The sequence below is a fragment of the Salmo salar genome, chromosome ssa11 (genome assembly GCF_905237065.1).
Source record: "Salmo salar chromosome ssa11, Ssal_v3.1, whole genome shotgun sequence".
Lineage (NCBI taxonomy): Eukaryota > Metazoa > Chordata > Actinopteri > Salmoniformes > Salmonidae > Salmo > Salmo salar.
The window spans coordinates 21,881,388-22,005,000 of record NC_059452.1 but is presented as its reverse complement, the minus strand read 5'-3'; the positions used below and the strand labels follow the sequence as shown (position 1 = coordinate 22,005,000).

Here is a 123,613-nt window from a genome sequence, read left to right as displayed (position 1 = left end):
CCAATATGGTTAGAGCCATATGGGGCTGTATGTGGCAAAGCCTCCTTCTTTGGCATGGCTCGTCCCTGTAGCTTCACACACTGGGGCATATAAAAGTTTACAACAAAGTTTACACATCTCCCATGGACACAGCTGTAATTCTTTACGATACAGTCAAACTGCTGAGGAAGGATATACTGTCTGAGAGTCTGGCTACAGTCAGCTGTCTGTCTCTACACTGAGTGCCCAAACATTAGGAACACCTGCTCTTTCCATGACAGACTGACCAGGTGAATCCAGGTGAAAGCCATGATCCCTTATTGATGTCACCTGTTACAGCCACTTCAATCAGTGTAGACGAAGGGGCGGAGACAGGTTGAAGAAGGATTTTTAAGCCTTGAGACAACTGAGACATGGATTGTGTGTGTGTGCCATTCAGAGGGTGAATGGGCAAGACAAAAGATGTAAGTGCCTTTGGTAGTTTGGTAGTAGATGCAGGTGGTATGGTAGTAGGAGCCAAACACACCGGTTTGAGTGTGTCAAGAAATGCAATGTTGCTGGGTTTTTCACGCTCAACAGTTTCCTGTGTGTATCAAGAATGGTCCACCACCCTAAGGACATCTAGCCAACTTGACACAACTGTAGGAAGCATTGGCGTTAACATGGGCCAGCATCCCTGTGGAACGCTTTTGACACCTTGTATTGAGGCTGTTCTGAGGGCAAAAGGGGGTGCAACTCAATATTAGATAGGTGTTCCTAATGTTTTGTACACTCAGTATATATATTGGGAGAGAATGAGGACATCTCCAGGTGTTTCAGTGCACCACACGAGGTTGGGCTCGGCCAGTGAATTCTGCTAGTAATTCCGTTAATCCAATTACATGAACAAATCAAATGGAATTGCTTTCTTGAAAGGTAAAATCCAACCAAAAATGTTGGTTATGTACAGTGCATTCAGAAAGTATTCACACCCCTTGACTTTTTCCACATTTTGTTGTGTTACAGCCTGAATTTAAAATGGATTACATTGAGATTGAGTGTCATTTGCCTACACACAATACCTCATAATGGCCTACACACAATACCTCACAATACCTCATTTTGTTTTTAGAAATGTTGACAAATCTGAAATGTCTTGAGTCAAAAAGTATTCAACTCCTTTGTTATGGCAAGCCTAAAGAAGTTAAGGAGTAAACAAGTGCTTAACAAGTCACATCATAAGTTGCATGGAATCACTCTGTGTTTAAAATGATTTTTGAATGACTACCTCATTTCTATACGCCCCACATACAATTATCTGTAAGGTCCCTCTGCCGAGCAGTGAATTTCAAACACAGATTCAACCAGAAAGACCAGGGAGGTTTTCCAATGCATCACATAGAAGGGCACCTATTGGTAGATGGAATCCACATGTCTGTTAGACACAACATGGGAAGACACAAGGGAATGACTCTGACACACACACACACACACACACACACACACACACACACACACACACACACACACACACACACACACACACACACACACACACACACACACACACACACACACACACACACACACACACACACACACACACAAACTCTTCATCGTTGTCCCTGGTCGCTGGAGCCCCATGGTGCCCATAAAGAGAGGGGCAGTAAAAAGTTAAACGGATAGATGGGAAGTTAGGGGCCTGTGTCTCTAAGTGCATCTGAAACGTTACCTCTGTGGCCACTCAGGACCAGGCTGGCCTTTCTCTCTTTTACTACAGACTGCTTTACTAACTCTGTTTGACAGCCAAGCAGTAAGACCACCTGATGCTTTTGTTTCTCAGACTCTCTCTCACCACCCATAGGTTTGTAAAATGGTTGAAAAGGTTTGGGGAACTGAGCCTGTTACGTTCTGAACAGAGGGACAGGGTTTTGTTTAAGCAGGTGACTCTGCACCAACACACACATACACTCACACTCAGAGAACGCGGTGTAATGTGATTTACATTTACATTTTAGTCATTTAGCAGACGCTCTTATCCAGAGTGAATGCATACATTTTTTTTCTCCGTACTGGTCCCCCGTGGGAATCGAACCCACAACCCTGGCGTTGCAAACACCATGCTCTACCAACTGAGCCACACGGGACCAAATAAGGGTGTGTTTCCTCTGCTACGCTGCCCATCTATATGAGTCAGAGACCCTAGAGGACTGTGTGTCCATGTGTGGCCCTCATGACCTTTATCATGCCTGTCTATCACAGAGTTCACACATACTGTACACACACAGAGAGGTCTCTCTCTCATGCACACACACATCTGATAAAAACACATACAGTGTGAAAGCCTGTTAACAGGCACGAGGCAAACAGGAGACAGAGACGAGAGTCAGGTGTCAAGGCCTAAGCCTCAGAGCAGCAGGCCAAGAAATCAGACCTTGTGGACGGTGATTAATACAGCAGAAAGTCTGGGCTTTGGATGTGACCACAGCATCCAGACTGTATTACAGCTAGCCTTGGACAGGCACACACAGAGGGAACGGCTTCTCTCACCCAGTCTGACTGCCAAGTCAGCTCTCCCCTCTGCTCCCTGTACGGTTTCACTCCACAGCCCTGTACGGTTTCACTCCACAGCCCTGTACGGTTTCACTCCCCAGCGTTTGATCATATGAGCCTGTCACACACTCACATCACTGCACCTAATCAACAGCGAATGGAATAATATGCATACTGTATGCGTACACATACGCATTCCCGTACGCACGAAGACACAGATTCTTGCATGCATACACACATACCTCTCAGTCAGCTGGGCTCTCACACACACATGCACATGCGCGCACACACACACACACACACACACACACACACACACACACACACACACACACACACACACACACACACACACACACACACACACACACACACACACACACACACACACACACACACACACACACACACACACACACACACACACACACACACACACACACACACACACACACACACACACACACACACACACACACACACACAGATACTCTCCTAACCTAACCCTAACCTGAGTTCATGTAGTAGGTCTGCCAATCAGAGCTCTGTATCGTTCAGGATAATTAAACCTGTCATCTCAGACATGAATGGAAACCAACAGCACAACAAATACATCAAAGGAAAGGAGGAATCAAAAAGAGGCAGCAACGGTTTGAGAGCCAGTAAGGAGTTCATGGAGCAAAGATGTTGAGATGTTTACTCTTCACAATGAAACACTCTACGGACTCTGGATCTGTTGTAGGAGATCAGGGTCCCCTATCAAAACAGCTTGAGGGTGTTCAGTACGGTGAAGACGAGAGAGAGAGAGAGAGAGAGAGAGAGAGAGAGAGAGAGAGAAAAACAGAGGTCTCTGACAACTTCATGACAGTTTAATGGCTGCCCTTCTCTCCTACAGTGTCACCACTTCTCTCCACACAACTACAGTAAGCCATGTCTACTACCCTTAGTTCCCTCTGAGTGGAACGTAGGAGAGCCCACCCCGAACCTCACTGTGCCACTCTCTGGGGCTGGGCTTTGAGGTTTGGGACCAACTCCACTTCAGAAGTGTAAAAATACAGCATACCATTCCATGCCTTGTTAGAGGGAATGTTTACAACACTGAAACCAGACAGATTTGGAATAATCACAATAGTGGGAAATGACCACCTCTTTCTAATGTCCCGTCCTCAGCAGCAACACATCCAATATCTGAAATAATTTACTCTAGGTTTGTTTAGTTTTCCTGGCTGGGCTTGGGGCCAAGGGCATGCCTGCTGTTCCAATGGAGCGGCTAGCACTGTCTGATTAGGGCCATCATTAACTTAATGATGCGGCCTGTTCGCTCTGACTTGACTTGGAGGATGAGGGAAAATATACAGTTAGAGAGGAGAGTCGGCGTTGAAGTTTCACCATCTGTCTGTCCGTCTGTACATCTGTCCGCCTCTCTGTCTCTCTGCCTGTGTGTCTGTCCTCTGCGGTCAGCAGCAGTGTCCCCCTCATCCACCAGAGAGAGGAGACAGAGAGGAGGCCCCTAAGTGTAAACAGTCTAGTGGGCGAAATTACGGGTGTCAAAAAGTGGCAGACGGAGGCGGTTAGTCTGTGCCCATTTCCTCTCCTAAAAATATGCTAACCTGACGGCTTGAGTGCCCGCTGTGGTGTCAATGGCAACTTGATTAATGATCAACACCTTAAGTACAGGAACAAATCCACCCTCACCTTATATAACTTTAGTCAACACATAGGCATTGGTAGATCACAAAAGTCCACATATTAAAAGAAAAAAGGTAGGTAATCCCTTAACATACCATCAGGACTTTTAAATAAAAATAACTAAATGCACAGTCAACCAGTCAAACCTCTTCTAGTGATATGAAAAAGGTTTGAGGATATTGATCATGTGTTACCATGAGTCCGACTGCACTGAGAGAGTTTGCTACTGTATATTCCATATTAATGTCTGTATTTACGTATGTGTAGGTCCTTTACATAGTAGAGCTAATAGGATAACTCAGGCAGGACGAGGAGCCACGAACTTAGAAACAGGTGTTTATCTTGTCAAAGCTGTTGTGAATAGTCGACCTCTAACCCCTGTTTCTGAGCCAAATGAGAAATATAAAGGAGAAGTAGGATTAATAACAGTCAGTCTGCAGGGGTAAACACACAGGCCTTACAGTATATGAACGGCAATTATACACACAGGAAAGGTCAGGAGGAAGATGAGTCATTTCACAGGCATTTCCCAGAATTCTTCACTTCCCCTCTCCCGTGCCCTCCGCCAGCCCTCATTGGAGAGTGGGAGAGAGGGAGAGTGGGAGATGAAGAAAGAGAGAGAGTGGCAAAGTGAGAGAGCGAAAGGGAGAGCGAGAAGAAGAGGGATAGAGGCAGGGAAACTGTAAGCTGGGGTCCCTGGTGGTCTGTGGAGAGGAAAGGGGGGGGAGTATGGTGGCTAGGAGCCCCTCTGTGTGGGGTCTGTCTGGTGTGCGTGCAGCCCTGGGGTCTGGTTATTGATTTTCAGGCATGAAACAAGAATATTGTCCAATGTTTACTCTGCTTGCCAAACCTCTCCCCACCCAGCCTCCTCCCTTTACACACCAGCCTCAGACACTTCAATCATACAAAAACATCTAACATAAATCCACACTCTATCCCTCTCTCCCACATGCCACATAACCTCCTACACACACCCACACAAACACACACACGCACGCACGCACACACACACACACACACACACACACACACACACACACACACACACACACACACACACACACACACACCCACACAAACATACATACATACACACACACACACACACACACACACACACACACACACACATACATACATACACATACACACACACACACACACACACACACACACACACACACACACACACACACACACACACACACACACACACACACACACACACACATATTGCCACAGTTAGCCTCTCACATTGGTCAAGGAGAGGAATCATTTAGAGAGCAGGGAGGAATCCTGAAGCGTCAGGCTAATCAGGGCTGGTGTTCAGCATGCAAGTGAATACAGATGTGACAACTTATTAGACACTTTGATTTGAATTACAGAATGTTCTACCAGACACACACGTCTGTGAGCAGCACCGGGCTAAAAATAACACCATCGAGCCTCACCTTGAGCATAATAACATCACACAATTCTAAAACAACACACGTATATACACACATTCGTATACACACATTCAGACCCACGTATATAAGCATGCAATCATACACACAGATACACACACCACCACCAGCAACCCAACGTCTACATAATAATCCATCATATTCCCTTTCTCTTTACGATGGGGGAGATCATTTAACACTGCAGCGATGGTTACTCCCTCATAAGAACCCTCTTACAGGAACATTAAAGCAGCAAGAAGGGCCGCTGCCACAACGCTCAAAGAACCTGCTGAAAAATGTGTGGCCCTCCACACATACCAGGGGCCAGAAATAACACTAGTTGGCCTGTGAGGTGGGAGAAAATCCTTCATGTTCATACTTCCACACATATCTCACACTGTGTGTGTGTGAGAGAGAGAGAGAGAGAGAGAGAGAGAGAGAGAGAGAGAGAGAGAGAGAGAGAGAGAGAGAGAGAGAGAGAGAGAGAGAGAGCCTGGCAAGCAGCTCACAGACTGCCAGCCTTCTCAGGCGTGACTGTAGTGCTGTATTGATCTAGTCACACACCACGGCCCACATCTCTCAGACTGGTCTAATTCACTCTGACACAGTGTGGTCATCAAACTGAGTTTTAATGGTAGAATCATGAAATGTCCAGAGGGCAGGACATTGAGTGAGATATCCTATAGCAAATAGGAATTCAATCATACCAACATAGCTTCTCATCATATCTGTCCACTTTTGTTTTCCTTTTTTCTAATCAAGAATGCCGGCATGTGTGCACACACACACTCCGAAATGTAAAAACAATCTCTTTTAGAAACTGGGTGGTGAATTGGGCTCAGCCAGAGAGTCTCTCTCCAGAGTAATCTCCTAGTTGTGGAGGGTTGGGGAGAGCAGGGGCAGGCCAGGGTTGCTGTGGCCAGGGGGCTGAGGGGCAGATCTGGGGCTGGGCTGATAATGAGAGGGGGGATCAGGGAGAGTTATGGAGGTCTTAACACCCTGAGCCCCCAGGGTCATACTGAACTGCTGGTGGTCAGACACCACACACCACAGACCCTAGTGTGTGATTTATTGATGATATGATTCAGGACTGATTCATTTAGAATTCATCTATGTTACACGCTTAGAAAAAAAGATGCCATCTAGAAGCTGAAATGGTTATCCTATGGGGACAGCCCAATAACACTTTTTTAACCCTTTTTTCTAAGAGTGTATCATCCTCTGGGAAACAATTGTCACAGTTTTTCTCTGTTTACTGCCTTAGTCCTTGAATCAAAACAGACACAGGCTTAACCTCTGAGCTGTATCCACTTTGGGGGTGGACATATCATACACCCAGGTAAGGTGACTCTGGTGGGGGTCAGTAGACCATAGGCTGCTCATAGGCCATGAGACCCACTCAGCACTCAGCCGTTGAGACCTGGCTGTAGCTCTGCAGGTTAGCTGGCAGGCTGGGTGGGTTGGTGGGTGGGAGGTGGTCAGAGAGTTATGGAGGTTTAACCTGGTGTGGTGGTGGTCAGACCTGAGGCTGTGATTTGTTAACATGCTCAGACAACAGACTGACCATACTCAGAGTAAATCACTCCCCTGGCACCAGTGACAAACGTTAAGCTGTTAGTCCCCCAGTCCCTTCTTTAATCACTCTATTCACCTCTCTTCATCAACTTCAACTCTACCCATGCAGAGACACACACACACACACACACACTACTCCAGCCAAGTCAAACAGGGCTGCACCATTGAGCATGTTTACCCTCCCACTCATGGATCTGAAGCTGTAGTAATTAAGACCTGACTCTACCACCTCCCTCTCCTCCTCCAGACCAATGACCACACACACACAAGTACGCATGCACGGACACACACACGCTCACACACACACAAACTCATCCAAATCCCAATTAAACCAACACCCCTTGTTCTCTCATCATTAGTCCATGGCTCCTCTGGGCCAACAACATCTCTCTGTGTGCCATTCAGAGGGAGAAGAGAAAGTCCTGAGGGGTTCCATTTTATTGTCCTTAAGGGCTAGCCAACCTCCTGTACAGTGAGACGTATTAGCAGAGCTGGGCCTAATTTGGACTGGCACAAAGAAAATAGGAACAGTGGAACGTGTGTGAACACACGAGAGAGAAGAGGGTCAGTTTTACATGTAGTGCGTTTGGAAGGTGAGGGAACCAGGATGAGGCAAGAGTGGATTGTCTTACCATTACTATTCTAACTCTAGGCAGACTATGAAAATTGTTGAAAAGATCAATTGGAGGAGATTAAAAAGCCATTTGATCCTTCTGAGATTGATTTAATGACCTGTTTAACACTGAAACAAATATTGTCTGCACTTAAAATAGAAGCGCTGTGATCAAGAACAGAGCTTCTCTGTTATAATGGCTTTGATTTAACTTGTAAAGCACTCTAACACAATAAAGAAGAGTAGCGATGCAGAATAAAATCCTACATAGAATGTCTCGCACAACAAAGGGATGAACACAGAATTCCACTGCTAAAGACTCCCAGCCGAAGTTCATCAATGTTTCCTTGGCGACTGATACATAACACCACAAACAAAACATGAGCAGGACTTGTTTTCTTCGTGTGTGTGTGCGTGCGTGCGTGTGTGTGTGCGTGTGAGCGTGTGTGCGTGTGCGTGTGTGTGTGTGTGTGTGTGTGTGTAGCGTGTGCGTGTGTGCGTGTGTGTGTGAGCGTGTGTGCGTGTGCGTGTGCGTGTGCGTGTGCATGTGTGTGCGTGTGTGTGTGTGCGTGTGCGTACGTGAGTGTGTCCGTATGTCTCCCATTATGGGTGTACTCTGACAAGAGAAAAATCCTGACTGCTTGCCATTGCTTTATTTATTTTTCTAACTTTCATCTGCAAGCCACTTCCAATCTGCCTTACCAGACAAACCTCTTCTGTCAGTCCCAGAGGTGTCATTAAGGATGGATCCATGTTTCACCAGACACATGAAAGAGCCTCTGGCTGTCTGACTGTCTGACTGACTGTCTATGTTGTTGTCTCTGTCTGACTGTCTGACTGACTGTCTGGGTTGTTGTCTCTGTCTGACTGTCTGACTGACTGTCTGGGTTGTTGTCTCTGTCTGACTGTCTGACTGACTGTCTATGTTGTTGTCTCTGTCTGACTGTCTGACTGACTGTCTGTGTTGTTGTCTCTGTCTGACTGTCTGACTGTCTGTCTGTGTTGTTGTCTCTGTCTGACTGTCTGACTGTGTTGTTGTCTCTGTCTGACTGTCTGTCTGTGTTGTTGTCTCTGTCTGACTGTCTGTCTGTGTTGTTGTCTCTGTCTGACTGTCTGTCTGTGTTGTTGTCTCTGTCTGACTGTCTGACTGTGTTGTTGTCTCTGTCTGACTGTCTGTCTGTGTTGTTGTCTCTGTCTGACTGTCTGACTGACTGTCTGTGTTGTTGTCTCTGTCTGACTGTCTGTCTGTGTTGTTGTCTCTGTCTGACTGTCTGACTGTGTTGTTGTCTCTGTCTGACTGTCTGTCTATGTTGTTGTCTCTGTCTGACTGTCTGACTGACTGTCTGTGTTGTTGTCTGTCTGACTGTCTGTCCTTCACAACACCTGTTCCTAGAACTGAAAATGTGACTCACATTGTCCCACTCAATTTGAGCTGAAGTTTCCCCATTCAATAGATACAGGATAACACACACACACACACACACACACACACACACACACACACACACACACACACACACACACACACACACACACACACACACACACACACACACAGAGAGATAATGACATCAGAGCCAGAGAGGTATGAACACTCATGTTGACTATGCTGCAGTGTAAGTTCCTGTGTGTTGCTTACAGGGCCAGCTGATTCATGTTTTAGCCTTGCCCTCTCTCTGTGTCTGTGTGTAAGTCACAGTTTACAGTGTGCTGCCAGCAGCGGTCTGCTGGCCTGGTTAGTGGGCCTGCCTGTGTTTCAATGGGGTACAGGAGGCTGGGCTGGGGGTGGAGGGCAGATCAAAATAACAGGCTAACTACAGAACAGATCACTTTCCAACACAACATGCTCCCAGACATCTGAGGATAACACACAACCACCCATACTGGAGATTCACTTCAACAAGGTCTTTCATCAGTCTTCATCAGATCAGCTTGCTCTCAACATTCATCCACACAAGACTATGTGAGAGGTGCAGTCTTATGTATGGCTGTGTTGTTGTTATGCTATTTTCACTAGCTGTCATTAACTGGGTTATAACACAGACAGCACAAAGCAACTGGAGCCTTCTGTATTTCTACATCCTTGAGCGTTAGTAGGCTACTATTTATTCAGTATTAGAGGCCAGAATGATAAATTAAGCAAAAAGGGAACTCCACTCATATCTGATTTGAGATAGCGGCCTGAAGGGGCTCCTGTGTTTATCCCAACTCTAATGATTTCTCCTGATGCTAAAACGTTTTCTAATGAAGCTGATCCACTTAACCAAGAAGAGCAAACAGTTCAGATCTCCACTATAGACCTTGTTCAGATTCTATTTTCCCCCTACACGCTACAAAACCAATAAATGTCCAAATCCTGCCACAATAAATAATTACAGTGTAAACACTGATCCGCTCTACGTTCTCCTCTCCTGAGGAGAAATTCACCAGAAGCAGACGTTTAAAGTGTGTTTGAATTCCTGTGCTTTCTGTGACCTTTTTGGACTGCGAAAAAAGGAGTTATACCAAGGTAGTGGAATCTAATCCCTCACTGACCACATGTCCTGACATGTTTGCAGCCACAGGTCGTTTATGATCATCGTACATCACACTGCATTAATGTGGGAACAGGATGCACAGCCAAGTCTTCATACTGTTTAAAAGGAGGGAAGGTTTTGTAGTTCTACTCCGTTCAGTAAGATATGTTTTAGGGACTGTGGGCTGCAGATGTCTACTGGTGTGAGAGGGCATTAGGTCAATACCTTAGACAGGTCCTAGTGCTAATAGAGTTAATGTAAGCATGGGACCACCAGAATGTTTCATTAGTGTTGAATTTATTCCAGCCTATGTTTATCTTATAGCCCAAACACATTTGCGGAAAGACAGGGAATTTATCGTCAGATCCCTAAGTGTCTCTTTCCCCCAGTTAGACAAAAATACTAGAGAACGAGGAAGCAAGGGACCACTGACGTGCAATTCCATTAAATTAGACACGTAAAAAAAAGACACTTTGCACGCACACACAACCTGGGAAAAGCCTGTGGTGGTATTTTACAACATATGCATGTATGTTATCCTATTCACCTATTTTCTGTTATTTTGTTTTGCTTGTTCGGAGTTCACAAAATACAAACCTAAACTTAAATTAACAATAATTTGTGTTCAAATTAGTAATTACCTGTAAATGATTCACTTTATTTAGTACACATACTGTACATAAAAAAAAGGCCAATACTTTTCTGAGGCATTAATGATGATATCTACAATTCCATATCATCAATGGCGTTTTATGAAACAGTTCAACTCCTAGTCTGCTTGCCCACCTGCACTCTTCCCCACCTGTGGTACTTCAATATATTACTCATTATAGTGGTTCGGAATTAGCAAGAATATTCTTTACCTCTTATCCCAGATGTTCATCCTCAACACCCTCCTCTCTCATTGGCTTGTTAAAAGCCATGTGTAGCCGGGCTTAAGCAGTGTGTTACACCTACACTGACGATCCTACATGAAACATCTGCCACTTGACTGATTCCTGAATCAAATTGGCCATAGCAACAGAACGAGCTGGGGCTTTTAAAAGAGCCATTTTGTCCTAATACATGTCCCATTACCGGATGGCCATTCATCAAATGAGCCCTGCCTCCAGAAGAGAAACCTGGCAGGGACCTCCTGAATAGTGCCACAGTGCTCTCTCTCTCTCTCTGCTTTCTCACCGTCTCCAGTCAGGACACACTCAGCATGTCCGCTGTGGCACCACTGTGTTTACCTCTGGGGTATACAGACAGACGCAGGCCAGCCGGACAGGCAGAGCTTCAGGCCATAGCTGCCAACCTGGGTGAGAGCACGAGACCCAGGCTGCTGCCTCACAGAATATGGAGGGGGTTTTCCTATATAATATGTTGTAAACATTCCCTTGGGGAAAATAAAGTTGTAAGATTACTAAGATAGAAGATTAAAATGACAAGTGAAATAAAGAGCTACCATTATGGGGGAGTTTTCCATGTTGTTACTGTATGGATATAATATGTCAACGTGGTTGCATTTGTCTTCTCTCACAGAGACCCAAGTGTAGCCATAAACTCAGTGGTGGACAGACACATTCTCTGGGTCACTAAGGTCCACTGTGGAAAAGAATACAAATATAAACACACTGTCTCACACACACATTCAAAAAACACAAAACTGTGTTTTTTACAGGACTCAAAAAAATAAACACTTTTCCCAAGTCTTTAATTATAATGAACTGTGGTGAGCCTGATTACTTAATAATATGGTGATAAACACAACTATCAATCAAACCGCCTGACAGCCCTTAGAATTCAGGAAAGACTGTCCAAAATAAGAGCTGCTGACTCTCTCATTGTGGCAGTGTGTGTGTGTGTGTGGTGGACACACTGGTCAGTGATGTTCTCCTCTCCAATATAAGGATGAAAGAAAGTAACAGAGGATGAATTGTCAGCTCGGAGCACATCTTTATTTACAGAGTAAAACTAACAGGGGCACTTGTTCAAAAACAACAATTGTGCGATCACACAAGCCCACGGTGTGGAAGGCTACATACAGCGTGATGGTAGGCCCGGACATTGTATTTTAATCACAGGCGTTGGCCACAGTTCCATACTCATTCCAGTTTCATGTTCAAGATAAAAACTATGTATTTGGGAATGCAGCGATTTCTCCTCTAAAGCGTATTACAAGGGATCTTCCAGATATAATCTGTATCCGGGAGAGTCAGAAATGTATTGCAATAAATTATTATTACACAGAAAAATCACATTCACATATCATTTATGATTGTTGCATGAGACAGAAAGGAAATGACTGAATCTCTCCTAATTTCATTGGGCAAAACACTAGAACAACTGCAACACACTCAGCAGAATATTATGACAAAAATAACACACGATCGGACTATTAGCAACATATTACACAGTGATAGCAAAAACAAGCTGTACCCTCATACTGCAGTACACGGATCATTTCACTCAATGAGTGAATCAGACTTCAATTACAGAATTACACTATTAATCTCATACCTTATGTTTTCATACAGCTATATTGTAGACTGACTCCCTGTTTTAGCTGATCTGTAGCTAGTCTCCCTACAGTAGTGAATAGGCTAAATAAACCCAGTGTAACGGGACAAGAGGCCAGTCACAGTGAGATGAATCAGGGCTCTGATCTAATACTGCTGCTATTCTCTCTCACACCGCCACTTTTAGAAGACCGTGCCTTATTTCCTTCCTTGCGTGACTCCAGAAGGTAAACACACAGCTGGAGTGACTCATTCCGATTTCTCACGTCGATGACCTGATACAAACACAGGCCCGGGGTCAGGGGTCAACTCGGAGGATTATTAGACGTTACAAGGTCCAGTATGTCTCTCCCCCCCAAGTCGTGTTCTGGGCCCTGACACCCTCTGTTCTCTGAGGAATTCATGTCTTCCTGTGGCCAAACCCACACGCCTGCCCACTCCAGCCTACAAAGATAGAGAGAGGAAAACAGAACATTAGAAAAATATAGACATTTGGGGTGATGGATCACCCTCTTCGCCAGGCCACTGTTCGGCGAAACAGAAAGAATTCTGTCCTGATGAGCGTGTATCTCTTTTCTGCCCAGAGCCCCGGGGCCTGCCGAGAGAGAGGGAGCAGCCGGAGGCGAGGTGGGGTGTCTCTGGGCTCGGGTTCGACCGTCTGCGTGGCGTAAATGAGCTTCATCCTGTTTCATGTAGTGGTGAATTGATTTACGAGTAGTGAAAAGCCTGTTTACCACCGCCTGCCAAGTTGCCTTTTTGGGCGATTGGCACTTTTGTAAAAAGGGATCCGGAAGAAAGGCCTGATCAGCACTTTGCCCTCTGCTAAGCCCAGTGTTAGAGGGAGAGGAGGTGGAGATGGTAGTGGAGGGGTTGTAGTGTTGGTGGGGGTAGGGGGGGGGGCAACTTCCCTTCAAAGGCCCCTATCTGAAAAAGGGCCAAACACAATCTAGCATCAATCTCTGTGCTGTCACCCTGCACTCTGCTGCCTTTCCAGCACCATTGTTATAGAGCAGACCAACGGAAAGAGGCCGGGAGCAGGTGGAAATAAAAAGCCCTTTGACGACTGGAGGGGAAAGATTCCTCCTGAGATCCTCACGACATTTACACAAGCCCCAGGGAGCAGGGACCGGCTCTCCACGCCAGTCTGGATACACACACACACCGATTAATAGGTCTGGACAAACACACACACACACACACACACACACTGACAGATATACTTGTACTGTCCAATTTCAGCCGCAAAACCTGTCTGCTTCACACTTTTCAACACTGTCTGGTCTACTGCTCTCAACCAAAGTATTCATCACTGTTACTGTTGCAGGGTGTTGCTCAGTATCACGTGTTACTAAGCAAAGTTATATTTCAGACCTTCAGTTAACTGGATATACTCAGAATCATTCTGACATGCCTGTGCTGTGCCACAATATTCACTACATTGTCTCTGCTGTGGTGAGAAGGTACAGTCTTTTAGAATATATTTAGGATACCCCACACAGATTCTTGCAGGTCTTTCAGTAGCAGTGGTCTAAGAACTCCCAGTCTTCCACGTGGTCTCAGTGAACTCTCTGGAGACTTTGACAGTATATACTGTTTATTCCTCACAGATACAGTGGAAGGCACTTTGTTGTGGGCAGAAATTAGAGACTGGGAAGTCCTCTTCATGCAAGTCGTGGTATAACACACTCAGACACTCATCCACAGCCAGCCAGCCCAGACTGCATTACTTCACTCAGGGGAAATTAAAGATGTACTTTTTAGCAGAATGTGCCTCTCCCCCTGACTCCCCTTTTCTGCCTCCAACCTCATCCCTCTCTCATCCCAATGCATCCATCCATCTCACCCCTCTGCCTTTCTTGCGTATCCACCTCTCTTCTGTTCCAGCTTCACCCTCCTCTCCCCTACCGCATCCCTCTCCTCCAATCGGGATCATGGGCTCAGGCCTGGCGGGATCCCTGTCACATGATGCCAGTGAAGTGTGATGCTTCGCTGGGACCCCCCTCTGTTCAGGAAATGCTCTTGGCCTTTTTCCCACCCTAGCCTTCCGCTGTGTTACCATTCCAAAGCATTCCTGACTGATTCTGACCACTGCTGGGCCATGGATTCCCACAGACAAGGAGGATCTGCTCCCCAACTCAAAAAGTGGAGTGAAGGCAGGGGTATCATGTTGTGGGCTGCCAAGTCTGTTTATGGCAGAATAGCGAGGCCTAAGCTTCTCAATAGGCAATTACCATCCCCACTTAGCCCACACCCCGCAAACCCCCTCCCCATAGTTTCAAATTGTGGTTTGTATGTAGGTTGGTTCTGCTCTCAGGGCGGATTAAATATAGCCGGGGACCGTTTCAGAGGAAAACCGTAAGGGACTGACTGACTTGGATTCGGAACTTGCATCGCAGAACGACGTCTCCCATTGTTGTGCACTGTTTGGGAATTCTTAATTGCTTTTTCCGAAGCGGCTCGCCACAGGAAAATCCCCTTCCAGAATGGGAGAGAGAGAGATGGTGGGCTGTGAGTAAACACGCATATAAACATGCATCATATAAACCTGCTTACGCTCCAATCAAAGTCCCATCAGCAACTATCAAAGCCTCTGTAAGTAACCTGTATCCGAGCTGGCTGTGGCCTGACTTCCCTCCCTCTCTCTGTTATGTCCTACTCTGACCGTTTCTTCTGGTTGGGTTCTCCCTGTTGATATATTCCCTTCCATCTGTAACAAACTGTCCTGGACTGGCCCTGTGTTGTGTGTGAGGCTGAGGGAAGGGGGACACCAAAGAAGGTTGCACATGCAGTGACATTACCCATTCACTCTCTGCCCTGTGTGGGGCAGGCTGGGAGGCCTCCAGCAGCAATATAGTATAGAGCAGAGTAAAAGCATGCGAATTAGAACAGTGCAGGACTGAGCAGGGCGGTGGTGAGAGGGGAAAATGGTCATCTCAGAGCTGTTTCTCTGGTATTCCGCTGGAGGAGAGATTACAGCCGCACTCAATATTTTCGATCCGTACCTCTCAATTATCATTAGCACTGTCTGACAGACGCAATCCCCCGGTGGAGGTCTGGTTGTCATAGGAACTGTTGCCATCACTGGAAAACCTTCTCTCCATCACAGAGGGCTGAAATAGGAAAAAGAAGAGTTGTTGGTTATATGAGCAAACTTTCATTAAACTGTACATGATATAGATAAGGAGCAGGGTTGAGAATTATTCAAAGAAACAATAACATGACCAGATGGGAAAGAATGTAAAGGAACACCTGATCATTAAGTAGGTCTATTGAAATGCACCATGTTTCAAATGTATTGAAATCCCATTTCATTTCAAGCTTTTATCAGGAGTTAGGTTGTATAATTTGCTTTCATTTAAATGAACTAGTATAGGATAAGGGATGCTTGATAAATCCCAGTGTTGTTTCATACAGTCAAACTGTGCTGCGGTTCATCAAAGACATTAAAGGAAGGTGTCTATTACATTAGCTTGAGGGCTATTGAGGATTCTTATAATTTAGTTCAATGACTTGATGTGCTTTTAGAGTGATTTTAAAGGATCAAAAAGGTGTGTTATAGTGGATGAGTCAGAAGAGATGTAGCTCTGGTTGAAAACATGGGCATCAATAGGGGGTTATAGCTGAGACTGGTTTGGTTCAGCACACTAAGTTTATAATAGGGTGCAGAAAATGATTGTCAGATGTTTCGCTGTTAAACGATCTTGATTAAAGCATGCAGCTACTGTCCTGACTTGGCAATACTGTAAGGCAGACATAAGTAGAAAATAAACATTTGAAAAAAAAAAAGATGAAAAATGTTAAACATCAATAGGGACTATTGTAATTTAATTACTTGAACGACTATATTAATTGAATTACTTGAACGACTATATTAATTTAATTACTTAAGCGACTATATTCAGGTATAGTTTACAGATCGAGAAACTGGAGATAAACAAGAGTTGATAAAAGCACTTGAAAATAAGTGGCAATAATATACAAAACCCTGCCACGATGGAAACAAAACCCACAATCACAAAAATGAAACTTTCTGGTGTTTTTCTTTATTGTAATGAGCCTCAAAAAGTCTCATTAAAAAAGAATAAGGACTAAATTGTTGTTTTAGTGACCATCTTCTTCCTTATGATAAATACATATTTGTTGTTTGTCTTCTTTTGTCCTATAAACATGCTGTCAGTCTGTAGCTAAAACGTCAATCGCAGATATTTAAACGTTGGAACATTTTCCTTCTCGCAATGACCACATTTGGACAGTTTTGAGTTTGTAAAACTTCTGGAACTGCCAACTCTTCAACACTCGTGTCCTTCAGTCATGTCAAATAATGTTGTGGTAGTGAAACCGAGCTTGTGTGATCACAAAATAAGCCACAAGGAATTTTACATATGCCTTTATTCATATTTTTTATCCGTGAAAGACGTATTTCCCTCTGAAAATACGGCTGTCCGAAATTATTCAAAGAACATGAGGACAATGTTAGGAATAAAATACGCAGTTGAAGCCTACTGAGAGGAATAAGTGGAGCGGTTTACGGATTGACAATACCTCAGGGACGGTTGGGTGAGTGCTGTTGTTTGGTTGGAGCGCCAAGCTTTCCTGGGAAGCCCGGTGTTCTGACACAGCACCACCGCTGCGCACACAAAATGACTCATCTCGTGTATTTGAGGTTTGCGGGTTCTCTATATTTAAGGATAACAATACAGAGTCTATTGTAGCTTAACGAGCATAAAAAGGAAATAAATTGCCCGTTTCAAATGAACCAAAACATTATGGATATAAACAAACTGTGCGACTGAGTTCAAGGGGCTATTTAGAGAACTCATAGGATGGTGTATATTCATGTAGCCTATTTTTTAAAAATGTAAGAGTTCTTGTTTTGGTTTCTGTGTGATAATTAATCGAAATCCGTTTAATATTCTCTCTCATATTGATAATCATACAAATTGGCCTACCTAACCCACTCACACAAAACATATGCTATAAACAAATACAGTTAACATGATTAGCTATCAATGTCGTGCAGGACAAACAAATAATGTTAACCAGCTATAAAAAAATTAAATGTTAAAAAAGATGACCTTTTCATGATCATGCAGGTTAACCTGAATGGGAATTATTATATGTTTGATAAGATGCAATGTGACCTTGCATATTTAATTATTGCATTATAAATAGTTAGCGTTCAAAGAGACACTTCAGGTGAATGCAGCTGTAACTGTGAAATGTACCTTGATAAGGGAAATGTCAGCACTGAACAGCGCATGAGGATGAATGAGTGTCCAAAGCGAAATCCAAAATCCAATGTTTCTCAATAAACAACAAATAACCATGCCTACAGAATATAAGGACTACAAATGTTGAATTCATGTATTTTCCATCTCTCAAATAATGCAGTTTCAATTACATTTTGACTTCTAAGACGGGTCACACATTCTCCATTTCATGGGTCTGATCAGAAAAACAATCACTTGCATTTACTGATCAGTTAATTAAAGGCCCATTATTCCAAGTTAATTATAATTCATGTCAGTAGCCTAAGTCAATGGTTCAAATATATTGACAAATAGAGCTTTCATATAAATTTGTAAATGCAAGATTTTTCAATAGGAGAATTTGCCCAAACACCGAACACACACAACGCAGTGCAACATGAGATTCCTGTTTTAGTTCGAGAGACATGAATGATCAATGGACATGTCACACGCTGTAGTAGGCCACCATGGAGAATCCTCGTCTTGGACGCATTTTGCATGTGAAGCCTTCTAAACAAAGAGATGGAGAGCAAGGCAAGGTGATAGGAATATGACTGAAGTGTGTCAGATACGAGATGAATATGTGCCCAAGAGCGGAAATTGACCATTGAACTGAAAGGGTCTGTTGTGTGCCATGTGCTTATTGGCTCCCTAATTCTAACCAGAAAAAAGGTGTAGGGCCTTCTATCAACCAATCCCCATCTGTATGAACCAGTAACATCTTACTGTGGGATGCATTGCAAATAAAATAGGTCCTGCTCATAGGCTAAATGGCAAGCGAATCAGCAACGGTATCTGAATACCTTTATCACCAACAACTTCACTAAGAAGATAATGCTATGAAATTAACAGAAAGCTGAAATGGCCTGAAACATCCCACCCTCCACACCACGTTATTTCAAAGTGGAAATGTGGGTAATTTATCGTTGAGATGTTGATCAATGAGATTTCAACCTTTATTCGCCCACTCAAAAAAACAGACGTTTGTTGATTTCCCAATGTGTCATCACTACGCTTTAATCTATCTAAAAGCACAACCAAATTCTAAATGGCAAAACAATGTATGAGTTTTTATTTAGTTGTCATCTAAATGTTGAGAGTTTGGGGCTATAAGGCTATAAGGTTATATGTTCAGTAATATGACTCAGAGATAGATAATTGCTTTAAAGTTCTGAAACCTCGTTGGTTTGACTGGTGTCAGCAATTTTTTTAATCTAGTATTGTTTTGAACTTAACAACATGAATTGGGGTATTTAGAGTACTATACAGGTAGAGAACATTGAACAGAACAAGGCTATGACAATAACTACATTTAGACAAAAATGCAGATAGAACCTTATAGTCCCAAGCTCTCCATATGTTATCACTGCACTTTCAACCACTTAAAAGCACAACAGTTCAAATGGGAATACAATGTCAGCTTTTTTTGTATGTATACAACTGCTTCAATCATTATCAATGTGCTTCATCTAATAGCACAACCGAATGACCTGGATTGTATTTGTATTACATTAAAAGTACATAGTGATCAATGCTGTTTCAGATTTTGCACAGATATTTATATTGTGAAGATCTCCACAGAGCTGGGATCTTGAACACGCATGCTTTCTATGATTACAAAATGAGACATTTATAGTTACAGTAACCTCAACATGTGGCCATGGATGTGTTACTCATTTTAAGGTTGAATAAAAACTGTTACATTAGTTTGTAAGATGGCCATCATTTTAGGCTATTTACTATATTACACAAGTCATATTGAATTGTGTTAGGTTGGCAAGCAACCAAATATCAACATTTATAGGAGACATATCTAATGCTGGGATAGTTTCAACTGAGCCACTGGCTTAATCATATTCTTTCACTTTATTTTTGGTTTAGTTGGAGATGTGAATTCAACATATATATTTGTTAACAAGTTAATATGCTACTTACTGTATTGTAAAAGTGATATTGAATTGTTTGGTTGTGAACACAACCAAATGTCAACATTTGAAGGAGATATATATTTTGTGCCACTGACTTAGTCTGACTAATTCCAGTTGGTTTACAAAGTAATAATTGATATGTTGGATTCATGACACCATCTCTACCAAAAATCTAAGTTAAAGAATAGGACTAAATCAAATGAAACTTTACATGCACTTTAAAACAGATTTGATCCTATTCTTTAACTTCGATTTTTGGTTGAAATGGAGAAGTGAATCCAACATATTCATTATTAACTTCAAGATTCAATTTGACAACAACCAAAGCTTTAAATCCTAGGCCTATTTATTGTCTATTTTTAGTTGAACCCTGTGTTGAATTGAAACAATAGCTGTTGATGACTTCACAAATGCTATATAGGCCTAAATAGTTTCATTGGTGATGTATGACTTATAGAGAGTATGGTTACATTTAATTTGCTCTAATTACCATTCAGAATGACTTCAATAGCAACAGTTTATATATTTAGTTAAGATATATCTCAATAGTCATTATCACGATAGCACATTGGTAGTAGTCAGTGACAAATATAAATATGGATTTGGTTAAAACCCTGGATGGGAGAACAAAGGAATAGTTGTAGATCAACTCTCCAGTAGGAGGTGCTGCCCAGCCTACAGTTTTTTTCTGATAGTGGATATAATGTTGAAGATTTGATGTTGTTTCAAAAGGTACAAATTCAACATATTTTATACAAGGTTTGTCTATGTTGAAAATTGGTTACCATTACATTTACGTCATTTAGCAGACGCTCTTATCCAGAGCGACTTACAAATTGCGACTTACCATGATGACAATTATGGTAACCCGGTACCCCCTGTATATAGCCTCGTTATTGTAATGTTATTTTGTTACTTCTTATTCTTTTTTACTTTAGTTTATTTGGTAAATATTTTCTTAACTCTTCTTGAACTGCACTGTTGGTTAAGGGCTTGTAAGTAAGCATTTCACGGTAAGGTCTACCCTTCTTGTATTCGGTGCATGTGACAAATAAAGTTGATTTGAATTATGTGGTTGAAATTTCACTCTCAAATCAACTGTTTATGTTCATGACTTTTTGCAAATCCAATGTATTTTCCAGGTAGATTCAACGTCACAATATGTTGACAAATGACTTTGAAACAAAGTTGACTCAACCAGTTTGAGCCCAGTGGGATATGGTGAATTCGTTTTCTTCATGGTAGATGTGTGCGCGTCCTGTTTTAGCCTATATACAGTGGGTAGTGTCCTCGGTATCGTGGGACACTGGAGTTACATCGCCAAAAGGACTCTGGACTCTCTCCCTCTCCCTCGCCTTCACCCACACCCGCGCGCGCCTTGGAGGTCCAGCAGCGAGATCTTGCCAAGTAAATTAAAAAGTCGTAGAACGCGATTCTATAGTGCTGTTGATTGCATGAAAGGGTGGGGCCCCTCAACTATACCGTTCAGATCAATGTAGCGGCCCAATGAGCGCAATCAGCGGTCTGCTAGCAATCCAGTCCTTTCTCATTCACATAAACACCAGTTTTACAAAAATATACACGGCCACCTACCGCGCCAGAGAAAGTGATGAGGGGGGTGCACACACCTCGACATTATACTGTTTTCAATTAAAACGACAACGCTAGATGGCCTAAGCGACGCATGAGACAGAGATATCTAGTTTCAGACCATTGGAAATGGAAATCTGCAATAACGTATATACTGATGATGCATTGTTCCGAAAATAGTCAAGAGTGTAAAAGGGAATCAACATTGTTTGTGTTATTGGGACAATGACAGGTGAAATGTCCTCCAAAATCGCTTAAAATTCAACTTTACATTCATATTTTATATTGTGTATTGTCCATTAAAGTAGATCAGAATATTACTGAAATGACAAATTGTTGTTGATATTACAACGATTTTCTTAAATTTGGCTAGTCATAAAACAAAAGGGGAAAAAAAACAAATGATGCATACCTTTGCTGATTTCGTTGTTGGATTTCAAATGGTACATTAACAAATAGGCTACACGTGTGCACGGAAAGTGTGAATTAGTATTTTCATTGTAATGTACAAGATATGTGCACTCGTTCTTAAACGAAATACTTATATGCCTTGGCCAAATGATGCATTGTATAATGCTTGTTTTAAAAGGCATGTGCTGGGAACAAAGACATCATTTTCAATTGTTGAACTGTTTTCCATACAGTGCATTACAGCAACATAATGTGCATGTTATATGTACCCTCCACGTATCCTACTGGTATTGTACACGGGATGCTCCTGTACGTAATTAGGCAACATATGCGCTCAGTCAGGTAATACCTTTATGTGCATCTTTTTCCTCTCTTTGTTACAACGTTTCGCTTTAACTACTTAAGAAATATATCAAATGTAAAAATAGGCCAAAAGTATATATATACCCATAGGTCTACATATTTTGACAATATGGATAGCCAGGTTTAAAACATGTATTTGCCTTGGCATTCTCACACGACGCCCTGAGTTACATAACATGCACAATATGTGTATTATTATACATATTACAAATATGTGTATTATTTCTTGTAAGATATAATATGTTGGTTTCAGGATTTCAGAACACAATTCATTCCATTGTTGTTCAAATTGAGATACTGTATTCATTTAATAACCTTTATTTACTCAGAACAATTTTGAGAGTGGTATATCTACATTTAGTGGTGCCTTCAGAAAGTATTCACATGCCTTCCCCTTTTCCACATTTTGTTGTATTACAGCCTGAATTTAAAATGGATTAAATATAGATTTTTTGAATTGTTCTTGAGTCAATAAGTATTCAACCCCTTTGTTATGGCAAGCCTAAATAAGTTCATCAGTAAAAATAGTGTTTAACAAGATTTTGACTACCTCATCGCTGCACCCCACAGATAGAATTATCTATAAGGCCCCTTAGTCAAGCAGTGAATTTCAAACACAGATTCAACTACAAAGACCAGGGAGGTTTTCCAATGACTTACAAAGAAGGGCACCTATTGGTAGATGGGTAAAAAAAAAAACATGGTGAAGTTAATAATTACATGTTGGATGGTGTATCAATACACCCAGTCACTACAAAGACACAGGTGTCCTTCCTTACTCAGTTGCCAGAGAGGAAAGAAACCGCTCAGGGATTTCACGAGGCCAATGGTGACTTTAAAACAGTTAGAGTTTTATGGCTCTGACAGGAGAAAACTACAACATTGTAGTTATTTCACAATACTAACCTAAATGACAGAGTGAAAAGAAGGAAGCCTGTACAGAATAAAAATATTCCAAAAGATGCACCCTGTTTGCCACAAGGCACTAAACTAATACTGAAAAAAATGTGGCTAAGCAATTAACTTTATGTCTGGAATACAGTGTTATGTTTAGGGAAAATCTAATACAACACTGAGTACCACTCTCCATATTTGCAAGCATAGTGGTGACTGCATCATGTTATGGGTATGGTTGTCATCGTTAAGGACTGGGCAGTTTTTCAGGATAACAAAAGAAACGGAACTAAGCATAGGACAAGAACCTAAAACACAAATCTACACTGGAGTTGCTTACCAAGACTGTGAATGTTCCTGAGTTGCAAAGTTAGTTTTGATATAGGGTTTTTCTTTATTTTGACTATTTTCTACATTGTTGAATAATAGAAAAAGTTTACACACCTACTCATTCAAGGGTTTTTCTTTATTTTTGACTATTTTTCTACATCGTAGAATAATAGTGAAGACATCAAAACTATGAAATAACACAATCATGTAGTAACAAATAGATTCAAATAGAGACTCTTCAAAGTAGCCACCCTTTGCCTTGATGACAGCTTTGCACACTCTTGGCATTCTCTCAACCAGCTTCATAAGGTAGTCTCCTGGAATGCATTTCAATTAACAGGTGTGCCTTATTAGAAGTTAATTTGTGGAATGTTGTTCCTTCTTAATGCGTTTGAGCCAATCAGTTGTGTTGTGACAAGGTAGAGGTGGTATACAGAAGATAGCCCTATTTGGTAAAAGACCAAGTCCATATAATGGCAAGAACAGCTTAAATAAGCAAAGAGAAATTACACACCATCATTACTTTAAGACATGATGGTCAGTCAATTTGGAACATTTCAAGAACTTTGAAAGTTTCTTCAAGTGCAGACGCAAAAACCATCAAGCGCTATGATGAAACTGGCTCTCATGAGGACCGCCAAAGGAAAGGAAGATCCAGAGTTACCTCTGCTGCAGAGGATACATTAATTAGAGTTAACAGCACCTCAGATTGCAGCCCAAATAAATGATTCACAGAGTTCAAGTAACAGACATCTCAACATCAACTGTTCAGAAGAGACTGTGTGAATCAGGCCTTCATGGTCGAATTGCTGAAAAGAAACCACCACTAAAGGAGAGTGATGAGTGCTGCATCAGATGACCTGGCCTCCACATTCACCCAACCTCAACCCAATTGAGATGGTTTGGGATGAAAAAAAAAACGCATAGTGAAGGAAAAGCAGCCAACAAGGGCTCAGCATATGTGGGAACTCCTTCAAGACTGTTGGAAAAGCATTCCAGGTTAAGCTGTTTGAGAGAATGCCAAGAGTGTGCAAAGCTGTCATCAAGGCAAAGGTTGGCTACTTTGAAGAATCTAAAATATATTTAGATTTGTTTAACACTTATTGGGTTATTACATGATACCATATGTACTATTTCATAGTTTTGATGTCTTCACTATTACTCTACAATGTAGAAAATAGTAAAAAAAAAAAATAATAATTGAATGAGTAGGTGTGTCCAAAATTGACTGGTACTATATATATATATATATATATATATATATATATATATATATGTTAGAATTTTTCTTCCACTTTGACAGAGTATTTTGTGTAGATTGTTGACAAAAAATTACAATTACATCAATTTTAATCTAACTTTGTAACAACAAAATGTGGAAAAAGTCAAGGGGTGTGAATACTTTCTGAAGGTACTGTAATGACATTTGCATAGTACTAGCATTATGGGCTTTACATTAGGTTATTTTGTGTGATCACGTTGGTTAATTGACCAAGATGCAAGAGCCCATAGCCCAGAAATGGGTCAAATAAGAGAAAGAACAGAATTGCAAAGTGTAATTGATATTCTGCAGTAAATCATTGAATAATATTTAGGCATGGCACAACTATACACTAATATTTTTTTGAAGCATTATCCTATATTTAGCACCAAAACAAATGAATCTCTTGACTTTTAGAAAATGCTTTACTAAGTAAACAAAGCATAATTCCAAATCATGCACTCAAGGTTCTCTTCTAAAATCCTGAGGCGTGCAAAGAAGCGACTTCAAGTGCATCCAGGTCCAATGAACTTGCGGCTCTAAGGTGCAGTTATACATTTGATCGATCAATCCGTCACAAAGCTCTCCAAACAACTCTGCTGCAGCCTTTTGGTGACCCTCCCCGTCTCCACTCCAACACTGAAGCGGGTAACACACTGATTTCTCAGTGTCGAGACCGTCATTTCAGTTTCTAAACAAACTCAGGACTAATTTTGTTTATCAATTATATATTCCCAAATGTCCTATAAGACTAATTACAACAGTAGTTTGTTAAACGTCCAGTAGCCTATACATTTTTTTTTTTTTTTAAATGGCCCCTTAATCAAAAACAATTAATTTATGTTCTGGAGTCTCGTTTTCCCATCACCAGGTTTTCTGAATGGTAATGGCAGCTGCAAAAAAAACTAAAAATAACGTTTAAATAAATAATCTTTATATCTAAAAATATTTTATCAGATTTGGCATTCAATGGTTGTGGTGGGTAAAACAGTATGTGACATGCTGAGGTTTCTCTCTTATAGCATTGTCGAGGAATCACCTCACAGTCGCATTAACTAAAGACAGTAGCAGTTCTAATGTAGAACTGGGTGAGTCTTGGACAAGCTATGATAGGCTATATGATATAAAGTAAGTAGGCTAATTCAAGGTTTAGGCTGAATTACAATCTCCCTCGCAGTGAATGCAAGATAAATAGACTCCGAGTGTATCACTGTACGGTGCACAGCTTCAGCAGTATGCCCATCACCGTTGATTGAAATGTCCAGGCACCGTGTGTTGTAGTTGTACAACAAAAATTGCTAAAATAAAGGCCATGTGTTTAAAATGTGTGTTTGGGTAGGTGCAAGCTTATAAGACGGGGAAAGACGATCTTGGGATGGTATATCCTCGTCTTCGCTGAGATCTGTTGCAAAAGGGATATCTAATGTATATAATCTATATTCATGGTCATTTCAACATACAGACAAAAACTCAATACCACCCTCAACAATATAACGCATAATTAGGTCCATGTAAAAGAAAAAAGAAAATAATTTCGTCGATTGGATAACAATGAGACCATTTGGAGAGGCTTTCTGTTGAGACAAAAACGCATACTGCTGGGCTGGCCGAATGATGTGGGATTCCTCCACCTAAGTGGTCGAACATTCCTGAGGATGCAACGCTGTCAAATATTTCATTGGAGGACGTCATGGAAAAAGTACATGAAATAAACTAGGAGGGGCAAGTGGGAAGTGGTGACCTCGGATTGCTGTAAAATGACGACAAACACAATCCTGCAACAGTAACATTACCAGAGTAAATCTATACCATTGGAGTTAACCCTTTCCTCAATATGTCCATGTAATATTTAGGCTGCCTAACATGGGTAAGGCGGTAAAGCATGTTAACTAAGAAACATATATTCCATAGAAGATAAAAATGGCCAATGTGACTTCAGCCAATGTTCTATAATAACTTAATTATGCAATGTACTATGGAAATAAATCAATAGAATTTAGAGGACACCATAACTTAACCATAAAACCACACAGTAACAATAATTTGACTGACGGAAAATCGTCTATAATATCAACTGAGAATCCAGAGGGACCATTAATAATTATGCGGAGCTGTCAACACCTTTTTGCGGAGGGGTTTAACAACGCGCCAGTCATCGGCGCGTCCCCCTTCAAAGATCAATGGAGCAACTCGCGTCCCACTAGTTTGGGTAAACATTTAGGGATCAATTAGCCGTGGACATTAGTTTTTCAAAGTGCATGTCAAAGACGAGTGGCGGGGTTAAAGTGTGTGAGAGGGCCATTCGGCGTGGAGACGGGCACGACGTGTTGAAACAAGGCGTGATTCTCGGAATGAAGTCATCAACGGTAATTAAATGCAGGGGGAAAGAGAGAATGCAAGCGCGCCTGCCCCCTCTCTCTGCGCGCTGGGTGGTCCGCTCCCCTGATAAATGCGTGGGCCTCATTCCAAGCGAGCGCCCGGTGTAGGGACCGGTTAAAACAATACTACTACCTATATACATTTCTTTACTTAGGTTTCAAACTCAGCCGCAACAGCAAATCCCACCATTGTACCTTTCGCATGCCCTGTGTAGTTGACAACGGAGATTTGTATATTTTCTTATTTGCTTTACCCTTTGGCAAAAACGTCACGAAGGAGCCAAGCCAACAACGGCATTTACGGGGTTTTGTTGAAACACAGGCTGTCCTTCAAATACATGTAGGCCTATACACAATTCAGAACATCACCTTACGGTTTAATAGATAAATCATGTCATTTTGATGTGGCCTTAGTTTTCGAAGTTTTATAAAATGAGTAGGCCTAAATAGCCTACAATATCCTCCTGTAAACGCATATTTGTAGGACCACTACATTTATTTGTAATATATAATTCCAAAGACATAAAAAAATCTTAGACACCCAAAATGTATTATGACATTTTGTATTTACAATTTGCCAAAGTATCTGTGACTGATTTGCGTTATTGCATATCCAATATGTGCATTAATTACAAGATTGCAAAAGCATATAATAAAATTGTCTAACAACCCGGCAAACCAAAACAGCAGAACCACCGCGAGCCAGCCCGGAGAGTGAACCCGCGCACCAGGAGCGCCTGAGTGAGGGTTGAGGGGCTGAGAGCTTTTGCTCTCTCCGGGGAACAATGAACAGTCTACTATCAACAGATTTAGTCTATGGACCGGCGGCTCTCCACTACACACACACACACAAACATACATATATCCTAGCGGTTCAAGGCTTAAATGTATGACCAGAAACTGGTTACGTTTAGAATGGTGGAAGAGGTGCAATGAAGTGGAATAAGTGCTGCTCAAAAACAATACATTTTCTAAATGTAGCCTAATTACTTATTTTCGTATTCTAATTTTCCAAATGATAAGCCTGAAAAGTATGAACCTAAGACAGTTCTTTGTTAATAAGGAATGCGCTTCGAACTTTTCAAAAAGGAAAATAAAGTAGACCTATCTATGTGCTACATTGCTTAACTTTGTAACTCAGATGATATGTTACTATTTTTCTGTGACACTATAGTCTGGTTAGGCTGCCCACCACATTAATCAAATTTTATCTTTATTTAACTAGCCAAGTCAGTTAAGAAAAAATTATAATTTTCAATGACGGCCTAGTAACAGTGGGTTAACTGCCTTGTTCAGGGGCAGAACGACAGATTTTTACCTTGTCAGCTCGGGGATTCAATCTTGCAACCTTTCAACAAGTCAAACGCTCTAACCACTAGGCTACCTGTCGAAATAACTAATGAGACCATCATATGGCGTCCCATCTAATTCGCACTTCTAACTGCACAACAGGTCTAGTAAATGTCGATTGAACTAAATTGAGAAGGCCCGCAGCCATATCGCTGTCTTGTTTTAACTGACAAAAGTTGAAAGTGACTTACCTTGATTCGAGCACCATTCTGAGGGGAGAGAGTTTGGTGGGCGTCGATCTAAAGTCCTCAGCCGAGTTTCAGTGCTCAGTGTTCGGCTAGGCTCAGAGCGCTCTTCCCCTCAGTTCTCCTGTGTGAACATAATAATTATACATGATTGAAATCCCTTTCTGCATTTACGTTGAAAAGTCCTATCCATACACAAGGAGCTGTCTAAAACGGACATAATGCATCAGATTGAGTATGAGCTGATCTAGCGGGGCTTTTTGCTTGATTTTTTATTTAAAGAAGGCCAGGGAAAATGTTTACATTTTGCTGTATAAACATCCTGCCCATGTTCCTGTCTATCTTTTAAAGAAATCAGCTGCGTGGTCTTGAATAGAGGCATTTTCTTTCAAATAAGCGTATTTTAAGCAACATTTTAAACATACTTCACACTTTAATAAGTCAAAGTCAGTGAAATGTGCCATGGTGAGGTTGGCCTGCTGTATCTGACAAGTGGAAAACCAGTTTTGTATATCACGCTGGTTGTGCATACAAGCTTAGGAAAAACATACATTTTCAAAAACACTGTTTTGAAGAAATATTGTCGTTGCTGAAATAAAGACTATTCAACGTTGCAAAGTTCTAGTATAGGCCTCTGTAGGCTGTTGTATTAGGCTACCATTTACATTCTGAAAACAGATATTCTAGTAGGCTATGTCCTATATTTGAAATTCCTGTTTCACGCCATGCAATTAAAAAAATAATAATTTTCTGTTCATTAAAATGTAATTTTGAGTGTTAAGAAAGATCCACTTCACTGATTCTGAGTTGGGGGGGAAAAACTGCTTCCAGACAAACTAAAGCCAGGCAGATGTGTGTGAGTGGGAGGGGACTGGGCGGGCCCGGTGCGCCAATGACGTCCTGATGGTCAAGAACTCGAGCTAGCAAGGCGCTGATGGCAACGGATAAGTAAAAGGCGAGCTCCTCCGGACGCACCGACAGAAGTTGAAGTAGCTCCCGTTTCTCCCCCATTTCAATTTGGACACTCGTTACGGGTTTCAGGGTTCACATTGGCTAAGGAATTTAGGCATCAAAAGGAAGAGCGCAATAACGCACGGTTTACAGAAATTCAGCTTTGCATTTGACCGTGCGTAGTTCAACAGCATTGAGATTATTGGTAACCATCTTAAACTTTTCTTTTATTATTTATACGAAGTTTCTAGTACTACTTCAAAACGAGGTCGTGGATATTTTTGTCATTGCGCTGATAGTCTAATGACGGCAGAGGTCCAGCAGCCCCCAGCGCAGACTCCTGCCCAGAGCAGCCCGATGTCTGCCCCGGAGAAGCCCCACGGACAGACCACTGTGATGGAAACCGCCTCCTCCACCACCAAAACCAAAAAGACCAACGCGGGGATCCGCCGCCCAGAGAAACCCCCCTACTCTTACATTGCGCTGATAGTCATGGCTATCCAGAGCTCTCCCACCAAACGCCTGACGCTCAGTGAAATTTACCAGTTCCTCCAGAGCCGCTTCCCGTTTTTCAGAGGCTCTTACCAAGGATGGAAGAATTCCGTGCGTCACAACTTGTCCCTGAATGAGTGCTTCATAAAGCTGCCCAAGGGGCTCGGGCGGCCCGGGAAGGGCCACTACTGGACTATCGACCCAGCCAGTGAGTTCATGTTCGAGGAGGGATCCTTCCGCAGGAGGCCGCGGGGCTTCAGGCGTAAATGCCAGGCGTTGAAGCCCATGTACAGCATGATGAACGGCCTGGGATTCAACCACCTCCCCGAGTCCTATAACTTCCAGGGGAGCGGCGGGGGCCTGTCCTGTCCGCCCAACGGCTTGTCTCTGGACAGCGGGATTGGGATGATGAATGGACACTTGTCAGGCAACATGGACGGGATGGGTCTGGCCGGGCACTCCATGTCCCACTTGTCGGCCAACAGTGGACATTCTTACATGGGGAGCTGCACAGGATCCACGGGGGGCGAGTACCCCCACCACGACAATTCAGGCTCGCCCCTCACCAGCGGGGGAGTGATGGAGCCGCATCCCGTCTACTCAAGCTCGGCCTGGGCTCAAGCGCCTTCATCCTCTCTGAATAACGGAGGTTCTTACATCAAGCAGCAGCCACTGTCTCCCTGCAACCCCGGGGTGAACCCGCTGCAGCCCAGTTTACCCACGCACTCTCTAGACCAGTATAATCTTCATCAGAACGGACACAGTAACACGGATTTGCAAGGTAAACTAACATCGCCAAATGATTACGCATGCCTTTTACAGTCACTCATACCCAATAGCCTAAAATGTGTTCGAAATAAACACTAGGCCTAGGCTATAGCCCACTAATTGCTTTGAACCAAAACTTCTAAAGTAAATTATAAACGAGGTGAAGAAAAATAAAAATATCTAGGCATATAGGGCATTGTTTCGCAGAAAGCAGATACAAATTTAACAAACGAAGATTACATTACTGCTATTGGCCAGCTATATGCAAAGGTCTTTATGCAGCCGTCGCCTACTGCAATCAGTGCAGTGGGCAAAGATAGGGACTGAGCACTGGGCATGCTCAGTGCATTAGTTTTTACATAGGCCTACAACAACTCCAATATGCCACAGTTTTTGGCGGATAATATTGGTAGAAATAATGGTTCTGTTATCTTGGAAATAAGGAAATGAACGCAAGAAACCATCGTCTAATTATCTAACAAGGAAGTTAAGTAAATCAGTTTCCTGTCCTCATTTAACTGGCCAAGGAGTGGGACAACAGCGGGTTTAACCATCACTCTGTTTTCCTAATACATTCCTGGAGGTGGTTTAAGGAAGCACGCGGACGGCACGTCTTCTGGGACATGTGTTTAGAACGGTGTCAATCTAGAGACAAGAACAAGCACGAGCCGGAGCCAGCCAGCTCAAGCCCTCGAGGCACCGGGTCCTCCGGGATTTGCGTGCGAGCAGGCCACTGACAATTAGAACTATCCCACCCTCGAGCTCTCCAGACGGTTCTCAGCCTCAACAGTTCCCTACGACAGCCCCAATCAGAGGGGTAGACAGACCGGGCTTTTCCCAAATTAAATGAAAGATTATCTACCCAAATTACAATGAATTGTTCTTGAAAGGCAATTTAGGATGAATTTATCCTCTTTAACAATATTCTGAAAAGATTTAGGCAATACTAGTCCTACTTCAATCGACTTTTATATCATAGTATAACTATAATAATATTACTATATAGGCTAAATAATGCAATGCACAATATTACAATTCACCCTATAAATAACAAATTATGCCTACATCAAAAAGCTCAGTAGTCGCTTATGAAAATACTTTTTTTTACATTTTCTTTCTATAGACAAAGGTAAATTATTATTATGTATAATTTAGGGCTATATGCAATCACCCAGTGGCAATACTAGTTTCTTAATTTTCCTTGTACCCACATATGTATTTCTAACTAATTTGCTACCACCTTTTCTTTATTCAAAAGGCACTCGCACGTCTGAGCTATCTTTTTTTTGCAGGTGCATGGTAACAGTTGGACAAGATGAGGGGACAAGGAAACCGCACACTGCTCTTGATAGTATCACTGATCTTTAATAAGCTTTACGTATCGGCCTCACGGCCTTCGTCAGAGCTTTTGAGTAGTTTTTTTTAATTAGCACCCTTATGTAGACCTAGCCCGGAGGCGAAGGAAAAACAAGTGCTACCAAATATAGCAATATGCATTTCATAAATATTCGAATAAAGTGTGTAAATAAGACGTATTAAACACGTCTGTAAAACCACAATGAGGACATAGCCGAGCAAGTTTTCATAAATCATTGGGTACCGTGAGGCCGATAGTTAAGCTTATTAAAGTTCAGTGATACTATCAAGAGCAGTGTCCTTTTTCCCTCATCTACCACCTTTTCTTTAAAATGCTGGCCTATATCCTTCTCGACTTGTGGTTCTTACTAGCCCATTCAAAAAGACAACCATACTGTTTTTGACAATTGACAGCAACACATTCGCATTGGGTTGGCATGCTTTATAGCATAAGGTGAACTAAAATATTCTTTACTCTTGTATCTGTATTCTTAGGTATTCCACGGTACCATTCTCAGTCTCCCAGTATGTGTGACCGGAAAGAGTTCGTCTTCTCCTTCAACGCGATGACGTCCTCAACGATGCATTCGCCCAGCAGCAGTTCCTACTACCACCACCAACAGGTCGCCTACCAGGACATCAAGCCCTGCGTCATGTGACAGCCCTTACAGTGAATAACGGACATCACTGACTTGAGCCACTAAAGCCAAAGCGGCTGCAGGGCTGAGACGAGGGAGCAACCCAACCCTTGGAGGTAGGAGAGAAGGCAGGCCCTGGAGCGCGCTGTAAGAGAAGCAACAGTAACGCCAGAGAACCCATAAACTAAACAACTTTTCACACAAAAAAAGGATTTGGTACAGAGACATAAATACTGCAAATACAGATTTTGTTAAACTTCAATGTTTATCTCTCTCAGAAACCAAAAATGGAGTGGAAATATCACAGAACAGCCTTGTGGTGTAGGCCTAAGCTGTGGGCTATTTTCAAGAAATGTCTGTGTGCCACACAAGAGGTAAAGCAGAGACCGGTTGACACTCACCTCATGCATCTCAACCCCAGCTGCCGCTTGGTACTATAACTCTGCGGGCGGATGACTACCACTTGAGAATATTTTACAATGTACAATAATGTGTATTATTTTTGTTATGCATTCAAAAGATATACTGCGGGGACAATTTCATTGCTCATTTATCTGGGTTAGGCTACTCGGCTCCATCGAAATGATAGTTTGATTTTCAGAGAAGTTTAAACTAAGCTATAGGCTACACCATGCATTAACATTTTAAAAATCAACAAGACGATCTGAATTAAGGAAAGATGAAGGCACTTTTTTTTTTTAAATAGCAAAGCGCAACTTCTTATTTATTCTGTGCATATTTTTTAATTGTACACTTATAGCCACAATATTAAAGTATGCTTTATTGGCAATATTTGCCATGACGCGTTCTTATGTTTTAAAACGGAAATTGAAGATATAGATGTAAGCACTGTTAGTTACATGTCTATTTAGGTGTATATATCCGTGTAGACACCCGTAATTTTTCAGCACTGTATAAATTGTAAATGTTATGCTGAGTATTGGCATACTCGAGTCTTTAGATTAGTCTGTATATTACTACACACGATCTGTATACAATTAAACGTATTGGCATGCAGTTTAACTGGCTGAAACACCTATACAATTATTTCTGTTTCCATTATTTTGACACTTCTCGAATGTTCTTTTTTCCCCTGTGTTAAAGTATTTTTTTTTGGGGACAATTATACATGCAGATACAGTTCAGTCTATTCCACTGTGGTGCAGTGGGGGGGGGTTGTATTTTATTTGTCTTCAAACTCAAAACTATTCGTCATAAGTCCTTAATATTCAGATAATCAACCAAATATTTTCATGTGAAAATAGGCCACACATTTAGGAATTGATTCAGGTTTAGACAAGAATAGGCCTATAGGTGAACACAATTCATTAGTATAGGCTACATCCATTAGCTAATTCCTTTAACATGAGCGTCAATAGGCTAACACCACAATAGCCTATGGTTGGATATAAAATAAGACAAATCTGTTGGAGGTCGAAAACTCCTGTCCAACGTATAACTGTGTAATCGGAGTGTATGTTGCAATTAACCCGTAACAAATCAAAACCAGCAGTTACGGGGAGGGCGAATTCGCCTCGGATACGGTTTCAAAGAGAGGGAGGAAAACGCGTGCCTACCGCCGAGAAACATTTATCCTTCTCTTATAGAGGCACAACGGGCTCACAGACTGCCTTTTGTCAAATACAGCATTCTGGATGTGAGGTTGTTTTTACTGGAATATATAGGCTGTAGCAAGTATAGCCATTGCTAAATAACATTTAAACGGGAGTTTTTATTATTTTGATGACTGGGTTATGTATTTTTTTTCAACCTTGAGATTATGGGCTTATTCTCATTGATAACGTAATGTTTTATCTGGTTTGTTTGCTGTAGATGCTTATATGCTTTTCCTACTTAGCGCTACATCGCATGACATCTGCCCCCCAAAAATACATAGCAAATCACACAAGGCTTAAATCAGTATAAAGACATCTAAAATAATATAGGCCTAAGCATTTCTCGTGCATTATAAGACACCGTGGTTTTATTTCCATTGTATGAATCTAAAGGCTAGACTGCAGAAGACATTTACAATCTGAAATGCCATTTTCACATGAAAACATGTTGATGCAATCTTTCAATTTGTTACTTTGGAAATGTCATATTGGACAGAACGCAGACTTGTTTCAGTGCCGAATCTAACTTGAAATCTTTATGCTTCATTTGACTTAAATACGTGCAAATAGAAGTGCACTGAATTCCCAAATAACTTCCTTAAGTGTCACAAGCTATAAAGAGCACTTCAACACTATACTAGAACTAGTTAAGTAAAACATATATTCGAATGAAACAATAAAACAAATGTTGCATTCACGATCAAAACGTTTTGACTATAATATTGAAATACTGCCTGTTGAAATGTTTAAACCATTAGTGTAAGAAAGATGTAGGCCTACTCATTCTAGAAGTAGCCCTATTATATCAGTGTCTGAAAAAATGGCTAAAATTGCAAAGGAACAAATTAAATCACACACACTATATTCTGCATTTCAATAGTCACTTCAACTTGATGTTAGTGTGTTTATTATATTAAAGTAACCACTTTAGTTGCACTATAACGTTTTTACCTACAAGAACAAATACAGTAATAAAACTTAATTGTTTTGGAAGTGAAGTATTGTTATAATAGCTTATTCTCACATTGGGCCCCATGCCCTGCTGTGTAGATGTAGGAGTTTCTGTGTGAGGCTGTGTGTGACTATGTATGTATGGAGCTGTGTTATCTCACGAGGTGGTGACCACTCTCTGAACTCCAGTGAAATTCCCTTGTATGAGCAGAGCACACAGGGGCAGCAGGCCCAGTCGCTCCACACTGCAGCGGAGGGACCACACATTAGCATGCTGATGACGTGAGCCGGGGCGCAGCACCTCTACGGGGCTGGGATTCCTGCTGGGGCGCCACAGCTGTTCCTGGGCTGGATGACAGCTCCATAAAAAGCCTGCCTGGGTTCTGGTCTGGAGAAGCAGACATGCTATGTGCTCGTCCCTCAGCCTGTCTAAACTACTTTGAACTGTAGGACACCTCTTTGGCCAAGCCGAACATTAGCACAGCAGCTATAAGTCACTGTTAGGCCAACCAAATGCACACAGGTTGTCACGGGGTTAGGGCACTGCAGGTAGCTGCAGATAGAACCTCAAACGTTGGCCAAAGTAGGTTCAAATAAGCCATCAGACATGTCATGCCTGCCATAATGTTTACCTGCTGGTTATACAACATATCTTTAGCAATAGATAGCTCAGAGGTTAGCACATCCAGTATACTACAGCTAGTCCTCTTAACGCCTGCTCCCCACATAGCACCCTCAGTCAGACTAATTGGACTTGTCAGGCCCTCTGATAGGCTATACCATGTGTTATGCCATTAGCGAGAGGAGCGCTGGAAAACAGCCCAATACTGCCAAAAGACAAACAAGGTCCCATGAGAGGATAGGACACTTGATAAAGGGTTAACACACCAGATCACCATCCACCTTGCTATACTATTTCCCTCATCTGTTTTAGATTTAGGTTCATATTTTACTCAGATTGTTCATCAGTAGGATAACTTGCAACAATAGCAACACACAGTACTGACAGACTAGCAGTGTATGGTGTGTACACAGATCATCATTTGACAGTCATAGGTTGTTCAGTCCTGGGTTTTGAGTTATAAAGAAGACAAAAATGGTTAAAACTATGAACTCAAAGTATGGTTTATTTAGTACACAAAATATCCTGTGAATTGTGATGGCATTACATGTAGGGCATTAAACATTGCCCCTGCACAAAGAGACTAACAGGGAAAACTCCAACCTCTCCTTCCTTTGTGACTGACAGACAGGCCTGCCAGTGTGGATGAAACTTCTGTATAGGAACATTTCAAACGGAAACGGGGTTACGTTATCAATACCAACACTAAAAACCATGACGACAAACCAAACTGCTTAAGGCATTAAACAGATTTTCACACTTCACATTGGTACAGTGAAGGTAGCATCATTCCCTTTCATGAAACACAGCCTTTTCTTTCTTTCTGCTGGCTTGGCTTCTGTTACGGAGATGGACAGAGAAGCAGGCAGTTACTCGTTATGGTTGAGCTCCTGCTTGGGGGAATCTGCCTCTGCTTCACTCGTACTCTCTCTACTTTCTCTAGCTGTATTTTTGGGGCCTGTATTTGGTCTGGGCCTCCGGTTGCTTGGACCTGGCCTCCTGCCTCCCCTCTGGCTCTTGGCCAGCTCAGCCTGCAGGTCATGGCCGTTCAGAGAGAGCCCCTCCAGGGCGGCCAGGGCCTGGTCTGCAGCCTGGGGGTCTAAGTAGTCCAGGAAGGCCCGGTGCTGAGCACCCTGCCACGTGAGACGGATGGGGGCTGCCTCCCTCTCCCGGAGAGCAGTCTTCAGCTCGCTGACACGCAGCCCGGCAGGGATGCCCCCCAGGTACACTGTGGTCACGGTCAGGGGGGGCCTGCGCTCACGGGGCTCGCTACCTTCCTCCCTGCTCTCTTGCCTGACCCCATCCCTGTCCCCCTCTCTTCCCCTACCCCTGGCCCCCTCACGGCCTCCTCCTCTGCCTCTCCCCCTGCTTCCATCTCTGCCCCCCTCACGGAAGCCCCCCTCGCGGAATCCCCTGACCCTCCTACCCCCCTCTCTGCCTCCCTCCTGGCCTCCCTCCCCGTCACCATCCCTACCCCCCTCCCTGTCCCCCTCCCTCCTCACTCTTGGTGGGCGTCGTCTGGGTTTCTGCTCAGTCTCCTCCCTGGACTCCCCGTTGGGGTCCCTCTCAGAGTCCTCTTGGGTGTTCCGTCTAGGCCTGCGCCTGGGCTCACGCCGGGGTCTATCACCCTCTGACCTGGGCTCTCTGTCCCTCCGGGGCTCCCTCCTGGCCCTCTCCCTGGGCTGCTGGGGAGGGTGGGTCCCCAGGGTCACGTCCTTCCCTTGCTCCTCCTCCAAGGCCCGGAGCTTCTTCAGCACAGGGATCTTCTCCAGCATCTCAGCGTTCAGCTGCAGGTATACAACAGGACAGGCTCAGGACCGCTAAGGTCATTTCACAGCAGGGCTGCTCAAGGTCAGCAAAGGCACTGGGTTAAGGGCAGCCCAGCTCTGGGTCATGCCAAGAAGAATGGGGTTTAGTAAAGTGATGGGGTACAAACACAATCAAGAAAGCTGATGTTTGGTGTCTGCTCATGCAGTTCTAGGTGACCATGCAAATGTTTAGTGCATGCTAGATTGCTTATGAACTACACCAAAACCCATGCATGACTAGACTACTCGACAAACCTCAAAGGGCACAACAACCAACACAACAGTACTCCATAACAACACATCGATGCTTACAGTACATGAATGCAGAGGAAACAGACTGACAGAGTCTTCAGGAGCGCTGATAACCTCTAACCGTATCATCTTTATTATGGGGGGATATTCCACTTCCCTGGTAAGCTATATAAAGACAGCTCTCTGATTTCCCAGGGCAGAGTGTGTCTGCTAAGGCTGTGATGGCGGCTGCTCCTGTACAGGATATAATGGGCTATTGTTTTACCTTGGCCCCGGTGCCCTCTCTTTAACTGGGCCCTGCACAGCCAGGCTGGCCCGGTGGAGAGGCCTTTGATGATCAGACATGGCCTTCCTGTCTACGAGGTCAGCATGGGTCCTCAGGACGGGCATGGCTGTCTTAAGGGACCACAGAGGTAGCGTGCGTGTGTGGGTGCGCATGTGTGTGTAATGGGTATACTTCTACGGGAAGGTGAGCAAACAAAGCTCAAGCAACACGGTTTGAGGTGCAGCCAAAAGTCACTGGAAAACTACAGAAGATGGGAGCAACTTTAGCCTCATTTTGAAAGCTGTTTTCTAGCTCAAATCATTGAGGTTTCAGCCACTCAGCAACATACAGCAACTAATAGCAGTCGTATGAGTAAAACCAGCAGCTGTAGCTAGCAGCAGAAACAGTAGTTAGAACTTCATAAGCAATGGAATGAATCCTATTGAGCGACAGTAAACTGGGTGAGATTTAGTGTTGTACCTTAGTCCAGATGACGCCCTGGGGCTTGGAGCGTTGGCAGTCTGTCTTGATGACTCTGGTCGGGGTGAGGATGTAGTCCACAGTGATGTCATGGCTCTCAATCAGATCCTCTGGGATGTCAACAACCTGCAGAAATACACAGACATCAAGCACAGACACGCATTGCAAAATAATAGGAATCTGGAGCATGAAGCAACACTACAGGTTAAGACCAAACACAGTGTTTGACAACAGGCTAACCTGGCAGTCATGGACGATGGTAACCACCACAGTGGATTCCGTCACAGCCCCCATGCAGAGCATCATGGCATACTCCATGTCAGCAAAGCCCTCTCCTTTACCTATCCGGTAACCTGAGGAGAAAGGAGAGGTGAGATTAATCCTAACAGTATGGGTGTTGGTGCTGAGCTGGAACTTTCCTGGACCAGGGTAGGTGTCCACTGCCCACAGAGTTATTTCTGCGGGCTCTCACCTTTCTCAGACACGGCCACAGAGCCAACCACCAGAAGATCCACCTGAACCTTGGAATCCAGACCCACAGGGACACTGAACTCCTTCACTCCCTGGAGAAGAAACAAAGAAAAGAAAGAAGAAAAAAGTAAGAAAGAAAAGTGAGAACAGGTGCACCAGATCACAAGAAACAATGGATTCAAACATTTTACATTTGAAACGCGACACTCCAACTAGTCTGGGAACAAAGCATTTGGTCTTCTATGGCGGATTCACCAAGTTGTACAGAGTGACAGCATGTTTATGGGATAATGAATGGGAAGTGGTGAATGAAGGAGGTAAAGTGAAATGTTGAATCTGTTAAGTTCATGTTTTAAGTATCCCTATATTTCTGTTATTACGGGGCTATCACTCAGTCAAGAGTGCGCCTGCGCAGGAAGTCTGTTCGTTGATGGACCTAGCCGTGAGTGCAATGGCTACCTTGTAGTGTGTTCATACGGTATAGTAAACTTTGTTAAACTGGAACCTTGTCGTTGTGTCATTTCTAGTTAACAGAATCCATGTGCACTGAGGCTGGATGGGTGAGAAGTAGTGTTGAGCGATTAGTGCTTTTTGAGGTTGGTTCAGTTTATTACTACAAAATGACCACAATTTGGGATTTAGGTTGATCTTTTTTTTATTTTATTTTTTTAAACATGAAATGCACTATGCATTATGTGCTTTGAATGCTGTAACAAAATACAACTACTAAAAGTCCCATGATGGTAGTGACTGCTTATCACTTATTAACCAGCAGTTCACATAACTTTAATAAAATATTTCAGTTGTGTATATTACATTTGTTTTATTTGATGACTTTATTATTTAATTCCAAGTCATTCTCTCATCTCCATAGATCTGCTGCCTATGCTGTCTGACAAAATCTCTCTCAGAAGGTCTTCAAAGTAAATAAAGCGCGAAGCAACTGTTCTCTATGCATCGCTTCTTGGTCGCGCATTCTTCTATCTCTTACGTAGCAGGCGTAAAAGAAACAGACCGGACAAGTAGCCGCACAATGGATTATGTTGATTGTATTTAATGATCAAGTTTTCTGTACTAAACTATGTAGAACTTTGGCCTGTTGGAAACTACAACGTCGCACAGTTCAGGCATGATCTGATTTATCTTTAGAGAAACTGCAGCGCAATGAGCACACAGAAGAAAAAAAAAGAACGAAATGGAATTCAAATAATTTAACTGAAGTCAATTAGTTGTTTAAAAAAAACAAAAAAAATAACTGACATTTCATTTAATTGCTCAGCACTAGTGAGAAGGGACTGACTCACCTGCGAGGTGGAGCACACTCTCAGTTCTTCTTTGCTTGCTCCCTCAGGCGGGACAATCTTATTGAAGAGTCCTGTGCGAAGGCGAGGGGTCGGCACCAGCAGGGTTTTCCTCGCCTAGAAGCAAGAGGCCAGAGTTTAGTAAGCTAAGAGAATATAACCATAGACAGATGAGTAAAGGGTGTCTAATACAAATAACCTAATTCCAGCACTCCATGGTTATGATCTGGTGATGAGACAACACTACTGAACCAATGGCCCAGGCTCATGGTGGCATGTGACCCAGGGCTACCTGCAGCACGGCCAGCCTCGCCCCCTCCAGCGGCTTGTCAGGGTCCACCTTCACCTCGTCAGTCTCATTGAATACCTGCAGCTCCGACACCTTGGCGCAGGCAGTGTGGGCACCCTGGGGGCAGAGAGGGGGAGAGGGGGCAAGGAGAGAGGATGTGAGTGCACACTTACATCCAGGGTGATGTAGCGTGCCTGCTGCTGGGGTCGGTCCGGGTTCACTTTGACCGTCTGGCTGGACTTGAACTCCTGCAGGGCTGAGAGACGGTCACAAGCCGGGACCGCACCCTGACCGCATAGACAACCACATACAGCAAGACAAGCACGCACACACACAGGACACGTGGTTCAAAAGCATGTGTGTGCCACTATTAACCTATTTTGACCAGTAGACTTTCCTAAAATAGAGATTTTACCACAGGTCAAAGACAAAAGTACTATGATAGCTACTAGCTTACAATATGACATATCTAATAAGGTAGTTAGGCTAGCTATAGCCTGAAGAACCCAAGTTAAATTGCATAGAATTCTACTTCGGCAGAAATTAGCATTTGGATCAGGAAAGTTTCCTCTCACAACTCTACATACCGGTTGTCTATCTGGTTGGTCCATTTCAGGTAGGAATGTGAGACAAAACATCTACAAAGTAGCGTTATCAACCTGATCTTCAGTGTGCTAGTCGTCTGTATGTCGTTTGTATTTTCAATACTGATGCAATTTGCCATGACAAAACACTTGTACAATATGGCCGAGCGTAACCAAACTACAAACACTTACAGATAATTGTGAGAAAACGTGCTTGAGTTGAATTAGGTCTGGCAGCACAACCGATTAGAAAACATACTGAACATTTAGAAATTATGCGACTAAACAGAATAAAAAGGAGGAACTACACTATGAAACAAAATAATGACGGTAAAAAGCTTTGGAGCACCTTAAATTTTGGGCAGAAAGGCAGACTCGGCTCCATCATTCAATGAATCAGATGGCTCATTCACCACAAAACTCACTAATATTGCCAACTTTTTTTTTTCATTGGCAAGATTAGCAAATGCTACACATCCAAGTATAACTGACCAAATTATGAAAGACGAGCATTGGCGCCGGAAGAAATGGCAGCAGTTATTTTGTACATAATGTTTCTGCCACCGTATCTTACGGCAAAAAAAAAAAAGAGCTTCTGGATATCAGGACAGCGATCACTCACCTCAGATTAGATGAAGACTTTTTCTTCAACAAACAAGACGCACAAGACATTCTCCAAACACCCAGCAGGGCCGACATCCACGTTATTTGCAAGAGGAAGCAGCGGTACAGAGGACAAAGAGCCGGATGCCTGTTCAGGACCCGAAAAAGGCGAGTGGGAAAGCTGCCATTACTGTCAATACTACTCGCCAACGTAGAGAGCTTCAAGTTCCTTGGTGTCCACAATCAAAAACAAACTAGAATGATCCAAACACACCAAGACAGTCGTGAAGAGGGCACGACAAAGCCTATTCCCCCTCAGGAAACTAAAAAGATTTGGCATGGGTCCTGAGATCCTCAAAAGGTTCTACAGCTGCAATATCCTGACTGGTTGCATCACTGCCTGGTACGGCAACTGCTCGGCCTCTGACCGCAAGGCACTACAGAGGGTAGTGCGTACGGCCCAGTACATCACTGGGGCTAAGCTGCCTGCCATCCAGGACCTCTACACCAGGCGGTGTCAGAGGAAGGCCCTAAAAATTGTCAAAGACCCCAGCCACCCCAGTAATAGACTGTTCTCTCTACTACTGCATGGCAAGTGGTACCGGAGTATCAAGTCTAGGACAAAAAGGCTTCTCAACAGTTTTTACCCCCAAGCCATAAGATTCCTGAACAGGTAATCAAATGGCTACCCAGACTATTTTGCATTGTGTGCCCGGTATTTGACCCCTCTGCAAAACATGACTTAGTACTTGGTGGCAAAACCCTTCTTGGCAATCAGAGGTCAGACGTTTCTTGTAGTTGGCCACCAAGTTTGCACACATCTCAGGAGGGATTTTGTCCCACTCCTCTTTGCAGATCTTCTCCAAGTCATTAAGGTTTCGAGGCTGACGTTTGGCAACTCGAACCGTCAGCTCCCTCCACAGATTTTCTATGGGATTAAGGTCTGGAGACTGGCTAGGCCACTCCAGGACCTTAACCTGTTAGGGCTAGGGGGCAGCATTGACACGGCTGGATAAAAAACATACCCGATTTAATCTGGTTACCACTCCTACTCAGTAACTAGAATATGCATATACTTATTACATATGGATAGAAAACACCCTAAATTTTCTAAAACTGTTTGAATGGTGTCTGTGAGTATAACAGAACTCAAATGGCAGGTCAAAACCTGAGAGATTCCTTTACAGGAAGTGGCCTGTCTGACCATTTGTTGAACTTCTTTTCCATCTCGCCCGGGAAAAAACAGAATGTCGTCATTCCAGCCCCAGGCTGAAACACATTATCGCCTTTCTCAAGTGGCCCATCAAGAGACACTAGCTTATGCGCGTGACCCCGACCGCCCCCGCCTTTGGGATTTTTTCCTCTGTTTGCCGAAAAGGAGATTCCCTGTCGGAATATTATCGCTTTTCTACGAGAAAAATGTCGTAAAAATGGATTTTAAACAGCGGTTGACATGCTTCGAAGTACGGTAATGGAATACTTAGAATTTTATTGTCACGAATTGCGCCAAGCGCGTGACACTTCTTTACTATTTCGGATAGTGTCTGGAACGCACGAACAAAACGCCGCTATTCGGATATAACGATGGATTATTTTGGACCAAACCAACATTTGTTATTGAAGTAGCTGTCCTGGGTGTGTATTCTGAAGAAGACAACAAAAGGTAATGAAATTTTTATAATAGTAAATATGATTATGGTGAGTGCTAAACTTGCCGGGTGTCTAAATAGCGAGCCCGTGATGCCTGGGCTATGTACTTAGAATATTGCAAAATGTGCTTTCACCAAAAAGCTATTTTAAAATCGGACATATCGAGTGCATAGAGGAGGTCTGTATCTATAATTCTTAAAATAATTGTTATGCTTTTTGTGAACGTTTATCGTGAGTAATTTAGTAAAATGTTACCGAATTCCCCGGAAGTTTGCGGGGGGTATGCTAGTTCTGAACGTCACATGCTAATGTAAAAAGCTGGTTTTTGATATAAATATGAACTTGATTGAACAAAACATGCATGTATTGTATAACATAATGTCCTAGGGTTGTCATCTGATGAAGATCAAAGGTGAGTGCTGCATTTAGCTGTCTTCTGGGTTTTGGTGACATTATATGCTGGCTTGAAAAATGGGTGTCTGATTATTTCTGGCTTGGTACTCTGCTGACATAATCTAATGTTTTGCTTTCGTTGTAAAGCCTTTTTGAAATCGGACAGTGTGGTTAGATTAACGAGAGTCTTGTCTTTAAATGGCTGTAAAATAGTCATATGTTTGAGAAATTTAAGTAATAGGATTTTTAAGGTTTTGAAAATCGCGCCACAGGATAGCAGTGGCTGTTACGTAGGTGGGACGATTTCGTCCCACTGGCCCTAGAGAAGTTAACTGCCTTGTTCAGGGGCAGAACGACAGATTTTTACCTTGTCAGCTTGGGGATGCAACCTTACGTTAACTAGCCCAACGCTCTAACCACCTGCTTTACGTTGCCAAGGTAAGTTGCTAGCTAGCATTAAACTTATCTTATAAAAAAACAAATCAATCAATCATAAACACTAGTTAACCTGTTGGGTCTAGGGGGCAGCATTTGCACGTCTGGATAAAAAAAATGTACCCGATTTAATCTGGTTACTAATCCTACCCAGTAACTAGAATATGCATATACTTATTATATATGGATAGAAAACACTCTAAAGTTTCCAAAACTGTTTGAATGGTGTCTGTGAGTATAACAGAACTCGTTTGGCAGGCAAAACCCTGAGACATTTTCTGACAGGAAGTGGATACCTGATGTGTTGTATTGACTTTAAACGTATCCCATTGAAAAACACAGGGGTTTAGGAATATTTTGGCACTTCCTATTGCTTCCACTAGATGTCACCAGCCTTTACAAAGTGTTTTGAGTCTTCTGGAGGGAGATCTGACCGAACAAGAGCCATGGAACGGTGATGTCCCATTAGACACCTGGCGCGCGAGTTCATGTTGGGTACCCTCGTTCCAATACGTTATAAAAGAGAATGCATTCGTCCACCTTGAATATTATTCATGTTCTGGTTTAAAAAGGCCCTAATGATTTATGCTATACAACGTTTGACATGTTTGAACGAACGTAAATATATTTTTTCCCCTCGTTCATGAAGCGAAGTCCGGCGGGCTTAGATCATGTGCTAACAAGACTGAGATTTTTGGACATAAATGATGAGCTTTTTTGAACAAAACTACATTCGTTATGGACCTGTGATACCTGGAAGTGACATCTGATGAAGAGAATCAAAGGTAATGGATTATTTACATAGTATTTTCGATTTTAGATCTCCCCAACATGACGGCTAGTCTGTATCGCAACGCGTATTTTTCTGGGCGCAGTGCTCAGATTATTGCAAAGTGTGATTTCCCAGTAAGGTTATTTTTAAATCTGGCAAGTTGATTGCGTTCAAGAGATGTAAATCTATAATTCTTTAAATGACAATATAATATTTTACCAATGTTTTCTAATTTTAATTATTTAATTTGTGGCGCTGACTTGACTGCCGGTTATTGGAGGGAAACGATTTCCTCAACATCAATGCCATAGTAAAACGCTGTTTTTGGATATAAATATGAACTTGATAGAACTAAAAATGCATGCATTGTCTAACATAATGTCCTAGGAGTGTCATCTGATGGAGATTGTAAAAGGTTAGTGCATCATTTTAGCTGGTTTTATGGTTTTGGTGACCCTGTCTTTGAATTGACAAAACATTACACACAACTCTTGTAAATGTACTGTCCTAACATACTCTAAATTTATGCTTTCGCCATAAAACCTTTTTGAAATCGTAAAACGTGGTTAGATTAAGGAGATGTTTATCTTTCAAAGGGTGTAAAATAGTTGTATGTTTGAAAAATTTGAATTTTGACATTTATTTGGATTCAAATTTGCCGCTCTTGAAATGCACCTGCTGTTGATGGAGTGCACCACGGGTGGGACGCTTGCGTCCCACCTAGCCCATAGACGTTAACAAAAGCGCATTTGCGAAAAAAAAAGCACAATCGTTGCACGACTGTACCTAACCATAAACATCAATGCCTTTCTTAAAATCAATACACAGAAGTATATATTTTTAAACCTGCATATTTAGCTAAAAGAAATCCAGGTTAGCAGGCAATATTAACCAGGTGAAATTGTGTCAGTTCTCTTGCGTTTGTTGCACGCAGAATCAGGGTATACAGAATCTGGCTCGTTGCGAACTAATTTGCCAGAATTTTATGGAACTATGAAATAACATTGTAGGTTGTGCGATGTAACAGGAATATTTAGACCTATGGATGCCACCCGTTAGATAAAATACAAAACGGTTCCGTATGTCACTGAAAGAATGTTTGAGATGATAGGTCATTAATATGGTCAAATCTGGAAACTAAGGTTTATTATATTTGTCACATCCTGACCAGCAGAGGGAGCAATTGTATTAGTTTTGGTCAGGACGTGGCAGGGGTTTTGTGTGGGTGATTGGACTCCCAATTGAAGGCAGGTGTGTTGAGTTGCCTTTGATTGGGAGTCCTATATAGTAGTGTGTGTTTTTCTTTGGGGTTGTGGGTAGTTGTTTTTGCACTGCGTTTTGTGAGCCTGCAAAACTGTTCCTGTTGTCGTGAGTACTGTTTGTTTTCCCTGTGGATGCTTTGCGTGTTTTCATTAAAAGAATATGAGTATCCACATACCCGCTGCGCCTTGGTCTTCTCTACACTACGACACGTGTGACAATATTATAGTTAAGTCTATGATTTAATATTTGATAGAGCAGTCTGACTGAGCGGTGGTAGGCAGCAGCAGGCTCGTAATAGTCAAAGGTATATGGTTTAGAGAGAAATAGTCGACGCGTCATAATTCCTGTAATAACTTGCGGCTGAACTTGAAAGGGGTTCCTTCGTTATTTTACCGGTCATGTCTTCCATAGAGAATGTCTTGATCTACTTCAAATAAGGTCTGTGTTTTGTGCTTAAACCGCCTCTGCGTTTTGATTGATACCCGTGTAAATCTCACTAGGTAACGTTTGTCAACATATTTTCATAAATCCACTCTACAAAAAAATTATTCGCTTATATTGATCAGTTATATCCTATGGATATCTACACAGTTATAAAATTGGCAAGGTGGTGTAAGCCTAAACCAAACACAGACCTTATTTAAAGTTAATCTAAAAATATCCTATGGAATAAATGAAGGAACTGCTTTTCAGATTTTGCTAGAAGGTGTCATGGGAATTATGACTCGCACTTTGGTAGTCAATTCTTACCATGCCCATTATTAAAATAGGATTTCCTGCATATAGAAATTACAGTTTTTCTTTTCAGCATTCATCACAGGTAACTTAAACTTTATTTTTATTATTCAAACAGTTGAGAGTATTTGTCTCCTAAGCAGACACTTCAGTATCGTTGTCACTTCAGAGCTGTTTGTGTGTGTGTGTGTGTGTATGTATGTATATATATATATACATTTTTTATATATATAAAAATCATAATAAATCGGCACCGGCTTTTTTTAGGCCTCCAATAATCGGTATCGGCGTTGAAAAATCATAATCGGTCGACATCTAGTTTGAATGATGTCTGTATAACAGAACTCATATGGCAGGCAAAAACCTGAGAAAAATCCAACCAGGAAGTGTGGAAATCTGAGGCTTGTAGTAAGTGATTGCCTATACAGTACACAGCGACTTAGGGTTCATTTTGCACTTCCTAAGGCTTCCACTAGATGTCAACAGTCTTTAGAACGTTGTTTCATGCTTCTACTGTGAATATGGAACGAACAACAGGGCCTGGAGTCAGATGAGTGAGGAAATGACATGAGTTCCGAGGCGCGCACTCGCGTGAGTGTGAGCTGTGTTCCTTTTCTTTTCTGAAGACATTGGAATTGTCCGGTTGGAATATTACTGAAGATTTGTTAAAAACATCCTAAAGATTGATGCTATACATCGTTTGACATATTTCTACGAACGTAAATATAACTTTTTAAAAAGCTTTTTGTCGTGACAAAAATTGTTGGACATAAATGATGGACTTTATCTAACAAAACAAAAATGTATTGTGGACCTGGGATTCCTGGGAGTGCATTCTGATGAAGATCAAAGGTAAGTGAATATTTATAATATTATTTCTGAGTTTTATTGACTCCACAAAATGGCGGGTTTGGTTTCGTGTCTGAACGCTGTACTCAGATTATTGCAACATGTGCTTTCGCTGTAAAGTTTTTTTGAAATCTGACACAGGGGTTGCATTATGGAAAAGTGTATCTATAATTCTTTGAATAACAGTTTAATATTTTATCAACGTTTATGAGTATTTCTGTAAATTGATGTGCTCATTCACCGGAAGTTTTGGGAGGCAAAACATTTCTGAACATTACACGCCAATGTAAAATGGGGTTTTTGGATATAAATATGAACTTTATCGAGCAAAACATACATGTATTGTGTAACATGAAGTCCTATGAGTGCCATCTGATGAAGATCATCAAAGGTTAGTGATTAATTTTAGCTGTATTTCTGGTTTTTGTGACGCCTCTCCTTGCTTGGAAAATGGCTGTGGTTTTTCTTGTCTAGGTGCTGTCCTAACATAATCTAATGCTATGCTTTCGCCGTAAAGCCTTTTTGAAATCAGACAATGTGGTTGAATTAACGAGAAGTTCATCTTTAAAATGGTGTAAAATAGTTGTATGTTTGAGAAATTTGAATTATGAGATTTTTGTTGTTTTGAATTTGGCGCCCTGCTATTTCACTGGCTGTTGAATAGTGTGTCCCGCAGGTGGGATGGTCACGTCCCACATACCCAAGAGAGGTTAATGTCAATATGCCTTGTCCATTGCTGTTCTGGTTAGTGTTTATTGGCTTAATTCACTGTAGAGCCTCTAGCCCTGCTCATTATACCTTATCCAACCTCTCAGTTCCACCACCCACACATGCGGTTTCAATTATGTTTCTAGAGACACTCCCTCTCTCATCACTCAATGCATAGGTTTACCTCCACTGTATTCACATCCTACAATACCTTTGTCTGTACATTATACCTTGAAGCTATTTTATCGCCCCCAGAAACCTGCTCATTTTACTCTCTGTTCCGGACGTCCTAGACGACGAATTCTCATAGCTTTTAGCCGTACGCTTATCCTACTCCTCCTCTGGCAATGTAGAGGTGAATCCAGGCCCTGCAGTGCCTAGCTCCACTCCTATTCCCCAGGCGCTCTCTTTTGATGACTTCTGTAACCGTAATAGCCTTGGTTTCATGCATGTTAACATTAGAAGCCTCCTCCCTAAGTTTGTTTTCTTCACTGCTTTGGCACACACTGCCAACCAGGATGTCCTAGCCGTGTCTGAATCCTGGCTAAGGAAGACCACCAAAAACTCTGAAATCTCCATCCCTAACTACTACATTTTCAGACAAGACAGAACAGCCAAAGGGGGCAGTGTTGCAATGTACTGCAGAGATAGCCTGCAGAGTTCTGTCCTACTATTCAGGTCTGTACCCAAACAATTTGAACTTCTTTTAAAAATCCACCTCTCTAAAAACAAGTCTTTCACCGTTGCCGCCTGCTATAGACCACCCTCTGCCCCCAGCTGTGCTCTGGACACCATATGTGAACGGACTGCCCCCCATCTATCTTCAGAGCTCGTGCTGCTAGGTGACCTAAACTGGGACATGCTTAACACCCCAGCCATCCTACAATCTAAGCTTGATGCCCTCAATCTCACACAAATTATCAATGAACCTACCAGGTACCACCCCAAAGCCGTAAACACAGGCACTCTCATAGATATCAGCCTAACCAACTTGCCCTCTAAATACACCTCTGCTGTTTTCAATCAAGATCTCAGCGATCACTGCCTCATTGCCTGCATCCATAATGGGTCAGCGGTCAAATGACCTCCACTCATCGATGTCAAACGCTCCCTGAAACACTTCAGCGAGCAGGCCTTTCTAATCGACCATGCCCGGGTATCCTGGAAGGATATTGACCTCATCCCTTCAGTAGAGGATGCCTGGTTATTTTTTTTTTTTAAATGCCTTCCTCACCATCTTAAATAAGCATGCCCCATTCAAGAAATTTAGAACCAGGAACAGATATAGCCCTTGATTCTCTCCAGACCTGACTGCCCTTAACCAACACAAAAACATCCTGTGGCGGTCTGCATTAGCATCGAACAGCCCCCGTGATATGCAACTTTTCAGGGAAGTTAGAAACCAATATACACAGGCAGTTAGAAAAGCCAAGGCTAGCTTTTTCAAGCAGAAATTTGCTTCCTGCAACAAACTCAAAATTCTGGGACACTGTAAAGTCCTTGGAGAATAAGAGCACCTCCTCCCAGCTGCCCACTGCACTGAGGATAGGAAACTGTCACCACCGATAAATCCACTATAATTGAGAATTTCAATAAGCATTTTTCTACAGCTGGCCATGCTTTCCAACTGGCTACCCCTACCCCGGTCAACAGCACTGCACCCCCCACAGCAACTCGCCCAAGCCTTCCCCATTTCTCTTTCTCCCAAATCCAGTCAGCTGATGTTCTGAAAGAGCTGCAAAATCTGGACCCCTACAAATCAGCCAGGCTAGACAATCTGGACCCTTTCTTTCTAAAATGATCTGCCGAAATTGTTGCAACCCCTATTACTAGCCTGTTCAACCTCTCTTTCGTATCGTCTAAGATTACCAAAGATCGGAAAGCAGCCGCGGTCATCCCCCTCTTCAAAGGGGGACATGTCTTGACCCAAACTGCTACAGACCTATATCTATCCTACCCTGCCTCTCTAAAGTCTTCGAAAGCCAATTCATCAAACAGATTACCAATCATTTCGAATCCCACCGCACCTTCTCCGCTATGCAATCTGGTTTCAGAGCTGGTCATGGGTGCACCTCAGCCACGCTCAAGGTCCTAAACGATATCTTAACCGCCATCGATAAGAAACAATACTGTGCAGCCGTATTCACTGACCTGGCCAAGGCTTTCGACTCGGTCAATCACCACATCCTCATCAGCAGACTCAACAGCCTTGGTTTCTCAAATGATTGCCTCGCCTGGTTTTACCAACTACTTCGCTGATAGAGTTCAGTGTGTCAAATAGGAGGGCCTGTTGTCCGGGCCTCTGGCAGTCTCTATGGGGGTGCCACAGGGTTCAATTCCTGGGCCGACTCTTTTCTCTGTATACATCAATGATGTCGCTCTTGCTGCTGGTGAGTCTCTGATCCACCTCTACGCAGACGACACCATTCTGTATACTTCTGGCCCTTCTTTGGACACTTAACAACCCTCCAGACAAGCTTCAATCCCATACAACACTCCTTCCGTGGCCTCCAACTGCTCTTAAAAAACGAAATGCATGCTCTTCAACCGATCGCTGCCTGCACCTGCCCGTCCGTCCAGCATCACTACTCTGGACGGTTCTGACTTAAAATATGTGGACAACTACAAATACCTAGGTGTCTGGTTAGACTGTAAATTCTCCTTCCAGACTCACATCAAACATCTCCAATCCAAAGTTAAATCTAGAATTGGCTTCTTATTTCGCAACAAAGCATCTTTCACTCATGCGGCCAAACATACCCTCGTAAAACTGACCATCCTACCAATCCTCGACTTTGGCGATGTCATTTACAAAATAGCCTCCCAACATTCTACTCAGCAAATTGGATGCAGTCTATTACAGTGCCATCCGTTTTGTCACCAAAGCCCCATATATTACCCACCACTGCAACCTGTACGCTCTCGTTGGCTGGCCCTCGCTTCATACTCGTCGCCAAACCCCACTGGCTACAGGTTATCTACAAGTCTCTGCTAGGTAAAGCCCCACCTTATCTCAGCTCGCTGGTCACCATAGCAGCACCCACCTGTAGCACGTGCTCCAGCAGGTATATCTCTCTGGTCACCCCCAAAGCCAATTCCTCCTTCTGCCGCCTCTCCTTCAAGTTCTCTGCTGCCAATGACTGGAACGAACTACAAAAACACTTATCTCCCTCACTAGCTTTAACCTCTATGGGCTAGGTGGGACGCTCAACAGCCAGTTGAATCCTGTGGCGCGTTATTCAAATACCTTAGATATGATATTACTTCAATTTTTAAAAAATATGACTTTTACACCATTTTAAAGATAAGACTCTCGTTAATCTAACCACACTGTCCGATTTCAAAAAGGCTTTACAACGAAAGCAAAACATTAGATTGTCAGCAGAGTACCACAGATCACTGCACCTGTACATAGCCCATCTATAATTTAGCCCAAACAACGACCTCTTCCACTACTGTATTTATTTATTTATTTTGCTCCTTTGCACCCCATTATTTCTACTTTGCACTTTCTTCCACTGCAAATCTACCATTCCAGTGTTTTACTTGCTATATTGTATTTACTTCGCCACCATGGCCTTTTTTGCCTTTATCTCCCTTCATTTGCTCACTTTGTATAGACTTATTTTTCTACTATATTATTGACTGTATGTTTGTTTTACTCCATCTGTAACTCTGTGTTGTTGTATGTGTCAAACTGCTTGCTTTATCTTGGCCAGGTCGCAATTGTAAATGAGAACTTGTTCTCAACTTGCCTACCTGGTTAAATAAAGGTTAAATAAATTGTAAACCGTCATGGTCAAAACATGTTGATACAACAGTTGCTAAAATTCTTAACACTATCAAAAAGGCAGGTCCTACAGGCCCTAATTTTGTTGCCCCTGGACTACTGCGCAGTCATGTGGTCAGGTGACAATAACATGCATGTGCATTCAGCTTGTCAATACTTATAAAAACAAGTAGTGATGAAGCCAATCTCTCCTCCACTTTGAGCCAGGAGAGATTGGCTTCATCACTACTTGTTTTTATAAGTATTGACAAGCTGAATGCACCGAGCTGTCTGTTTAAACTACTAGCACACAGCTCGGACACCCATGCATACCTCACAAGACATGCCACCAGAGGTCTCTTCACAATCCCCAAGTCCAGAACAGACTATGGGAGGCACACAGTACTACATAGAGCCATGACTACATGAAACTCTATTCCACATTAGGTAACTGATGCAAGCAGCAGAATCAGATTTAAAAAAACATAAAAATACACCTTATGAAACAGCGGGTACTGTGAAGAGACTCACAGGTACAGACATGCATACACACACACAAATGCTAGCACACGCACTCTACACACACATAGTAATAGGGTTGTATGGTGGTATTATACATTTTGTATTGTAGATATGTAATAATGTTACATAAAACCCTCTTAGCCGCCCCCCCCCCATCTGAGATCTACTGCAGCCCTCATCCTCCACATACAACACCTGTTCTGGATACATTTCTTTCAAACATATTTTGACAAATACTAATAGGGTTAGGTTTAGGAATAGTTAAATCAAATTGCAGTACACTGAACCTCCAGAAATACCCTACCTTGAAATTGGGGATTCTGTTGTGCACAGGCCTTGGAAAGTTTGCAAGATTCTTAGCTTCAATATAATCCCAAACTTTCTCTCGGATGTCCCATTTCGTGGCCCCTAAACAGAAAACAATTCATATGCTTGATGAAATGACAGTTTTCAAGAAAGGGTCACGTAAATCGCAACTTCATAGCGGCAACGGCTAGGCTACCATCCATTGGCATGCGTTAGCATTAGTGACTTTACGCTAAACACGCAGCAATCATTTACCGGGATTAATTGTAATAACGGCCTCCATTGTCCTCTCGTCGAAGATGCAGAAAATTCTCACAAATCACTGACAATTAGTCAAACTATCACAAAGTGACCACAGATTGATTTGCGCACGTGGGAGTTCTGTAACATTGTAGCAACAGCTGCTTGTCAGGGATGTTTTTTTCCTGTATGGTAGCTCGGAAAGACCAAACCTTACACGGTCAAAAGCAAACATGGAATGCATTCATTAAGCCGATTGTTACAAAACGTTTAACGAAAGCAACCGTAACTGACGGGGAAGGACATTCCTAAATTTGTCCAGTAGAAACTCGTTTTAGAACGTTTTGCAATTGTTTGGACTACTGATTGCACATGTCGGCTCTCAATTGACAAATCGCACACTGCACACAGTGCTCGAGACATTTATTTAGCCTTTCAGATAAGTGTCTAAATGTTTTATTACTAAGCAGAAGGACAATCATAAAATCAGTCACACTTACTTTATGGATTGTATGGCTTTAATGGACATATGAACACAGCAAGATAAAAATAGGCTACATAATATTTAAAAAAAATGATATGTAAAATAAAAATAGAAGAGCAAACCACTACAGAAAATCTGGAATACTAAAATGGCCAAAAGATGATACTAAATAAGGAAAAGGCAAAGAAAGCCTCATATACTGTAACCTAATAGCAGACTGCCATCACAGGAGTGGAGGGAAACAACAGACACTCCTAGAACAGCATTTGACACAGTGAACATTCAGTTCTACAGGTCATTGTGTGCATCTTTGTGTCCAGCAGTCTGCAGTGCTTTGGGGAAGTCTTCTGTCCAGAACTGGACTCTCTTCTTCTCTGAGACACTGCTCAGCCCGAGGTTGGCCTGGATCAGTAGACACTCTTCTTCTGTGGTGAATGTCGGCCAATCAAACATATTCTCTCCGTTAGGGTTACTACAGGAACAGCGGGAGAGACAGGGACACACCCATTGGCATCATATGAGCGGCTGCACTTATGACTACTTCCTTTTACATACAATGCATTCAGAAAGTATTCAGCCCGCTTGACTTTTTCCACAATTGTTACATTACAGCCTTATTCTAAATAGATTTAAGAAAACAAAACCTCAAATCTACACACAATACCCCATAATGGCAAAGCGAAAACAGATGTAGAAATTTTTGCAAATGTATTAAAAATAAACGGAAATACCTTATTTACATAAGTATTCAGACCCTTTGCTATGAGACTCGAAATTTAGCTCAGGTGCATCCTGTCTCCATTGATCAGCCTCGAAATGTTTCTACAACTTGGAGTCCACTTGTGGTAAATTCAATTGATTGGACATGATTTGGAAAGGCACACACCTGTGGCTCAGTTGGTAGAGCATGGTGTTTGCAATGGTGTTTGCAATGCCAGGGTTGTGGGTTCGATTCCCACGGGGGGCCAGTACGAGAAAAAAAAAAAAAAAATGTATGAAATGAATTGAAATGTATGCATTCACTACTGTAAGTCGCTCTGGATAAGAGCGTCTGCTAAATGACTAAAATGTAAATGTAAATGTCCCACATTTGACAGTGCATGTCAGAGCAAAAACCAAGCCATGAGGTTGAAGGAATTGTCCGCAGAGCTCCAAGACAGGACTGTGTTAAGGTACAAATCGAGGGAAGGGTACCAAAAAAGTCTGCAGCATTGAAGGTCCCCAAGAACACAGTGGCCAGCATTCTTAAATGGAAGTTTGAACCACCAAGACTCTTCCTAGAGCTGGCCACCCGGCCAAACAGCAATCGGGGGAGAAGGGCCTTGGTCAGGGAGGTGACCAAGAACCTGATGGTCACTCTGACAGAGCTCCTCTGTGGATATGGGAGAACCTTCCAGAAGCCAACCATCTCTGCAGAACCACCAGTCAGTCTTTTATGGTAGTGGCCAGACGGAAGCCACTCCTCAGTAAAAAAGGCACGTCAGCCCGCTTGGAGTTTGCCAAAACGCACATAAAAGGATTCAGACCATGAGAAAAAAAGATTCTCTGGTCTGATGAAACCAAGATTGAACTCCTTGGCCTGAATGCCAAGCATCACGTCTGGAGGTAACCTGGCACCATCCTTATGGTGAAGCATGGTGGTGGTAGCATCATGCTGTGGGGATGTTCTTTAGCAGCAGGGACTGGGAGACTAGTCAGGATCGAGGGAAAGAAAAATGGAGCAAAGTGCTGAGAGATCCTTGATGAAAACCTGCTCCAGAGCACTCAGGACCTCAGACTGGGGTGAAGGTTCACCTTGCAACAGGACAACAACCCGAAGAACACAGCCAAGACAACGCAGGAGTCGCTTCGGGACAAGTCTCTGAATGATCTAGAGTGGCCCAGCCAGAGGCCGGACTTGACCCGATCGTACATCTCTGGAGAGGAATGAAAATAGCTGGGAAATCCCCCTCAAACCTACAGAGCTTGAGAGGATCTGCAGAGAAGGATGGGAGAAACTCCCCAAGTACAGGTGGGCCAAGCTTGTAGCGTCATACCCAAGAAGACTCAAGGCTGTAATCGCTGCCAAAGGCGCTTCAACAAAGTACTGAGTAAAGGGTCTGAATACTTATGCAAATGTAATATTTCTTTTTTTATATACATTTGCAAAATTATCTAAAAACTTGTTTTTGCTTTGTCATTATGGGGTATTGTGTGTAGATTGATGAGGAAAAAAAGATAATACATTTTATAATAAGGCTGTAACGTAGCAAAATGTGGAAAAAGTCAAGGGGTCTGAATACTTTCCAAATGCACTGTATGTACAGTACTACTATGATCCAATGCAATTGGTGGTTGATCTACTATAATGTACTATATTGAGTAACCACTAAGTAGATATGAAAAACATACTTGGTATATAGTAGCAAATATTTTTTTTTTCATACAGTAGGGAGTCTTAAACTGTCCTTTGTCTCGTATGAACTATCTTCTGTATCTTATTTAGAAATCAACCCTCAGAACTTCTGGCGGTATGAAAACTTGAATACATCATGACAGAAATCTGGTTCTTGTTACATGTCATATCTGTGCTGAAGCTTCTCCAACTGAATGCACAGAGAGAGAGAGAGAGAGACACAGACAGACAGACAGACAGAACAAGAAAGGGATCTCTCACCCTGTTCTGGCAAAGTTAGTCCAGTATTTCATCATGGTCCTGCTAAGCTGTCGTTCCTCGTCTGTCGTGTTATCTATGAGTGGAAAACTTTTTTAGTTCTGTCGTTTCCAAGAAAAGCTGCAGAGATACAGTGCAGGCTCAACAGAATGAGCTTGTCCAAAATATAATCTCCCTCAGTCTTTTGTCACTTAACAGTATTAACATCTGATTATGTTGACTTCACAGTAACTTCTTACTCATGTTATTGTTATGGACAGTTCCTCCAGAATTTGATATAAAAACAAAGTTTTCAAATATATTTAGCCTGCAATTTCTCCAGAACAACCAAAAGAAAATTGTACCTAACATCACTATGTCATCTGTCCAAAAGGGGGCGCCAAACACAAAGCCAACCTCATCAAAGTGGTCTGCTTTCACAAAGCCTGGCCTGATGGACATGAACATGGAGGGGCGCTGCTGGAACTCATAGTAGTAGATCAAGCAACCAGAATCTTGTATAGACAGACAGATACATTACACACAACTGTGAATACCAACACAACATGTCTGTCAACTACAAAATGTCTCAATCATTTAGATATTAAACCGTCTTAAAATAATTTATTCATAATGATTATTAAATCATGTCTTCCAGGAGGTTTCTAAAGAAAAATCAGACATCTGATTGGTATAGTTCCCAGTGTATTCTTCACCTCTACACCTCCTGGCTCCCTGGATCACAGGGATCACAATCAGTAGATCTCCCATAAGCTCCAAGAAGGCATCTCTGATCCCCACGGGGTCCTTCGTGTCACCAAAGTACTCCTCTACGATGATCCCCAGGGCAGAGTCTGGCATACGCTACCAGGGAGATACAGGGTTTAAAATACAGCTCATGGACCAGACTGCTAGATGCATTATTATAAAGCTGCCACCAGGGTTGGGGAGAAACGGATAAAATATATATATTTTTAAACTGTATTAAATGTCAGAAGTGGATTTTTAATATAATATGTATGTATGTATGCATGTATGTATGTAAATATAGTGTATATACAGTACCAGTCAAAAGTTTGGACCAATCTACTCATTCAAGGGTGTTTATTTTTACTATTTTCTACATTGTAGGATAATAGTGGACATCAAAACTATGAAATAACACATATGGAATCATGTAGTAACCAACAAGGTGTTAAACAAATCAAAATATATTTTATATTCTTCAAAGTAGCCACCCCTTTGCCTTGATGACAGCTATGCACACTTTTGGTATTTTCTCAACCAGCTTCATGAGGAAGGCTTTTTCCAACAGTCTTGAAGGAGTTCCCACATATGCTGAGCACTTGTTGGCTGTTTTTCCTTCACTCCGCGGTCCAACTCATCCCAAACCATCTCAATTGGGTTGAGGTCGGGTAATTGTGGAGGCCAGGTCATCTGATGCAGCACTCCATCACTGTCTTTCCTGGTCAAATAGCCCTTACACAGCCTGGAGGTGTGTTTTGGGTCATATTCCTAATGAAAAACAAAATGATAGTCCCACTAAGCACAAACCAGATGGGATGGCGTATCGCTGCAGAATGCTTTGGTGGCCATGCTGGTTAAGTGTGCCTTGAATTCTAAATAAATGACAGACAATGTCACCAGCAAAGCACCCCCACACCATCACACCTCCTCCTCCATGCTTCACGGTGGGAACCACACATGTGGAGATCATCCGTTCACCTACTCTGCGTCTCACAAAGACACGGCGGTTGGAATCAACAATCTCACATTTGGACTCATCAGACCAAAGAACAGATTTCCACCGGCCCAAGCAAGTCTTCTTATTACTGGTGTCCTTTAGTAGTGGTTTCTTTGCAGAAATTCGACCATGAAGGCCTGATTCACACAGTCTCCTCTGAACAGGGGCGGCAGGTAGCCTAGTGGTTAGAGCGTTAGACTAGTAACCGAAAGGTTGCAAGATCAAATCCCTGAGCTGACAAGGTAAAAATCTGTCGTTCTGCCCTGAACTGTTCCTAGGCCGTCATTTAAAATAAGAATTTGTTCTTAACTGACTTGCCTAGTTAAATAAAGGTACAATAAAAAAAAAACTGTTGATGTCTGTTACTTGAACTCTACAGCAGAGGTAACTCTGGGTCTTCCTTTCCTGTTGTGGTCCTCATGAGAGCCAGTTTCATAATAGCTCTTAATGTTTTTTGTGACTGCACTTGAAGAAATGTTCAAAGTTCTTGAAATGTACCGGATTGACTGACCTTCATGTCTTAAAGTAATAATGGACTGTCGTTTCTCGTTGCTCATTTGAGCTGTTCTTGCCATAATATGTTAATTGACATGCATTCCAGGTGACTACCTCATGAAGCTGGTTGAAAGAATGCCAACAGTGTGCAAATCTGTCATCATGGCAAAGGGTGGCTACTTTGAAGAATCTCAAATATAACATATATTTTGATTTGTTTAACACTTTTTTGGCTACTACATGATTCCATGTGTGTTATTTCATAGTTTTGATCTCTTCACTATTATTATTGAATGTTGAAAATAGTAAAAATAAAGAAAAACCCTTGAATGGGTAGATGTGTCCAAACTTTTGACTGGTACTGTATATTTCCCAGTGCGTACAGACTTGTTTTGTCGATCATTTAGAATACTCTATTTTTCATTTTCAAGCAGCTGCAAAGCTTGTTTTCGTCTTAAAAATCAACAAATCCCAGTCTTTAGCCTGCATATTATCAGATAAACGTTGTTCATATTTTGCATAAAGCCTACCCACCGTTCTATATTAACCGATCAAGTAGCAGTCTTGTGTGACAATCAAAGAAGGAACTCTAGGATCTCCTCTTCAGTCTACAGGATTATAATACTCTGTTATCATCATCCCAGTGTGTACTTTCCTGCATACATCATGGTATTAAAGAAGTTGAAGTGAAGTTCTGATTGTTCTTTCACCAGCAAAAATATACTTTTTAAAAGCTAGATGATTACTTTGTGGAATACTTTTAAATTCAGAAAGGATGTTTGCAGAAAAAAAGACATTATGTCACCTTTCTGATTTCTCAATGAAATTCAATTCAGCATTGCAAAAAGGCGCAAGTTTAAGTTTGTTCCACCTTAGTGATTCTGACCACAAGTCAGAGACCACTATGACGACACACCAAATGTGTTTGACGGATCCTTTTTGTCTTCTTCTAATGCCTCTTAAGGAGAAAGTAATCAAAAAGAAACGGAAAGTAATCCGATTACATTACTGAGTTTGTGCAATCCAAAAGTTACATTACTGATTACAATTTTGGACAGGAAACTAGTAACTCTAAAAATTACATTTAGAAAGTAACCTACCCAACCCTGGCTGCCACCATAGTTCACTAACCAGTTTCTGAAGCATAAACGCCAGGATCATCATCATGTTTTCACGGGTCATTCCAAGATCCCATCCAGGAAACAGGAAAAACTGGTGGAACACACAAGGTCTTACAACAACAACAAAAAATGATAAAAGTACATTTACCTGTAAAATATATGACAGACAGTTTTCATATCTTCATGCAAGGACATACATACATGTGGGAGCATCCATCCATACTCATGGTTGTTGACCCCTATGATGCTGGGGAAGCCCAGGAAGCTCTTGGTCTGCAGGACTTCCTCCAGGTTGGTAGGGATGACTGTCCCATCCCTGTGCACAGACAGAACCATCTCCCCCTGTGGAGAGAGAGGATGGGCCCCAGGATGGAAGTCAAACAACAGCCATGTTGTTGCATTCAACAGCGGTATATAGTATAAGTTAGCTAAAGCAGAAACAGCCTGGCATTCAGATACATACACCCCACATTCTGTAGTGTGAGTGAGGCTCAGAACAAACCTACCAGCGCAGGTGTAGCCGCCTCTATGTCCTGTGGGCTGAGGGTACTGAGGCAGGTCATGAGCTCTGCAGAGTCATCACTGGGACACCCTGCTCTCTGTGCCACCAGCTGGAGGAAGGAGAGATTGAAACCAGAGCATTTGAATGATGGTAATTACAACACGTTACATTGTACCAGAAAAATAACGACAGTAATAAGACCACTGAAGGTTTTATTGCATATGAACCAATATATGGGATCCTTGAGACTTGCTGTTATGATCAGCACACAGTGAAACAGCAGATCACCTGTGCAGCAGGTTTGGGGTCAGCCTGGATGAACATAGAAATGAGGGGTACTCCACTCTGACTGATGGCCTTGTGGAACAGTCCTGATGACAGAGGGGACATCATCTGGACAGACAGAACCATGGATCAGTGCCCAAAGTAAGCCTACATACAGACAGCCAGTGCATCTTTCTGTATCAGCAGGTATCTGTTTTCCTAGATACACAGTACATACATGTAAAAAGACGGCAAAACCACCAGCAGACTCTCCGAAAATGGTGACAGATCCTGGGTCTCCCCCGAAACTGCTGATGGTCTCCTGCACCCAGCGCAGGGCACACACCTGGTCCAGAATACCCACGTTCCCGGGGTACTGGCCATCCCCAGTGCTGGACAGTCACACAGATATTAGATCAGATATGCCAGGGTTGTGTTCAGTAGACACCAAACAGCAGAAGATGTTACTGACTCGAATTTGTGCATTGATCATATTGACCAAAATCAGTACCAATAGAAGTGTACCTGAGGAACCCTGGGATACCCAGACGGTATTGAAGGATGACCACCACAACGTCCCCGAAGGCAGCCAATGAGGAGCCATCATAGAGTGAAGCCCCTCCCATGAGGAAGCCTCCACCATGGATCCAAACCATCACCTGCAGACAGACTTTTTTTTAGACTAGACCACCAAACAAAAGACATCTAACTCAGAGTAGACAAGCATATGAGTACATTCTCATGTCTCTCCTCACTGGTAGTTTCCTTGGGTCCCCAGGTTTGACTGGTGTGTAGATGTTCAGGTAAAGGCAGTCCTCTGAGGTGGTTAGGACAGGGAACCGACCTCTGTACAGGTCCCCCATCTGTCTAGTGTGGTTTATGTTCTGCAGACACCTGTGTGTTATAGGACAAGAAAGGTGACATTTTCTTATACTATGAATAAAAACATGGCAGAATATTAATGTTCATCAGAATAAGCATGATTCAGAGTTCCCCATAAAACAGTATAGGCTGTTTGTCTCCCTGCCTGTCTCTCTGAGACATTACTGCTTAGGCTCATACAGAGGGGGGTAAGCCTTGGCGTCTCTCAGTCCCTGCCACACCCGGGGAGGCTGGGGGGCCTGGAACCTCAGGGGTCCGACAGGGGGCTCAGCGAAGGGGATCCCCAGGTAGGCAGCCACCTTCCTCTGGCTCTCTCTCACTCTGACCAGCCTGCCCTCCAGCTGACCATAACTAGTATGAAGCTGGAAGAGGCTCTCTCTGTCACCTGGAAAAGATTCAAAAGTTATAGAAAAGGCAGGTGAGGACCTGCCTTACAACAGGCCTACAAGCCCTCAGTCCAGCCTCTCTCAGCCTATTGCGGACAGTCTGAGCACTGATGGAGGGATTGTGCGTTCCTGGTGTAACTCGAGCAGTTGTTGTTGCCATCCTGTACCTGTCCCGCAGGTGTGATGTTCAGATGTAACGATCCTGTGCAGGTGTTGTTACATGTGGTCTGCCACTGCGAGGACGTTCATCTGTCCGTCCTGTCTCCCTGTAGCGCTGTCTTAGGCGTCTCACAGTACGGACATTGCAATTTATTGCCCTGGCCACATCTGCAGTCCTCATGCCTCCTTGCAGCATGCCTAAGGCACGTTCACGCAGATGAGCAGGGACCCTGGGCATCTTTCTTTTGGTGTTTTTCAGAGTCAAAAGACAGGCTTCTTTAGTGTCCTAAGTTTTCATAACTGTGACCTTAATTGCCTACCGTCTGTAAGCTGTTAGTGTCTTAACGACCGTTCCACAGGTGCATGTTCATTAATTGTTTATGGCTCATTGAACAAGCATGGGAAACAGTGTTTAAACCCTTTACAATGAAGATCTGTGAAGTTATTTGGATTTTTACGAATTATCTTTGAAAGACAGAATCCTGAAAACGGGACGTTTCTTTTTTTGCTGAGTTTACATTCTTACCTGCGACTGTATGGAAAATCACAAACAGGCTCAGACTTATCCATGCGAGCAGGATGCTTCTGCCCTGACCCATCATAGTGGTGCCAGATAGATTATCCATTCACGTCTGTAGAATATCAAACCACATGAACATCTATTTCAGTAGTTGCCGATTTACATAATTTCTATACATTAATGCACATTACATCCATATCCAGTGAGTAACCAAATATCAATACATTAGAGAGAAAAGTATGCCCTCCAGCTAAAGGAATATGAACCGTATGGATCCCCAATTCAGTTAAATGCCTTCAGTAAATCTGTGGGAGACTGAGGATTGCGCTGCTCTTTATATCACAGGCTGGCATTGGAAACTCCAATGCAACCTGTTATGGATTTTCTAAAAAGCCAGCCGAGTTGATTCAGTCCTGATCGAATGTCAAACAGCAGTTTGAAAAGGGGGAGTCTTCTGAAAGAACATCCTGGTTTGTTTTAATCTGCTATAGCTGCCTGGTCATACACTATGAAATTAGATGTCACGCTACCAACTCCACTTGTTTATCTTGGGTCTACATTTCTGCCAAGTTCAGAGTGTGCAGAACACCAACAATGACATGATATCAGGAAATTAACTATGAGTAAATTATCTACAGCTTGGCTCAGGACAGGAGTGGACTAGACCTTGAGCTAACCTGGATAGAGATTACATTGGACTAACAGCAACATCATTGGCCATACAGTAAACTAAAATGCTGAAGTTACAGCAGGCTGTAACATCAAAAGTCCCTGGTGTCACGTATGCTCCCTCTCCGACGCGCTAGGTCACCAGGCCGCTCATTATTACCCACACACACACACACACACACACACACCTATCACCATCGTACACCGAACCCAAACTGCCCATCGTGCATAAATGTATTCCCCCCCCCCTACACCAAACGCAGGTTAAAATATCAAAACAAACTGAACCAATTACATTCATTTGGTGACAGGTCGAAAAGCATTAAACCTTTATGGCAGTTTAGCAAGCTAGTTTGCACTTGCTAGCTAATTTGTCCCATTTCGCTAGCTTGCTGTTCAACTAGTAAACTAGTTACCTGCGACTGTAAACTAGTTGAACCCAATCAACCCACAATAAAATACAGTTTATAGGCTAGGCTATAAGTATTATAAGTCAATTTACATTTTCAACTATCATGCATTACAGTAAAAGCAGGACTAGAGGCAGCTACTTAAAATAATTAGCAAAAGAAAATAAGTATCTTGGCTCACCAGTGAAAGCTGCTCTCCGATAACTCGGTGTAATATCAGGGATTGACAATAAAGGCCGCTGTTTAGAAATGTCATAACCTGACAACCTTTCAATACGAAGGAACCGGAAATCAGTTTTAGTGTACCGGTACTGAAATTTTGTGCAGTAAAAAAGAAAACCGTGCCTGCCCAATGAGGCAATTTGACTGATTTTAAGTAAATCCCTGACTCAACTGTTATAGGCCTAATTCTATGTTGCCCTGTTTATCAAGTGTTGGAAAAACTTGTTAATAATTAACTGACTGGCTTTCTTGATGTCTATAGTATTCTCTCTGGTACACAATCTGGTTTTCACTCAGGTTATGGATGTGTCACTGCAGCCTTAAAATGTCCTCAATGATGTCAACATTGCCCTTGATTCTAAGAAATGTTGTGCTGATATTTTTGACTTAGCCAACGCTTTTGATACGTTAGACCATTCCATTCTTGTGGGCCAGCTAAGGAGTATTGGTGCCTGAGGAGTCTTTGGCCTAGTTTGCTAACTACCTCTCTCAAAGAGTGCAGTGTATAAAGTCAGAAATTCTGCTGTCTCAGCCACTGCCTGCCACCAAGGGAGTACCCCAAGACTCAATCCTAGGCCCCACGCTCTTCTCAATTTACACCAACAACATAGCTCAGGCAGTAGGAAGCTCTCTCGTCCATTTATATGCAGATGATACAGTCTTATACTCAGCTGGCCCCTCCCTGGAGTTTGTGTTAAATGCTCTACAACAAAGCTTTCTTAGTGTCTAACAAGCTTTCTCTACCCTTAACCTTGTTCTGAACACCTCCAAAACAAAGGTCATGTGGTTTGGTAAGAAGAATGCCCCTCTTCCCACATGTGTTATTACTCTGAGGGTTTAGAGCTTGAAGTAGTCACCTCATACAAGTACTTGGGAGTATGGCTAGACAATACACTGACCTTCTCTCAGCACATATCAAAGCTGCAGGCTAAAGTTAGATCTAGACTTGGTTGCTCCTCTTTCACCCCAGCTGCCAAACTAACCCTGATTCAGATTACCATCCTACCCATGCTAGATTACGGAGACATAATTTATAGATCGGCAGGTAAGGGTGCTCTAGAGCGGCTAAATGTTGTTTACCATTCGGCCATCAGATTTGCCACCAATGCACTTCACAAAATAGATGGCATCATGAGGGAGGAAAATTATGTGGATATATTGAAGCAACATCTCAAGACAGTCAGAAAGTTAAAGCTTGGTCACAAATGAGTCTTCCAAATGGACAATGACCCCAAGCATACTTCCAAAGTTGTGGCAAAATGGCTTAAGGACAACAAAGTCAAGGTATTGGAGTGGCCATCACAAAGCCCTGACCTCAATCCTATAGAAAAATGTAGGCCTCCTTGCTCACGCACACAAACCTGACTCAGTTACACTAGCTCTGTCAGGAGGAATGGGCCAAAATTCACTCAACGTATTGTGGGAAGCTTGTGGAAGGCTACCCGAAATGTTTGACCCAAGTTAAACAATTTAAAGGCAATGCTACCAAATACTAATTGAGTGTGTGTAAGCTTCTGGGCCACTGGGAATGTGATGAAAGAAATAAAAGCTGAAATAAATAATTCTCTCCGCTTTATTTTAAGAATGTGAAATGTCAATAATAGTAGTGATCCTAACTAACCTAAGGCAGGGAATATTTACTAGGATTAAATGTCAGGAATTATGAAAAACTGAGTTTAAATGTATTTGGCAGAGCTGTATGTAAACTTCGGACTTCAACTGTACATGGGTAATGTTCTGTAAAGCTACAGAAACAGAGAGACAATGAATATACACATGGAATGCAATTAACAGAGTAGGATGAATGTATGCATATGAAATGGGCTACAAGATTAAATAAAAATGGAACAGAACTGCAATAGCACAATAGGTAAGGACTATCTAATAACCAGGTATTACATAGTACAATAACAGCAGAGTTAATATTAACATATTACATAATACCATACAAATGGGCTATGCAGTCAGGTAAAACATATGGATTAGTAATTCAGAAACAGGGAGGGCAGAGAGCTCCAGCAAAAATTCATCAAGCTTAATCAGCCCCAGTGTATTTTTTTACATTAATCTTAAGCAAGGCATCAAGCACATCACAGATGTTAAATTGTTGAAATGTAAACAAATAATCACTAGACGTTGACGGGTTAACCATCGAGTCAGCTAGAGGCTGGCAAAGGGAAGAGCAGTTGATTGACCAGGGTCAATTTATTTCACCAGGTAGGCCAGTTGAGAACAAGTTCTCATTTACAACTGCGACCTGGCCAAGATAAAGCAAAGCAGTGCGACACAAACAGAGTTACACATAAACAAACGTACAGTCAATAACACAAAACAAAGTCTATATACAGTGTGTGCAAATGGCGTGAGGTGGTAAGGCAATAAATAGGCCATAGTAGCAAAGTAATTACAATTTAGCAAATGAACACTGGAGTGATAGATGTGCAGATGACGTGCAAGTAGAAATACTGGTGTGCAAAAGAGCAAAAAAGTAAATAAAAACAATATGGGGATGAGGTAGGTAGATTGGATGGGCTATTTACAGATGGGCTGTGTACAGCTGCAGTGATCGGTAAGCTGCTCAGATAGCTGATGCTTAAAGTTAGTGAGGGAGATATAAGTCTCCAACTTCAGCGATTTTTGCAATTCGTTCCAGTCATTGGCAGCAGAGAACTGGAAGGAAAGGCGGCCAAAGGAGGTGTTGGCTTTGGGGGTGACCAGTGAGATATACCTGCTGGAGCGCGTGCTACGGGTGGATGTTATGGTGCCCAGTGAGCTGAGATAAGGCGGAGCTTTACCTAAATAATTTAAAGCACTGTTTCTCAAATAAAAAGCCTACTGAGATAAAATTATTAAAAGCGTCACTTATCCTATTCTTCTCGGTTATGATGCCAGACAGACAGAACTTGCTTAGGCAAGGAAGAAAAGGAATTTGTACGCTTTAGTCCATTTACTGTTTTCCAAAAATGTAGAAAGATCACAGGAGTCGGAGCTTAAAAAGTAGCTTGATTTAGCTTTCTCACTTACATGTGTTACGTACCCCTCCTGGAGGAACACCCTGCTACATCTCAACTCCTGGTGGAGTGAAAAGGTATGTGATTGTAGGTGCAAGGAAGGATGACAAAAATACCATTTACAGGGAATGTATTATTCCTTAACACGGTAAGGTGGGGAAAAGGGGCTGGATGGAACCAAAGCAAAGAAGGTATAAGTTAGAGACCCCTCTCCTACCATACCACTACCACAGAGATGTTAACATTTTTATTGACAGACGCTATTATCACTTTTGCCTATAAAGATGAGAATGTATTGATTTTGGATCGGTTAGTTATTCTATTACATAGTTATAATCCTGTTGTTTTCCCCTTAATGTACAAAACTAAATAGGGTTCAGAACCAAAAGGCAATGTATTCAGCCAACATCCTCACCTTACAAACCCGCGCCAACTCATACTGCAAGTCTTTGATCGCAATGTTCTTGGAGTCCAAAACTTCCTGCAAGGAAAAAACAAATAGAGTTGTTTGGCTGCAGAATAGTCTACCGTAAGCTTCCACAAGTAACTACGCTCACAGGCAAGGTTTACAATTTGATGTGGTTGAAGCCACTTGATAATCAGCTTCTAGGACAGTAGAGTAGAGAAACCTGATAGCAAGGACTTGGCAACAGAAAACATACTCGCACGATGGAATGCGAGTGTTAAGAACACTTCTCTGTTTTAATCTTGAATGACAACTTGGCTTGTATCCAGTATCCACCACAAAGCAGGACTGATGAGGTGTGGTGCTAGTCGTTTTCACAACTCTACTGTGACAGCACCTTGTTGAGCTGGGGTGTTGGTCAGAGCCCCCAGTTTCCTCTCCAACAGGAGGTTCTTAAAACCACTCTTCTGCTGCACCTCCTGGATGGCCTGGGTGAACTTCTTATACAGGTCATCACGCTCCACCTGGACCTGCACCACACAGACAAAAGGATTGGCTCAGCTCAGTTAGCAACACAGATCAGTTAGGCATAGATCAATTTGATAGGATTACATTTGATTCAATTCTGTTCCATTTTTTTGGGTGTGTGAGTGCATAACAGAGGGACTGTCCTTCAATAGTAGCCATTGTATGGGTGAAAAGTGTCCAGTTACTAGGAGGTTTTTAGTCAACCTAATAAACGGTCTGTGTAGTTAGTTTGTGCTGTGGTCTCAGAAAAAGACCTGTACACAGGGTAAAAGGGCAGAAGGACTCATCCTTGAACTCCTCTGTAATCACGTCAAAGGAAACAATGGTGGGACTGTCCTTCAATAGTAGCCATTGTATGGGTGAAAAGTGTCCAGTTACTAGGAGGTTTTTAGTCAACCCCAATTTTTTTATTAGATTGGAACACAGATTTCAGTGTAGATGCCTTTTTAGTTCTAACACTTAATCTCATAAACACAGTGCCAATTATTTTCTCAGATTCTTCCCTGTCCCAAATTTGAAAAGGCTAAACTTTCTGTTTGGCATGGGTCCACAAATCCTTAAAAGGTTCTACAGCTGCACCATGCGAGAGTATCCTGACTGGTTGCATCACTGCCTGGTATGGCAACTGTTCGGCCTCCGACCGCAAAGCACTACAGAGGGTAGCGCGTACGGCCCAGTATATCACTGGGGCCAAGCTTCCTGCCATCCAGGACCTCTATATCAGGCGGTGTCAGAGGGAGGCCCTAAAAATTGTCAAAGACTCCAGCCACCCTAGTAATAGACTGTTCTCTCTGCTACCGCATGGCAAGCGATACTGAGCGTCAAGTCGAGGTCCAAAAGGCTTCTTAACAGCTTCTACCCCCAAGCCATAAGACTCCTGAACAGCTAATCAAAGGGCTACCCAGACCCCTCTTTTACGCTGCTGCTACTCTCTGTTCATAATCTATGCATTGTCACTTTAACTCTACCTACATGTACATATTACGTCGACTAACCGGTGCACCTGAACATTGACTCTGTACCGGTACCCCCTGTATATAGCCTTGCTATTGTTATTTTACTGCTGCTGTTTAAATATTTGTTACTTTTATTTTCACATTTTTTCTTAACACTTTTTTTCTTAACTTCTTAAAGCATTGTTGGTTAACGGCTTGTAAGTAAGCATTTCACTGTAAGGTCTACACCGATTGTATTCGGCGCATGTGACAAATAACATTTGATTTGATTCAATCAAGTGACAACAATTTATGTAACATGTGAGGACAAAATCCTTTGTCATTACAAACCAGAGTTTGTGTGCATGTGTGTGTGCACGCCTGTACGTGTGTATGTGTGTGTGTAACTGTCGCTTCTCACCTTACTAAACCTTTGTTCCAGCACTTCGTGTTCCCACTTCAGGTCTTTCATTTCCTTCAGATGTGCCTTGGCCCCCTGTCAAGACAGGCACCATCACTCCTGTTTACTTTCACCAAGTACCCTACTACATTTCTATTCACTCTCAGATACACCCAACACAAACCATTCATCATAGAACATTTGAGTGAATTTTACTTTTCCATGTTGCTATATGAATATTTTTTATGCATATCTGTCACACTGCTACATTGTTGCTTTTTGCCATAAATCTTCTCTATAATTACCATATAACCAGATATCATGTATTCTATGTTTGTGTGTGTAACCCACCGCCAGTGAGGTCTTGTCCTTCTCGTAGTTGGCCAGTTGTTTCTGCAGCTCGGCCACCTCCTCCTTGGCCCTCTGCAGGGGCTCCGTCAGGTGCCTGTTCTGCAGCAGCACCTCTGCCAAGTCCTTCTCCAGACGCTCCTCCTTCCTCTTCATCTCCTCCATTTGTTCCTGACAGACACACACAGGCCATGTAAACAACTGGTTACTAGCTTGTATTGGATTGATGTTGATCTGGCTGTGTAACAAACAGTTTGCCCTCCAGGGCTCCAAACCCTGGCCACTGTCAGTCAGGCACACCACACAGTGAACCCTTCTGCTAAAGATCAGGACCTATCAGTAATCATACACCTCTCTGTTATTGTCTTGTAATACACAAGTGAGTTGTGATTGGATGAAGCCTAGGTTAGGTTTGATGATATTGTGCGTTGAGGAATTTCTAATACTCAGTCAGTTGATTGGTCCTAGGTTATTGTTATTGAGTAGAACAAATACCTTGGTTATTAGCTGATATTGTTGTGGTATTGCTAACCTTAAGTGAGTTGATGAGGGCCAGGTTGTTGAGGGTGATGTCGTTGTAGTTGTTCTTGATGTCGCTGAAAGCCTTCTCGTGGTTCTTCATCAGCGTGTTGATCTGGCTGTTCTTCCTCTCCTCGATCTCGTGGATCTCTGTCTTCCTCCTCAGGTCCTGCTCCTGACGCAGCATCTGCATCTTCTTCTCATACTTGGCCTCAATTTCTACTCAGCAGGTCAGTCAAATGGCAATAGACAGAGAGAAATGCTATGTTTCATATTTTGGGTATATGTACGCATGTGAGTACAGTTTAACGGCAACACAGACACAGGCATAATCACCTTGCACTTGTCCCTCAAAGTCATTTCTCATTTTGGTAATTTCCTGGTCGTTGTTCTGTTGAAACAGAAATTGAAAGAATTTACAATCAATGCAATGTCACCATAGACGTGTGTGGAAAGCAAATATGATAAAATGGCAGAACATTGATCTGGATGCTGAGAAGCGCATATTGACAGAAAGAGCGAGGAGGCCACGCACCAGTTTGAGGCCCTTGATGAGGTTCTCGTTGGAGAGCTCCTGCTCCTTAATGTCCACTTTGAGGGTGCACATGCCCTTGCAGAGCTCGTTCTCCAGCTCGGCGTGCTCTTTCTGCATCAGCTTGTTAGAGACCACGCCCTCTCCCTTCAGCTCTGAGATGCTGTTCTGGTGCTCATACAGGAGATGCTTCACTTTCTGCTTGTACACCTGAGGAACAGAACAGTAACAGTAAGGCCCCTGATAACTATTCTAATGTGGTTATACACTGTTTGTGTGTCTGTTACTGTATGTGTGTGTAGGTGTGTGTGTACTATACCTTGATCTCAACTTGGTGGCGCTCCTCAGCCTCTTCCATCTCCCGGTCTCTGTTCCTCAGGTCTGCCTTCCTTTCGTCCAGGTGTCTCTTGGTGATCTCCCAGAAGGTGTGGATCTTGTCCCTCTCCAGCTGAAAGTAGTTCCTCTCCTCCCTCTCCCTGTCCAGCTCCTCCCGCAGCCGCACAATGTGCTCCTCCAGCTAACACAGAGAACATCATCATGTAGATTCAGATAAATATATGCTATGCAGCATAACCCATGGATTATCAAGCAAATAGTTGATTTGATACACCCTATCGGCAGGACAGAACAGCCTCTGGTAAGACACGGGGCGGGGGCCTATGCATATATGTAAACAATAGCTGGTGCACAATATTTAAGGAAGTCTCAAGGTTTTGCTCACCTGAGGTAGAGTATCTCATGATAAGCTGTAGACCACACTACCTATCTAGAGATTTCATCTGTATTTTTCGTAGCTGTCTACATACCACCACAGACTGACGCTGGCACTAAAACCGCACTCAATGAGCTGTATTCCGCAATAAGCAAACAGGAAAACACTCATCCAGAGGCGGCGCTCCTAGTGGCCGGGGACTTTAATGCAGGGAAACTTAAATTAGTTTTACCTAATTTCTATCACCATGTTAAATGTGCAACCAGAGGGATTTTTTTTTTTACACCACCTTTACTCCACACACAGAGACGCTTACAAAGCTCTCCATCGCCCTCCATTTGGCAAATCTGACCATAACCCTATCCTCCTGATTCCTGCTTACAAGCAAAAATGAAAGCAGGAAGCACCAGTGGCTCGGTCTATAAAAAAGTGTTCAAATAAAGCAGATGCTAAACTACAGGACTGTTTTGCTAGCACAGACTGGAATATGTTCCGGGATTCTTCCGATGGCATTGAGGAGTACACCACATCAGTCACTGGCTTTATCAATAAGTACATTGAGGACCTCATCCCCACAGTGACTGTACGTACATACCCCAATCAGAAGCCATGGATTACAGGCAACATTCGCACTGAGCTAAAGGGTAGAGCTGCCGCTTTCAAGGAGCGGGACTCTAACCCAGAAACTTATAAGAAATTCTGCTATGCCCTTCGACGAACCATCAAACAGGCAAAGCATCAATACAGGACTAAGATCGAATCTTTCTACACCGGCTCCCATGCTCGTTGGATGTGGCTGGGCTTGCAGACTACAGACTACAAAGGGAAGCACAGCCAAGAGCTGCCCTGTGACACAAGCCTACCAGACGAGCTAAATAACTTTTATACTCACTTCGAGGCAAGTAACACTGAAACATGCATGCGAGCATCAGCTGTTCTGGATGACTGTGTGATCACGCTCTCCGCAGCCGATGTGAGTAAGACCTTTAAACAGGTCAACATTCACAAGGCCGCAGGGCCAGACGGATTACTAGGATGTGTACTAGGAGCATGCGCTGACCAATTATCAAGTGTCTTCACTGACATTTTCAACATGTCCCTGTCTGAGTCTGTAATACCAACATGTTTCAAGCAGACCCCCATAGTCCCTGTGCCCAAGAACTGCCTAAATGACTACTGACCCGTAGCACTCACGTCTGTAGCCATGAAATGCTTTGAAAGGGTGGTCATGGCTCACATCAACACCATTATCCCAGAAACCCTAGACCCACTCCAATTTGCATACCGCACGAACAGATGCACAGATGACACAATCTCTATTGCACGCCACACTGCCCCTTTCCCACCTGGACAAAAGGAACACCTATGTGAGAATGCTATTCATTGATTACAACTCAGCGTATGTAGAGGTGCATGAAATAACACCTACCTGCTCCTTCGACATCTCCGTGGAAAGGCCATCTACTACTGTGGGCGTCTTCCCTTTGGCAGACTTGGCGGCGACCTTCTTTTTGGTTGGCTGCAATGCAACGAAATCTAAAAATGTTACTTCTAACTACCGAGCTAGCTAAAATGTAGCGGATTAAAGTCCTAACTAGCTAACGTTACATCGATTTGCTCAAGGTCAATAACGTTAACAGTAACGTTAGTTCAAAAATGAAACGCCCACATTGTACCTATGTTTTTCCTCTGACGTTTCGTGCCTTTCTTTGCTGAAATACATACTTTTTCAAAAAACGTTAATCAAATACAAACGCCGACTGGTCTCGGCTCCACTCCGTGGTGAAGTTAATTCTAAACTTCCTTCACCATTGAGTGGAGTTCAGTCCGTTTACGTTAGCTAGCTACAATGCAGATATTGCATGTATTCATGAAGCTAGATTAACATTACAGTACTAGTAACGTTAGCTGGCTAACGTTACCACACTGCACTGTAGTGAGTCTAACTGTAACGCTTTATTATATTGTTGAAAATAGAATACACGTACTTACTATTCTGAAATACTGCTACCACGCACAGATATAGCTGAAAAGGGACTATCTTTGAAAAAGTAAACAGCTAGCACGCTGCCTAGCTAAACAAGTCCATCTGCGATAGCTCGAACGACAACAAAGTATCGTCATGGTAACGTTGATGACCTTCTCGCGAGACTGCTCTTTAACGTATCTTTTCGTTTGGATACTTTTGTAATATCTCTCAAGATTGCTTTTCACTATGTTTTAGATGATCATGTAATGTAACGTTGTCCGAATAAATGAAACCATTGAATTGTGTACCGATATGCATTAGAGCTAAAAATATGTTTCCGCCCGGTTTCGAACCGGGGACCTTTCGCGTGTGAGGCGAACGTGATAACCACTACACTACGGAAACAGTTATCTTAAGGTTAGCTTAATTCTATTTTCATGGTTCCTCCTGTATTCTCTCACATCTAATGTGTTTATAGAAAGAGGCATGAAGGGAGGATGTGAAGAATCAAGGGACATAATTTGAGATTCACCCATGGACTGACAGGTATATCAGAAATCTGTACATAATGGCCAGGTGCTCATGTCTCCGCCTTGACAATGCGAGTCGTTAAGCGTAAGTGTAGATCTGCTTAAACCCATAGCCCATAGAAACGCATTGGGTTTATTTTAGGCAGATTTTTGTCGAGCGATAGATAACCCTCTCGCTTCGCCTCTTCCTCTCAAGGTATTCTATTATTGACGATGGTAAATTCAGTTTTCAATGTAAATTCGAACTAAAATAATTCTAACAGATTAGGTTTTCATTGGCATGATGATGGGAGCTAAAATATTACACTTTTTTAATCAACATGACAAATAAATACTTGAACTTTAGCTATATCGTCAACATCGACTTCGCAATGTGTGTTGAGAAATAATTAATTTAAGTTAGAATATTTGTAACATTTTGGCCTTACCCAGGAGGACCTCCTTTAAGCCTCCATAATGTTTCATATGTAAGTGCTACAAAGCAACAATTGCTGACATATGACGTTTTACCTCTGTAAATATGAGTATTATTTTGATTTAAAAAAATATATAATCTTACATTAATTGATGAATATTGAAAATATATCATCCTGAATATAGAAAATACTAAATTGGTGTGAATATATTGTTGAACATAATATACTCTACGGGAGAATCAAAGTTCCAGACTGGGATGTATGCAGAGAAAATATGATAATGGATCAGAATGATCGCCCTCTGCTGGTGATTTGCAGGACGTGCAATGACACAAGTAAAAGGAAGGTATATTATACTGAACAAAAATATAAACGCAACATGCAACAATTTCAAAGATTTTGCTGAGTTACAGTTCATATGAGGAAATTATTCATAGGCCCACCCGCTGGGGAGCCAGGCCCAGCCAATCAGAATGAGTTTTTCCCCACAAAAGGGCTTTATTACAGACAGAAATAAAATGTTATTTTTTCAATATTTATGTATTTCACTATATTTCTAAATGAATTAACGATTTCTTAATTGAAGTCAAAATACTACTAATATTACAGAGCAAACGGTAAAGCTTCATATGACTCACATTTCTGTTTTGTAGGACCTTGTAAGACATGATGGTCTTAAAGGATGTCTGCGTTTACACAGACATCCCAATATATTTTTTTCTCTAATTGGTCTTTTAACCAATCATAACATCTCTGAAAATATCTGATGTGAAAAGATCTGATGTGATCTGTCAAAAGACCAATTAGTGGAAAAAATATCAAAATTGGGCTTCCTGTGTAAATGCAGCCAATGTCACAAATGTTCCAACTTCAATCATTTATTCCTCAATTATGCTTTAAAATACAAATGTCAAATTATGTCAACAATCCTTCCTCAAAAGGACCCTTCTATGGATTTGTCACGACCGTCGTATGAATAATTAGACCAAGGCGCAGCGTGAGTAGAGTTCCACATTTTAATAATAGTGAAACTTCCAAAAACAACAAAATATAACGATCGTGAAACACGTAGCGCACATAGGCACTCACACAAAACAATATCCCTCATCGCAGGTGGGAAAAAGGACACACTAAGTATGATCCCCAATTAGAGGTAACGATTATCAGCTGCCTCCAATTGGGAACCATACACACACACTAACATAGAAACCCAATACCTAGAAACCCCCCCAGTCACGCCCTGACCTAAAACACCATAGAGAACCCCGAGGGCTCTCTATGGTCAGGGTGTGACAGTACCCCCCCAAAGGTGCGGACTCCGACCGCAAAACCTGAAACTAGATGGGGAGGGTTAGGGTGGGCAACTAGCGTTGGTGGCGGCTACCGTGCGGGACGTAGCACCCGCTCAGACCACAGATCCGGCCATGGAGCCGGGCTGAACGCCGTGCCTGGACTGGGCACCGGCGCAGAGGAAGGCTCCGGCAATGGAGCTGGACTGGACGCCGTGCCTGGACTGAGTACCGGCGCAGAGGAAGGCTCCGGCCATGGAGCGGGACTGGACGCCGTGCCTGGACTGAGTACCGGCGCAGAGGAAGGCTCCGGCCATGGAGCGGGACTGGACGCCGTGCCTGGACTGGGCACCGGCGCAGAGGAAGTCTCCGGACCGTGGACCGTCACTGGAGGCTCTGAAATGTGAACCGTCGCTGGAAGCTCTGGACTGTGAACCGTCGCTGGAAGCTCTGGACTGTGAACCGTCGCTGGAGGTTCTGGGCTGTAGACCATCGCTGGAGACTCCGGACTGTACACACGCACTGGTGGACGAGTGCGGGGAGCCGGCACAGGACGTACCGGGCTGGGAAGGCGCGCTGGAGGCCTGGTGCGTGGAGCAGGCACAGGTTTCACCGGACTGATGACACGCTCCTCAGGGCGAGTGCGGGGAGCCGGCACAGGACGTACCGGGCTGGGAAGGCGCACTGGAGGCCTGCTGCGTGGAGCCGGCCCAGGTTTCACCGGACTGATGACACGCTCTTCAGGGCGAGTGCGGGGAGCCGGCACAGGATGTACCGGGCTAGGAAGGCGCACTGGAGGCCTGGTGCGGGGAGCTGGCACAGGTTGCACCGGACTGATGACACGCTCTTCAGGGCGCCTGTGCTGCAGAATACACCTAACCAACATCTCTCTCCGATATCCCTCCTCCAACTGCTCCATCGACTCCCAGACGGTCTCTGGCTCTTTCCTCGGCGGACCGCCCCTTGTGCCCCCCCCAAAAAAATCTGTGGCCGCGGACCCCGGCGTCGTTGCTGTCCTCCTTTACTCTTCGGCGACTCCTGCCAAGGAAGGGTCTCGCATCCACCTAGTATCTCTTCCCATGTCCAACTCTCCTTCACCTCCTGGGCACGCTGCTTGGTCCTGTAATGGTGGGATATTCTGTCACGACCGTCGTATGAATAATTAGACCAAGGCGCAGCGTGAGTAGAGTTCCACATTTTAATAATAGTGAAACTTCCAAAAACAACAAAAATATAATGATCGTGAACCACGTAGCGCACATAGGCACTCACACAAAACAATATCCCACATAGCAGGTGGGAAAAAGGACACACTAAGTATGATCCTCAATTAGAGGTAACGATTATCAGCTGCCTCCAATTGGGAACCATACACACACACACACACACCAACATAGAAACATAATACCCAGAAACCCCCTCAGTCATGCCCTGACCTCATTGTCCTGTTTTTAAAAACAAATGATAGTCCCACTAAGCGCAAACCAGATGAATTGAGTAATGAGTAGGTGTGTCCAAACTTTTGAAAGGTACTGTATGTTAGAGAGTGATGTACAGATGTAGGATCTTAATTTGAGCCAGTTAGCTACAGCAGGAAAATAATCTTGCAGCAAAAGGAAATGTGAATTATTATGTGGATTATAATAAATTGACCTTTTTGTAGGGATTGATACAGTTTTTGTAAGGGAAAATCAAGTCTGAAATTTCTAAATGGAAATTACAAACTTCAGAAGCCTTTTCAAACCTCAAATACACAAAAAGTTGTATAATTCCTACATTGCAGCGAAGTTCTCCTGCAACAGGGTGATTAAATGAAGATCTTACATCTGTATCCACATTTCCAAAGGTGAATGGCTATAGTGTCATCTCTCTATACCCCGTCCCTCTACTAGAGTAAATCATTTTCAGTACTGTTGTCCTGTGCTTATCATACTATTTTTATGCTGCTGTGGGACAAGGCTTAAAACTGGAGTGTTAAGACGTTTACCTAATAAGGTGTATGCACATTCGCATACACCAGTGGAGAACGACTGCCCCCACTCATTGAAGCCGTGGATGTTCAAGGCCAACTGCGGTACTACAGACATTGTTAGCAGAAAAATGGGAATCTTCGTGGTCAATCTTCGTGTAAAAAAAAAATACAAATGGATGACAATCATGGTACCAATAGTTGCCTTTAACACACAAGATGTACAGTATGTCCTTGAACCGATTATTTTAAAATCACACAGAGAAGAAAGTATAATTTAGTTGCTAATGGCAGCCTGCAGTCAGCCTGCAACTTAAGTTTCTTTTTTTTTTATTTAACCAGGCAAGTCAGATCAGAACAAATTCTTATTTACAATGACGGCCTACACCGGCCAAACCCAGACAATGCTGGGCCAATTGTACCACACCCTATGGGACTCCCAATCACAGCCAGTTGTGATACAACCTGGATTCAAACCAGGGTGTCTGTAGTGATGCCTCTAGCACTGAGATGCAGTGCCTTAGACCGCTGCACCACTCGGGAGCCCATTTAAGTTAGCTGGAGTAGCTCAAACTGCACGTGTTATGTCTCCATGATACACCATCTTAACCCGCTTCATTTGGCTATTGAGTCTTCACATAGGAATGCATGGTGTCATGTGATCAGTGACTTCGTCCACTCATATATATAGTCATTGGCACACACAGACACACACGCTCACACACATAGTGACTCTGTGATAGTTCTCCACCACCCATGTGGTGTATCCAACTCTCCCCTTCCCTTTATCCAAATCCCCACCAACACCCCTCCTACAGCCCCCCTCTCTCTCTCTCAATCTGGGCAGTCTGCCAGTGTGCCCATCCTGCTCTCTCTCACTTTCTCTCTATCCCCCTTTTTTGCTCCCTCTCTCTCTAGATCTCTCTGTATTCTGCATTCGCTGAGCTCTTTCACAATGTTATTATAGAACAAAGTGGTTCTGGGTTTTGCTGTGTTCTCTCTCTCTCTCTCTCTCTCTCTCTCTCTCTCTCTCTCTCTCTCTCTCTCTCTCTGTGAGGCAGGCAGGGCAGCAGAGCGGTGAACTCACTGTGTTCTCACGTCTGTATTGGGCAGGCTGATGAGTGTGTGAGAGAGCACTGAGCAGGGATGAGCACCAGGCAGTGAGGAAGAGAACGACAGAGTAAAAAAGGAGTGCAGCTGTAGTCGGATGCTGTGGAGAACGAGAGCTGGCATACCTCTCTCTCTCCCTCCGTCTCACTCTCTCAGTCTGTCTCCCCCACTCCCATGCTGTTGTGATAGACAGCACGGCACTCTCGGCTCGGCTGCATGGAGGCACAGGGAGGGGCAGGGAGCCCAGGTAGGTGCAGCTTCACGTTATTCACTGTTAGCATAGAATCCATCAGCCTAGACCAGACTGTTCATCACCATGTCTTTCCAGACTGACTCTATGTTATGTCTATTCATGGTAGTCTATCATACCAGCCTCTTTCACTCTATTGTCACATTTAAATTATCTGTTAGCCCAGACTTGGTTTCTGAGAATAGGTGCTCTGTTTTACCCCAGACATATACTGTAGCAGCCTAGATGGTTATGTTAGTTAAGTCATGTACTCTGCCAGCTTTGACTGTATATTAGTATATTAGTGTAGTAAATTCTCTTATCAGTGGTTTCTGTTAATCTATTAACCCACATGCAGTGCACATCAGTGGACTGCAGATGATACTGTAGAGTAGAGGAAACAGTAGCCAACATTAAGTATGGAAATAAGATAGTGGTGGAGGTTTCTACAGGTCTGAATTGGAGAATATATAAAGTGTTAATGAATCCATACTATTCTTAGTATGTTTAGACTAAATGTATATGAAATATGTATTGAATGCTTACATGTTGATGACATGGTTGGGAAAGAAAGGAAGATGAACACATGTTCATGTTGCTGTTTTCAGATATGGAGGATGTTGTGTGTAGAGCTATTTCAGTACCCTGTGTTGACACAATGTAGTTAATAAGATGTGATAAACAAGATATGATTTGTATGGTATCAATTAGACACAATACCTTAATGACATTGACATAACGGATCATAGCAACATCATTACCTGTAGGATGGATTGTTATCTGTGATAAAGGAAAAAAGGATGGATGTTAGAAGAGAGAAATAACAGTGTGGTGGGAGAAGGGTGTGGAGAGACTTACTTCCTGTTGCCTTTACTGTTGAGAGAAGATTGATTTTATTGAACCGATATGTTGGGTTTGATTAAACTATTGTGGTGAATGCAATCACTGTGTGTGTGTGTGTGTGTGTGTGTGTGTGTGTGTGTGTGTGTGTGTGTGTGTATGAACCGGATTCAGAGGAAGTCCTGCGTGATTGCTAGGAGCAGTGTGAGCCGAAACCTGACACAGCAGCCTTTCAAACAGCACACGCCAGTCCTTTCACTGTTGGCTGGTGGTATGTTCACCATGTTCCATTAAACACACTGTGTACGGATGGTCTGCTCATGACACACACACACACTGAGTGCTCAGTCAGTAGGCATTTACAGTAGGGCACACTTGGTCAAGAGGAGCATGAGGTAGTGTCAGCTCATTCATCACGTTCAATGACCTATTAGAGACTGTCCTTGTGAATAAGACCACATCCAATTACTCATTTGATATGGCTTGGTTATACCAGAGATCTCTGCAGTAGGCTAGGTTAAGTTTATTGCTTTCATATGATCAGTAGGATTGTACAATAAGCCATTCCAGAGCATTGGGAAACAGATTAACAGTCCTCTCTTTTGAAAAGTGTCTCAGGTTGGGGGCACGTTAGGTGGCTAGGCTAGCTACCTGACTCACTGACACATTTACCCTAGACCATGTAGGACTGATACTTATTCATCTAGGATTTATGTCTGACCCACTAAGGACAAAGACACATGCAGCCTCAGTCCCCAGAGCCACATATGTATAGTAGCTGGTTTAGTCAATGAGTCTCCTCATATGTCACTATCACTGCACTACCTAGCAGATCCATCTCATTCTAGAGCATTCTTTACAGTACACATATTTACAGTATCAACATTGACATGTGCCATGTATAGTAATCCTTGGTGGCTTACAAAATAATGGAAGCAAGGCATTACATACTGTGATGTGCCTTTCATACTGTGATGTGCCTTTGTGTAATGGGAATATTTAAGATGTTTATGCTGGCTAACACATAAGATTTCCAGTGTTCTAATTCAGACACTCATTTGTGTATGGTTTGATGGTCACTAGACCTGATACGGAATATTATGGATTGTTCTCATATCTGTTGATAGTGATTGACGCCAGACTGGAGGTACAAGGACAGAGGACACTGACCGTTATTGTATTCTGTGACACTGTGTGATCCTGTAGCAGCTGATTTTGTGACTTCCTACAAGCCTCTCAGTGGGTGTTTACTGAACATTGGTGCTGTGAGATTAGAATATGTTATCTGCTTCTGTTCTGAAAGAGTTGTGTTAAACCAGATTGATTTTGATTGACGTCATCTGTGACTGCTCTTCTTTTTTATTCACCTTGAAAAATCCCTAGTACACTTTGATTGAATACTATGTGTGTGTCTATGTATGTAAAACATGATTGGCAATTGATTTAAGGTGTAAACCACAGGAGGTTGGTGGCACCTTAATTGGGGAGGATGGGCTCGTGGTAATAGCTGGAGTGGTATGGGTGGAATGGTATCAAATACATCAAACACATGGCTTCCATGTGTTTGATGCCACTCCATTCACTCTGTTCCATCCATTATTGTGAGCCATCCTCCCCTCAGCAGCCTCCAGTGGTGTAAACATTAATTGTGTGACTATGAGGCAGATTGACAGACAGAGGGGGGTAACAGACATCGGAAATGAAGCAGCAAACGGTAAATAGTATCACCACCTCATTATAGAGAAGGGAAAGTGGAGCTGTATTCTCTCAGCTTGTTTGGACCCTCGCTGCAAAAATAAATCGATAGCCAACAGCAAGCCTTGTATCCAGAGTGAAATGGGAATCCATCATGTTTAGTCTGTAACTTGCTTTGCCAACCCTTTGAAATGCCACACCCTTCTCTGTGTGATACACACACACACACACACACACACACACACACACACACACACACACACACACACACACACACACACACACACACAATCTGTGCCAAAGATGCCCTTCTCCATTCCTAAGGACATGGATGTTTCCACAGTGATTGTGCAGTCTGAGGGACAACATGATGATGATGTCCAACAGAGGGCTTGGGGAGGGCAGCCCAGCAGGGAGGATGTTAACCTCTAGAACGCTCCTGCTGCTACTTTCTCATCTATCTATTCTAATCTCTTTCCTCTTTTCATCCACACCTTCATTCCGCTCTCCCTCTCTTCTTTCTCACCTATCTCCATCCCCCTCTCCTCCCTGTCTGCTGTGTTCTGCGCTAACGCTTGTTGCTGCAGAGTCAGTGAGGTAGCAATGTGCCGCATGACTCAGAGGAATCTGGAGATCAAATCAAATCCATTTTTATTCCGAATATAATATAATATAACAGGTTGCCTTACAGTGCAATGCTTACTTACAAGCCCTTAATGAACAATGCAGTTTTAAGAAAAATAGGTGTTATAAAGTAAAAAAAATAGATAAGTAAAAAGACAAAAAAATATTTTTTTTAAATTAAAGAGCAGCAGTAAAATAACAGTACAGGGGTACTGGTACAGAGTCAATGTGCAGGGGCACATGTTAGTCCAGTTAATTGAGGTAATATGTACATGTAGGTAGAGTTAAAGTGACTATGCATAGATTATAAACAGAGAGTAGCAGCAGCGTAAAAGGGGGGGGGGATATAAATAGCCATTTGGGTAGCCATTTGATTAGCTGCTCAGGAGTCTTATGGCTTGGGAGTAGAAGCTTTTAAGAAGCCTTTTGGATGGGCTAGAGTTAGTACAGGACACCACCCTGAGAAGTGTGTGTGTGTGTGTGTGTGTGTGTGTGTGTGTGTGTGTGTGTGTGTGTGTGTGTGTGTGGTCGCGTGTACACTTACATGTGTGAAAATGTGCATGTGTGTGTGAATGTGTGACAGTTTGATCAAGTGTGTATGGATTTCTACTAGAGTGGGGAGTGTGCTCTGTAGATGACTGTGCATTTGAGTGTACTGAATGTTCAGGTGTATATAGGTATGTCTGAGAGAGACTAGAGGTCTCTGTATGTGGCTGTGTGTTGGTTTGTGAGTCTTCAAAGATACACCTCAGCTCCCTGGATAATATTCCGTGACTCAGAGCCTGGTGGAATGTGGTCTTCCTCCAAGGAATGTGTTGTCTCAGAACATCAGATGAGACAGCCGTTTTCAATTTAAACCTAATTGAATGTCCACCTCAGCCTAGTACACAAGCACATCCACATAAGTCTCTTTCCATCACTGTCTGCACATGACTCACACACACTGGAGGAGATCTAAATTACCTTTACACACAACTCCATACATTCAAACACACACACACAGAACATAGATACTGTGCATACTACATTTATTTCTAGATATTTTTTTATTTGATTTATTTCACCTTTATTTAACCAGGTAGGCTAGTTGAGAACAAGTTCTCATTTGCAACTGCGACCTGGCCAAGATAAAGCATAGCAATTCGACACATACAACAACACAGAGTTGCACAAGAAATAAACAAAACATACATTCAATAATACAGTAGAACAAAAGAAAACAAAAATCTATATACAGTGAGTGCAAACGAGGTAAGTTAAGGCAATAAATAGGCCTTGGTGGCGAAGTAATTACAATATAGCAATTAAACATTGGAATGGTAGATGTGCAGAAGATGAATGTGCAAGTAGAGATACTGGGGTGCAAAGGAGCAAGATAAATAAATAAATACAGTATGGGGATGAGGTAGGTAGATAGATGGGCTGTTTACAGATGGGCTATGTACAGGTGCAGTGATCTGTGAGCTGCTCTGACAGCTGGTGCTTAAAACTAGTGAGGGAGATATGAGTCTCCAGCTTCAGAGATTTTTGCAGTTCGTTCCAGTCATTGGCAGCAGAGAACTGGAAGGAAAGACGACCAAAGGAGGAATTGGCTTTGGGGGTGACCAGTGAGATATACCTGCTGGAGCGCGTGCTACGAGTGGGTGCTGCTATGGTGACCAGTGAGCTGAGATAAGGCGGGGCTTTACCTAGCAGAGACTTGTAGATAACCTGTAGCCAGTGGGTTTGGCGACGAGTATGAAGCGAGGGCCAACCGACGAGAGCGTACAGGTCGCAATGGTGGGTAGTGTATGGGGCTTTGGTGACAAAACGGATGGCACTGTGATAGATTGCATCCAGTTTGTTGAGTAGAGTGTTGGAGGCTATTTTATAGATGACATCACCGAAGTCGAGGATCGGTAGACTGGTCAGTTTTACGAGGGTGTGTTTGGCAGCATGAGTGAAGGATGCTTTGTTGCGATATAGGATATAGGATTCTATGAAAAAAATGTATGAAATGAAAATTAAATGAAATGTATGCATTCACTACTGTAAGTCGCTCTGGATAAGAGCGTCTGCTAAATGACTAAAATGTAATGTAAAATGTAGATTTAATTTTGGATTGGAGATGCTTAATGTGAGTCTGGAAGGAGAGTTTACAGTGTAACCAGACACCCAGGTATTTGTAGTTGTCCACGTATTCTAAGTCAGAGCTGTCCGGAGTAGTGATGCTGGACGGGCGAGCAGGTGCGGGCAGTGATCGATTGAATAGCATGCATTTAGTTTTACCTGCGTTTAAGAGCAGTTGGAGGCCACGGAAGGAGAGTTGTATGGCATTGAAGCTCATCTGGAGGTTAGTTAACACAGTGTCCAAAGAGGGGCCAGAAGTATACAGAATGGTGTTGTCTGCGTAGAGGTGGATCAGAGAATCACCAGCAGCAAGAGCAACATCATTGATGTATACAGAGAAGAGAGTCGGCCCGAGAATTGAGCCCTGTGTCACACCCATAGAGACTGCCAGAGGTCCGAACAACAGGCCCTCCGATTTGACACACTGAACTCTATCAGAGAAGTAGTTGGTGAACCAGGCAAGGCAGTCATTTGAGAAACCAAGGCTGTCGAGTCTGCCAATAAGAATGTGGTGATTGACAGAGTCGAAAGCATTGGCCAGGTCGATGAATACGGCTGCACAGTAATGTCTCTTATCGATGGCAGTTATGATGTCGTATGATGTCACCCATGACCAGCTCTGAAACCAGATTGCATAGCGGAGAAGGTACGGTGGGATTCGAAATGGTCGGTAATCTGTTTGTTAACTTGGCTTTCGAAGACCTTAGAAAGACAGGGTAGGATAGATATAGGTCTGTAGCAGTTTGGGTCTAGAGTGTCTCCCCCTTTGAAGAGGGGGATGACCGCGGCAGCTTTCCAATCTAAAACAGGGAGTGTATGTGTAAACCTGTCTATGGTAAAACCCACAGCATGCAGTGTTAAGGAAAAGGAACAGAGTTATTCAGGGGTTAATGTAGATACAGTAGATGATGTAATAACCTGGGGATTAATGTTACTGTAGATTATCATCAGTACTCATGGTTAACCTTCTGTTCAAACCATCCTATTACAGTAAATATTACACTAGATGCGAGGGAGGTATTCAATAGAAAGTGGCTCATTTAACTGTGTGAGCCTGGTAGAAGAGTAATATGAACTTTGATAAAAATCTAATTTTGGTTCCATTTCATCCCTTAGCCTCTTTGAAAAGCTATACAGAATGACGGCCCTATGGTAATTGTAGTCCAAAGGGATAAAAACCTCAACTCTGAAATGAGAGGGGAAATAAAGGTATAGAGAACCACAGTAAAAAGGTTTAGTGAAGTGGATGAAATGAGAGTTTCAGAGTTTTAACTCTTTAAATAAAACATGTGAGTGAGTATAGGGAGGCTCTGAGGCGGTGGTTCATTGAAACGGAGGTAGTGAAACTGAAACAGTAGCGCTACTGTCACTAGACAACCTTTTACATAACAACACACAATCTCTCTTTTCCCTGTGAGCAAAGCACAGCACAGGACAGTGAAACAGGCTCTGTAGAAAGACAGGAGCACCAAGATATCTGGAAATAGAACAAGTAAGACAAACGCTTTCTCATCTGACAGTTGAAATGCTATAAAAACAGAATTCTCCACTTTGAAATGTACACTGTGGGGTTCCATTGCAGAAAACGTAATAATTATTGCTTTTTCAACACATTTTGAGATTCTAGATTGGTGGCTATACGCTTTCTGTTGTAACCCAAATGCCAATACTGGTATTTTATGCAGTGTTTATTTAGACTGTGTGTGTGCGTGTGTGTGCGTGTTTATTCATGTATGTGTGCACGTATGTGTGCAAGTGTGTGTGTCTGTGTTATACAGCATTGTGCACAGCAGGGTGGGTCCGTAAACACATGTCACACAAGATGTCCTCAGGAGAAGATGGATGGGCATGGTCACCCAGAATAGCCTGCTAGTCACTCACTGCTTCCTGAGGCGAGACGCACAGCGGCTAAATATGATTACCAGCACACAGCGTAAATGCATCACAAAACACACCTGCCAAACATGAATAAAATGAGATCATGGATGCAGGAAGGGCTAGACAATGACAACAAACACTCACTCTTACCTGTCTCATTTGCTCTCTCCCACTGTTCCTGTGTGTGTGCGTACGTGTGCACTTACATGTGTGTGCATGTGTGTATGTGTGTGTGTGTGTTTGCCACCACAGAGCCCAATAAAGACATCCAGAAGTTGCTGAAGCCTTCCAGCTCAGGGGACCTTTCCAAGGAGTTGTACCACAACCCAATGGGGGAAGAGGAGGGAGGGGTTCCAGGACACACCGCTGGCCTGCTGCACGTCACCGAGAGGAGACGTGAGTACCGGGGTAAGGGGAGCGATGGAGGAGTGGTGGATGGATGGATGGATGGATAGAAAAAAGGAATGGGGGAGGATGGGAGGATAGTAATTAAGGGATGGCTAAAGGATGGTAGTGGGATGGCATTTTGGATGGAATTTTAACAATATAATATGGCTAGTAAGCCAAAATAAAAAAAACCTGTAGGGTTCTACACAGAACCTTTAGATTGAGAAGAGTTCTTTATAGAACCAACCAAGGGTTGTAACCATAGCGGAACCCTTTTAAAAAAAAGTTTCTATAAAGAACCATGCTCATAAGGTTCTAAGTGGAACCTGCATGGTGCTATAAAGAACCCTTTCCTAAGGTTTCATATAGAACCATTACAAAAAATGATATATACAGTAGCAACAAAAAAGGACCTTTCTCAATCTCAAGGTTCTTTGTTGAACCATAGCGTGGTTTTTATTCTGGTTTACTAGCCATATTATATTGTTAAAATTCCATTATTCTGGTTTACTAGCCATATTATATTGTTAAAATTCCATTGCAGTTATTATTGTGTTTTATTAACAAGTTAAATCAGGTGTGCCAGCTCTGGAATGGCTGTGGGTCCCTGAGGAGATTATTGATAACTACTGATTTAGTCAATCATTCTGAATTGACACAAGGCCATATGTGAATCTTTCACAAGACAACATCACTGGCCGTAGTCATAAATAATATTTAATAGCGTAACACAACAGATTAGAACAACTGGAATTACACCCTCACTCAAAAAAGATCCCAAAAAGAGCTGTGAATAAACCACGCCCCAAAATATTTGAATGAGCCGCCGCACATACATTTTAATTATCACTCAAATAAAATAAAATTGAGCTGCAAAGAACCATTGAAAGGCTCAAAGGGTTCTTTGGGTCAGGATGGTTCCATATAGAACCATCCCCCTTCCCATAGAACCCTTGAGAAACCTGATTTTTTATTGTGTAAGAGGTGGGTCATTTTTTTTGTTTGACGTTGTGGCACAGGTGTACACTGTGGTCAGATCATCACTTCCTCTGGGGTTAAATTGAGATACATTGCACCCATCTTCCCAGTTCCACTAACCCGACTTCCACCTTGTCCTGTACCCATCCCCACTTCCAATCCCCCAGCTAAAAGGCATCATTGTGTGTCTGTCCCCCCACAGAGGGAGCCCTGTGTCACTGTATCTATCTACACCAGGCCCAGGGCTGAGCCAGAGGCCACAGACACGCACACACAGACACACAGACAGACACAGGCCTCACAAGGAAGTCTTTATCTACCCAACGACTAAACACCCATTCAGGGAGACTGCCACTACAGCCCAGGATCTGTGTCCTTCTGTCTTAATGAGACACCTGGGGCACAGTTACCCTACAGACAGAGAGGGAAACCCTTAAGTTACATCATAAAACTAGTACATTTATTTTATACAACAGTTTATGTATTGTGGGCAGCGAATAACAATTGGATAAAGTTGTTAATAGCCCTTTTGCTGAGTTTGGCTGGACCCAATGACTTTATGTTACCTCTAGATAAGGTCAAGTCCAGTTTACTGGCTCTGAGCCAGCCAAGCATCACACTATGCACTATAACCAATCCTACTGAGACACAGTGGAAGCCCCTGTTAAAGCCTGAGTGTATGAGAGTGTTTGGGAATCATTATAGCCTCATTACAGGCTGTTTGTTGAGACTGGCTGATCTATACTGTGCTCATTGTTTTGCTAAAGGGGGAGACCCTTACAACTGTCTTTCTAGCTTACCCCGTCACCCCCCTCGATCCTCATTATAGGCTGCTCTGGCTAGGCTAATGATCAGTGAGCCATGGGGTGGCTGGGGGGCCTTGGGGGGGGGTCAGATACAGAGGCATTCTACTTTTTGATGGAGCCCCCAGTCTCTCCACCGCTCCCCTCAGCCAGACTACTGCTATTGACAGCCCAGCCTACCAGGCAATTATCTCAGTCTTCACTAAGGCAGATTACCCCTCTTCTCCCTCATCTTTCTCTCCCCAGATTTGTTATCCCAAACTCTTTCTTATCTCTCACTCGCTCTCAATTTTTCTTTCCAATTGAGTTTGTCCGTTCCTGTTTTCCATTACATGTATACTCTTCCCTCTCCCCTTATCTTACGTTCTATTACATTTTCAATATACAGTACATCCTGGCAGAGAGGAGAGACAGACAGACAGACAGACAGACAGACAGACAGACAGACAGACAGACAGACAGACAGACAGACAGACAGACAGACAGACAGACAGACAGACAGACAGACAGACAGACAGACAGACAGACAGACAGACAGACAGACAGACAGACAGACAGACAGACAGACAGACAGATCCCTGAGTACAACCACAGAGAGAACAGAGCCCTTCACGCTCTCCTCTCTGCCAGGATGTACTGTATATTGAAAGTGAGAGAAGGTAGAGACGAGAGAAGAAGGGAAAATAACAATAACAAGGAAATACCTGAGGCTGCATTTAAGAAGGGGTCAAAAGCCAAAGAAAGAGCCAAAGTCATTTCTAAGTCCTCTTTATTTTTTCTAATTTTCAATTTGTAACCGTCAGCCAAAAACAGCAGGAGGGGTCAGGACAACAAGGACAAGTGGTTGGTTGGTTTGTGTGTGTGTGTGTGCTTCACACGTAGGCTACTGCTTAGTATCCTTTAAACAGCTGCCATACAAGTCTAATGTATGAATGACACCTTTCCTTCTCAATGTGAATGTACTATGGGTCTAGTCTCGCCAATGGGCTCCCAGAGAGACACTTAATGGGTTGAGAAAGAGCAACAACCGTTTCTCTCCATCTCTCTCACCAACCTTGCTGGGAGGGAAAATGTGTTACTGATCAATTATTCAAGGAGAAGTGGGGGTGGGAGAAGACAGGAGAGGAGGAGTAGAGGAGGGGTTAGAGGAGAGTAGAGGAGGGGTAGAGGAAATAAATTAACAAAGGGGACTGGGATGACTGTAACTAGTTTAGAGAGAGAAAAAAAAGAGCTATAGGAGGTGGAATTTATTTATAACCCCTTTCTGTCTTCATCTCCCCTCCCTCCCTCTCTCTCCTAACTAATTTTAACTACTTCTCTTCCATCCATCCCTCCTCTCTCTCTTTCTCTCCCTTCCTCTCTCCTTCTCTTGCTGGGAGATTCAAAGAGGCAGACAGCCGTGGGCAAGCCTATTCCGGGCCTCTGGGGAGAACTCATCCAGTAGAAGCTATTCTCACAGTCTGATCTTAGTCCGTCCGTCCGTCCCCCGTCCGCCCCCCCCCACACATACACACACACACACACACACACACACTGTACCCGACATTCCTCTTCCGTATTCACACTTTCCCTCCATCCCTCAATACATTCTTAAACCAAAATAATTTTCTCAGGGAGGGGTTGCACCTGACGCAAGCCCTGAGGGTGTGTCGGCTTAGAGGACTGATGAAGTAGAATATAGTATGGGGGTATTAGAGTAGGACAGCACCCCCCATATAATAGATTTTGTAGATGTATTAAAATATGCATGGGCACATTTCATTATCCAGCTTGCTCATGGTCTAGTCTAATGGTAAATCATGACCCTTTAACCTTGTGTTATCTCTGAGTGAGGCTAACATCATGCTGTTACGCCTGACAGACTAGGGTAATGCCGTTTATTAGAGTCGTAACGTGGGTGACCGGACCAGCATATATATCTGGTGAGGTAGTTGAAGAGACTGACCTGCACAGATTTAATGGCTCTGCTTACAGTTATTTACAATCACTAGGACCCATTTCTCAATACTTAGGTCACTTTTCAAAACTCTTCACACAGTGAGCACAACAGCAGTCTATGTGGGCTGAACTGTGGATCATTTTTCATTGCTTTGGCACAAAATGCATTCAATGACTACGTCTTTCAAATTTCATGAATGAATTTCTCACCCACCAAAACTCTATGTACCTACAGGCCAATTTGCACATTTACATACTCTTTTCAAAACTGTTAAACTTAAGTTCAAAACCTAACTTAACACAAAATTGAATAAGACAGCAATATGCTGCATTTCTACAGTAATACCGTATTTAAATATATTCCAAATCTAAAAAATTAAATACTATCAAAACAATTAGACCAACCACAGCTGATTCCCATTGTAGCTGAACACCTACACCTGAGGAGTACATATGCATGGTGGAAGAAGACTGAGAGGAAGATCAAGAGCTGTAGTCTGAGATGAGATTAGGGCTACTATAATTGATCATGTAATAAATCATGGTCTATCAATGAGAGAGGCTGGTCTGAGAGTGCAGCCAAATCTGCAACGCTCAACAGTGGCATCTATTGTGAGAAATTTCCGGCAAAACAACAGGTAAGATGTGCATTCTGCAAGGGCATCTGACTGAACTGCACATTACAGAAGTAAATTGAGCAAAGCCTCCAAACCCACTTGTGTGTAATTGTTTTTGTATTTCTGCTTAGGACCCAACGGTTACCTCCCACAGGCGGGAGAGGTAGGATTTTCACTGCTGTGCAGGAAACTGCAATCGTTTATATGGTCATCAGAAACAATGGCATAAAACTCACAGAGATTCGGGACAGTGTTGGCAGACAACATTACATTTGGAAATATTCACAATGTAAGCATAACAACTATTTCTAGAGTCCTGAAACAACATCAAGTCAGGATGAAGCAGTTGTACGCTGTCCCCTTTGAGAGGAACTCTGAACGAGTCAAGCAACTCAGGAACCAATAAGTCCAGGTAAGAGGACTATAGAATACACAACTGGTTTTGAACAAAACCAAGCAGAGACACACAATGGCATGTTTTAGGTATAATGTAAACTACTGTAATAGCCTAACTCTTATGTTGTCTTGTGGATTTATTTTAGAGAGTCATGGAGATTGAAGCCAGGCAAACACCCCACATATTCATCTTTGTGGATGAGGCTGGTTTCAACGAGGAAGGAATGTGATTGGGAAAAGAGCCACAGTGGATGTCCCGGGCCAGAGGGGTGCCAACATCACAATGTGTACAGCAGTATCCTCTGATGGATTGCTGTTTAACAAACCGCTAATTGGGCCATACAAAACCGAGTGTCTCATTTAATTCCTGGGTGACCTCTATGGAAGTGTTGTGCCAGGTGAGGAAAGGGTTGCAGTGAAGCGAAATCGGCCAACGTTTGTAATTGTATGGGACAATTTGGCATATTCACCACTCCCGTGCAGTCACAGAGTAGTTTGCAGCCCATCCTAGGATGGTGTCACTTTTCCTCCCACCTTACTCTCCATTCCTCAACCCCATGGAGGAATTATGATCAAATGTCCCTCCTGGACGCAGTGAATGCTGGATGCCTGGACATTTCTGCAGAAGATTGCCAGGGATGGACCAGGCATGACAAAATATTCTTTCCTAGGTGTACTGCCCAAGATGACATAAGATGTGATGTGAATGAGAACCTGTGGCCAAATGTTGAAGACAGGGTTGACAAGCAAATCAAAATCAAATCAAATCAAATGTATTTGTCATATACACATGGTTAGCAGGTGTTAATGCAAGTGTAGCGAAATGCTTGTGCTTCTAGTTCCGACCATGCAGTAATATCTAACAAGTAATATAACCTAACAATTCACAACAACTACATTATACACACAAGTGTAAAGGAATGAATACGAATATGTACATACAAATATATAAATGAGTGATGGCCGAACGGCGTAGGCAAGATGCAGTAGATGGTATAGGGTACAGTATATACATATGAGATGAGTAATGTAGGGTATGAAAACATAAAGCGGCATTGTTTAAAGTGGCTAGTGATACATTACATCAAGATGGCAAGATGCAGTAGATGGTATAGAGTACAGTATATACATATGAGATGAGTAATGTAGGGTAAGATGAGTAATGTAGGGTAAGCATTGCTACTGTCTCTGTATTGGTAGATGGTGTATATACAAATTATTGTATTTTGGAATCTCTCAATGCCAAAAAATGACATTAAACATATTGAGTCATATTGCATCATGTCTGATTCATTCCTGTAACATATACTGCAGTGAATTCTAAACAGTAGAGAGGTTTCATTCTTGTTTTGTAAAGAAATTTAACAATAGAAAACATTGTGTAATGCTACCTGTTGTTAGTGATGTTCAGGTCGTTGTTTTATGAGTGACAGTGTGCTTGTTGGGTGACAACCTTTGCTAGTGTTATGGAAGAATGAGTTGATTTGAGACATGTATGAAGTGTTTTGGGAGTTTTAGTGCATTTTGGATGTGAAATTAACTGCTGTGCCAAGCTAAAAGTTGGTTTGAAGAACTGTGTGAAGAATTTGGAAAAAGTGACTTAAGTATTGAGAAATCGGTCCTAGCGATTGTAAAACAAACTGCAATACGGTCGTGTCCAATTCAATTCCCTGTGTACCGTGTTTGCGCTAGGCTAGTCAAACCATTTCACACCATTATACCTAATTGACCTTATAAGCCCATGTCATCCACGCTGGTAAATATTGCTACATTAATGCATGTCACAACCAGCTAAATACTAAAGATTGTTTACAGAGATGGGCTTTTTTTGATGCAGTGCATCTGAAGCATGGTAAATGGATTCCGTTGATTAATAATATATTTATTTTATATAGCGCTTTTCAAACAATCTCGCTTCAAAAAAATATAAAAAATAATTCAGGGAGCTGGCAGTTCATGGAGCGCTTCATCAGGCAGCTCCGTCTCTGAAGTTCAAATCTACTCCTCCTGTGGGTAGGCTGGAACAGATCCACCGCCCAAAAGTGTAGCACTCACCTGGGTGTAAGCACCTGAGTAACCACCACACCTCAGCAGTAATCAGCAACAGCCTCCTACGAGGCGAGCCTCTGTCATCCCCTCACACCACAGTCTACATACTTCCGGAAACCAGGTGGAACAAACAGCCGGTGAATCATTCAAATTTAGATTGGCTAAGTGAACCAGCAGGCCTGTAGAGATTTGCTCTAAGGGAGGAAACAGCTAGCACACCATGGAGACAGAGCTCTTGACATCCCATAATGCTAATCAGGCCTTTATCACTGCATATGGTTCAGCTGATGCTGTGGAGTTCAGTTAACCCCTCAGACACACACTGACTGACCCGCAGTCTCCCCATCTGTACAGAGATCTGTACAGCAGGCTAGCCCAAAGCCCTAGGGAGGTAGAAGTTGCCCTTAACCAAAGATTGAGGATCAGCTTAACCTCCCCAAATCCTGGCCTTCACCATTAAGGTTGGATAATGTAAAACTAACCTTAGATCAGTGTCAAGTGGCAACTTCCTCCCATTCAGTGAGGGAGGAGTAGTGCAATGGGGCAGCCTGAGCCTCCCACGTCGTTAAATGAGTGGCTCATTAAGCGAAGGTGAGAAAGGAGTGTCTGTTTCTCTGTCTCTGATCCTCCACGGCTGCAGTTGTCTCATTAGAAGACTTTAAACGACAGCGGAATGTCAACCCGCAATATCTTTACCTTCCTCTCCTCTCAACTCTCTCCTCACTGGCGTTCCTCTCATCTTTACTGTCTCCCACTCCTTCTCCTCTACTCTCTCGTTCTACTTGTCCCCTCACATCTCCTCTCATGGGAGCTAGTGTCTGGAACACACAGGCAGATGTAATCAGTATTTATACTGTCTGTGGACAGGTCTGGTACAGAGGAACAAGACAATAGAGATTGATGGTGGATTTTTTATTGTACTTTTCTGCAAGTACTGTACAAAATGTCTCTTGTTGTAGACGTGTGTTGTTGTGAGTAGCAGGGTATCCCAGGCAAAGCAAGGCCACCACTCACTGTAAGAGCCAAAGGTATACAGAGTTTGGCAAACCATCATCCATGTTGGCACCAAGCATTCAGTGACAATAATACTGTAATCCACAGAAGGGCTTACTAGGAAGAGCTTCCAAATTCAAGGTGGAAAGGAGTTGGAGCAGAGATTGATTTATTTGAGCTCACTTTAATCCATTGTCAGGACAATTGTAAAATTCAATTGGCTGGGAACTTCTAGCACCCAATGAAATTCTCAGTCTCAAATCGTCAGTGTAACTCTGCCCATGTCTCCTCACAATGTGTGAAATACAGCAGCGCCACCACCAGGATTATGATTTAGCATGATTATCAACTCTCTCTGACTTATAATCATATGGTTAAAGGTTTTTATCTTCTTAAATCAATGTCTGTGCTATATTTATCAGGAGAGTGAGAGAACAGCGAGAGAATGGAGCTGTGCAGCAGCGGAACAAAGGAGTGTTGAGGAGAGGGCTGTGATCCACCCTGTGGCAGTATTCTGCCTGGCTGGTAGAGAGAAATTAGCTGGGAAACGGTATCCTTAAAAACCATCCACCCCCGCTCTCTCTCTATGCTCAGACACAGCTATATACACCCACTCACAAGCCAAATATACTGGAAAAGTGTTCACAGAGATATGCCTCCACAGCACATACATAAACACACACACATACATGAAGTACATACAGTCCTTTACTATTAACACCACATAGAGCACACGGTCAGCTGTTATGCCTCACCCATGATCGCTAAAGAGTGCCAGCTCCACCCAGCCCAAAGCATTGTGTCAGACAAGCATGGGGCTGTAACACTCCATAGATGCTTAGCAAAGCATGAGTGACGCAAATATACATTTAACTGCCATACTGCATGAATGCTGCCAGTGTGGAATGTTGGGACTGTCATGGTCTTATTTTAACGTGAATAAAAACGGTACATGTTAACGGCACAGTCGTGCCGCTCTGGTGTATCAATAGACATTGGAGCAGGGTCTGGGGTATCGGTGACTTTTGGAATCAAGAACAGGTGCCATACACTCAGGACAGAGGGCGAGGAGAAGGAACAGTCTAACCATGTTGTTTTAATACCCTCTATTTCTAGCTTTCTGGCCCTTGTCCTGATGCTCCAGTCAAACATTGGCTGTTAAGATTGGCATCATTCTGACACAGAGACCCAAATCTCTTCCAAAGGACAGTTCAGCACACAAAGCCAAGCTGTCTCTCTGTGAAACAGATAAAAGAGAGCCTTTCTTTTTATCTTTCTATTACAGTATGGCACAGAGCATCAACACAACACGAGAGATAACTTCCATACCAGGGGTACTGAGAATGAGAGGGAGGGTCAGGAGGGTGTGGAGGGTTGTGTATGTGTGTGTGGGGGAGGGGGTGTTCTGGGTGAGTTGTGTAGACAGCATTGAGTTGTAGTGAGATATTACACATCTACTGGGTTATTATTGAGTTTATCATAAAACCCACCAGCTGCTCCATATTAGTCTGTAACGGCCGTCATATGAAATGGACTAAGGCGCAGCGGGTTGAGTGCTCATTTAAACTTTTATTTAGAACACTAAATAAACAAAACAAGAAAACATACGAACTAACAGTATTGCAGGCTAACACAGCAGTGCAACAACAACTTCCCACCAGGGACAGGTGAAAACAGGGCTACCTAAGTATGACTCTCAATCAGCAACAACGATGTACAGCTGTTCCTGATTGAGAGCCATACCAGGCCAACACAAAGAAATACACAACATAGATAGAGCATAGAAATACACAACATAGAACATAACCAAAACCCCGGAATACTCTAAACAAACACCCCTCTACATAAACACATATATCAACAAACCCTGAACCACATAAAACAAACACCCCCCTGCCACGTCCTGACCAAACTACAATAACAAATAACCCCTTTACTGGTCAGGATGTGACACAGTCCATAACTATGACCTTACTAATTTCCTGTCTCTCTGACCCCGCAGAGCCTCTGAGCAGCGTGTCCTCCCTGGAGGTGCACTTTGACCTCCTGGACCTGACAGAGCTAACCGACATGTCTGACCAGGAGCTGGCTGAGGTGTTCGCTGACTCTGATGAGGAGAACCACAACGAGTCCCCAGCAGGTTAGACCATTTTCAGATACTCAAGATACTCAGATGGCCGCCTCGCTTCGCGTTCCTAGGAAACTATGCAGTATTTTTTATTTTTTATGTGTTATTTCTTATATTGTTACCCCAGGAAATCTTAGGTTTTATTACATACAGTCGGGAGGAACTATTGGATATAAGATCAACGTCAACTTATCAACATTACGACCAGGAATACGACTTTCCCGAAGAAGATCCTCTGTTTGGTCCACCACCCAGGACAATGGATCAGATCCCAGCCGGCGACCCAAAACAACGGCGCCGCAGAAGGGGCAGACGGAGCGGTCTTCTGGTCAGGCTCCGTAGACGGGCACATCGCGCACCGCTCCCGAGTTTACTACTCACCAACGTCCAGTCTCTTGACAACAAGGTAGACGAAATCCGAGCAAGGGTTGCCTTCCAGAGAGACATCAGAGATTGTAACGTTCTTTGTTTCACGGAAACATGGCTCACTCGGGATACGTCATCAGAGTCGGTACAGCCACCTGGTTTCTCCATGCATCGCGCCAACAGAAACAAACATCTCTCTGGTAAGAAGAAGGGTGGGGGTGTATGCCTTATGACTAACAAGACGTGGTGTGATCATAACAACATACAGGAACTCAAGTCCTTTCGTTCACCTGACCTAGAATTCCTTACAATCAAATGCCGACCGCATTATCTACCAAGAGAATTCTCTTCGATCATAGTCACAGTCGTGTATATCCCCCCCCAAGCAGACACATCGACGGCCCTGAAAGAACTTCATTTGACTCTATGTAAACTGGAAACCACATATCCTGAGGCTGCATTTAGGCTAATCTGAAAACAAGGCTCCCTAAATTCTATCAGCATATCGAATGCGCAACCCGGGCTGGCAAAACCCTGGATCATTGTTATTCTAACTTACGCGACGCATATAAAGCCCTCCTGTCACAACTTCCGCCGAAGTCGGTCCCTCTCCTAGTTCAGGCAGCATTCGGCGGTCGACGTCACCGGCCTTCTAGCCATCGCCGATCCACCTTTCATTTTCCAATGGTTTTGTCTTGTCTTCCTTCACACCTGGTTTCAATTCCATCAATTACATGTTGTGTATTTAACCCTCTGTTCCCCCCATGGCCTTGTCCAGAATTGTTTCTTGTAGTGCTTGTGTACGTTATGCTGGTGGATACCGGGTTTTGTTTGACCCATTCATTTGATTGTTCTGTTTACGGTGGTTTTTATGTTTAGTAAACGACACCGTTGTAAATCAGTTTTCGCTCTCCTGCGCCTGACTTTTCTGCCGCCAGTACGCACCACATTACACCTCCCCCGCCCTCCTTTTCGGAAAATCTGACCACGACTCCATTTTGTTGCTCCCAGCCTATAGACAGAAACTAAAACAGGAAGCGCCCATGCTCAGGTCTGTTCAACGCTGGTCCAACCAATTGGATTCCACGCTTCAAGATTGCTTCGATCACGTGGACTGGGATATGTTCCGCATAGCGTCGGACAATAACATTGATGAATACACTGATTCGGTGAGCGAGTTTATTAGCAAGTGCATCGGTGATGTTGTACCCAGAGCGTCTATTAAAACATTCCCCAACCAGAAACCGTGGATTGATGGCAGCAGGGCAAGGTGACCGGAAACATGACCGAATACAAACAGTGCAGCTATTCCTTCCGCAAGGCAATCAAACAAGCTAAGCGTCAGTATATAGACAAAGTAGTCGCAATTCAACGGCTCAGACACGAGAGGAATGTGGCAGGGTCTACAGTCAATCATGGACTACAAAAGGAAAACCAGCCCCATCGTGGACCACGATGTCTTGCTCCCAGACAAACAAAACAACTTCTTTGCTCGCTTTGAGGACAATACAGTGCCATTGACACGGCCCGCTACCAAAACCTGTGGGCTCTCCTTCACTGCAGCCAACGTGAGTAAGACATTTAAACGTGTTAACCCTCGCAAAGCTGCCGGCCCAGACGGCATCCCCAGCCACCTCCTCAGAGCATGCGCAGACCAGCTGGCTGGTGTGTTTACGGACATATTCAATCAATCCTTATCTCAGTCTGCTGTTCCCACATACTTCAAGTGGGCCACCATTGTTCCTGTTCCCAAGAAAGCTAAGGTAACTGAGCTAAATGACTATCTCCCCGTAGCACTCACTTCTGTCATCTTGAAGTGCTTTGAGAGACTAGTCAAGGGCCATATCACCTCCACCCTACCTGACACCCTAGACCCACTCCAATTTGCTTACAGCCCCAATAGGTCCACAGATGACGCAATCGCAATCACACTGCACACTTCCCTAACCCATCTGGACAAGAGGAATACCTATGTAAGAATGCTGTTCATCGACTACAGCTCAGCATTTAACACCATAGTACCCTCCAAACTCGTCATTAAGCTCGAGACCCTGGGTCTCGACCCCGCCCTGTGCAACTGGGTCCTGGACTTCCTGACGGGCCGCCCCCAAGTGGTGAGGTTAGGTAACAACATCTCCACCCCACTAATCCTCAACACTGGGGCCCCACAAGGGTGCGTTCTCAGCCCTCTCCTGTACTCCCTGTTCACCCATGACTACGTGGCCATGCACGCCTCCAACTCAATCATCAAGTTTGCAGACGACACTACAGTGGTAGGCTTGATTACCAACAATGACGAGACGGCCTACAGGGAGTAGGTGAGGGCCCCCGGAGTGTGGTGTCAGGAAAATAACCTCACACTCAATGTCAACAAAACAAAGGAGATGATCTTGGACTTCAGGAAATAGCAGAGGGAGCAGCCCCCTATCCACATCAACGGGACAGTAGTGGAGAAGGTGGAAAGTTTTAAGTTCCTCTGCGTACACATCACGGACAAACTGAAATGGTCCACCCACACAGACAGCGGGGTGAAGAAGGCTCAGCAGCGCCTCTTCAACCTCAGGAGGCTGAAGAAATTTGGCACTCACAAACTTTTACAGATGCACAATCGAGATCATCCTGTCGGGCTGTATCACCGCCTGGTACGGCAACTGCTCCGCCCACAACCGTAAGGCTCTCCAGAGGGTAGTGAGGTCTGCACAATGCATCACCGGGGGCAAACTACCTGCCCTACACCACTTGATGTCACAGGAAGGCCAAAAAGATCATCAAGTACAACAGCCACTGCCTGTTCACCCCGCTATCATCCAGAAGGCGAGGTCAGTACAGGTGCATCAAAGCGGGGACCGAGAGACTGAAAAACAGCTTCTATCTCAAGGCCATCAGACTGTTAAACAGCCATCACTAACATTGAGTGGCTGCTGCCAACATACTGACTCATCTCTAGCCACTTTAATAATGAAAAAAAATGGATGTAATAAATGTATCACTAGCCACTTTAAACAATGTCACTTTATTTAATGTTTACATACCCTACATTACTCATCTCATATATATATACTGTACTCTATACCATCTACTGCATCTTGCCTATGCCGTTCGGCCATCGCTCATTCATATATTTGTGAAATTGTTAGGTTAGATTACTTGTTAGATATTACTGCATGGTCGGAACTAGAAACACAAGCATTTCGCTACACTCGCATTAACATCTGCTAACCATGTGTATGTGACAAATAAAATCTGATTAATCATTCTACTCATTTTTTTTAAACCTTTATTTAACTAGGCAAGTCCGTTAAGAACAAATTCTTATTTACAATGACAGCATAGGAACAGTGGGTTAACTTCCTTGTTCAGGGGCAGAACGTCAGAGTTTTACCTTGGGGAGTCGATCTAGCAATCTTTCGGTAACTGGCCCATTGCTCTAACCACTAGGCTACCAGCCGCCCAATTCATTAACCATTGAATGGTGGATTTGACAACCCTCTTTTTCTCCAACCAAGACAACCCTAGTGTGATGGACTGGCTGAAACATTGTCTTTTTTCGCCTTGAGAGAACCATTACCCAAATTGAATTGCCTCCTACTTGGTTGAACACAGTTGGATGTTAGAGTGTATGTTTTGCTCTCTGCAGGAGACAAAACAGAAACACTATCTCTGTTTACTCTGTTCTCCCTCTAAAAACTCTGTCCACTAGACAGACTCATTTACATATCACCCCATTCTGTAGCATACGACCCCATTACATCAAAATCTAAAAGGTTTAGCTGATCACAAATGTGTGTGTGTGTGTGTGCAGAGGGTCTGTAGAGCAATGAGCACTCTAATAAAAAGCTTACAATTGTGTTCTCTTTGGCTGCAGGGAAAGGGACACATGGGAGAACCCAATAAAACTGCAGCAGCACATTGGATTGAACATTCCTCTGAATTCTTACTGTAATTCAAGCAGTTCTCTATATTTTGTGATAATGACCAAGATACAGCATATTCCTGTTATGCGTCTCTGGGAGATTCTCATTTCAGTTTGTGTCCATGTCAATGTTGATAGTTATTGGCACCAGATCCCAGGCTGGGTGTCTGATACAGCACAATAGACTACCGTAGCATAGCTCTAATTAGCATTAGTTAGAGGGGAGTCTGATTAACCTGTGATCAGGCCCAGCAAACCGGCAACCAGAGGAAACAGGAAATCCATCCCATGTATTATTTATGATCCATAGCCCCATGTTTCCTGCTGAGACGGAGAATGATCCTCATGGAGCTCCACATCATCACTCCATTCAGCTGCTTTACGCTCACACTCTCACCTCATCTCTATTAAGAAGAGATATGCGTGACTTGGGAACGGTACTAAGATGTTTACTTTACAATACACCTGTTCTAAACTCATGTACGTTCTCAGCATGGGGAACCACAGAGAGCTATGTTCAGCTCTATGTGTGGGATATTAAAATAACCTTACAAAGGTGCACTTTAAGAAATACAGCAATCTTGCTTAGATATCACCCACGCTCCTTCTCCTTATTGCCCCCAGGATTGAACCGTGCCAATTTATCACATTACTCCCCATAAAAAGGCATTGCGTTGCTCCCTTGTCTGACCTTAGCCCGTAAGTCAGGGGTTCCAAACTTTTATGGCCCACGACCACATTTTGATACTGGAAGATTTTCGTGACCCCCAACCATGTGAAAAAAAATTATGTAATTAACAGCCAATGTTAACTTTTTTATTTGGGGCTATGGCAGTCAATTGAAAACATTCTAACAGTATTTTTGATTGTCTTCTCAACTCACCATCACATACTTTTTATGTGGGGCTATGACAGTCAACTGCAAATGAGTCTGACATAATGTATCTTTTCTCACCACCACTAATGAGATGGTTGTACCTGATGCACGTTTTGGCGTCGGAGCTTCTCAAAGTCCGGGGACACGTTCGATAGTGCGCACCTCATATCTGCTGTCGCATCCAACCTGGACCGATATTTGGTTTTAATGCAGACGAGAGCACTGAATGCAGCTTCATACAGATATAAGCTGGCAAAGGGTACCATGAGTTTCATGGTGCTTTTAAGACAACTGGGAACTCAGTCAAATAATGATGTCAGTGATCTTCAGGAAAGTCGGAGCTCTAAGAGGCCCGAGTTCCAAAGTTGGATGACCATTCAAAACGATTTTTTCAGTCGGAGATAGTTTTTTTCAGAGTTCCCAGTTCTCTTGAATGCACTGAAGTCAGAAGTCAGAAATTGCTGAGTTCCCAGTTGTTTTGAATGCGGCATTAATGTCAGAGGGAGACAGCAGAGTATTCCCTTTGAGTTAGGAACCAAAACTCCTCTGTAGTGATCTATGAATGACAGCTCAATCAGCTATTCGATTTCACTTACCAGCATGTCAATTGACCCAGGATCACAGTCAAATGGATTGGGAAGTAGGTGCCAAAGTGCTCTTCCAAGCGTTGGAGGTGAGCAGTCATCACTCGTGTGGGACACTTACTGATGCTGTTTTCTGTTAGAAACATGCACAGCTGAGGGAAGGGGGCATGGTTCACTTTTGAATGACTCTCTCCAATAAGAATCCTTTCCTATGAATCCACTGATTCGGTCACTCATCTGTAGGTTTTTGTATTTCCCCTGCATGCTTGTGTACAGTTTCCCAAATACGTATGTTACACAGGCAAGGAGACACATTTTATTTTCATTACACAGAAAGTCAACCAAGTCTGTTTTTTTACATCCATTGTGAATGACAACAGTTCCTCTCTAATGAAAAAAATCTTTCCAACACTCCCCCTTGATAACCACCAAACGTCGGTGTGAAATAGAACATTGTCATGCTCTGATCCCATATCTCCACATAGTTTTGCCAACAGGCGTGAGTGCAGTGGATGTGGTTTGATATAGTTTACAATCAAAGTTACCTGCTGCAGTATATCTCTGAGTTCTGTAATCAGCTTTTTTGCCCCCAATTGCTCTCGGTGTGTCATACAATGCGTCCATATGGCAGAGGGAGACATTCATAACTAGAGTGTGACGGCCTGCCTGCCGTCCTGCCATAGATGGAGCCCCATCTGTGCAAAAGCCCACCATTTGATCCCAGGGAATCAGTTTTTCATCAATATAGCCACACAGCACACTGAACATCCCCTGTGTCGTTTCATGCTCGGGAATCATGAGACAGAACAGTATGTCCTCGTGAATAGCATCCCCCGACATGTACAGCGAACAGAAGTCAATGCATGGGCATCTCGGCCTTCACAACTAACGTCCATTTGGAGAGCATAAACTGGGGAGTTTTTGAGTCGTTCAGTCAGAGTTTCCTCTTGTTTGCTAGAGATAGCATCAATTCTTTGTTTAACAGTGTTTTCTGACAAAGGTATTGATGTGAGTTTCTGTGCCTCTGCCTCCCCACACATTGTTTTCGCCATATCAATAGCGGACGGTAATATCAATGTCTCTGCAGTAGTGTGTGGTTTCATAGCATAGCGGGCCTAGCCATTCACCGTGGGAACCATTCAAGTGCAACGGTGAAGTGCAGCCTATTCACATGATCTAAGGGAACTCTCTGGTTGAATTGAATATTTGAATAATTTTCATTTACATTTTTAAGGTTAACCACATTTCAATGATTTTGAGACACAAAGACGTTGTTATAATATATAAATATACTTGCCGGGATTTTGGAAATTCTCCCGCGACCCCATTTTCATATCAGGCAACCCCATACGGGGTCGCAACACTTAGCTTGGGAACCGCTGCCGTAAGTGCATGCATGTATCTACACAGCCTTAATGTATCTCTGTTTCTCTGTCATACACACACACACACATACATAAACACACACACACACACACACACACACACACACACACACACACACACACACACACACACACACACACACACACACACACACACACACACACACATAAACACACACACAACTCAGGCTGCTTTAATCACTGCATTGTGCTGTACCCCATAACCTCCTCCTAGATTATAATTCCACTGAGGGGGAGGAGGAGGGGGCACCTGACTAGGTAGATCAGTGTGCTGGGGACCCCTAGTGACAGATAGAGAGATGAAGAGAGAGGCGGGAGGCGGGGAGGGGAGAAAGGGAGGGAGAGGGAGCATTAAAAAAGGGGAGCGGCAGAAATAGAGGGAGAGAAGGAGCATTAAAAAAAGAGAGCGAGAGAGGGAGAAACATGAAATAGAAATACATGAGAGGTGGTGATTTTCCCTCCACCCCAGCAAGGTTTCCCATTTCTCCACAAGAGACTTATGGCTCCCTGAGCTCCAGTGAATATGCCAGATATCCTGGTCCTGACGGCAGGACCTCACCACAGGGCTCGTATAAACCAACCACAGCTGCTGCTACCGGAGCAACACAGCCATAAAACTCACAGGGAGAACAACAGACTGTCCCCAGCCATCCAGCTATAGCCTCTGATATAGTGCAGCAGTTTTACTGACGAATCGGACAATAAAAAGCCCAGCAGGAGGAATAAGCAGCGTCGTGTGATGACCATAATCTCACTCAGAGGGGTGTTACTGTCGATGAGGTCAGGGACCGTGCGGTGATTTTAAGTGTCGTATTAAGACCTATGGCTGGTGAAAGGGAGTCAGGACTAGGGTACTAAGATAGCAGAGTGGTGGTAAATGTGATCAAAACATATTGTCCCACTGTGTAATACAGACCCTGATAAAAGTGTTTATTTTCACATCCATACAGTGCATTCAGAAAGTATGCAGACCCCTTGACCTGTTCCATATTTTTTTGTCACAGCCTTACTTTAAAATGGATTAAACTATTTTTTTCTTCATCAATCTACACACAATATCCCATAATGATGAAGTGTAAACAGGTTTTTCGAAATTTTGGCAAATGAATATAAAAAAAGACGGAAATACCTTACTTATTTACATAAGTATTCAGACTCTTTGCGATGAGACTCCAAAATTGAGTGCATCGGTGCATCCTGTTTCCATTGATTATCCTTGAGATGTTTCTACAACTTGATTGGAGTCCACCTGTAGTAAATAATACTGATTGGACATGATTTGGAAAGGCACACACCTGTCTATATAAGGTCCCACAGTTGACAGGGCATGTCAGAGCAAAACCAAGACATGAGGTTGAAGAAATGGTCCGTAGTGCTCAGAGACAGGATTGTGTAGAGGCACAGATCTGGGGAAGGGTACCAAAAAATGTCTGCAGCATTGAAGGTCCCCAAGAACACAGTGGCCTCCATCATTCTTAAATGGAAGTTGTTTGGAACCACCAAGACTCTTCCTAGAGCTGGCCGCCCAACCAAACTGAGAAATCGGGGGAGAAGGTTCTTGGTCAGGGAGGTGACCAAGAACCCGATGGTCACTCTGACAGAGCTCCAGAGTTCCTCTGTGGAGAGAGAATAACCTTCCAGAAGGACAACCATCTCTGCAATCAGGCCTTTATGGTAGAGTGGCCAGATGGAAGCCACTCCTCAGTGAAAGGCACATGACAGCCCATTTGGAGTTTTCCAAAAGGCACCTAAAGGACTCTCAGACCATGAGAAACAAGATTCTCTGCTCTGATGAAACCAAAATTGAACTCTTTGGCCTGAATGCAAAGCATCACATCTGGAGGAAACCTGGCACCATCCCTACAGTGAGCTCCAGAGTTCCTCTGTGGAGACTAGTCAGTGGCAGGGACTGGGAGACTAGTCAGGATTGAGGGAAAGATGAACGGAGCAAAGTACAGAGAGATCCTTGATGAAAACCTGCTCCAGAGCGCTCAGGACCTCAGACTGGGGAGAAGGTTCACCTTCCAACAGGACAACACTCCTAAGCACACAGACAAGACAACGCAGGAGCGGCTACGGGACAAGTCTCTGAATGTCCTTGAGTGGCCCAGCCAGAGCCCGGACTTGAACCTGATCGAAAATCTCTGGAGAGACCTGAAAATAGCTGTGCAGCGATTCTCCCCATCCAACCTGACAAAGCTTGAGAGGATCTGCAGAGAAGAATGGGAGAAACTCCGCAAATTCAGGTGTGCCAAGCTTGTAGCGTCATACCCAAGAAGACCCTGGCTGTAAACGGTGCCAAAGGTACTTCAACAAAGTACTGAGTAAAGGGTCTGAATACTTATTTGAATGTGATATACCTGTTTTTGCTTTGTCATTATGGGGTATTGTGTGTAGATTTATGAGAGGGAAAAACAATTTAATCAATTTTAGAGTAAGGCTGTAATATAACAAAATGTGGAAAAAGTCAAGGTGTCTGAATACTTTCCGAATGCACTGTATGTAACTGTATGTATGCCCCTTTACATTATGTTGAATTGGATAAAGTTGGTCTTCCTCCACTGTGATCTATCTGCATTCAGTAGATGTATGCTGGTATGCTGGTTTGCATCTTATCTTTATTGCCAAGTAGCTTGAAGTGCTTTGTCATTGGCTGGTGTTCTCTATTTCCCACTCATAGATCAGACAGTGACTCTGGGGATCTCTGACTCACTCCAGCAGTGGCACGCTGTGCTCAGATATGAGTGTGTTTTGTGTTCGGACTCAAGACGGGATACAGACATTTAACATTTACATTTAAGTCATTTAGCAGACGCTCTTATCCAGAGCGACTTACAAATTGGTGCATTCACCTTAATATCCAGTGGAACAACCACTTTACAATAGTGCATCTAAATATTTTAAGGGGGGGGGTTAGAAGGATTACTTTATCCTATCCCAGGTATTCCTTGAAGAGGTGGGGTTTCAGGTGTCTCCGGAAGGTGGTGATTGACTCCGCTGTCCTGGCGTCGTGAGGGAGCTTGTTCCACCATTGGGGTGCCAGAGCAGCGAACAGTTTTGACTGGGCTGAGCGGGAACTGTGCTTCCTCAGAGGTAGGGAGGCGAGCAGGCCAGAGGTGGATGAACGGAGTGCCCTTGTTTGGGTGTAGGGCCTGATCAGAGCCTGAAGGTACGGAGGTGCCGTTCCCCTCACAGCTCCGTAGGCAAGCACCATGGTCTTGTAGCGGATGCGAGCTTCGACTGGAAGCCAGTGGAGAGAGCGGAGGAGCGGGGTGACGTGAGAGAACTTGGGAAGGTTGAACACCAGACGGGCTGCGGCGTTCTGGATGAGTTGTAGGGGTTTAATGGCACAGGCAGGGAGCCCAGCCAGCAGCGAGTTGCAATAATCCAGACGGGAGATGACAAGTGCCTGGATTAGGACCTGCGCCGCTTCCTGTGTGAGGCAGGGTCATACTCTGCGAATGTTGTAGAGCATGAACCTACAGGATCGGGTCACCGCCTTGATGTTGGTGGAGAACGACAAGGTGTTGTCCAGGGTCACGCCAAGGCTCTTAGCACTCTGGGAGGAGGACACAAGGGAGTTGTCAACCGTGATGGCGAGATCATGGAACGGGCAGTCCTTCCCCGGGAGGAAGAGCAGCTCCGTCTTGCCGAGGTTCAGCTTGAGGTGGTGATCCGTCATCCACACTGATATGTCTGCCAGACATGCAGAGATGCGATTCGCCACCTGGTTGTCCGAAGGGGGAAAGGAGAAGATTAATTGTGTGTCATCTGCATAGCAATGATATGAGAGACCATGTGAGGATATGACAGAGCCAAGTGACTTGGTGTATAGCGAGAATAGGAGTGGGCCAAGAACAGAGCCCTGGGGGACACCAGTGGTGAGAGCACGTGGTGCGGAGACAGATTCTCGCCACGCCACCTGGTAGGAGCGACCTGTCAGGTAGGACGCAATACAAGCGTGGGCGGCGCCGGAGATGCCCAGCTCGGAGAGGGTGGAGAGGAGGATCTGATGGTTCACGGTATCAAAGGCAGCAGATAGGTCTAGAAGGATGAGAGCAGAGGAGAGAGAGTTAGCTTTAGCAGTGCGGAGAGCCTCCGTGACACAGAGAAGAGCAGTCTCAGTTGAATGCCCAGTCTTGAAACCTGACTGATTAGGATCAAGAAGGTCATTCTGAGAGAGATAGCAAGAGAGCTGGCCAAGGACGGCGCGTTCAAGAGTTTTGGAGAGAAAGGAAAGAAGGGATACTGGTCTGTAGTTGTTGACATCGGAGGGATCGAGTGTAGGTTTTTTCAGAAGGGGTGCAACTCTCGCTCTCTTGAAGACGGAAGGGACGTAGCCAGCGGTCAAGGATGAGTTGATGAGCGAGGTGAGGTAGGGGAGAAGGTCTCCGGAAATGGTCTGGAGAAGAGAGGAGGGGATAGGGTCAAGTGGGCAGGTTGTTGGGCGGCCGGCCGTCACAAGACGCGAGATTTCATCTGGAGAGAGAGGGGAGAAAGAGGTCAAAGCACAGGGTAGGGCAGTGTGAGCAGTACCAGCAGTGTCGTTTGACTTAGCAACGAGGATCGGATGTCGTCAACCTTCTTTTCAAAATGGTTGACGAAGTCATCCGCAGAGAGGGAGGAGGGGGGGGGAGGAGGATTCAGAAGGGAGGAGAAGGTAGCAAAGAGCTTCCTAGGGTTAGAGGCAGATGCTTGGAGTTTAGAGTGGTAGAAAGTGGCTTTAGCAGCAGAGACAGAAGAGGAAAATGTAGAGAGGAGGGAGTGAAAGGATGCCAGGTCCGCAGGGAGGCGAGTTTTCCTCCATTTCCGCTCGGCTGCCCGGAGCCCTGTTCTGTGAGCTCGCAGTGAGTCGTCGAGCCACGGAGCAGGAGGGGAGGACCGAGCCGGCCTGGAGGATAGGGGACAGAGGAAATCAAAGGATGCAGAGAGGGAGGAGAGGAGGGTTGAGGAGGCAGAATCAGGAGATAGGTTGGAGAAGGTTTGAGCAGAGGGAAGAGATGATAGGATGGAAGAGGAGAGAGTAGCGGGAGAGAGAGAGCGAAGGTTGGGACGGCGCAATACCATCCGAGTAGGGGCAGAGTGAGAAGTGTTGGATGAGAGCGAGAGGGAAAAGGATACAAGGTAGTGGTCGGAGACTTGGAGGGGAGTTGCGATGAGATTAGTGGAAGAACAGCATCTAGTAAAGATGAGGTCAAGCGTATTGCCTGCCTTGTGAGTAGGGGGGGAAGGTGAGAGGGTGAGGTCGAAAGAGGAGAGGAGTGGAAAGAAGGAGGCAGAGAGGAATGAGTCGAAGGTAGACGTGGGGAGGTTAAAGTCACCCAGAACTGTGAGAGGTGAGCCATCCTCAGGAAAGGAACTTATCAAGGCGTCAAGCTCATTGATGAACTCTCCAAGGGAACCTGGAGGGCGATAAATGATAAGGATGTTAAGCTTGAAAGGGCTGGTAACTGTGACAGCATGGAATTCAAATGAGGAGATAGACAGATGGGTCAGGGGAGAAAGAGAGAATGTCCACTTGGGAGAGATGAGGATTCCAGTGCCACCACCCCGCTGGCTCGATGCTCTAGGGGTATGCGAGAACACGTAGTCAGACGAGGAGAGAGCAGTAGGAGTAGCAGTGTTATCTGTGGTAATCCATGTTTCCGTCAGCGCCAGGAAGTCTAGGGACTGGAGGGTAGCATAGGCTGAGATGAACTCAGCCTTGTTGGCCGCAGACCGGCAGTTCCAGAGGCTGCCGGAGACCTGGAACTCCACGTGGGTCGTGCGCGCTGGGACCACCAGGTTAGAGTGGCAGCGGCCACGCGGTGTGGAGCGTTTGTATGGCCTGTGCAGAGGAGAGAGGACAGGGATAGACAGACACATAGTAGACAAGCTACAGAAGAGGCTACGCTAATGCAAATGAGATTGGAATGACAAGTGGACTACACGTCTCGAATGTTCAGGAAGTTAAGCTTACGTTGCAAAAATCTTATTGACTAAAATGATACAGTACTGCTGGCTGGTGGAGTAGGCTAGCTAGCAGTGGCTGCGTTGTTGACTTTGAACGTGTAGCTGGCTAGGTAACCTCGGTGGTTTCAGTACTACACCTTGTCATGATACAAAGCAACTTTGTAGCTAGCTAGCTAACATAACACTAATCAAGACGTTCCTTGTAGTGTATTTAGTTTCAACAATGCTGCTCGTCGGTAATAGTAGGCTGGGTTAGGAAAAATGGCGTCGCGGGGGACGGAAATAGCTGGCTAGCTAACCTCGATGGCTGGCTAGCTAGCTAACAATTATCAAGCTATGACAAAGACAACTAAGTAGCTAGCTAGGTAACACTGCACTAGTCAAATCGTTCCGTTGTAAAGTATTAGTATCTACAGCGCTGCTAGTCGGTAACGGTTGGCTAGCTGGCAGTGGGTTAATGATGACTAGGTGTGTTGAGTAAGTCTGGCGCCGCGTCGCGCTGGCTAGCTCACCTCGATAATACTCAAACTCAAACTACACAATTATCTTAGAATTATCTTAGATACAGAGACAGCAAAGACAACTATGTAGCTGGCTAACTAACACTAACACCACACTAATCAAGTCGTTACGTCGTTACGTTGTAATGTAATAGTTTCTGCGGTGCTGCTAGTCGGTAGAAGTTGGCTAGCTAGCAGTGATGACTAGCTAGCTAGCAGCTAGCAGTGTTGACTACGTTAGGAGGACGAAGATAGCTAGCCACGATAATTACTCAGTTACTCTAAACTACACAATTATCTTTGATACAAAGACGGCTATGTAGCTAGCTAAGAAGAATTGCTCAGATCAAACAAATCAAGCCGTTGTAATGTAGTGAAGTGTAATATTACCTGTGGAGCGAAGCGTGGTGCGACTGCTCGCTCCAAACCGGAAGTTGGGAAAAAAATACAGAGATACACATACCCATGCAAATACGCACATACCCATACACACACTCACACACACATGCATGACTAACGACTAAAGCTTCTCCCCAGTGTCCTGGACAGACTATCCAGACTGTACAGCTTCTCCCCAGTGTCCAGGTCAGACTATCCAGACTGTACAGCTGCTCCCCAGTGTCCAGGCCAGACTATCCAGACTGTACAGCTGCTCCCCAGTGTAAAGCCGTGGGTAAGTTGGAGGTAAGAGTAGAATGGCTGGGGAAAAGCGAGGAGAGGAGAAGGTGAGGGATGGTGTTGGGGAAGAGGGTGAATGGAGGGTTAGTCAAAGGTAAAAGGAGAGAGGGGAGGAAGAAGGTGAGGGATGGTGTTGGGGAAGAGGGTGAATGGAGGGTTAGTCAAAGGTAAAAGGAGAGAGGGGAGGAAGAAGGTGAGGGAGGGTGTTGGGGAAGAGGGTGAATGGAGGGTTAGTCAAAGGTAAAAGGAGAGAGGGGAGGAAGAAGGTGAGGGATGGTGTTGGGGAAGAGGGTGAATGGAGGGTTAGTCAAAGGTATAAGGAGAGAGGGGAGGAAGAAGAGGGGAAGACCAAGGGGAGAGTGGGATAGTGAGATTGGTTTGTGTGGGAAACGGAAGGGGAGGAGGAAAGGAAGATAGGGGAGGCTGAGGGAGTTCACTCTGAATACAGTCCTGAATTATTCACTGTTCTCAGCTGGATACAAGGCCAGGACTCTCCTGAGCTGTAGATACTGTTATCATCATCAGGCCTTAAACAAACTGACTACACACTTACACATTATTTATGTATACCTCTTATTTTCTTCTATTTTTCCTCTCTTTTCCTTCCCTTTCCTTTCTTTTCTTTCCATTTTGTTTTCTTTCCATTTCTTCCTCTCCTCTCATCTCCTCTCATCTCCTCTCCAACTGTATATTGGACAGATGGGGGTAATGAAAGCTGTGTGGGCACTTATGTTTTGGACACCTGCCAGTCAGGACAGCCCAGGGATCAGAGGTGGCAGATGAGATGTTCAGGAGAAATGGAGGGGATGGGGGGGATGAGGAGGAGATGAAGGGATGAAGGCCAGAGAGGGTTAGAGGAGTGAGGGAGGACCAGAGGAGAATTGGAGGACAATAAATTAGATTAGCTAAATGTGTACAGCTGCATTGGTAGGCCCCCACCCAATCTCACCCCTCTGAACAGTCAGTATCTGCATCTGTTCTGTGTATGTGAAATAGACGGATAACAAGAGGTGACATACCAGATCTCTACAGAGACCATTATCACCTCAGCCTTTTTAAACTACAAACCCCAGGATCACTTTCACCACATTAAAGCCCATTTGAGAGAGGAGTGAGGCAGTAGGATGGAGTTGCCCCTAGACACTGATATAGTATATGGTACATTTTGTGTTTCCCCCCCAATGGTTAAGATTAGTATAGGCTGAGGGAAAGCTGATCCCAGATCTATGTGGGAGTGAGTCATCTCCTCTGCAGTGTTCTCCAGGAGAGCCCAGGCTCTGACAGTCACGCCCTGTGATGACACAGGAGGACAGAGGGAGGACACTGCAGCTCTTACTGTCACCACTTTACCAGAGAGAGTCACAGGCTAGGTGGTCTCATTACCATATAGCATATACCATTTGCTGCCTTCAAATCTACTACCATTGAAGGGGGATGGGCAACGCATGGAGACGGGGCTTGGTGATGTTCTCAGATCAATCCAATCTGTGTGTTTTGATGCTGTGGTTCCTCAGTGTTAACAAGGCAGGTTGAAGCTTTCCAAGCAGACAAAAATAACACAGCTACCCCCTATACTGTAGCAGCAGCTATGGGCAAGACTGCGGGGAAAACATTTCCATTCAGGGTAACTGTAGTAGTCTTGCTCATAAATCTTTAGGAGTCCACTGGGGCCTCTGAAAGGACTGCACAAAGAGGGGTCCCATAATTGATGTCCCAGTCCCAACACACACACACACACACACACACACACACACACACACACACACACACACACACACACACACACACACACACACACACACACACACACACACACACACACACACACACACACACACACACACAGTAACCAGGTGTAACATACACGGTACACACAGCGTGTTGGAACCATACTAGCATTGTGTTTCCCAGTGGTTTAAGAGCCTTTGTAAAGCACAGGCTGGTATTTTCTATGGACTTTGTTTTCACAGCAACACACTGGTTGTGGAATCTGATGGAGCCAACAGCACAGAAGGGCTTCTGAGACAGAGAGGTTTAGTACAGCTAGACACTGCAGACATGGTGGCTGGGAGGGAGGGAGGGAGGCAGGGAAGCAGGGAGGCAGGCATGGAGGCAGGGAGACAGGGAGGGAGGCAGGAAGGGAGGGAGAGTGGGGCAGGGAGGGAGGAAGGGAGACATAACAAGGATGTGATAGAAGGGGGGGTCCTTTGTGGGCTGATGGTGGACTGAGTTGATATTTGTTCTGAACTAAATGGGACTCTCAAGGGAGTTGGTTATGAGTAGGTCCTGAGCAATAGGGAAAGGGGTGGCTGGTGGTCCTGATATGGTCTGAGGGTAAGGGATGTTGAATGAGAGATACATACAGGTGTGTGTTTGTGGGGTGAGAGTCTCATCCTCTGATCCGTCTCTGTCAGAACCCTGCAGGGAGAAGAGGAGGCTTTTCCTGCATCCATATTCATAGAGCTGTCAATCACAAAACACTGACCAGGGATGGGCTGACTCATACTGCAACTATAGCATTCTAGTCACACACAGAGATTGACAGGGATACAGATAGAGACATGCTGGTAGAGATGCAGAGACACATCATGAAGGTAGGGACATACACACACAAGGACCAGCGGTGGCAGATACAAAGTTGAATTAACAAGCACTCACTCAAACAGAGCCTTTCAGGATGCTGAGGAGGCTCTTGTCCCTCCCATTAAAATCCAAAGGAAGCACCATCAATCTTCAGGGATCAATACCATCAATGTTGTGTGTGTGTGTGTGTGTGTGTGTGTGTGTGTGTGTGTGTGTGTGTGTGTGTGTGTGTGTGTATGTATGTGTGCGTGTTTTCGTGTGTACGCTTGTGCAAACATACATCACTGCTGGTTGATCTATAGTTACAGCATTTCACTTATGGAGAGTGAGAGCTGGGACTTGCCTTATCATTAGACAGTAATTGCATTGATATGTGTGCAGTAAAGGAGGGTTAAAAAGTGTGTCCAGCTACACTTAATCCTGTGATCTCTGTGGTAGTGAACAGCACCACCAAGTGGTGTAAAGAGACAGTGCCTCTTCATTTCATATGCCTCTTTCTACGACCAATATTCGTGTGAACCTGCTTGGCACTGGTCCCTTCTGTGCACTCAAGGACATGCAGATGAACACATATGAGGGGAGGGGATTGATTCAAGATTAAAGACAGTGGGGAGATGGACACAAAGAAAGAGAGGTACAGGGAGAGGGACAGAAAAAGAAAAGGGTGTAGTAGGGGAGAGAGAGAGAGAGAGAGAGAGAGAGAGAGAGGGAGAGAGATTAAGTGCAGCATCCTATTTGCCAAAACATTTCACAAACACATTCCTCTGATGTCATCACCTAAACACCAATCAGCTTCTCATTTCTACTCACCCTAGTAGTTAGCGAACCAATCATATTCTCTATCCATGATATCACCACTCCACAAAACTGAAGTAGAATCTCTATCTAGCATGCTGATGGCTATAGACCGAAGAGACACCGGAGAGCTGTGTAGTGGTTTTGAGAACTGAAGAACAAACAGACAGGCACGATGAATGGTGGAGTTCTGCTGCCTCGAGACACCGAAAAATAAGTGTGAGACAAATGTCTGTGACAGCTCAATCAAGCAGCCATTGTGAGCATAATGAACTGGAGAAAACAGCCAGCAGGCTAAATGAAGCTGATGATTGGAGGAGAGGTGACCATGTGACTGTTTTAGATCAATAACAATGACATGAGAGATGAGAAGCAGAGACATCATACTAAAATGATCTATCATCTACTGCACACGTAGGCACGCACACACACGCACGCACGCACACACACACACAGCGCTCCTAGTTTTCTAAACTCCATTTCTCTTGGGATTCGGTGTCCTTGAGCCACATACATGTATAGGCTCCACATTAACATACACTAACGCATACTCAGCTCACTGCACACTGCCTCTCTGACAGAGTACTTCATAGTTTCATCTGCCTCTATATTCAGAGCAACTATATCATGCTGTAAGGACCTTTGCAGAATCCCAGAGGAATAGGTCATGTGGAGCTGCATGAACTAAATTATATTCTGTTCTTTACTGTGTTTGCGAACGGGATGCCTTTCAACCATAGCCAGTTGATCTATTCTACAGTAGGGAAACAAACTGCACTCACTGTACCACTGCATGCTGTTCTAAACTATTTTTGGAGAACCTTGGGCAAATATAATTGACTGAAGTGGCATAGAGAAAGGAAGCTTTTAGAGGCATTAGGTGACTTCAGGGAGTTGACAGCCCCTGCTGACTTGATTTACTTTGCTAAATGAGTTACAGTATGGTGACCATTGGTGGAGGTGGCAGGTAGCCTAGCGGTTAAGATCGTTCCACAGGAATGCTGGCCCATGTTGACTCCACTGCTTCCCCCAGTTGTGTCCATTTGGCTGGATGTCCTTTGGTGGTGGACCATTCTTGATACACATGGGAAACTGTTGAGCGTGAAATACCCAGCCGCTTTGCAGTTCTTGACACACTCAAACCAGTGGGCCTGGCACCTACTACCATATCCTGTTCAAAGGCACTTACATATTTGGCCTTGCCCATTCACCCTCTAAATGGCACACATACACAATCCATGTCTTAATTGTCTAAAGGCTTAAAAATATTTGATATTTATTTAACCTGTCTCCTCACCTTCACCTACACAGATTGAAGTGGATGTAACAAGGAATAACAATAAGGGATCATAGCTTTCACCTGGAATCACCTGGTCAGTCTATGTCATTGAAATGTTCCTAATGTTTTGTCCACTCAGTGTATACTGTATGCTATCCATGTGACAGACGGGAAGTTGTGGAAACTTAATCCAGGGCCTCTGGGTTACGTGGTCAGCATGTTTGAGCTGTATAGAGCGGTTCACAACATACATGTCCCCTAGGCTGTTTTTGTTCCATAAACATATCAGGATATGTGAGAGGCGTGCACCTTGACCTCACCTTGAGTGTACATGAGTTTTATGTGTGTGGTCTGTATGTCTGTATGTGTGTGATCCATAACTTACCCCCTCTCATCACATGTATGTCATGTGCATAGCTTGACCCTTCTACTCATTACCATCCCCAGGCCACCACCAGCCACCCCTGCCCAGAGGAGGCTACATGCGCTCCCCCTCGTGGACCCGTTGCAGCAAGGCTGAGCTCCCCAGGGAGAGGAAGCACCACAGCGACTCCGACACCACCGCAGAGCCCTTAATGAAGCTGGAGAGGCCTAAGCAGCCCTGAGAGCCCACGGTCTGGCCCGGAAAGAGAGAGGCCCAGAGCGGACACACCGAGAGCGGGCACAGAGACCACACCAACTGCCCCAACCCCTGCGTCGGGCACTGAGGCAACCATGGTGCTGAAGACACTACAGACAGACTGAGCTCTCGACGCTGTGCACTGTATTATAAACTTAACATGAAACAACGGCTGTGAGTGAAATACACACAGACACAGATGCAAACACACACAAAATGACACACGGACATCTGCAAAACCACACACACGTACACACATGCTATTTATTGTGTTTTCCATGCAAGGGGTTCCTCTGGCACAAACACTGGAGGGCCACTGTGCTTTTTGAGGCTTTGTTTGGGGTGAACATCAGGGTATAAGGCTGTCCCAGTGTGGGGAGAATGCTTGGCTAAATGCCTCCCCATCCCTGCAGCATCTTAAGGGTGGAGAGTGGGCTTGGAGGGGTGGGACGGACCCTGAAATCTGTGACAACCTCGGCTACAAAATATCATCTGGCGAGGTTAAGGAGAATACCCACTCCAGTCAAATAAATTACTGGAATATGGAGGTCATTATGCGATAGTACAGCAGGCAATCTGGAAGTCTTCTTTGTAATTAGAATAAGAGTCCAACCTGAATCTATTGCACAATGTTCTTCCTTAAAGTGCCAGGGCCATCTGCTCTCTCTGAATGACTTTCTGTAGGCTCTCTGTAGGTTGTAACTAACAGGAGACAATGGGTAGCGTTTCAGTGGGGCCCCTCTCCATCGCTCTCTCTTCTTTCCTTCCTCTCCCTCTCTCTTCTACCTCTCTCTACCGGAGAGGAAACCTGTGTGGCCACAGTAAACTAAATGTATTTGCAGATATGATATGAGATACGACAGCAGCCCTTCTCCCCAACATTACATTCAACACTGTGGATCTTGTCCTTTGCCAAACCAAGTGATGTGGGGATGGGTGGTGAAAAAAAATAAAGAATTTCATGCAAACAAAGTGAATTTTCTCTGTGGGGGATTTTTGCATTAGAGCACTAACCAAACATTGTGCAGCTGTAGGTTGTCTGATAGGGTATTACGAACAGCAGTCTGAGCTTTCCATTATTTATGCTCAACAGACCAAACAAACAAACTCTCTCGGATTCCTGCCAGGAACACTGTGGAAGAAAACCAGCATCAGCAACATGAAAACAGTTCAATTGAAACCACATTGAAATACTTCAGAGAACACACTTAATCACACAGTGGACAGAGAAGTATTGAAAAGCAATAATGCTTAAACTTTCAAAGGAATAACTTTAATTTACTCTCGTCAGCTTCGCCAAAATCAATGGGCTCTGGCACCTCTGTAGAGATTTTAAAATGTCTGCAGGTTCCTAACTGTGAAAATAGAGGGCAGAACAGAATAAAGTGGGGAATGCAGATAGACTTACAGTATACAGTCATACACATATCCATAAACAGATTTATACCATGGCATTGTTGAATACTTGTTTCTGATTGGCTTGAAGTACATTCTGGAGTGTGCATTATTTAAGTGATAATGCCCAAGAAGCTGGTGTTTGGAGGATATATTGGTACAGGTGCTGTTAGGCCCGAGACTAAGTGGAGGGCCGGCAAACCGTGCCAATATATGCTCCAAACACCGGCTTCGAAGGCTTTATCACTTTTATACAACGGGTTACCAACATATTATGGGCTCTCCAGAGGGTGGTGCGGTCTGCACAACACATCACCAGGGTCAAACGACCTGCCCTCCAGGACACCTACAGCACCCGATGTCACAGGAAGGCCAAAAAGATCATCAAGGACAACAACCACCCGAGCCACTGCCTGTTCACCCCGCTATCATCCAGAAGGCAAGGTCAGTACAGGTGCATCAAAGCTGGGACCGAGAGACTGAAAAATAGCTTCTATCTCAAGGCCATCAGACTGTTAAACAGCCATCACTAACACAGAGAGGCTGCTGCCTACATACAGACTTGAAATCAGTAGCCACAAATGGATCACTATTCACTTTATTAATGCCACTTTAATAATGATGTTTACATATCTTGCATTACTCATCGCATATGCATATACTGTATTTTAAACCATCTATTGCATCTTGCCTATGACACTCGGTCATTGCTCGTCCATATATTTGTACATATTCTTAATCTTAATCCATCCTATTACTTAGATTTGTGTGTATTGGGTAGTTGTTGTGGAATTGTTAGATTGTTGTTGCTATTGCTGCACTGTCGGAACTAGAAACACAAGCATTTCGCTACACTCGCATTAACATCTGCTAACCATGTGTATGGGACCAATAGAATTTGATTTGATATTCAAACAATGATTGACAATTTCATTAAAAACCTTATTTGCATTCATTTATTCCTAATATTTCATCCTTCCACAAGATATAGTCCTGTTACAAATCTAGGGTTGCTACCCAACCGGCTGGTTGTTCGTTCTATCGGTTCGGTTGTCAGAGACGTGACCTAGTCGTTCAGCCTTTTTGTTTTGTATCTATGAACGTGACCCAGCTGTTCATTCTAAATGTTCCATTGCCATACATTCTTATCCCTTGCTTGCTAGCTGGCCAACTACGGCTAATTTACTGTCACGTCAAAAAGTGCAGCCAGAATAGCAGCAAAGTAGCAACATGTATAGGAACCACAGGAGGCTGTTGAGGGGAGGACAGCTCATAATAATGGCTGAAATGGAGTGAATGGTATCCTTGGCAGCAGATAACGGGGATCCATAAGTAATACAAATACAAATACCATTTCATTTATTCTGTTACAGCCATTACTATGAGCCCATCCTCCCCAATTCAAGGTGCCACCAACCACCAACACACAGAGGCATGGACTGTGTACATATAAATGCCAAAATAAAGGAAACCTGAGGAATGAGTAAATGAGGAATACAAAGTATATAGAAAGAAGGTGCTTCCACACAGGTGTCGTTCCTGACTTAATTAAGAAATTAAAATCCCATCATGCTTAGGCTCGTGTATAATATTGCTGGGAAAGCCATTATTTCTGGCTACCATCCACAGGGCAGGCGTGCTCAGTGAATGGTTTGATGAGCATTAAAACGATGTAAACCATATGCCATGGCCATCTCAGTAACCAGATCTCAGCCTAACTGAACACTTACGGGAGAATCTGGAGCGGCGCATGAGACAGCATTTTCCACCACCATCAACAAAACAATTCCAAATGATGGAATTTCTTATGGAAGAATGGTGTCACATCCCTCCAGTAGAGTTCCAGACACTTGTATAATCTATGCCAAGTTGAATTGAAGCTGTTCTGGCTCGTGGTGGCCTAGCACTCTACTAAGACCCTATGTTGGTGTTTCCTTCATTTTGGCAGTTACCTGTACACTACTGTATATAAATCAACACAAAATGTGCCCCCTGTTCCTACGGAATGGAATTCCACATCCAGTATAACCAGTGGCACCAATACTCCTGATTTAGGTCATCATTACAGCACTGTGAGGTCAGATAACTAATAATAACTCATAGATAAGCATTCACACTGGGTCATAAATTCTTGTTTCTATTGGTGAATGTCAGATGTTGATAATATATCACATACAGTGGGGGAAAAAAGTATTTTATCCCCTGCTGATTTTGTACGTTTTCCCACTTACAAAGAAATGATCAGTCTATAATTTTAATGGCAGGTTTATTTGAACAGTGAGAGACAGAATAACAACAACAAAAAATCCAGAAAAACACATGTCAAAAATGTTATAAAATGATTTGCATTTTAATGAGGGAAATTAAGTATTTGACCCCTCTGCAAAACATGACTTAGTACTTGGTGGCAAAACCCTTGTTGGCAATCACAGAGGTCAGACGTTTCTTGTAGTTGGCCACCAGGTTTGCACACATCTCAGGGGGGATTTTGTCCCACTCCTCTTTGCAGATCTTCTCCAAGTCATTAAGGTTTCGAGGCTGACGTTTGGCAACTCGAGCCTTCAGCTCCCTCCACAGATTTTCTATGGGATTAAGGTCTGGAGACTGGCTAGGCCACTCCAGGACCTTAATGTGCTTCTCCTTGAGCCACTCCTTTGTTGCCTTGGCCATGTGTTTTGGATCATTGTCATGCTGGAATACCCATCCACGACCCATTTTCAATGCCCTGGCTGAGGGAAGGAGGTTCTCACCCAAGATTTGACGGTACATGGCCCCGTCCATCGTCCCTTTGATGCGGTGAAGTTGTCCTATCCCCTTAGCAGAAAAACACGCCCAAAGCATAATGTTTCCACCTCCATGTTTGACTGTGGAGATGGTGTTCTTGGGGTCATAGGCAGCATTCCTCCTCCTCCAAACACGGCGAGTTGAGTTGATGTCAAAGAGCTCCATTTGTCTCATCTGACCACAACACTTTCACCCAGATGTCCTCTGAGTCATTCAGATGTTCATTGGCAAACTTCAGACGGGCATGTATATGTATTCTTGAGGAGGGGGACCTTGTGGGCGCTGCAGGATTTCAGTCCTTCACGGCGTAGTGTGTTACCAATTGTTTTCTTGGTGACTATGGTCCCAGCTGCCTTGAGATCATTGACAAGATCCTCCCATGTAGTTCTGGGCTGATTCCTCACCGTTCTCATGATCATTGCAACTCCACGAGGTGAGATCTTGCATGGAGCCCCAGGCTGAGGGATATTGACAGTTCTTTTGTGTTTCTTCCATTTGCGAATAATCACACCAAATGTTGTCACCTTCTCACCAAGCTGCTTAGCGATGGTCTTGTAGCCCATTCCAGCCTTGTGTAGGTCTACAATCTTGTCCCTGACATCCTTGGAGAGCTCTTTGGTCTTGGCCATGGTGGAGAGTTTGGAATCTGATTGATTGATTGCTTCTGTGGACAGGTGTCTTTTTTACAGGTAACAATCTGAGGTTAGGAGCACTCCCTTTAAGAGTGTGCTCCTAATCTCAGCTCGTTACCTGTATAAAAGACACCTGGGAGCCAGAAATCTTTCTGATTGAGAGGGGGTCAAATACTTATTTCCCTCATTAAAATGCAAATCAATTTATAACATTTCTGACATGCGTTTTTCTGGATATTTTTGTTGTTATTCTGTCTCTCACTGTTCAAATAAACCTACCATCACAATTATAGACTGATCCTTTCTTTGTCAGTGGGTAAACGTACAAAATCAGCAGGGGATCAAATACTTTTTCCCCCCACTGTAGCAAACTTCACAATTCTGGATGTATTTTAGTGTTGACTTTTTTTTCATTGAAACAGTCATATACACATTCCTTATAGTGCTTTAAGCAAGATCACTAGATAAGCTGAGCCACAAGAACCAGCAGTCAGTCAATCAGGCAGAAAAGCAGGATTGAAATTTAAACACAGTTTAGGCTACACCAAGACATCTGGAATGTACTGTAAAAACATTGTGTCTTTTTTGTTTATGCTAACCCACACAACTAGGCATAAAAGTAGAAACATATTTTTTTCATACATTTGGTCTGGAGTGTAACAATGCTCATTTTATGTATAAATCCATGAATCAATGTAGGTAATTGCGGAGTTCCAAAAACTCTCAGAAATACTGAGATTGAGTGAGGTAGTGACACCTTTATTTTCAGCAGTAAAAGGTAAAAAAGAAAATACCTTCAGAAAGTGCAATGCAGATCGGTACGACATCATCTCATTACTTCTCCCAAAACCATCTATTCTGAGAAGTGAAAACCAAAACCCCTCTACAGGGTTTCTCCGGGGGCATGGGAGTAAGCACGGCTCGGCTGGCGTCGCTATGGAGATATACAGTACTAGTCAAAAGTTTCTACATTGTAGAATAATTGTGAAGACATCAAAACTATGAAATAACACATATGGAATCATGTAGTAACAAAAAAGTGTTAAATAAAAATACATTTTGTGTTTTGGTTACTACAGGATTCCATTGTTTTGAAACAGGGGACTATTTCTGTCTGTAATAAAGCCCTTTTGTGGGGAAAAACAGATTCTGATTGGCTATGCACACCCAGGCCCACCCATGGTGCGCCCTTGCGCAGTCATCTGAAATCCATAGATTAGGGCCTAATGATTTTTTTGAAATCAACATATTTCCTTATATGAACTGTAACTCAGAAAAATTGTTGAAATTGTTGCATTTATATTTTTGTTCAGTACACACACACATCTCAATACTTCACAAAAGACGTGTGAAGTTCATCTGCTGTCAGTTGACTTGAGTTATAGCAACACTGAGAGCATAAGAGGTGAGGTAGTGTACACTAGTTGTACTCAGAAATAAAGCTTGTCAGAAGCTGTTTTCCTGTGGGGGAAAGTGGGCAGGTAGAGGTGTGGCTGTTGTTTTCGTAAAAGACTAAAAAATGACATTTGGAAGACGTGTTTTCTTCAATTAGGCCTAGTAACAGTTTGAACCTCAACCAGAAAGAGGATAAAATACAATGTAAATGTCATACTGTCCCAGTGTTACAGTCTGATCTGCATGGACTGGATTTCTGCTGAGCTTTCTGAAAACCCTCTGCAGTCACATGGCTGTTTAGTTAACAAGTGTCAATGACTGAAGAGAGACATGGGAAAATGAAAACGTCGCTGAAATTCAATAAGGTCAGAAGGTAGCAAAAACGTTGAAGATTAAATGCAACACGCACGCAGGGCGGCAGGTAGCCTAGCGGATAGAGCATTGGAACAATAACTTAAAGGTCACTAGTTAGAACCCAGAGCCGACAACGTGAGAAAAACAAAAACAAAAATCTGTCAATGTGCCCTTGAGCAAGGCACTTACCTAATTGCTCCAGGGTCGCCGTTGATAATGGCAGACCCTGGCTGTGACCCCACTCTCCGAGGGTGTCTCAGGGGGAATTGAGATACGCAAAAAAAATATGTCCAATTCACACATGGTATTAATACACACTTGTACATGTGTGAAAGAGGACAAATAAGCACCCACCAAATTATTCCAATATGAAATCTAAAAGAAAACATCTCATATGAGATATGTACACCAGGGACGGGAAACTTTGATAGGGGTGGGGGCCACAAAAAAAAAAGATCTCTTCATGAGGGGCCGCAGTTGCTCACAGGTCTGCATACCTACATCAATCCCGCTCCAGAGTACAGGCCTCGGTGTAACGCTCATTCCTTCGACGATAAACGCAAATCCAACCATCACCCCAGGTGAAACAAAACCGCGACTCGTCAGTGAAGAGCACTTTTTGCCAGTGCTGTCTGGTCCAGCGACGGTGGGTTTGTGCCCATTGGCGACGTTGTTGCCGGTGATGTCTGGGGAGGACCTGTCTTACAACAGGCCTACAAGACCTCAGTCCAGCCTCTCTCAGCCTATTGCGGACAGTCTGAGCACTGATGGAGGGATTGTGTGTTCCTGGTGTAA

At 43.5% G+C, this 123,613-nt stretch overlaps 5 protein-coding genes, 1 long non-coding RNA gene and 1 other non-coding gene across 11 annotated transcripts; 2 read left to right on the top strand and 5 right to left on the bottom strand.

Moving 5' to 3' along the window:
• Nucleotides 1-12,263: 12,263 nt before the first annotated feature.
• Nucleotides 12,264-29,273, bottom strand: LOC106562282 (uncharacterized). The gene is made up of 3 exons (XR_001319002.2): nt 28,796-29,273; nt 15,853-15,960; nt 12,264-13,294 (listed from the first exon to the last, which is right to left on the bottom strand). It is a non-coding gene; the product is annotated as an uncharacterized lncRNA (long non-coding RNA).
• A 450-nt stretch (nt 29,274-29,723) lies between these two features.
• LOC106562281 (forkhead box protein F1) lies at nt 29,724-34,033 on the top strand. Its single transcript, XM_014127056.2, has 2 exons — nt 29,724-31,013; nt 32,852-34,033. The coding sequence occupies exons 1-2, from the start codon at nt 30,044-30,046 to the stop codon at nt 33,013-33,015; spliced, it is 1,134 nt and encodes a 377-aa protein (XP_013982531.2). The 5' UTR covers nt 29,724-30,043; the 3' UTR covers nt 33,016-34,033.
• Nucleotides 34,034-36,661: 2,628 nt separating this feature from the next.
• LOC106562262 (methenyltetrahydrofolate synthase domain-containing protein) lies at nt 36,662-54,114 on the bottom strand. The gene is made up of 8 exons (XM_014127029.2): nt 53,894-54,114; nt 53,637-53,740; nt 41,053-41,166; nt 40,764-40,877; nt 39,461-39,551; nt 39,229-39,341; nt 38,989-39,114; nt 36,662-37,970 (listed from the first exon to the last, which is right to left on the bottom strand). Exons 1-8 carry the CDS (start codon nt 53,919-53,921, stop codon nt 37,053-37,055), a joined length of 1,608 nt encoding a protein of 535 aa, XP_013982504.2. The 5' UTR covers nt 53,922-54,114; the 3' UTR covers nt 36,662-37,052.
• Nucleotides 54,115-54,378: 264 nt separating this feature from the next.
• Nucleotides 54,379-64,614, bottom strand: LOC106562279 (fatty acyl-CoA hydrolase precursor, medium chain). Of its 2 annotated transcripts, none has more exons than XM_014127051.2 (14): nt 64,328-64,614; nt 63,074-63,179; nt 62,168-62,387; nt 61,876-62,014; nt 61,646-61,779; nt 61,359-61,512; nt 61,145-61,249; nt 60,861-60,965; nt 60,556-60,696; nt 60,365-60,445; nt 57,711-57,858; nt 57,360-57,509; nt 57,019-57,091; nt 54,379-54,834 (listed from the first exon to the last, which is right to left on the bottom strand). In XM_014127051.2, exons 2-14 carry the CDS (start codon nt 63,171-63,173, stop codon nt 54,651-54,653), a joined length of 1,734 nt encoding a protein of 577 aa, XP_013982526.1. In that variant the 5' UTR covers nt 63,174-63,179; nt 64,328-64,614; the 3' UTR covers nt 54,379-54,650. The 2 variants fall into 2 exon arrangements, with proteins under 2 accessions (XP_013982526.1, XP_013982528.1); XM_014127053.2 differs by having other exon boundaries at nt 62,183-62,387; nt 64,328-64,610.
• Nucleotides 64,615-67,043: 2,429 nt separating this feature from the next.
• On the bottom strand, nt 67,044-73,892 carry LOC123723722 (dynein regulatory complex subunit 4). Its single transcript, XM_014127055.2, has 11 exons — nt 73,752-73,892; nt 73,189-73,278; nt 71,367-71,564; nt 71,051-71,257; nt 70,852-70,906; nt 70,529-70,734; nt 70,000-70,167; nt 69,670-69,744; nt 68,183-68,315; nt 67,795-67,860; nt 67,044-67,440 (listed from the first exon to the last, which is right to left on the bottom strand). The coding sequence occupies exons 2-10, from the start codon at nt 73,201-73,203 to the stop codon at nt 67,814-67,816; spliced, it is 1,104 nt and encodes a 367-aa protein (XP_013982530.1). The 5' UTR covers nt 73,204-73,278; nt 73,752-73,892; the 3' UTR covers nt 67,044-67,440; nt 67,795-67,813.
• A 168-nt stretch (nt 73,893-74,060) lies between these two features.
• trnav-cac (transfer RNA valine (anticodon CAC)) lies at nt 74,061-74,133 on the bottom strand. Its single transcript has one exon. It is a non-coding gene; the product is annotated as a tRNA-Val (tRNA).
• A 4,749-nt stretch (nt 74,134-78,882) lies between these two features.
• LOC106562278 (dysbindin domain-containing protein 1-like) lies at nt 78,883-117,230 on the top strand. 4 transcript variants are annotated; one of them, XM_014127049.2, is made up of 4 exons: nt 78,883-79,289; nt 86,670-86,825; nt 96,581-96,718; nt 116,087-117,230. In XM_014127049.2, exons 1-4 carry the CDS (start codon nt 79,259-79,261, stop codon nt 116,242-116,244), a joined length of 483 nt encoding a protein of 160 aa, XP_013982524.1. In that variant the 5' UTR covers nt 78,883-79,258; the 3' UTR covers nt 116,245-117,230. The 4 variants fall into 4 exon arrangements, with proteins under 4 accessions (XP_013982524.1, XP_013982525.1, XP_045545139.1 ...); XM_014127050.2 differs by having other exon boundaries at nt 78,894-79,289; nt 86,670-86,813; XM_045689183.1 differs by lacking the exon at nt 78,883-79,289 and adding an exon at nt 85,313-86,472.
• The last annotated feature ends 6,383 nt before the right edge of the window (nt 117,231-123,613 follow it).

Bases quoted from the DNA above. Each gene is read 5' to 3' on its own strand.
- LOC106562278 (XM_045689183.1), top strand. From the start codon at position 86,382: ATGGGCATGGTCACCCAGAATAGCCTGCTAGTCACTCACTGCTTCCTG. The intron at 86,473-86,669 runs GTAAATGCATCA...TTGCCACCACAG, and splicing joins TATGATTACCAGCACACAGC to AGCCCAATAAAGACATCCAG. The intron at 86,826-96,580 runs GTAAGGGGAGCG...CTGACCCCGCAG, and splicing joins GAGGAGACGTGAGTACCGGG to AGCCTCTGAGCAGCGTGTCC.
- LOC123723722 (XM_014127055.2), bottom strand. The intron at 71,258-71,366 runs GTATAGTACACA...TCTGTTCCTCAG, and splicing joins GCCACCAAGTTGAGATCAAG to GTGTACAAGCAGAAAGTGAA. The intron at 70,907-71,050 runs GTGCGTGGCCTC...CTGTTTCAACAG, and splicing joins TCATCAAGGGCCTCAAACTG to AACAACGACCAGGAAATTAC.
- LOC106562279 (XM_014127051.2), bottom strand. From the start codon at position 63,173: ATGGATAATCTATCTGGCACCACTATGATGGGTCAGGGCAGAAGCATC. The intron at 61,780-61,875 runs GTGAGGAGAGAC...GTCTGTCTGCAG, and splicing joins GGGACCCAAGGAAACTACCA to GTGATGGTTTGGATCCATGG. The intron at 60,446-60,555 runs GTATGTATGTCC...GTGTTCCACCAG, and splicing joins ATGGATGGATGCTCCCACAT to TTTTTCCTGTTTCCTGGATG.
- LOC106562262 (XM_014127029.2), bottom strand. From the start codon at position 53,921: ATGGAGGCCGTTATTACAATTAATCCCG. The intron at 41,167-53,636 runs GTAGGGTATTTC...CTCTGCCCCCAG, and splicing joins ACAGAATCCCCAATTTCAAG to GGTGCCCACACTGCCTGCGC. The intron at 39,115-39,228 runs GTTAGCCTGTTG...GTATTTCTGCAG, and splicing joins CCATCGTCCATGACTGCCAG to GTTGTTGACATCCCAGAGGA.
- LOC106562281 (XM_014127056.2), top strand. From the start codon at position 30,044: ATGACGGCAGAGGTCCAGCAGCCCCCAGCGCAGACTCCTGCCCAGAGC. The intron at 31,014-32,851 runs GTAAACTAACAT...CTGTATTCTTAG, and splicing joins CAGTAACACGGATTTGCAAG to GTATTCCACGGTACCATTCT.